The sequence below is a fragment of the Varanus komodoensis genome, unplaced genomic scaffold (assembly GCF_004798865.1).
Source record: "Varanus komodoensis strain SLA01 unplaced genomic scaffold, ASM479886v1 scaffold32, whole genome shotgun sequence".
Classification (NCBI taxonomy): Eukaryota; Metazoa; Chordata; class Lepidosauria; order Squamata; family Varanidae; genus Varanus; species Varanus komodoensis.
Genome location: NW_025335798.1, coordinates 2,152,510 through 2,287,072, shown reverse-complemented (window position 1 = coordinate 2,287,072; position 134,563 = coordinate 2,152,510). Strand labels below are relative to the sequence as shown.

The window sequence follows — 134,563 nt, the reverse complement described above, 5'->3', positions numbered from 1 at the left end:
GCGGGAAGGAGCATCCTCAGCTGTTTCAACTACGTTATCTCCTAAATTCCCATCCTCCATATCTTCACCTGGTGCAATTGTTTCCTCATCAACCACCAAATTGGTCTCTGTATGCTCTACTGTGTTGGCATCTCCCTGAATTTCCTTATCTCCTGTGCTTTCATTCCCATCGTCTGTGCGGCTGGGGAGTAAAGCTTGTTCTGCTGGCACCAGAAACCCTCTGGTTCCCATGGAATGTTTTCTCCTCTTGTGTGCGCGCCAAGGACTCTTCTGAGGCCACGCGCACGACAGTCTGTTAACCACCCCAACCAGCCACCCTTTCCAGGTGCCACAGCAGCCATGCCCAGCAAGAAAAATTGAGCAATTTTTGGCTTGCTAACTACCCTGTTATGAAGCAAACCAGGAACACAGCAAACCAGAAATAGGAAAAACAAGCCATGGTTTGTTTGCTCAAGGCTGTTCACATGTCACAGCATATTATAGGGATGTATGCTGCACGTGAACCAGTTTCTGTTGTTAATGTGACATACAAACTATGGAACAACTGTTAGGAATAATTAGTTCCTAGTTGCTGTGAGCTGTCCGGAGACTCAGAATGATTAAACGGCCTAGAAATATCCCAAATAAATATAAATAAATAAACCCTTCAGTTCAGGTTTACACACCATGTTGCAAACTCTATTGTGCTGCTTTGAGGGTTACAGAAATGAAGTGGTTCACAGGTGGTGTAAATCTCCAAGAATCTTGGGTTAATTAGCTATATTAGCTATATCATATGCCAACTAGGTCCTTGTCTGCAAGGCAATTTCATTGCTAAAGCAACAAACCATAGTAACTAAAACCATGGCTTAGTGTTATGTACAAATGTATCCACTATATGGTTTTGCAATTTGGATATGCTGTTTTACGTTTTTATACATTCATCAGTCAGTCAAATTTATTGCTTATAATCATAGGTTAGTACCATTTTACAAGAACCACAAAAAGGCAACAGAAAAAAAAGGTTGAATAAGCTCCTCATCATGTGCACAGTCTATAGCAACAGATTTTAGAACCTTTGTGCCAAACTTTTTAGAAGCCAAGCTTCTGTGTCTAGAAGTGGAATGCTCAGCTGAAGTTCTATCAGACGTTTCCCTGAGCAAAGGGGCAACAAATGCAGCGCTCTCTCTCTCTCCCTCTCTCTCTCTCTCTCTCTCTCTCTCTCTGTCACACGCACACACACACAGAACATCCTCTATTTGTAGGGAGTGACATTTGGGAGCATTTCTACACCTCTAATTCGTTCCATACTTCAGAGCAAACCAAGTGCTACATAGTCCTTAGAATGCCATATCTACAGCAGTGATTAGATCTGGAATGTAGTCTCTTGTTGTCACACTCTGACATCTATTTGCCCTCCCTCAGTTAGTGGTTCTTTCCTGTTACTATCCACCTTGGTCATCATGACCAGGAGCTTTCAGCCTCACACCCCTGACATCACAATCTGCACAAACATGTCATTGTCTGCATCACTTGTTCATCAGAAGAGGTCAGATGTAAAAGGATGATGGAGAGCTCTTTCCATCCTTTCTAATAGCCAAGGCAGCCAGAGACAGAAACTGAGGCTTTCGCAGGTATGAAGAGTCATTGTTAGTGAACCCGTGATGCAGACAGCCCACTCTTGGTCTCCTTCTCCTGGAAAAATAAGGTGAAGGTTGAACACGGCAAGTGGGTCAAGTGTTAGGGTAGAACAAGCCACAGTCTGAGTCTCCAAGAATGCCAGTGGAGAAAAGAAAGGTACAGAGAACCTGGAACGTGGAGATCAGAATCAGGAGGGTGTTGACCCTTTTAACTTTTGATTACTGTAGCCCTGAACCAGAAGTCAAAATGTGATGGACAGAAATGTGATGGATGGAAATGTGATGGATTCCTCCAAACACTTCCAAAGTAATTGCACAAACTCACAACTCATGTCCTGACCATCCATCCACTCATGCGGAAGGAAGCTTCGTTGGTTTCAAGAGACTTACTTTAAAATAAGTTCATTTACAATCAGTGTGTTGGTTTCATTCCTGTCGTTCCATCATGCTGGGTATCAGTGCCACCCCCAGGCTTCTGAGGGTTCTTGGATGACAAATCCGCAGTGGGCTCCTTCCTTTAGTGAGCCTGTCTTCTCACCACCACTGTCACCTGCTGTTCTTGCTCCTCCGCTTCCTTCTCATCACTGCTTCCTTTTGCTTGCTTGACAGGCAGAGAGCTGGTGAGTAAGTAGGCAGTAAGAGCATCTTCTGCTCTTCCTTCTTCCCACCACAGTGGTCTGGCCAGAGAGAGATGCAGGTGGTCAAGCAGGTTGCAGTGGTGAAGAGAAAGCACAAATCCAGGCCTGCATCATTAGCACCCTCCTGCTGGGATGTGGGTCATGGCAGGGGCCCAACCCTGCCTACCCTTGCCACCAGCCCTGATGAGAAACGCAGTGAGGAAGAAGCGCACACAGATGTCCCACCAGGTTTCAGTTAGCGGTGGCAATGAGGAATTCCCCAGCAAGGTTTGAAAGTCTAATTTTGGATATACTGATGACATAGAAAAAGCACTATATAGTAAAAGCATTTGTTATCATTCCCTTTTAAATAATTCTGTTAACACAGGCCAGACAATCGCTCCTCTGTAAAGGGGGTTGTGCCTGCGCCATGTTTACCCAATGCCTATTGCAATCACGTGTCTGGATGTAGAAACAGAAAGAGCTACCTGGCTAGCAAAGCAGCTAGCCCTGAGGAGGAAGCACGTGTGACCTGCAATACAGGAGGGGAGGACTGCACCCCCTAGCAGACTCACAGCAGAGCTAGCTGAGATTGATTTGTGTGTTAGACACCGCCATGGGAAGTATTCCGTCGCTGGAACAGCCCTGCTGTCCCATGGCCTTGAGAAGGGGAATGGGTGGGTGTGGGAGGCGGTGTCTTGTGGATGATCGCTGTTATGCTGCATTCTCTCTGATTTCCAGCTGACCTCTGCACGGCATGAACAGCACCATGGTTGATTACTACCAAGCACTGGATGTCGCACAGACTGCCTCCCCGGATGACATTAAAAAAGCGTAAGTCACGCACCCGGTGTGACTATATTGCACCAGGAGCAAGAAAGCGGAGCCTGCTCTCACCGCCCTTGATATCTTAGACTGCACCTGCCAGCATCCCCAGGCAGCCAGGCTGGGGCAGCCAAGCTAAGCATTCCTTGCAGTTCCCTTCCACCCTGTGGGTAGAGGAAGAGATCCAAAGGTTCATCTTGTCTCCCTTTGGTAGTTATGGGGACCGTGGCTTGGAAGGTGTAAGATTCATTGGATCTCTCTCTCTCTCTCTCTCTCTCTCTCTCTCTCTCTCTCTCTCTCTCTCTCTCTCGTGTGTGTGTGTGTGTGTGTGAGAAATTATTTATTTGTTATATTTGTTAAGAAGGGACACCTTCTTCCCTATGTGCTGGCTCACCCCTTGAGATCAGAGGAAGAGACCCTTCTCCGAGAACCCTCTGTGAAGGAGATCAGGAGGGCAGTTACTCAGAGAGGGGCCTTTTCAGTGGTGGCACCCCAACTGTGGAATTTGCTCCCCTGGGAGGTTCGCCTGGCACCATCACTCTATTCCTTTCGGCACCAGGCAAAGACCTTTTTATTTTCCCAGTATTTTAATAATTAATCTGGTTTTATTCTTGTTTTTATTCCTATTTTAGATGCAATGTACTTTTTTATCATTGTTATGCATGCTGGGTTTTTTGGTTTGCTCTCTGTAAGCCGCCCAGAGACTTGTTTACTAATTGGGGCAGCATACAAAAACCTTAAATAAATAAATATTTATAATCCTGCCTTTTTTCCTTTGAAGACAAAAGAGAGCTGGTACAGATGCTAGAATAGTGGTTTCCCTTTAAGCTCCATCCTAGCATAGTGCTGCTTTCCTGGGCTGCTTACCAGCTGAGGCCTCCAGATAGTCACTGAGGGCAGCCAAGCACAGAGTGCGTTACAGCAGCCCACCCTTGGGACGATGAAGACAGCACTGCTGTGAGTTCATTACTGCTGCTACTAGTGTCAGCACTGTACTTCCAGAAACAACTAACTGTGAGGTTTGGATGCGCACTGCAATAAATCCAGTGTGCTTTTGGAGCTGTCCTCGGAAAGTAAATCTTGGCCTCAGGCCGAGGCTTCCCCTGAGGTGTCCAGTGATTTCTAGTGGAAGACAGGACTAGAAGTCTCCCTCCTACTCAGATTAGTTTGGTGGATGAACAGTGAATATCTAAGAGCAGGGATATCACTGTTGACACTGGGCGTGAAAGTCCAAGTCCCCTGTTAATTAGCACAATGACTGAGATTAAGGTGGTCTATCTTTTTGGTAAGCCTACAGTCAGGTCTGTCTCCCTGGAACGTTACAGGTACAGGAAGCATGCACTGAAGTGGCACCCAGATAAAAACCCAGGCAACAAGGAATATGCTGAGAAGAAATTCAAGGAGATAGCAGAAGCCTATGAAGTGCTCTCAGACAGTAAGATATAAGACCCTTCCCTCCATTCTTCATCTGCCGCTGTGTGCTGAGGTTGTCCATCTCTGAACTCCTCCTGTATGCTTCTCTACGGCCTGCACCTTGGCTTTTCTTAGAAAGTTTCCTTGCAGCATGCGCACATCTCCTGAGCTCCAGCTGGCCCCCAGTTCTTCCTGTGGGCCACAGAAGCAACCGCTCGGCCTGTTGACAGACCACCCGCTCTGAGTGGCTGCACCACCCACTCCCCACTCATCCCATCTCCCCTGAGTCTACTCTTAATTTGGCTTGCACTTCATAAAGAGGCACCAGATAAACTAGCCCAGAGACACCGTCACAAGTTCCATACGTTGTTGCTGGCGATGGCCATGGTGCCTTATTGTTGGAGCAAGGGAACCAGGCCCTCTGTGGCACAGTGGAATTCATGCAGCAGAGGGAAGAACCTCTGGCCTGCAGGACTTAGACTTATCCGGCCTGCCAATGTTTCAAATCCAGCCCTATGTGCAGGTTTCTTGCAAAAGCAGAATACACTTCTGCTTTTCTTCTGCTACACTTCTGAATGGTGTCATCTTCCTCTTTTTCTCTTCCAGGTTATAAGCGTGACCTTTATGACCTCTATGGGCTGGAAGGGCTTATGGGCCTAAGCACAGGTAAGTGACCTACTTAATTGATGCAACAGCATATTCTTCATATATGCCTGGGAAGTATTCCATGCCTCAGTTCTCCTGATTAGAAGACTATTATACTCCCTCCCTCCTACCCCCTATTATACTTGTGACAAAATTCAGGATCTAGTAGCCTATCTTGTATATGCCCTCCTATCTAAAAGTTTCTTTGCAGCCGGAGGTAGACATTTTACTGCATAAAAATCCCCCCCGAGGAAGAATGAGGTGTTTGGGTTGGTTTCACGATGGATCAGTTATTCCCTGTGTTCCTTTTCTGGATGCTTTTTCTTACACTCTTGAGAGATTCCTTTGTCTTGCCCGGTCAGTGTTTGCCAGATATACATGCCTGGTGAGACTGTCCTTTTATCAAGGAGAACCAAGACTCTTGTGGCACTTTAAAGACCAACAAACTTATTCTGGCATAAGCTTTTGTGAGCACCACCTACTTCTTCAGTCTACAAGAATAAGTCTGTTACTCAGAATAAATTTGTTTGTCTTGAAGGTGCCACACATCTCTCTCCTGGTTTGCTGCAAGGGACTAACACAGCTACTCTTCTGAAAACTTTAATCAAGAGAAGATTATGTATTCTAGGAATAATGGGTTTCTTGCAGTGCTCTGCCCTTGTGTGGCCAGGGCACTTCCTCTTTCTACCTTCCTGCTTTGCATTTGGCAGAGACACCTGCTCCTTCTGGCTCTGCAACCTACACTGGAGAAAGGGAAACTTCTAGCCTCTGTTGTCCTCCACAAGCCATCCTCATCCCCTTTTCCCTTCCCTCCTTGGAAACAGAAAGGATGACAAATGATGACTTATTTCTTTTCTGCAAGGAACGGGGCTTTATCAGAGCTCAACTGGGACTCCTGACTTCATGTTCACTTTTCGGGATGCAGATGAGGTCTTCAGAGAATTTTTTGAAGGACAAGATCCCTTCACTGAAATTTATGGTACGTGCATCACCTAGTACAAGGGCAGCAAGATACAGAATCAAAAGAAAGTGACATGTCACTGCCTTATAATGCAGAGTGTCTAGGTCAGTGCTGTCTTGTCAGATTGGCAGCAGCTTATCAAAGCTTCACACAGAGTGCCTCTTCACCAACACTGCTGCCTGACAGCTAAATTACACATTATATTAAATATATAATATGCAGCCAATGCTCACCTTTTAAACCCTGAAGTAAGCATGCAGGGCTGCATTATGGATCAGGAGCATGGCATGCTTGCAGGGGAGGTTTAAGGCTTTGCATGCATCTACTTTCATTTTCTAAACTCCTGTCCGCCTGCAAGGGCTAAAAATGGCAATACCATTCCAGTGGGGACTTTAATGAATGTTGCCAATAAGGCTTGGCCTCATTTTTATTTGTTAAAAAGTTATACTCTACTTTTCTACCAAAAGAAGGAATGAAGGAAGGAGAATTCAAAGCAGTTGGCACCTATCCCTCATCATCCAGTATTTTACCAGAGAAGAAATAGCTAAATTCTGCAAGAATAACATGCAGAATAAATCTAGGAGGCATTTTTGTTAATCCAGAGGCTCGTTATTTGTTGGCCATTTAGCTCACTGTGTGATTTTGGGCCAGTAACTCACTCTCAGTCCAACGTACCTCACAGGGTTGTTGCTATGAGGATAAAATGAAGCTTTACAAGCTCTTTTGGCTCACAAGAGGAAGAAAGGCAGGATATAAATGCAATCATCATCATCTAACCTTTTCTTCCTCCTCTCCATTTATCCTAACAACCACCCTAATTGGCCTCAAGTCACCCAGGGAACTTCATGGCCAAACCCACAAAAACAACAAGGAGCCTTGTGGCAACTGAAAGACTAATCCCCGTGTTTGTCCTGACGTGTGCTTTCATAGCAATTGTCCACTTTATCCGATGCACAGACCAGCATGGCCGCCCCTCTGGAAATCATGCTCCCTCTCGTGAGGTTTCAGGCAAAAATGTAGAAATAATAACAACTAGCAGGCAAGTTTGAATGTCAGGGTATTGATTTATTGGATAGCAGACTATCTCCCAGCTGTATATCTCCCAGCACAAAGATCTTTGGACAGTGCCCAGGCTCTCCAAGTACTTGCAGAAGCCTGGTTGAACTGCACAGGGACTTTTAGAGAAGCCAATTCAGCAGCAGGGGAAGAAGAACCACTTCTGTTCTTCTCCTGTCTATCTATAAGTCCCTCAAAGGCTGTCACAAAGAAGAAGGTCAAGATCAGTCCTTGCTGATACCAGAGTGCAGGACAGGGAATAAGCAATTCAAGTTGCAACATCCCAGATTCAGGAAAAGCTTCCTCACGGTCAGAGCAATAAGGCAGTAGAACCAGCTGCCTAGAGAGGTGGAGGGCTCTCCCATACTAGAGACATGCAAAAAGACACCAGACAGCCATCTGAGCAGGATGGCGTAACTTGGTGTCCTGCAACAGCAGGGGGTTGGACCCGATGGCCTTCATGGCCCCTTCCAACTCTAGTACTGTACTGTACCGTACCCCATCCCATCCCATCCCAACCCATCTCTTCTTTCTGCAGAAGAAAAACAGCAGGCCTCTGCCTCGACTTTTTCTGCAGCAGGTAGAGGAAAGTGGAGAAATGAGAGTTGGGCAGGATGTGTGTGCAGTCCTGGTTACCTTGCCATAGATGGAGGGGCTGCAGCTTTCCCACACAGATGTGCCCAAAGCTCATAAAACAAGAAAAGGAATGCACAGTGATACAACAAACAGTCTAGGGCCAACTCACTTCAGAAGAGAATATAGCTATCATTTCAATTATACCAATATTGTCATGTTAATTGCAAAATCAAGAGTATCAGCTGATACTCAGCTAAACACAGCTGATATTATTTACCAATGGTTAAAATACACAAGCTAGAGTGAGATATGATCAACATTTCCCATACAGGTGAGAAATAATATCAGCAGTAAATTTTTTAACATTATGGCATGCAGCAAGCCAGCTTGCTTGCAATCAGCTGTATAAAAAGTGCAGACTTATCAGAACAATCTAACATAAATATAACAGAGCGGGCACCAACACGCATCCAGAAAATTACAAAAAAAATCCAAAAACTAAAGCCCACGTGATTAGGGCCTTTTAAGCAATCCCATGACCCACACCCAGCAAACTCTTTCCAGGTCTCTCCAATTAACCAAATGGACTCTCCCCACCAGGAGAGTTGCTGGTACCTGCTGCGCCTCTCCTTGCTTCAAATGACATACTTGTCTTCTGTGTTGCAGTCTGGCAATGCTGCTCATGATTATACTGGATCAGAATGCGTGTAAAGGGCTTTGTACTCAGTGATCTCATTCATTCTTGCATAGCAGAACTATGCTCATGTCTGAGCCCACAGCTCTGAGCTCAGGACTGGAGATCAAAGGTTCTCTCAGGAGAGAGCTCTTCCCATGTAGATCTGTTGGTCACAGGACTCCAGGCTCCATTCTCAGTCCTGTTTTCAGTAGACTCTAAATCTGTGCCGGCTCCATAGAAGCTCGACATGCTTTGATAGGACCATTCTGCACAACTGAGAATGTGTCCTACTACTACTACTACTACATTTTTAATACTGCCCATAGCTAAAGCTCTCTGGGCAGTTTACAATAATGATCATAGAATCATCCCCTCCAGTCGCTCATCCCTATTCTGACCAGGCCTGAGCTGCTTAGCTTCCAAGAACACATGCAGCACTCTTCTGAGACTGTATGTTGCAGGGAAGATCATAATGGTAGTCCATTTTTTTAACCATTTGCCATTACCAATCTGCTTGTGGAATATTTATTTAAAACAAACAAACATTTTTTACAGCACCTTTACAAGCAGAGCCCTTTTAAGGTATTGCAAAGATAAAAACCATACAAAGAGAATACAATAAACCAAATCAATCAACAAATAGATATCCAGTAAATTGTTCCATAAATACAAAGTTTACCAATGCAAACACCTTTTGCAAGTTTTAGTCAAACCAGAGGATTCCATGAAAAATAAATTAACCCATGCTAGATATGTACTGCCAGACCTGCTAAATCTCTGCTATGTTCCTTCCTCCAAATACAGTGGTACCTTGGCTCATGAACTTAATCCATTCCACGACTCTGGTTGTGACCCAGATTGGTTGTGACCCAAGTCAAATTTCCCCATATGATCCAATGTAAATAAGGTTAAGCCATTCTGGCCCCTCTGAGTGTGGTTGTGAGCCAAGTCAAATTTCTCCATAAGGTTCAATGTAAATAAGGTTAATCCATTCTGTAACTATTTTTTTTAATCAGAAAAATTTGAAGCAAAGTGATGAACAACAAAGTAACAAAGTACTGTACAGTACAGTGGGGAACACTAACCTAGGTGGTGGGGGGGAGGTTATTGTTTTGAGGGAGAGTCCCCCTCCATAAGGACATTGGGGAGATCTCTTTCAGGGGTTCCCTCTCTTCTTTGTCTCTTAGTTTCAGGGTCAGTTTTGGTGAAAAATCTGTCTATAGTCACTTGTTTTTTCCTGCACTGCATAACACTCTGGAAATGAGAAACCATGTTATCATTCTTCAGATTCAACACTGTGTTCATTACCGTTATGTTGGGGTGGCACTTCACAAAGAAATCCTGGCACGGGCACACTCCTGCAGGAAAGACGGGCGCAATCTCGGCCATCTCCCTTCCCCCCAACCAGCACGATCATGGCCATCGCCCCCCTCCCTGCAACCAGCACAATTGTGGCCATATTTCCCCCCCCCCCCTGCAGTGGGGAGATGGCCACGATCGCAGTTGCGTTCATGCAGGGAAGACGTGCGTGATCACGGGCGTGCTCCTGCAGGAAAGACCGGCATAGCACAGCACAGTCGCGATCATGCATGTCTTCCCTGCACAAACGTGACTGCGATCGTGGCCATCTCCCCACTTGGTGGGGGGGAGATGGCCTCAGTCGTGCTGGTTGCGGGGGTGAGATGGCCAAGATTGTGCCCGTCTTTCCTGCAGGAGCGCACCCATGATCACGCACGTCTTCCCTGCATGAACGCAACTGCGATTGTGGCCATCTCCCCACTTGGTGGGGTGGGGAGATGGCTGAGATCTTGGTCGCCACCCAATGCGGAGTTTGCGACCCAAGTCAAAATTTTCATGAAATTCTTGTTCGCGAACCCATTTGGTTATGAACCAAGGTGTTCGTGAGCCGAGGTACCACTGTATTATGGCTCACTGGTGGGGCTGCAGAAAGTGCCTGGCCATCCAAAGAATGCCGGCTAATCGAGAGCCTTGAAGGAAGGCCATGCTTGTGGGGTCCAGCTGTTCAGATTAAATTGCGTGTGCATATTTAGCTTCAAGCATGATGGAGCTTGAAAGCACTTACATGTTTACAAGAGAGCCCTATATTTGTACTATTTGGGTGCAACCATATGCATGTTTAGACAGAAAAGGTTGTACAACTCGCAACATTCTCCAGACTCCATAAGAGTTGAATATTGGGTGTTGCAGGACTTTCCCCTCTCTAAACACACATTGGACTGTGCCATTAGAGATTGCACAGACCTGCAGGAAACCATTGGGACTGGCTTAGGATCTGGCTGTTCCTTTCATTGCCGTCCAGGTATACGACGAGCTATTTGCTTTCATGTCCTATCCAAGCACAAAGAGTATTGCAGTCTATAATGTGATGCTATGTATGAACGCTTTTAGTATTGGAGTGCTGATTATGATTATAGTATTACTATGATTATAGTATTACTGAGCTGATGATGGTTTCTGTTTCTTTTAATGTTCTATTGATCATTCTTGCATTTGTGTGTGCATATGTGAGTTGCTTCAAGAATACTTTTTGTGATGGAAAACCATGCAAAAATCTGAAGAATACTAGTAACAATCGTATAATGTTACTTGCTAATAGTTCAATTTATGAATTTGCTGCTTACTTCACAGATGAATTATCTCCATTTACAGACCTACAAGGAGGAACGTCTCAGTGGGTCATGCCAGGGAGTGGCACCTATTCCTATTGCTCCTATAGCTCTCCCGGCCAGACGGGTCAGTGTTTGCATTCCACGTTGCCCAATGCCTTGAAAAGCCCTAAGGGATCAGTGGGCAATCCATCTCCCCAGTGCTGTAAATAGTCTTCGCAGGCACTGGTAGAACCCTCCAATCCTTGGTGCTTCTCCAAGTTCTGTCTGCCTTCGGTTTCTGCTTTCTGAGCTCATTCTGGCTCTTTCGAATCAGAGATGCTCTTGGTCCCCGTGTTTCAAATGCCTGTGAAGCCTTCTCTCATGCAAAATGTACACCCCACCTATCGTGCCCCTCAGTTAGCAAACAGAATTTCATGGCCTCTGGCATTAAGGATGGCATAACTGGGGCCTGCACTAGCGGGCTGCCCTCCCTCCTCCTCTCCCATCAGTAGTGATGTTGTCATCTTCCTTCCTAGACTTCTTCACTACTTTTGGTCCTGGTGCTGAACTGGGAATAGGCTTCCATTCCATCTCCACATCTACAAAGTTTGTCAACGGCAAGCGCATAACCACCAAGAGGTGAGGTGACAAACCAGTGTCCCTGGGGCTATTGTATCCCATAATCACCTGTTAAGAGCAAAAATATTATAAATTCAGCCAAAGCAGAAGTAATTTATTAAAGATGGTAGTGTAAACTGGGGCTGTGCAACCTGTTTTAGCCCCCAGCTAAAAATTTCAGACAAGCTCTTGGGAGCCACATTCCAGCAGGGAGCATGACAAAAGGGGTGGGCTGATAGCCCCACATATTTTAGCTTATAGCTCTTACTGCCAGTAACTAAGACTTCCTGCCCCCGGACAAAGGAAGGGGCAGAAGGATATGAGCGCAGTCCTCATTTGTGCATTGTCAAACCACAGGTTGGAATTACCTTTGACCCTGGATTGTATGCTCACATCCCATTCTGCATTCCATCCCTCATTAACCACATTCACAAGCAGTCCAAATAATGCTGTGAAGAGAGACTCAAAGGCACTTTTCAGGGCATCTGTGTTGAACTACTCCTACAAAGAGTAAATTCTTCTGTTTCACCTAAACCTACTATCCAGCAATTCAAGTTCAGTATTTTTGTCCTGCCCCCTCCTTTGGAGATGACTTTAACATTTAAGAGCCATCAGCACATCTTCTACCTGGGAATCTTCTTTTGTGCAGACTGAATATATTCAGACCCTTTAACCTTTATCTTCTTCTGGCTTATTTATGAATCATTATGGTGGGTATTTTTAAACCTGCAATGTCCAGAACTGAACACAATACTGCAATGAGAGCTTATCAATGCTGTGCAGCGTGCCATGTTTCACATTTGTCCTTACTGAATTTTGTGCTGCTCTTCTTGTGCAGCTCTCCCTTTTCTTGGGAGAAAGCTCTCCCTTTAACATCTTGTAAACACTTCCCCATTTTGTCTCATCTGCAAATCTCATAATTGCTCTTCTCCCTCCTACGTTCATATTACTGATGATGACATTAAACAATATAAATAACCAACTCCAACCTTAGCAGAGTACAACTTGATAGTTCTTTTGTATTTACTTCAAATGTTAATAAGATCATCTGTTGTGTAGTTAGATTTACAACCTACCCTCCATGGGGATGTGTTGTTAATAGGAAGGCTGGCCTGTTTGAACACAACAAACTCCCTGCCCACTTCCAGTTTGCTCACTGGAAGCAGGCCAAGTCAGTCCTCCTCAGAGAGCATGATGATAATGAGGGCTTTCAATAAATCTAATAAAAAATAATAAATTGCAAAAAGTCATGCAAATGGTGAAAACTCTGCAAACTGCAGCCCATCTTAGAGACAAGGGTCCATAAGCCCGCTAAACTTCAATCACAAAGAACCTGAGCCAGCACAGGGCTGGCAAACTGGAATCAAGGGAGCCAAAATGCGAAGAGCTGTTGAATTTTCACCCCGTATTGGATTCTTCACACATGCTGAATTCTTCATTCTGTGGCTTGTGGGTTATAAAAATTGTAAGGCATGAAATTTGTATTTAATTAATTGGATAAATACTACATTGAAAACATCCGCTCTGTATGAGCTTAATCTAATCCTTAGAGGCAAATCCAGATTGTTAAATCTTCCAGCAGTTTAGAACATTCTCTTGTTTGATTATGGTGAATTTCCACCAGGAAGGAGCTGGGGAAGAGGTCACCAAGAATGCCTTTCTGTTGTGAATACATGGGAGTGATGCCCACCTCCTTGGCTGACCAGAAGCGAGTGCTTCAGCTCCTCCCCTACAGCTGGAGAAACTGTCTGCCCTCTTTTGCAGGATTCTTGAGCATGGGCAGGAGAGGATAGAGATTGATGAGGACGGGGAGCTCAAAGTGGCAGAAGTGCATGGTAAGAAATCAATGTGTGGGGATTCGGGAAGGGTGTGTGCATACGAGGGAAGAAGCCCAGTTCAGAAAAGGACTATGCATTAGCCGGGGCTTGGAACAGCTAAAGAACAGCTCTAGAGCTTACTCTAGATTGGAGGGACTCTCGAAATGGGAGTGCGTGCCACCTCGCTAAGCTCTGATAGCTGGGCAGGATTTAGACCAGACGTGAGCAACTTTTTGTGCACTAGGTTGCCTCCGAGGTAGTCTCTTTGTGGCCACATACTGGCACTGAGCAGAGGGAATGGGAAGGACAGTTTCTCTTTGCTGTTTCCCCTCCTTTGCTTGTCTCCTCCAGACCTCGCCAACAACCTGAAGGCTCGGGTGGAACACATCCAGCAAGAACAACCAGACGTGCTGAGTTCTGCAGCCGACATCCGGCTTCCACCCCGACCACAGAGTGCTGGCTCCTCTTTTGCCTACCCCGAGAACGAAGACAAGGAACTGCATCGGGCTATGGCCTACAGCCTGTCTGAGATGGAGAATGTGGGGCAGCACCTGGCTGTCTCCAAGAAGAGACGGGGAAGCGCTCGGAGGATACGCAGAAAAGCATCAGGACATAGTGAGGAAATGGCCACTACTCCCTTGCCTATCAGAGCCAAGAGCCCAGGCGCAGGAGACAACACAAAGAAGGAGAAGGGAAGCAAGCCCATGGAAGAGCCCAAGGCTGAAGGAAGCACAGTGGTGCCAAAGGGTCGGCTTGCGCCTGGCCCCGACGACAATGACTCCGCCCTTAGTGACATGCGGTATGTGTTTCCGGATGTTGCTCCTTCTCGCCGAGAGAGGGAATCTCTTACGTGCACCCTTCTCTAAGCCCCAAGTTACAAGAGGAGAGCAAACACCCTGTGTCCAATAAAGGTCACCATCTGGCTCTTGGTCTGCACAGTCACATTCTTCTTTGGGAAGCAGCCTGTCTCACTGTGCCACTGGGCACTGTACAGACTGGCCAAGCTTAGCTGCGCATCTGCTGGATTTATTCAGATGCCAGAGTTTGGCATTTTTGGGCACAGGCCCTGGGAGGCCTTCTCAAAATGCCCACAGCAGGGAATCATCTGTGGGAAGAGCAAGGGGCTTGACCCCACAGGGGCTCCTTCCATTCACTGAAGAACCAGTCTGTGGCTCTTCTGCATTCCCATTCCAGTTCACCCTGATCCAAGTACTTAAATAAAAAAAACAAGGTGTCTGTATGAGTGGAAAGAGTTTTCAGTGTATGAGAAAACTGTTGCCCAGACTGATGCCCCCCAGATGCTTTGGACTTCCACTCCCATCAGCCCTATCCATTCAGCATGGCCAATGGACAAGAAGGTTCAGCATTGTAGTCCAAAATATTTGGAAGATACCAGGTTGTGTAAGGCTGGTGGGTGAGATTCATAAAAGCCAGGTTCAGACTGTAAAGGAGCTTAGTGAAGTATCTGCATGGTTTGAAAAGAAGGAAATATCCATGAGGTATAATTTATCTCCTGCAGAACTTTAGTGAAGAATTTCTGCCTGTAAAAACACAGAATATTTCCTGGTTGATTTGGCTACTTGAGGCAATGCGGGTGAGATGATAGCAGGAAGTCGTCCCTTGTACGTATCTTGAACACAGTGAGATCAGGTGCTCTATGATTGCTTCAGGAGATTATTCCAAAGGGCGCTGGGAGGAGAGAGAGGTGCAGGAGAGGCAAAAGCCACATGCTCTGACCCAGATGCATGGAAGCAAGTTGCAACGGTTCAATGCTTTGCACATTCAGAATGGCAGTCATCTTTCCCACCAACTTGCAGACTCAGAGAATTGAGTCCTGGCTGTAGTGTGAGGTAGATGACAAAGCACATTAGCAGAGGACCAACTTGTTGAACAAGTTGATAGTTAATCTCTGTTCTTTACCATACTTTGGAAGAAAGTAATTGGAAAAGTGCAAAGTAGCAGGGCTAGGAAACTGTTCTACTTTATTTTGCAAGTGGATGCGCACACAGATTAAAATCTAACTGCACATATTCTTTGTGTGAGACCTGCCCTAGTGAATATACTTTGGAACTGAGCAGGGTGAATTCATCCTGGGCTAAGAAAGGCTCTTCCAAAGCACTTCAGGAATGATTACTTTGTTTAATAGTAATGAATAATAAGCAAGTTTTAGCTTGTATAAAACATATGCATATTTACCAGGCCATAACATGGGCAGTGTCTAATCTGGCGCAGGCCCTATTCCTGAGGCAATATTTGCATATTTAAATGTATGTAACACAGAGAGCATGAATCTAAGCTGCAAAAAAAGTCACAGGTTAAGTTGTTTTAGATCATAGTGATATGATGCACAGCCTGGCCCCATTTTTCTGGTCTATTGCCAGAACTGACATTCCTCACTCATATATCTGGAGGCTCCTTGTGGGGTTGGATGTTCATGAGCAGAACTCCACTGCCTTGTTCATGAGCAATGAGCAACAGCCCTTGGGGACACAACACACGTTTTCCAACAGGATAAGCAAGCTCCCCAGTGGTTTGTTTTGGTAGATCTCAGGCTCTGGGTTTCATTCTCAGGGAAGCAAACTAAATCTCAAGAGTCATCAACTTGCCTGGCCCCTTGGATGCTTGGTGCTTCTAGCTATGCTAAGCTGAGACATGTCTGCCTGTAGCAACTATTGCACATATCAAGTTTATATCTGGCATCACCAGTTCTATAAAAATATAATGTATGTATTTATTTCAGTTTTATACTGTCCAATAGCCAAGGCTCTCTGGGTGGTTAACAAAAGTTAAAAACCAACAAACAAAAACAAATATCATAAGACAATAAAGCCACAGCGATTGCAACAGAATCAGCAAAGAGGTATAGCAGTGGTACAGGGTAAAATGCAATATTAAAACTAAAGTTAACTGTTAAAATACTGGAGAAAGGTTTTCACCTAGCACTGAAAAGAATACAGAATAGGCACCGGGTGCACTCTTTGGGGAGCTTATTCCATAGCTGGGTGCCACAACCAAAAAGGCCCTTCTCCTGGTAGCTACCTGCCTCACTTCCTTTGGAGGGGCTCTTAGAGAGGGACTCCCAAAGATACCTCAGGATCCAGGTAGGTACTTATGAGATTAGGTGCTCCTTCAGATAACCTGGCTCCAAGCCATTTAGGGCTTTGAATTTTAATACTTCAACTGGCAGCCAGTGCAGCTGGAAGAGGACTGGTATGTTCTTGTAAGCCAGTCTCCATTAACAATCTTGTTCCTCTGTTTTGGACTCACTTGAGTCTTTGGACCATTTACAAAAGCAGCCTCATGTGCATCACAGTGCAGTAATCCAAATGAGGGGTTATCAGAGCATGGATAACTGTAGCTAGGCTTTCTCTGTCCAGGTAGGGTCATAGTTGGTATATCAACCTAAACTGATAAAAGGTGCTTTGTGCCACCAAGTCCATTTGTGCCTTAAATGACAGCTCTGGATCCAGGGGCATCCCCAAACTATGGATCTTGTTCTTTAGGGGGACTGAAACTCCATCCAGAACAAGTTGGATATCACCCAGTTGGAGTGATGTACAAGAGTGGTTAATTGCTCTGGCCATATTGTGGCTAACTTGTTGGACAGAGAGAAACATGTAGAAAAGGGAAAGTGCTTTAAAGAGTAGCTGATTCATTCATACTTGTTCTTGATTTCCTTCATATGCATACAGTATTTTGCTGTTTGTATCCATTTTTCTGGGCATTTAGTGTGCCACCCATTTACTACTGAGACATATTCCCATGCTGGGACATATTCCCATATTCCCAGGGTTTGTTCTGTTTTCATGTTTCAAAAGTTGGCAATGCTGTGACACCACCCATCTAGTATCTGAACCCTGCAAATGTGTTATCAGCAGCAATATCCGAAATGCTGAGTCATTGCAGCTGACCTGCCATCCATCTTGCTTGCTCTGTTGGTGCATCATGCCTTAGCGGTGTTACTGCTCCTCTCTCTTTGCATAGCCCGCAGTCTTTCTTCACTCACTTTCACACAACAGCACTTGCTAAAATAAGTGTATGCTCTCAGGTGACTACCCCACACACTGAAGATGACTGCCCCACACACAAACACACACTTTGAGCTGGACAATTAGATTTGTCCAGGCTGTTTGAAATTTCCTGATGATGAGGGACAAGGGCGCTGCACAAACTCAAAACAAGTTCTAGATAATTTCTTCACATTTCAGGGCAAAATCTACTGAAAACTAGAGCTGGGGCTCGGCCTTGGAGAGCTCAAATCCTGACATGTGCTTCTACACACCAAATTGCAAGGAGTTTTGTTCTTAAAGATTTATAATGTGCAAACATTCTGCCGAGTTCTGTGAATTTCTTCAGCATTCCAGTCCCCAATACTGTCAAGGGAATGTACCTACATTTACTCTATTTAAAAGATCCGGAGGAGGGTTATCTAATTCATTCATGATTGGCCAAACGAGCCAGTGCAAACGTCAGACGTGCACATATGCATCCTAAACGGTGGTTTCCTACCCCTCTCAGTACAGGGGTTTACGTGTAGCAGCAAGACCCACTGTTTAACATAGAAAACATGAGCGGAGGCCAGACAGACGTAACGCTGCGCAGCAGGTTCTGAAAGAGAAGAGGCAGCAATAACCCGAGAAGGTGGAGTGCCGCGTGGGCGGCTGCGTGCGTGCCCTAGCAGAACGGGATGCCTGAGTGTACCCCTCCAAGGCTGCGCGTGAGATCCGGGGAGGCTCCGCTGCGCTCCTCAGCACAAACAGCCCAATCGAGAGAATTCCTCCGGCGTCTCTACAGCTGCTCTCTGCGGTTGGGCTGCCTTACCTCATCAGTTCAAAGTGCATCGTTTGACGTCACAATGGAGCGGCGCGTTCCATTGGCCCTTGGCACTGCCAATCCTCAGGGTGCTCTGGATTTGCTGGCTAGGAGCCGGCCTTCTTTTCCCTTGACAGCTGCGGCCGAGGATTAGAGCAGTAGGCGCAGATTTGTGTCCGTCGTCTGGGCGAGGTGGGTGTTGCGGTGGCCATGGTGCGATCCGGACAGAGCCTCCTCAAGTGGTGAGGTAGGTGGCTTTGGTGGGTCCTATACGATGGGTGGGAGCATGCTGCGGAGCGTGCTTGCTTTTTGTTTTTGTCTAGGGCATCAGACGTCTTTGCAAAAAACAAAAGGGAAGAGTTTGGCCTTACAGTAGTGTAAGGCGTGTATGGGGGAGCGCAGATCGAATATTGCGTGCCAGTGCATTGGAGGCAGTGTCTCGAAGTTGCTTGATCGGTAATAATTCCCTTCAACCGACTTGGTGCCTTCTCAAACCTCGCCCTATGGTACCCACATTCAGGCTGAATAAAGCGTAGTAAAATCACGGTGACGCCCACTCCTCTCTTCCCCGCTTCAAAGCATGTTTGTGTCTCCAGTGGGGAATTCTGATCCTTGTTAGTAATTGTGGGCACGGAGCCAGCACGTGGTTTCTATTCTGGATTAATTAACGGGGGATAGGAAGTGTTCTTCAGTGAGTGTATAGGGTTAAAAATGGAGGAATGGGAAGCCCAACAGAGGCATTGTCTCGTGTTAGGAATGCCTGTGTCTTCTCCGCCCAGAATTGCAAAAAAAGCGCTTTCAACCTAAAGGTGTTGCAGCTGGTGTTGTTTATCGCGAATGCGTATTATGGATGGTGTTCCTCGCCGGCAGGAAAATGGGCTGCCCGCGACTGACTAGGTGGCGCAGGAAAAGGCGCTGTTGGAACACTCGAGAAGCTGAAACGCGATCGGCCCCGGGGGCCGGATCTGTGGTGCTTTGGTCCGACGGGACAACGCAAAACAAAGGGAGAAGCGCAGGCCTGGAGCCACCAAGTCCAGCCGCTTAGGCAAAATGCGCCTTTTCATTAGGAGCCATACTGTGTAGAAGAGAGGGTGGGAGACTCCGGCGGCGCTCGCCCGAACGCAGCAGGTTGCTTGCTGTAGATTAAGGATTTTGCCGGTAAAATGGGGCGTGGAACAGGTTTTGTGTTTTAGCCGAATTCCCTTGAACTGAATAAGAGCTAAGTTGCTAGATCAGCCTTGAGTGGCAGAGAAAATTACGGATCTAGTTCGCTTTAAACACCAATAATATGAGTTGGGAGGGGCGGGGAGAAGAATTAGGGTGCAGTCCGACGCACATTTCAATAGAAAATTCCTGCAACCCGCAGCATTGTCCAGCTAGCCATGTTGTGAACTGTAGATACTTTTGTGTCTAAACATGCATAAAATCGGGCCTTTAATTTGTGAAACGTTTGGAGTAATCTGGGATGACGGTATCTGCACACATACAGTACAACATGGGATAACGTGAAAGCGTTAAGGAAGTGTTATTTTCTTTGTTTCTGGATTGAAAATGTGCAGTGTTGGGGTGGGTAGATTGCTCAATGCAAGCTGGGCTCCCAGTTTTTGTCCTGGAAACCCATCTTTCTTTGCTCCCAGGGCACCCACTGTTGGGGGGTACTCTGCCAATTTACTGTTGTTTTGCATATTCCAGGTTACTGGGAATCAGTGCTTGATCAGAGCCTCAGCGCAAGGTGGAGTGACCCTGGGGATCTTTGTTTTAAAGGGATACTGGGATTAAGGACTGGCACCTGAGTGTTAAGGGGAAGGGGATCTTTCTGCTTCTTTCCTAGAGGAGGCAAAACCCCTCCTTGCTGTAGAAGCCGTCTCTGCTTCAGCACTCCACCAAGCAGCGAATAGAAGGTAAGGAAGTGGTCCAGAGCTCTGAGAAAGAGAACATGGGCAGTTGTCTTATCAAAGTCAGACCTTTGGTCCAGCTAGCCTAGTATTGTTTTCACCAGTTTGATTTGCATGATCACAGTGACTTGTTTAAGCCATTGCACATGCCAGTCACTATTTATTTGCCTACTTACCTGCCAAGGTACAGCTTAGGCTGTGTTCTGGACTCAAATATATTCCCTCAGACAAACCATACTGCCCAGGTTCAGAGTTGCTTAAGCTATGCACTGGGCCACTGACTGGCAGCACTTCTCCAAGGTTTCTGACAGGAATTTTTCCAGAACCTGAAACTTTCTCCCTGCAAAGCTCTACCACTGAACAATGGCTTCTGATTTTCCTGGAAATCCAGCAGAGGGGGAAAGAAAGGACAGCCTGAAATTTGAAATGAGGTTTGGTTTGGTTTATTTTATTTTTGGTAGTGGGATATTTCTCATTCTCTCTTCTCCATCACCATTTTAAATCTATACTTTAAGAAAAACACGCTTTGCTATTATTTATTCTAACATTTATATTCTGCCTGTTTTCCTATTACAAAGAATCTAGGTTGGTTTACATGCTCCTCCTTTCTGTTATCTTCTCAAGAACGCTGTGAGGTTGGTTAAGCTGAAAATCAATGACTGGCCCAAAGTTAGTTGAAGAGCTTCATTTGCTGAATAGGGACTTGAACCCGGGTTTTCACACCACACTTATTCTCCCATTGATGGAAAGATGCATAAATATCAAGGGGATAAAGGGAAGCTGCACTTCTTGAATCAGAGATACCAGTAAATGAGACTGAGGGGCTCAAAAGAGGTTAGTTCTGATGAGTATCAGGAGAAGATAGAAAAGGCAAGATGAGTTTGGTAGTTGACAGGCCATCCCTGCCAGTAAACAAGTGGAGTGTGTGTGTGCTGTGGGGTCAGGGACCAGTGTCATCTCCTGACCTCACCCAACTGTTCACCTCTTGGAGGACCGAGCTGTGTATACTACATGGCTCTGCCTTGCACCCTTTAATCTAGCATGCTGTCCAGTCACGAGTGAAGTAAGCTTCCTCTGGCATTTAGCTATATGGAGTTGTAGTGAGGGTGGCCTCTCCTGAATTCTTTGTTTTAGGCAGCAAAGTGTGCTGAGGTGGCCCTGGTGCAGGCAAGCTTGTAAGGAACATGCTATTGTACATCACCTGGATTCAAGGGGCTGTGTGTCCGCTTGATGTGCTTCAGCATGGCATACAACTAGCCCGTTAGCTTCTGGTTGTGAGTCAAATGTCAAGACTGAACTGGCAAGCACGGACTTGCAAGTCAGCAGGCAAGCTGAGCTTTAGAATCAGGCTATGGCCTTCTTAGATCGATAACCCTTCTTGTGGTGTTCCCTTCCTGCAGCAATTCTTGCTCCTCCTCTAGCCTCCTGATCTCTTAAAAACTTAATGGCTGTTAAACCGCTTAATGCTGGAAGATACTTAAAGAGCAAGGCCTGGGCCAGTAGCATCCTTTTCGGTGCAGTGGAGCTGGGTCAGCTCAGGTGCTTGCTTGTCCGGCCTCTGAGTAAAAATGCTTCCCAGTGGGACCTCCATTTTTTTACTCTGAGGCCCAGCCCACTGCGTGCACAGTGATGTTGCAGGGCTGTAACAAAAGGCATACATGTAGATGAATCTCCACATTGCAAGCAACTGTTATAAAGCCACTTCCTGTTTAGCTGAGGCAGTTTTGGCTAGAATAAGTATTAGGTGGTTTTGACTGAAAAAACGCAAGCTTCAAGCGACTGTGGCTTTTCAGACCTGGGTACCAAATGTGGCCCTTCAATGTTCTGCACATGGTCATACCTTTCCTTTTCCACAATGATTCTTGGCTTTTATGGTAGGGTTTTGTTTTGGGTTTTTTCTTTTATGTAGTTTTCCCCCTCCATTTAAAAAATTGACGTTTCTTCTGAGACTCATTTATTGGTAGTAAGAGATTTAAGCTAAAGTGTGTTGGGGTTGTGTTGTTGTTGTATTTTTGGCCCCACCTCTTTTGGCTTTGGCCCTTCCCCTTTGCCTTCAGTCCCACCCCTCTTTGGAGTATGGTCCCCAAGAAATTGAATTTGGCCCTCAGGATGAAAGGGGTTCTCTAGCCTTGGCTTAAGGCAGTTAACAAAAAGATGTTGTGCTGTTGTGGCTTGAACCAGAAATCCTGTTTAGGCTTCAGGAGGCATCTGCCAGGTTGTATCTGCTATGTACTTGTAGATGTATAGGAGTTATTCAGAACTGAAATTTTATCTATGGGTTTCAAGGCAAGCAAGCTGGAGCTATTCAGAGTTGTTTACTAGATGCAAATTTTGAGAGTGTATATTTAGGTAATTTTATTTTTATGTTCACTTCTCAAAGAAACTGTAGCAAATTCCTTCTCCTATGAAAACCCAATACTGCTGGGCTTTTTTGCTTTGCACTACAAAGTTTTTGGATGCCAGATTCAAAAATGCACATGCTGGCTTTCTGGGGGTGGTCTTCACAATCTAGAGTGCAAGGAGTTGTCCAGGGTGGAATGGATCTTGCTTAAAGCACAATACAGTGGTACCTTAGCTCATGAACTTAATCCGTTCCAGGACTGGTCGTGACTCAAATTGGTCGTGAGCCAAATTAAATTTCCCCATAAGGTTCAATATAAATAAGGTTAATCCATTCTGTAACTATTTTTTAATCAGAAAAATGTAAAGCAAAGTGACAAAGAACAAAAAAGATCATGGCCATCTCCCCACCCCCTGCACCCTGAGCATGAGCATGGCCATCTCCCCACCCCCCCAGCACGACCGCAATCACACCTCTCATCGCTGCATGAGCCCGTCATCCCGCCGCGCTGGGGGGGGGGGAGCAATGGGCAAGAGCATGGGCACGCTGGGGGGTGGGAGACAGGCGCGAACGCAGGTGCACTGGGTGGGAGAGACAGGCACGATCATGCTGGGGGCAGGAGATGCCCGAGATCACCGTTGCGCTCCTGCAGGAAAGACGGGCCAATCTCAGCCATCTCCCCCACCACCACCCCCAGCACGATCATGACCATCTCCCCACTTAGGAGAGTGGGGAGATGGCCGTGATCGGGGTCGCCACCCACTGCGGAGTTCACGACCTGAGTCAAAAATTTTATGAAATTTTTGTTCGCAACCTGATTTGGTCGTGAACCAAGGCGTTCGTGAGCCGAGGTACCACTGTGATATTAAATTCTTCTCTTAAAATAAATAACTTCATACTTGGCCAGAAACATTAGATTTAGTGGGTTGATGCATTTGCGTATTAGACAGTTGTCTAATTTAGCTTTATTTCTGATTAGAGTTACTTCCCTTTTTAACTAACTGGTACCTTAATTGTCTGCAAAGGAACAAATTTGATAGAGGAAGGAAGGAATGAAGTATATTCTGTCCTAATGGGGAACGGTTGAGAACTATAGAGAAATAGGGAGCTGCTGTCATAGTCCTGTTATTACAGTACTTTAAATCCCACTCTGCTGCCCTCAGTTTTCTAAGCCTTCATTGACCTTTATGTATTTTGTGTGCCTGCAGGAAGACTTCAGAGTGTTAAATTTAGAAAAATGGCATGTGAGGGGAGATGTGATCAAGGTGTACAAAATTATGCGTGGTGTGGAGAAATACTAGAACATGGGATCAGCCCAGGCGGTTGAATGGGTGAGAAATTCAGGGCAGATAAAAGGAAACATTTCATAAGGCTCATAATTTAATCATGGAACTTGCTATTGCAGAATGTGGTGATGGCCACGAGCATGGGGTGTAAGACTGTGGTTGCCTGCTGTGATGGCTGCATGGAAGCAGCATGTGTCTGCGCATCAAGTGGTACAGGATGCTGTTGCCCACATGACTGCTGGTGTGTTTCCTGTAGGTAGTTGGTTGGCTACTGTATGAACAGAATGCTGATTAGATAGACTTTTGGGCTAGTTCAGCATGGCCTTTCTTATGTTCTTAATCTTACTCCTTTGAAAACAGAAAAAGAAAAGCGGAAAGTCTCATTAAAAAAAGGAAAGAAACATAAGATTTCATTGCGTAACAGTCTGGATCTGTGCCTGGAGCAATTGCAACGGTGTGCTTTTTAGAATTCTTTTTTCCTTGTGCCCTTCCAATTTATGGTGACCTTATAAATGACCTGTCCTTTATAGCTCAGCTCTTGTAAACACAAGACTGTGACTTCCTTGATGGAATCAATTCATCCAATTTGGAACCAGCTATTTTCTATACATTCCAAAGTAGCTCTGAAGTAAATGATTGGAGAGGAGAAATTCAGTGTAGAAATGTTTCCAGTTCCTTATATTGAGTTCAGGTCATTCCTAGCATTTCCCTTTCATGGGCAATTTCACAGAATTCTCTTCCCAATCTTCTACCAAGTGGTCTGACCTTGCAATGAGGCTTGGGGTGGACTGTTGGCTGCTTTGGCAATTTCTCTTTTGCTGACCTGGATTGTACAGTTTTCCCTACTGCAGTAGCATCAGTAGTTCCAAAGAGCCCAGGAACTGAGAGCTCTTGGTCTGGGTGTATCAGTGAGTCCCCTTGGCATGTGCCTAGAAGACTCAGATTGGTATGATAAGTCATTTGGGTTGCTTCTCAGCAGTGAAGTAGAGTATATGGGAAAACTACCCCTGAGTCCCTGTGTGGTATAGTGGTCAGAGTGTTGGCCTGGGACTCAGGAGATCCAGGTCCTTGTCCCCAGTCATCCATGAAGCTCACTGTGTGCCTTTTGGCCTAGGCGCTGGCTCTGAGCCTAACCTACTCACAGGCTTGTCGTGAGGATAAAATAGAAAGGAGGACCACCTAAGTTGCCTTGGGTTCCTTGTTTGAAGGGAAAAATGGATAACAGGAAGAGGAGGACGTGGTTTGTGAGGTGCTGCAAGAGGTGTCTTACATACTAACTGCTTCCTCCCACTTCAGTCTCCCAGTGGAACACAAGTGGACACCATGGTGGATTACTATGAAGCACTGGGGGTGCCCCACAATGCCTCACCAGATGACATCAAAAAGGCGTAAGTTGCATTTTTTATCTTTCTGCATGAGGCCACCCGTTCAGCTTGTCAGGAGATATTTCTTTTACCTTGTGCCTGCTGTGGCTGTTGAGCTGGTGCCCGTGTGGCTTGGATGCTCTGTGAGAGTGTTGGCACAGTGTGCCTGGCTGTAGTAAGCAAGGAAGGGAATTTGGATTGAGTCAGTGACAAGAATGAAAGCATCCTGAGGTGTGCAATGTTTCCTGCCAGATGGGGAACAACAAGGATGTACAGGAGGTCAATTTTATTGCCACTTTTGCCTTTGACGCTAACAAGTCATTGTGTGTTCCACCTTTCCTGCATTTTTGCCTTGGATTCTTTCCCTTTTTGCTTGGTGCATTTGGGTTCTCAGTTTTCCTGTGGAGAATCTAGTAGTTCTTAGATAAAGGCCTAGAACAGGTGATTTGAGCTGCATTGCTGGCTCCTTGGGCTTTTGCAGAACAAGTAACCAGGTGCCATGCATCCATCAGCATTAATTAATTACTTTATTATTTATTTATTTAAGACATTTTTATGCCGCTCCCATCGCAATAAAGCCTCGGGGCAGCTCACAACAAGAACAAAATATACAAATATAACAAATTATACAATAAAAATAGTAAAACCCGGTGCATCTTGGCTTAAGAGATTTAAAATCCTATAAATAACCAATAAATTAACAATTAAAATAAGTTTTAAATTAAAAGGTCTTAGCCTGGCACTGAAAAACAAATAACGACGGCGCCAGGCAGACTTCTATGGGGAGCGCATTCCATAGATGGGGTGCCACCGCAGAGAAATTACGGTAGCTTCCCTGTACACTCTGTACTGTACACTCTGCTTCCTTGGGAATCCTCAATTGAAGGGTGACTTAAATTCCACTTGTCTGATTTTGTTTACTTCAATGTTCAGAATTTCTCAGAGGAGCATTACTATAAAAAATGAGGATGGTCAAAATGACAAGCAAAAAATAACATAGTGTATTTTTTAATTGCCAAGGGAAAAAATAACTTATTGCACTGGCTTTCTAAAGTTTGCTTCATGTATTTCCCAAGCTAGAATACATACTGGTTGGTTGAGATTGCAATTAAAGTATGTAACAAGAGAAACTTACTGGAAGTAACACTTGGGGTTGTGGGAAAGAAAACGAGCTCGATCTTTTAGACAGACTGGTTTTCTCCATCTCAGAGCAAGGTAATCGTATGTTAGAGGGACAACCTTTGTTGTAGAGCTACTTTTGTCCTCAAAAAGTGCTCTTGTGGGGAAATCAGCACTCCTGGACTGAACAGCCTTGAAGTGTAAGACCAGGAAGGGCAGTGCATAACTGTAGGGTTGGGCAGAAAATCGTTCTCCCGGTGTTTTGAATGTCAGTCACAGAAATCCCTGCCAGCATGTCCAGGAATGCTGGGAGTGGAAGTCCAAAGAGTCTCCTTTCTGCCCACTTCTGCTCTGGAGCACAAGAATGACAGTAAACAAAGGGACTGCCTCATATGCTCAGCCTGGAGTTCTTTGCGGTATTACAGCGTCATGAAAGTATAGATGCAAATGCTCTTTAGCACCAAATTCCTCATGAGAGGAACTTGCCCACCTGTTCTTTGTGCCAGTGCAGGTTGGATGTGTCCTAAGTCTTCAGGACACATGTAAGAAGGTAAAAAGTATCCTAGGAACTCTTGAAGCAAGTTACCAAAGAGCCAAACAGCCAGGCTCATTGCTTGCTTGCTTCTGCTGTGAGAAACCTTGGTGGCCATAAGGCAGGAGTGGAAATTTGAGGTCCCCTAAGGTTGCTAGACTACAGTTCCCATCATCTTCAAACACTTGCTGTGCTAGTTGGGGCTGATGGGAAATGTAGCCCTCCAGCAGCTAGAGCCATAGCTTTCCAACTCCTGCCATAGGAAACCTTCTGTGAGTCCACATATTTTAGTAATTCTAAAGCGATGGCACATTTAAAAACACAGCTTACAGCATATTCTCATGTTTTACTTGCAAGTAAGGCTGCAGCCCCCCTTCCCAAAAACTTGTTTTCCTAAACTGTTGTGCCCTGCCCCGTATAGGGGCTAACAGAACAGGGGAAAGTTTGATTGGCTTTCTTTCTGTGGTCATCAAAGAGAGATTAGCAAAAGAAGCATTTGGTAGGAGAAGGTTTAAACTTCTCTCACACAGTGAACCCAAGAAAAATTAAAATGGTAAGCTGCATGCTACATATGTAAATGTCCCTTAGAATATAAAGCAAAACCTTTGGCTGTTTGTTTGTGCTCTGATGGGAGTGACATGCTGGAGAACCAATGATTGTGTGATTGTGTAATGATTGTTCACTGCTTTCAGTTGAGCTGGGGATCTTCTCTTGTTGGTCTCACAACCTGCTGCTGTGCATTATGCAGAAGTTCATGGGAATAATTTCATTTCACATAATGTTGAGGGTCTCGCCTTTCTTATAGGAGCAGAACATGGAATGGCTGCTAAAGAAAGTCCAGATAGAGAGGGATGTGGTGGAGCAATGGTATCTCTGTGGTACGGAATCTTAAAGAAACACACACCAACTGTGTTGTTTGTTGTTGTGTCTTTGGGGATTAAAACAGGTACAGGAAGAAAGCCCTGCAGTGGCACCCGGATAAAAACCCAGATAACAAGGAATATGCTGAGCAGAAATTCAAGGAGATAGCGGAGGCCTATGAGGTGCTCTCAGACAGTAAGCAAGTGACCTTTTTATTCTCCTCCCTCAGCCTTTCTGACTGTCCTGCCCATGTACTGGGGGGCATTTCTTACCCTGAGATCTCTCCTTTCACAAAGGGGGTAACATCTATTCACAGCTTTGGCCTGGAGTGGGGAGAAGGGCGTGTCTAGATAAGATATGCAGGAGGGGTCCTTTGCTTGTAATTAAAACCCTGAGATTCCCCCTAGTCTTTAAAGATGTTGCCTTAAAGAATTATGAGTGCAGGTTTGTTCTGATTACTAGAACTCTATGGTGCTTATGCTTCCCACACAGGAAACCCACCTTTGGTTATCCTGAACTTTCTTCATTTCAGCAATTAACTTAGGATAGGAGTTACTTTATAATTGATGTTGTTAAACAGGTGGGTGTCAGAAGCCATCACTCACTGGCACAGCATCTCTTTGGTGTGCAGAAGGTCCCAGGTTCAGTCCTTGGCATCTCCAGGTAGGACTAGGAGGGAATCCTGCCTGAAACCTTGGAAAGCTGCTGCCAGTCAGTGTTGACAGTACTAGGCTATATGGACCAAGGGTCTGAATCCATCTAAGGCAGCTTCTGAAGTTTAAGCATTTGAAAGCTTACTGCAGAGATCTATCTTCTGCCTACTCCTGATATAGGAAATAGCTGGTAGGTAAAGCTGAGAACACCCAATTAAGCCTTGAAAGGATTGGAGCACCAGGACAGGCTCCCTGGGACAAACTAGACATCCATGGACATGAGATGCCTTAAAGCTTAGACTTGTGATGTGCTGGACTGCAGTGCCCGACAATCTGCAGTCAGGGTGGCCACTGGCTGTCTGGACTAACCATTGACTCTGTTGGACTGACTACCCTCTCACAGTCTTAGAATTCTTCTTTGAAATATGGGCCTGACTATACTGGCTTCCTTGTGTGGGTTGCTGCAAGCATTACAGAGATAATGTGAGTTCTCTGAGCATCCTGTATAAGTACCGCTACATCCTAATACAAATCAGAGCTGGTTAGAGAAGATCAGGGGTTAGACTCGTTGATATCAGTAGCATTCTCTGGATGAGGATGTGTGTCACCATTCAAGGCCAGAGAGATTTGCCCCAGTCACCCTCTTCTCTGAGGACAACTGTCTAACCTGGATGCTTCCTGATTTCAGAGAGCAAGCGTGAGGTCTATGACCGATATGGCAAAGAAGGGCTCATGGGTGCAGGTAAGCTGCTTGGTCGGGATTCAACTTAGCTTGGGGAGAGGCAAATGCCATCTGGTGCTTCAAAACCATGGCTCAAGTTAGAAACAGCAATCCAGATTGCCCTGGGGGTGGTAAAAAGGAAGGAGGTAACAACGATCAGGTTCCTTGCAGCTCAGAATTGCATGCTTTGCTCATTAGCACCTTCCACCTTGGCATCACTGTGTGATGGATGTCTTTGACAAAGTTGTTCTTGGGAGGATGTGGCACAATTGAGTACCTGCTTTGAGAACAGAATGTGGCTCCTACTTTGCACAAAACTAAAGCAGCTTGTATTGAGGCCAGGCCTGTATGGCCCAGAGAAAGGATGCATCCCCGTTGAGATGGTTGGAATCTCATTGCTTTCAAGAGCATGCCTGGTTTTTGCAGTTCTTGTTGGCTTTTTGTTCAACATAATTTTCCATGTGTTGCTCCTGGCTCATCATCTGTGAAGCTACCTGCAGAGGTCCTGCAGAAACAGCAGGGTACAGTGCACTGCTGGCAAGCTGTGGATTTGATAGGTCTGGATGGAAAACACCTGAATTAGTTCATTCCCCAAAGCCTCAGGCCTCGTAAACCAAGAGCCTGGGAGCTGGTGTGCTGGACTGAGATGCAAGAGATCCAGGTTCTAGTCACAAAGCTCCCTGGATGAAGCTGCTCACTTTCAGCCTATTGTGAGGATAACATGGAGAGGAGCAGGAGGGTGTTGTCAGCTGCCTTGGGTTCCTTGCAGGGAAAAGATGGATATAAATAAGTGTTGAGGCTGCATCTTAATCCTTTTGCAAGGAACAAAAAACAATGTGTTAACATCTGTTGCCATTTTTCTTTCCACAGGTGGGCCCAGTGGGTCCAGGGCTCATCCAGGGCCGGAATACACCTTCACTTTCCGCAGCGCCCATGATGTCTTCCGGGAGTTCTTTGGTGGGCGAGATCCTTTTGCTGACTTCTTTGGTACGTGTTCTACTTCTTAAGTTGGTATCCCTTCTGTACCATAGTGGGGTGGTCGGTGGAGGGACAGAAGGCCCTTTTCATGAGAATGTTGAGAAGAACTGTGCTGGATCAGTCCAAAGACTTGTCTGGTCAAGCATTTTGTTGTATTCCTGCTTGTATTCCCCAGTAACTGGTGTGCATTTATGGCCAGGAATTCCTAAAAGTATTAATGAAATTCCAGTTAATGACATTCTGGAGCAGCTGAAGCTCAGTGGCAGTGGTCCTGTTTTGTATTCAGGAGGTCTCAGGGTCAGATCCTGACATCTCCATGTTCAGGGAACATGAAAGGAATCCTGCCGAAAGCCCCAGCTCGCCCTTGGACTAAATTCGTCTGACTCTAAGGGACTCTTGTGTCCCTCTGTCACCTCCTGACCCTAAGGGTTTTTTTAAACAAACTTTTAAGGTATTGACAAATAATGAAACATTTCTTCATGGCATGATTGTTGCTGCTTGAGTAATACATGCCATGTTTTGGAAATCTTACCAAAACTCAAGTACTAGAGAGTGATACATTAAATTATGGGAAATTGCATTTCTGATTACATGAACTTGGATTATTAGTGATAGTCAAGGAGAGTGTTTGTTCCAAGTTTAAGCAATAGTGGAAGGGGTTGAAATTATTTTGAACAGTTCGCAAATGCTAATGATTGGAAACCCATTTTTACTATAAGGAAGAAGAAAAGTGGGTATAATATGTATAATTTGGTTGCTGTCCTTTTATCTTCTGAAAAAAACCGTAAGGCAGCCAGGTCACCCTGTGAATCCCTGCAAATCCTGGGGAAGCTGGTGACCCTGTGTTAGTGGGGCTCCTTATCCAGTGCAGTTTTGATTCCAAGCTTCATAGGAACCATCCATGGTACTGAACTCCACCTCTGAAAGAGGTTCACCACCATGGATGGCTCCTGTAAGGCTCAGAACAAAAGCTGCAATTGATAACAAGCTCCACTGACACAGAAATCACCAGCATCCCTGGCGAAATTCCTTCCAAGAAGCAAGTTAATTGTGGGCAAAAGGTTGGCCTTGGGCTTGGTTTAGACAAGTTGCAAAAGTTGTATGTTGGGCAAGGGGAAAAGCTTCCCCCTGCAAGATGGTGTTGGGAGTGCTTGGCGGCTCACCAGGCCTTCTGCTGCTAGCTGGTGGTTCTGTTGGGTCAGAGAATGGAGGCTTGGGCAGGGCAGGGCAGGGCCAGCCCCCGGGAGCATCCATAGCCCCTGCATCCACGAGCAGCACGCAGTGGGCAAGGTCTCATTCTGCCAGGAATTCCGCAGAGCTCGGGGCAGACGGGGGGAACCAGCAGGCGGTTCGCACGCCTTGAGGAGGCATCTCTCGCCGGGAGCTTTTCAGTAATAGTGGGCGATCTTTTCTTTCGATCTGTTTCTAGATGATCCGTTTTCAGATCTGCGTGGACCTGGACCCCGGCATCCTGCGGCGGGGACATTCTTCTCTCCCTTCCCAGCATCACAGGGTAAGGAAGAGACACCTGGAAGGACGCCCTGCTTGCCTCCTGGCCTCTGGCTATTTAATCTTGCTGTGTTTTGCACCACATAACTTGGTGGCTCATATATTGTCCTCTTTGTTCACCCTTGGAAGTTCAGAAGAAAGGCTTTGCTTGTCCAGCATCTTCTTTCACTTGCTGGGTCTCAGTATTTGCTTTTCCTGGTGCCCAAGCTGGCTGAACCCTCCCTGGCAAGTTATTACGGTGTTCTCTGTTGCAGAGTTCTTCACCTCTACACTTGGTCCTGGCATCAATGCCGGAATGGGCTTCCGCTCCGTCTCCACCTCCACAAGGTTTGTCAATGGCAAGCGCATCACTACCAAAAGGTAAGCCTAGCACAGCCTTTTCAGCTGCTTCCCTCTTTCTTTACCCTTTCTGCTGCCATCTCCTGGCCCTGGAGGACAGTTAAAGCCTTCTTGGAGCCAATCCATGCTGCTCCCTCCCTGAAGCCCAGCCTTCCCTTCTTGTTCATCTCTGCTTCCTTGAATTGGCACAAGGGATGCTGTGTGTAGAATCCTATGCTATGCAGCACACCCCTTCCGCACCTGGTACTCAAAGTGTTTTAACTAGAGGTGCCAGAAACTGAACCTGGGAATTCACACTGGCAGACTTGGTTGGATGCTGCCCTTCCACAGATATAGTGAGTACCACTTGCCATTGGTCAAGGGCTGAACTCTCAGCTGCTCCTTGACAGGTCACGTGGCTTGTGTGTTCAGATGCTTGAATATTTCAGGAGCCAGAGCCATAGCACTGGGCAAGTGGGGTGAAGGGAGGAGAGGAGCAAAGCCATTTGTCTCAGATCGTGGATGACTTCTTTCTTCTATCCACGTGTGATCATGCTACCTGTCATCTCAGAATTGGAAGTACAGGGTTAGGGTAGCACTCACTTTGATGAATCAGATTTGCAGTTTGGGAGCACTCAGGCAGCTGCTTTGGCCAGCGGTGCTTTTTACTAGTCCAGTTTCACTGCTCCCTGCAGAAGGTCAAAATGGTACTTGCCTTGGTCACTGCCCCACCCCCAGTTGGATTACTGCACTGTACTCTACTTGGGGCTGCCCTTGAGGAGTGTTTGATAATTTTGCCTTCTGCAAAATGCAGTGGCAGTGGGTTTAATGGGTAGAATTTGGTTGCTGTGGTATATGGAAGTGGTGCTAGTCAGTTACACTAGCTTCTGGTGTTCTTTTGGACCCAGTTAAAAGTGCTGGTTCTCACTGTATAAAGCCAGAATCTGAATGATGCTTTCTCTCAAATGAGCCTTCCTGTAGACTGTTGTCATCTTCTAAGGGCCATTAGTATGTCTCACCACACAGTGTGGCTTTGAGACAAAGCCTTTTCTGTGACAGCATTCTATTTATGGAATTCCCTCCCACGAGGTTAACCTTGTGACTTTTACAGGCAGTCAGTTAATGCTTCTGTTCTGCCTGATTTTAATTAGAGAGTTGAGATTGTTTAAACTCAGCATTATTTTAGTATGCAGCTTTAGTTCTGTTCTTACTTGAATTTGTAGGCTTTTTTGTAAAATGTAACTGTCCAGAGGGTCTGAGGAGTCAAAAGGTGGTATATTAATGTATGCACAAATAAAAAAAAATACCCTGTAGAAAATGAGAGGACTCTCTTGGCTGCCATTTGAGTTTCCCTAGCTATTAGTTGGGTATATTTGTACATGAGCACCACAGGCTTGCTTGCCTCCTTAGCTGAACCACAGACCCTGTTATGATGATCTGCTTGAAGAAATCCACCCAGTCACATGAGATTGGTCTAGAAGGAGTGAAAGACATTTCTTTGTTGTGCCATGTCTTGAAGTCCTGCTTAAAAAGTGAGCATGTGGGAAGGAGAGTTTTTAACTAATGACTCTTTCATTGGATCAGTAAAATTTTTATTATTATTATCCCAATTCTAGAGGAAAGGTGTTGCCTTGACATAGCATCGTGGTGGTATGGATTGGTTTGCAGGCCAGGCATAGTTTGTCTTTGCCCTGGCAGGTTGGGTGTGGATTGATTGTTTTTTCTCTCCATTCTCTCATGTTCACCAGGATTGTCGAAAACGGGCAGGAGAGGGTGGAAGTGGAAGAAAATGGGGAGCTGAAATCCATCCAGATTAATGGTGAGCAGCTACCAAGAGGGCTGGTCCTGAATCCCAGAACTTGATCTTCTGCTGTTATGAGAGGGTTGTTTTCTCCAGTGCAACACCAGAAATTTGAACTTTGGATACCTTCTCCGTTGATCTTAATCTCTGTCCTCAGAGACAGAGTAAAAGACCTCATCCCCTTCATGTTGTTCTCAAAGTGACATTTAATGTAATCAGGTGTGAGATGAATTTGTAAGAGATTTGCCCTCTCCAAAAAGCATTAAGTTGGTGGGGTGTCCACAGAATGGCTCCCACAATATTTAGGGCTTGGAAGGTATCTTCTTCAGCATTCTTCAGAACAGTGGCTGGAGGGAAGGGAGAGAGTTCAGGCAATGGTGGAACAACCTATTGCCTTACAAATCTTTTGCACTACTGCTCCTATAAACTCTTGCCAGTGTGGCCAATGCTCAGAGATTATAGGGGCTGCAGTCCAAAAATTTGGAGAGCACCAGGTTGCACATCCCTTGACTTGGATGCAGAAAAGACAGGAAGCAGGGGTAGGATGCAAGGCTGAGGACTGCGGGCAGGCAGAGGGAGCTGAGGGAGAAATGGGGGGAAGGCACTGGAAGGTTTTCAGACGGGCTTTTGCCTGTGGCTGTGTTCAAGATGCTGTTGCTCATGTACAGTGCAGGGTTTCAGTGGCAGCTGTCGTCTTCAGCTTTTCCATCATGGGCCCCACCCCGGCTCCCCCATTACCCTCCCCTCATCTAGGGTGTTTGGCCTGTCTGGGTGGAGCTGTGGCAGTTGCTGAGTTGGCCTGGAGGGCATTTCCAATGGTTGGCTGCATTCCTTTCCTCATAGGTGTTCCAGATGACTTGGCACTTGGCTTGGAGCTAAGCCGGCGGGAGCAGCAGGCCCTGCAGAACCGTAAGCCGCCATCTTCTCCCGTGGCGACGCCACCTCAGCGCCCGCCTCCCAAGCGTCCATCTCCCAGCTCTTCTCCTGTGATCTTGTACACGGACAGTGAGGAGGAAGACGAGGACCTGCAGCTGGCTATGGCCTACAGCCTGTCCGAAATGGATGCCAAGAGCCAGCAGCACAGAGCAGGTGCGAGAAGCCCCGCGAAAAAGCCGCTCTCCCCCGGAAAAACACAGTTGCCACAGGGGAGTCCTGCCACGGACGGCCAGGCGGGCGGGCCATCTAAGAACCCCTCGGGGGTTGTGGGAGGGGGCGAGCGGGGAAAGGGCAAAACCCGAGACTCTTCCCCCAAGAAGAAGAAGGACACGCACTGCCGCCTCCTGTGAGCAAGCCTGAGAGGGGTCTTCATTGGCCGGTGCGTTCGGGACCCTGGCCAATGAAGGAGCAGAGTTGTTCCTGGAGGACCGCTGGGATGTGTCATGCGCGGGATTGCCGAAAGGCCCAGCCAGTCGCAGCGGTGGCACTGCTGAGTAAAGGGCAAAAGCAGATTCTGTCATGGCTTACGTGTAATATGGCATGGAGAGGCGTGCAGCTCCTTCGCTTGGAAACCCTGGTGCCTTGCACAAGTTCAGACGGCATTGCCTGCCTTGCTGCCGTTTTATTGCATGGCTTGGCTGCATGGCCCTATCATTCCTCTGTATTATATGGATTTACCATGTGGTGGGAAGGGTTGTTATTGGCTGCCACTGCTTGCCCACTTCCCTGGCTCGAGCCCTGGGTGTGATGGGGGAAAAAACCTTGCTCCCGCACCCTGCTTTTGCACCAGCTTAGCCTCTTGGCCGAGTTGGCTCTCTCGGGTTCTGTTCAAAGTGTGCTGGCTTAAATGGGGTTGGCGTCACCCTGGAGCCTGGTCTCCAGATTTGCCCTGGAGCAGACAGGGAGATGGGGACCTCCTCTGCATTAACATGCTCTCTTGCCTGCTAATCCCAGGATTGTGCCTTTCTGCTTTCACAAACACTACAGTGGATGTTCCTGGTGGGGGCAGTGGAGAGGGGCAGCATGAACAGAACCTTCTTGCGTCAAGGCATTAGCAAGTGCATGCAATTGGGCCGAAGGTGGTGTCCATGGAAGGTACAACATAGTGAGTCAGAGCAGATTCCAGGAGGGCAAAGTGTCAAAGAGGGTACAGCCTGAGAGTAATACTGGCAGGCAGCCCATCCTGCTCGTACTCCTCCCACTCCCCCCGCAACTCAGACTGCTGGTGCCCCAATGTAACTGGAAAGGCATGCCCTCTCTCCAAGTGAATGCTGGATTAGAGCAACTTTCTCTACCTGCCGTGGCAACGGGCCGTGGAGCACCTACACCTTTGTCTCTGTGATTTACCAAGCGCATGACTTCCCCCGCTTGCAGACCCAGCTCAGCCATTGCCTGCCCTGATCCCTGCTTCTTGGTATCTTGCAGCAATCACATACTTGTGCTGTAGTCTCAGCCCCTGCACCTGTTTGCCTGAGAGGGTCTGGAAGGTTGGCTGGGCCTCTATCACCCTGTGTCGCCCCCCCCCCCCCCCCGTGGCAAGCCCTGGATAAGGCTTCGGTGGATGCTTGACGTAGGAATGTAACTTGTTGGTGCCCTCTTTTTCTTTCTCTGCTGCCGCTGCTGCTTGTCTGCTCACCTGCCCATCCCTCCCTTCTGTGCTACCCATGCCACAGACCCTGATGGACAGGCATATTCTGTCTGATGCCCCTCCATGCTGCCTCCCTGCAGGTAACCCTCAAAACATTCATTTTACCTCATCAGTTGAAAAGGGCAGAACTCTTCAGGAATGTTTAATAGCAGGGCTGTGTATATTGCTTGCATCCCTGGCATTTGCCATACAAGAGAACCTGTACGTTGCCCCCACCCCGGGCCTTCTTTAAAGGGAGGTTTTGGCTGCCAGGATGCATTGATTACCTGTGTGTACTCCCCTTCATTCTCTTCTGTCACATCCATTGAAAACTGCCTTGTAGATTCAAGAAGAAAACTACCCCATGGAACAAATACTATGAGCTTAATTGCATTCTTGTGGCTGCAGATCTTAGGTTGTTTGGTTGCAGTATGTTAATCTGGGTTGTGGGCATCTATGAATATACACAGCCCTGATGATTTTGCTTTGTGGAAAACAACCTGTCCCTTACTCTACGCATGTGCTGCCCTGCAGACCGAGTTCCCGGTCCCTGCCCCTTTCTCAAGGAAACGCCCACACCGCTTACCCTGTGTGGGGAGAGATCTAATCCAGAGGGTGAGGAAGTGGCTGCACCCTGTGATGGTAGCCTAGGAACTGGTTCATTATGAACTTGAGTTGTTGCAATGTCTCTGATTCAGGGGTGGGTGCTGAATATAGGTAGGGGAAATACTGGTTGCTCCCCAGGTGAGCTGCAAGGATTTCTCACTGGCAGTTGCTTAAGAACAGCAACAACACAATGGACCCCTCCTAAATTATGCTGCTAATAGAAGGAGCAGTGGTTGCATTTTTGCATGGAGGAGGGCTACTCCAGTTCTGATTCTTGGCATAAATCCCTGGGTTCAGAGTCACCCAATTCTAAGTGAGGCTCCTCTTGAGGTTCTAGGAAAAGAAACCAGAGTGGATCCTGTGTGCCTGGATGGTGTCCACTCTTGCTGAATTCCTAATAACTTCCACAGATGCGCTTCATGTGGAACTGAGCAAAGGCTGAAGGGTTGTGGTGTGTTTCCACGGGTGAAAAGGAGGGATCAGGCTGCCTAGGCGGGAGAATGCCTTGAAAAGCCTTTAGGCTACTACTTGGAGGGAGAACCGGCTATAGGTAACAACCATCAAATGTGGGTCGGTGGGTTGAGTCGGCCTTGTCCCTGCACACACCGCAGGGCCCACCCTCTCTATCAGCACAGCTCCCGCCCATGTTCGCTCACCGTGCCTGAGGTTCGGTGGGTAAGTGGACTTCGTCCATTGGAGGACAGCATCCCAGGGCGGCCAAAGGCCCTGTGCCCATGTCCCTCCTCAGGGCAGTTTGCCGCAGAGCCCTTGCGCAGTGTCAGTCCTGTAGCTGGGAAGGCTGCTGCGCATCGGAGCCACGGGCTGTTCTTGTGTGTGCATTCCTTACACTTTGCATGCTCTGGAGCACCTCTTCTTTCCCACAGTGCAGAACAGTGCCTCTTGCATGGGTATGTGGCAGCCATGCCTTGATGCTCAACCCACCAACTCCCCCTTTCCAGTTCGACACCTAGAATAAGCTGTAGGAGGGAGGCCCGTGCTCGGCGGAGCTGTCCTTGCGGGCAGCAGGGGAATGTGCGAAGGCCAGCCACTGCTTGCTGTCACCTGCTTCTCACTGCTGTCTGATTCACTTGGATGTCTGTGTTTTCTCCACTCCCCTCCCTCCTGTCCTGTCTCCTTGCTTGTTTCCCCAGGTGTGTTCTGAGTCTGGAAGAGCCATGGGGATTGCCTCTCTAGCATTCGTGCCCACAGAAGGCTACTCAAGCCTGGACTTCGCTTTCTCTTCCCTTCTCAAGCCCTGCCTGGGGGGGACTGGCAGGGGCCGAGTGTGCACCTTCCTCCCCATTAGCTCTCTCTGCTGCATCTCATGTGGCACTTGCTAGCTCACGAAGGCCGGGTTGGGCTCAGCCTGCCTGCTGTCCGAGCAGCCCTGCTGCATCTCCTGAGTAGCACCAGGGAGGAGTGCATCTGGTGTGTAGTTCCCCGTCCCCAGTGCCCGCCCTCCCTCCATGTAAGAGGCGATCCTGGCCGAGGAGTGAAACGGACTTTGCTGTGAGGGTGCTCGATGGCCACCTGTGCGGTGGGGGTCCCATAGGGCCTGTGATGGGTGTGGAGGGCAAGATGCACCTCTTGAGCATGGCTGCACTGTGCGTGTTGATGGTGTTACATGGGCATGAGGTGGGTGTTGGAGGGCGGCAGCAAGGGCGAGCGGCTTTTCGTCCCATGCCAGGGCATTCCCTTTCTGTGCGCTGGCATCCCGATGCTCCAGAGAACCAAGGGCTATAAACCAAATTCCCCCTGTGAGCAGCAGGGACTCTTCCAGACCGGGCCTTGCAGTGTGAGGGTGAGCACGTGGCAATCTGCCTCTTCTGCCAGCAAAGAGAGGGCTGTGGCTCTCTCCCCTCCCCCCCCCCGCCCCCTTCCTGTGGCAGGAAAATCCAGGGCTGCAGTAAACATGTCTGTTACTTAGAAGAGTGAAAGTGGTCTCTTTTCTAACTCAAAGTGATTGCCCAGTATAGAATGGAAGACATTTATCAATAAACCTCTTTGCAATTAATAGTGTGTCAGGAAAATCTCTGAGAAGGGCCTGGGAGGAACTGCATGAGCCTTTGTCATGGGATGTGTTTTTAATAAAGTTGAAGTACATGAAACACCTAAGCAGGGAAACCAGTATCCCCGTCCCGAGAACATGTTGTCTTGCTCAAGGGTGGCTGCAATGTATTAAATCCAAGTATAGTGTAGAAGCTGTTTTCTTGCCCTCCCCTCATCCATGATCCCTCTTGTGGGAATTAATGAGGATTATTTTGCAAGGTATTCTTTTCATGTAGTTTAAAACTGTAACCTTAGAGTAAGCCTCACGCAGGGGGACTTAACTACAGCAAAAGCACAGCTCCATGAGCAGAGAATACAAGTATTTCTAACTTAGGCTGGTGGGCCCTTTCTGTGTGCTTTGAAATACAGTGTGGAACAACCAAAGGGTGTACTTAAGATGCAAGAGCTCAGCTTGGGGAACATCTTGTAAACTTCCTTCTGCTCTTTGCTTCAGCAAATCCTAAGGCAACTCAGAAGCTGTTTATCCTTGTGTGTGTGTTGGATTCTTCATCCCTCCAGCAGGCATGGCTGTTCCATAGCTCTTGGAATTATTGACACACAGAGGGGAAGAGGCTTTGAAAGAGGTTCATGCATGGACTAGTCTACCTGCTTTCCCTAACCCGACTCCTTCCAGATATTTGGAGAAGAGTAATTGCCATCTTTCCATAGCTGGCACTGTCATTGGCTGTGCTTGCTGGGATTCTAACACATCTGGAGAGTCTCTGGTTGGGGAAAGCTGAGCTACATCGTTACCCCTCTTAAGGGGCTCCTTGCAAAATGTGGGAAGGATTCCCAATTGGAGACATCACCTGGACCCTCCCCCCCCCCCCCGGTAAAATCCTGAGAGTGAAGGAGGGAAATAGCATAAAAAGCACCTCATTTGGAAGCACCCCTTGTGAAATGGTATCCCTACCCTTCAAGGGAGGGCTTTAGAGTGAGCAGAGGGCTGCATGTCTCCAACATTACCTAACAGGATCTGGACGCTGGTTCATCGTTTGCAGACACCTCAGCTGGAGTCGGTAAGAACTTTCCCCTCCTCCTTGGTTATACATAACATGGTTAGGCCGGGCTGCAGCTGCACAAATGCGACACAGAAACTTTATTCACATCAAATACAAAATTAGATTCTCTAGAAATGTCTCTTGGTGTAAGTAACAGGGAGACAACACAGTGGGGAGCAGCTATAGGGCCATCTCCCCCATGGATCACCCTTCCTGCCCCCCACAAGCTTTGCACGAGGGACAGCACTGCTGAAGCTGGGCTGGGTCCAGGGCTGCAGGTTTGCAGGGGCAGCAAGTAGGGGAGAAACAATATCCCTTTCCCTGAAGTGGCCTGGTGGGCAGCCCAAAAAGTAATTACAGGGGGTGGCATTGGTCTTGCAGCTTGTGACTGACCACTTCCCTGGGGCCAAGCAGCTTTCTGTACTGGTGGAAAGAACATGAGCTATCCAAAGTCCACACCATCCACCTTTGTAGAAGGAGACCAATCTACACTGGCTGTAAACACAAGGCTGGTAATCCTAAGCCTATGGATTTTCCCATGAGTCTAAAAAGGCACATCTTCTCTACCTTGAATTGAAGTCCCTGGATTGCTGTGTATGTTCAGTACACCAGGAATGGACAGAAAGTTCTCCAGCTCTTTTGGAGGTGTGTGGGAGAGAGCGATCCTGTAGCACCTAGACATTGTCGCAGGAGCACAGGACCCTTCAGATTCCTGTATCCAGGGTCAGCTCTCCAGCCTTGGAGTGGGAAAATTAGGATTAATTCTTCCTCTCCTCCCCACCTGCATAGAAAGAAGCCCATCAACTACCACTGCAAGATCAAACTATGACCTTGATAGGCCTTGTACCCTTAGACTCCCAGCATTCCTGGTTATTGACAATGATGGGGCTTCTGGGAATTGAATTCCCAAACATCTGGAGATCTAATTCCTGTCGGCCCCTGTACTAAAAAGCTTACTTGCTTCTGGGAGTGAAAAGTAGAAAAGGAGCCACTTCACATCAACCAAGAGTTAATTCCAGAGGAACCTGGTTAGGGTAGGACCCACCGCCATGAGGAGAATTTGATGAGCAATGAAAGAGACCCAGTTGGGCAGAAGGGTGAGGGGTAGTGTCTCCACAGGTAGCGTAAATGCAGCCATGGCCAGTAACATGGAATTGGGACTCGATGAAGGGAGGACGCCCCGAGGCAAGGACACAGCGCAGCAGAGGCAAAGGTCACGCTGGGGAGTCACCAAGCTGGGTATGCTGTGTGCGGTATCACTGTGGCAGCGCCTTCAGGATGGCGTTCACCTCCTCCGCCACAGCTGTCAGCGCAAACTCAAACTGGTCCTGGGGGACACAAAAGCAGGTTCTCAAAATGGCACAGGCACACGCAAAATTAACGTGAGTCTCGGCATCCCCCTCCTTCACATTCCCAGCCTGCCTTCCTCTTCCGCAGCCAGAAGATCTCCAGCTGTGTTAGACTTCAGCTTCCAGCATTCCTAGCCTTTGGCCATGCTGGCAAGGACTTCTGGAAGGCGACGTTCCAAGCATCCAGAGGTCTACCCTCCCCATTAGCTATGCTGTCTGGGGCTGATAGTCAGGGTTGGGATGAGCCCTAGTGGAATCCTTTCCTCTAGCGTTTGCAGACTTCTTGTGCTCGGCTCAAGACGCAAGCTGAGCCAACAGGAAGTCCACGAACACTTGCAGGATGAAGGTTGTGCAAGTGGCAATTTCCTCCTGTGTTGGGTGCAGCAGCACAAAAGGTGCTGCAGGTGGCACAGAAAAGATGCTGCTTGTGCAGGGATCATGTGCAGCTCCATTCCGGGGCGAGTCCTGTGCAACCAACCTCCTCCTGCATCAGGTGCAGCCACCTGGACAGCTGCTGCGGGAGGCAAAGAAGAGACGCTGGATTCTTAGCAAGCACCCTGTGTGAACACCGGCATGCTCGCCAGGAATGTGGACTCGTGGCTGTTGCAAAGAGGACTGGAGCCCTGGGAGCTGAGTTCAGGGAGTCCAGCCCATTCCCATTCACAGATCACTAATGGCAGGTGCAGTTCAACACCATCTAGAGGGCCACACATTCCGCACCCTTCCCTTGCAGCAATGTGGCTGAAGGTATTTGAGTTCTTTTGACTTGAGTCCCCACCCAGTAAATCATGAAGACCAAGGCCAGGCGACTCTCTTGGCCGAAATATGCTCCCACCCACTACTATGCTCTCATGCACAATATCTGCTTCTTGAGATAGTTTTATCTTGGCCTGCACCTCTCTGCCTGCCAGTCCTCCCCACGGTGTATTCTTCTCCCATGCTTAAAGCTGCCTGCATGTAGTTTGGTTCTCGCACCAGTGCCAACCCGCAGCGGACGCCTCCAAAGACCCGCATGGCAGTCTCCATCTGAGAAAAGGGGAGTATCGGAAAGTACCTTAGTCTGCACCATGCCGGGTCGTTGATCCCGCACATGCTCCAGGGTGGCTGCAATATCAATCTCCTTCACACCTAGGAAAAGTACAGGCAGAATGTGGTGAAGGGCAAAAAGCAGTGGAGATGGTGGAATGTGGAAACAGATCAGGGTAGATGCAGAGGAGGCAGAAAACCACTAAAACAGTGGCAGGCAGGCAGGCTGGAGGCTCTTGAGAATTATTTTGGTGACATCGGTGTGTGTATCTGTGGACTTGGCCCTCCTGAAGTGGGCAGACTGCATGCAGGGGTGGCCCTGTAGATTCCGCTTTCATCCCCTCACCTTTGGCCATCCGGTTCAGAACCATGTCGATAAGGATGTATGTGCCGGTCCTTCCTGCACCATCACTGCAAAAGATAAGGAGATCGTTATCCTGGAGCAAGCAGGGGCCCTCCCAACCCTGCAAGGATCTGCTGCTCTTCTCAGGGGCTCTGTTAACACCCTTTAGCTCCATTAGCAGGGATGACTGAGGATGCTTCAGTTGTGTAAGCCCTCCGTGGCCCCTCAGCAGAAGACATGCCCTTCCGCCTGCCTTACCTCCGCAGGCTGGGGCTCCCACAGCCTCACCACGACCCCTCTGCTAACAGGTTAATCCCCCACCCGTCCCCATGCCCCGGGGCTTTACCTGCAGTGTACGACGACTGGGCATGAACGGCCCCGATAGCACTTGTTCACCTTCCTGCCAGGACAAGGAAAGGTTGGGATCAGAGCGCAGCCACATTTGGGGTTCCCAGGGAGGAGGCCCTGGCGGGTCATGCTGGTTAAGCACCCTGCCCCTCCCAGCTCAACAACGGAAGAATTTGAAAAGGGGGAGTGAGGGGGCCCTCGGTGAACCAAAATGGTTCCTCTCCTGCAAGCAGCAGCACAGAGGAGTGTGATAAAGTCTAGAAACGGGTGCTACAGGAGCTGCATTAAGTGTGTGTGCGTGCGGGGGGGGGGAGCTATGTCTTCTTTTCAGTTACCCTGCACCAGATCAGAAGACCTGCACCTACTCTAGAGTAATAATGAGATGGCATAGCTGCTAGCCATACATTTGATGCAAAGTCTGCGCTGGTCTTCACACACCAAAACAGATCCAAAAGAGACACAAACTCTCCAAGAGGCTGTGGAGCCTAGAATGCTTTCCACAAGAGAAAATGCCCCCCTTTTCCCTCTCCCCAGCTGGCTTCCCAAAACCCCAAATATGGCAATTTTCACATTCACTTTAACACATAGGAGCCTTGGGCCCCGTGGATATTCTCAGTCCCCTGTCTTAAAACATGGAACCCCCACCCACAACTGCTGTGCAGAGAACCCTGTTCCCCCGAAGGACTCTGGGCCAGAGATAGCAGCTGGTTGCAGGGGGAGTCTCTCTCTGGCCCCGGTGGACAAGGGCGATCGGAGGTGGAATGAAGAAGGTGGGGCACGAGAGCAGCCGGGGCCCTGTCCTGTTCCATGCAGCCGGCACAGCGGCCAATGATCACTTTTGTGACTATGCAACTGGGCCAGGATTACTAGCTGCAAATCACAAAAATGACACTGGCGGCTATGAGAGAGAGAGAGAGAGAGAGAGAGAGAGAAGGGAGGAGGAGGAAGAGGAGAAGTGGTGGTGGTGAAGGAAAGAGAGCATGGCATAATGCAGGCAAAGAGGGAAAACCTGGCAGCACTCCACAGGGTGCTCCCCACAAACAGCTTTACAGAGGAAGCAGCCCCAAAGGGCAGCAGTGGGGAGGAAGGGGGAGTGCAAGCTCAGATCCTCTTGGATTTCAGCTTGCTGGGTGCCCATGCGCGCTGGGGTCCCAAATGCCACGGACCCCACATGGTGCGGGAAGCTTAGAAGGCAGAAGAAATCCTTACACCCTGGGCCATCAGGGTCCTCTCTGCACCCTACCATTTTCGAAGGACGAAGCCACAAACAGTGGTTTTTTTTCTAACAGTCCCCGAAACGCACCGTGGTGAGGTCACAAGCTAGAAATGCCTCTCGTAGCAGCTGCCTGGTAAGATAAAAACAGCCCCACATCCGCACCCAACACCAGCCTCCTCCACCACAGATGCCAAGTCAACAGGAGTCCCCTAGCAGGGGAGGATGGGTGGATGCAAAAAGAGACAATGTTTATCGAAGGGGCACATGGGAGGGACAAGACATGGGGATAAAACAGGTTAGAATAATTATGAAAGCAGGCACTCCACAACTGAGCTCTAGATAAGGAAAGGCGCCCACTGTTCTTCTGAAATTTCTTCACTTCTTTTGCCCCATCAGTGTGTTTAGTCACTGGGCCTCATGAGACTGCATGGTGGGGGGAGGAAGGCAAGACACCAAGCACAGCTGAAATCGAGCCCTTCCCAATTGTTGATCCTCAGGCACCAGGAAACATGCAAAGTAATGGCATATTTGCACCAATGATTTGTTTACATAAGGCATCCAATTTCGGCATTCCCCAGTCTGATGCCCTCCAACTGTGTTGGGGCACAGCTCTCAACACAGAGCCACAGCCAGCATGGAGAAGGGTGTCCCCCTAAGTTTTGCCAGGCTTTTGGGGCTGGGCTGCCATTTCATGCTTAAGTTGAGGTGGGTGCAAGGTTCAAAGCATGGCTCAGAAGTCCCACTAACTTGCTTTTACTGCATGGATTAAGAGCTTTTGTCACATTCAAGCATGTTTACCTCCTAATCAAATGCAACTGGTCTTAAAGAGGGAAGCTGACCCTCTGCCACTCTCCCTAAATGGCTTCCCTTTTGAAATGGGCCAGATTCAGAAGGATTTCTCTCATGCACCTCCTCCAACTATTATTCAAGTGTCCCTGAAATCATTAAACACTTTCCTTGGCTTTGGGGTGTTTATCCAGACTCTCCTCAAGTATGCCTCTTCTGAAGCCTACATTTCCCCCAAACCATTGCACAAATATGGGATGCCCACGCTAGTGGAGACTGCAGAAACAGCGACTCTCCTGTGAGTCAATAATAATGCATTTGAGGTGCAGAAGCACAGGCCAGAGAGCTCTGAAATTTGCTAGAAAAGTCTAATCCCCTTTACACCAGTCACAAGTTATTTGGTGTTTTCCCAGCTTTTGTGATTTTTCCTCATTCTAAAAGGTTGAGACAACCTCCTCAGTCTTAGTTATTGGTAATAAGAACCTTGAGCTAAAATATCCAGTTATTTTGGGCCTTTGGACTCTGTCCATCACTGGAATGTGGACCCCAAGAGCTTCTCTGAGATAGAGTTTGGCCTTTGGACAGAAAGTGGTTCAGCCAGAGCTGAATTATCCATACAGCAGGGATGGGGAATGTGTGGCCCACCAGGTGATGCTGGACTGCAGCTCTTACCATCCCTCACTATTGGCTATACTGGCTAGGAGTGGTGGGCATAGAGGGCCACACATTTCCCAGCTGTGCCACAGAGCAAATTCCAGGGTGTGCTGTATTTTCCAGTTGCTACAAGGATTTCCAACAGGACTGGACATGCCTTAAAAAGGCAATATTCCAGCGATGCTCAAAAGAAAACCATTGCATATGGCACCAGTACAATGTGCTTTTGAACGGGACCTTGTAAGAACTGTGTGATGTTGTTCTTGGCTCCGCAAAAAGACCTTGGTGGTTGCCTGATGGCCTTGGAGCAGCAGAGAAAAGAGAGTGCTTGAAGCTAAATAAGCACTCTCCATATTGTCAGGCTGGCAGTGGGGAAAAAAGGAGTGGATGAGAGTTATGAGCCACTATGTGGGATCCCAAATTATGACCCATGATCTCTGTTGAATTTAGTTGGTCCTTAAGAGAACAACAGGTAAATTAAAAAGGACGCTGCATCACTCGCTGGGTGCCTCCTGCTTCAAATTCATTCATGCATATATTTTGTACCGCAAGGGGACACTTTATGCATCCGACAAAATGGGCTACAGTGCACCAAAGCTTATACCATAATAAGTGTTAAGGTTCTAGATGTCACGAACCCCTCGGTTGTTTTTGCAGCTTCAAATGTCTCCCTGGCACGGTGGTATCTTGTTCCCCCTGTTCCCAAGAGTCACAAAACAGACTTACTTGTCATTTTCTTTCCGGGTTGCTGCTCCTTTCCCCAGAAGGCCTCCTATCACTGGCCTGGGAAATCTTTCACCAGCCATGCTTTATCATACCAGAAAAGGTTTTTACAGGTGGGCATTACCCATTTTCTGGAATTCAGCCAAAGATTGCGTTCGTTCCCCGACCCTTACACCAGGGATTGTGTGCCACAGGCCACCCTGACATCTCATCCTGTTACTGGGGACAGAGCAAGGGTGGAGGGAGAATCCCACACCTGCGGAAGTCGAGAAGAGGCCGTGCGGTGGTGGGGATGCCCTCTGCTGGCCAGCTCAGGAAGTGGAACTGTGTCAAGGTCCGTGTCTCCTGGGACTGCACATTCTTCAGGTAGAAGCTGCGCACCAGGAAATCCTCACACCAGATGTGTTCTGAGACCAGGTTCACCTGGATGAAGATGGCAGGGAGGCAGGGAGGGTGGGTGCAAGAGGAGAAAGAACAATGGGACACTGCCAGCTTCTACTCTTCTGTTAAGAAAGTACCGGCCATCTAAGCCAAACACACCCCATTGCCAGCTTACTTTCCAGTTTCTCTCTACTTTTACTCTTCTTCAGTTAGCTACAGCTCCTCCCCTGCTGTTCTGCAAGTTGCTAGAAATGGACAGTGCATGCGGGAAAAGAGGAAGACCAGCCTGACATGGAAAGCATAGTTGCAAGGTTGACCAGAGTGGCCACAGTCAGATCCTATAGAGCTTATCAACATCACAGGTTGGCAGCAGGTAGATTGGGATCTACTAATGGGTCTTTGGATGACCTGCTGTAGATCAGCAAGAGTGTCTGATCCCAGCAAGCTGAAAAGCAGCAGCGACATTGCTTTCTCCAGCGAAATTAGGCTGCTGAATGGAGGAAGCTTGGGGTAAGCAGGAGGAGATTTTTGTGTGAAAGGATCATGAACTCAAATCGTTTATGGTTCTAAAAAACCAAGTCATAGGCTCAGGGTATCCTGTTCTTTACTCATTATATCTTTTGCACCTGGCTCTGATTGGTGGATCTCAGGGATCAGGTAAAAACAAAGCAGAACCCAAACACCAGAGATCTAGCCTCCTGTGATCTACTCCACCAGGATTCACAGTTTGTGTCGCTCTCATTGGGCTGCTAACCTGGAGTTTTCCCAGGTACACACGGCCCTTGCAGAACTACTTTTGGTCAATCACATCACTTTCTCCTCAACTGAACAGAATTACAAATCATGTAGAATGGTTAAGGCATTCGTTCTGGGAGGACCAGTGCCTTAATCCTGCAGGCGGTGGCATAATTTCACACACAGCTGCTCTCAAGCATGAGTTTTCTCATGCTGTTTGCACATGAAGGACTGTTACATTGCTTTAGGGCTTGGGTGGGTGATGCCACTGGAGAAGGGGGCTAGCTATCCAGGCTCCGCAAAGGGATGGCTGCTACAGAAGGAGGAGGCTGAAAAGAAGGAAGGAAGGAAGGAAGGAAGGAAGGAAGGAAGGAAGGAAGGAAGGAAGGAAGGAAGGAAGGAAGGAAGGGAAAGGCTCCATATGAGAAGCTTTTCTGTGCAATACTCCCTCTCAGCCGGGAGGCAGTGTAGGGCTGGTGGCTATAGCTCAGCAGCAAAGCAACTGCTTTGCATACAATTCCCAGCATTTCCATGGAGGGCTAGGAAGAAATCCTGCCTGAAACTTAGCAGGCTGCATCTGGCCACTCTGAGGGCCAAATATGGCCCATGGATAGCTAGCTGCTCATATTCATCTTTAGGTAAAAAGGGAAGCCAGTCCGGATTCCCTGAGCTCGGAGGGGCCATGTAAATAGGAGACTGAACCAAGTTCAGGGACATTGTTATCATCAGTCAGGGACACAGAATGTTAGTCCCAGGGCCCCAAAATGGCTGGCCTGAAGTCCACTCCAGCCGACCTGGGATTCCCCAGAAAGCCATTCTTCCTTTCTCCAACTGCTGATTTTTTGGGGTAGTTTCCCAACTGTAGCATGGCTTCTCTCACATTCTACAAGTTGGAAATGCCTTTCCTAAGTCTTAGTTGCTAGCAGTAAGAGCTTTAATCTCAGGTATGCGGCAGTTTGAGTGTTGTTGATACTGTGGCCCCTCCCCTTTATCCTATAGCCCCACCCACCCAGGCGCGTGGCCCTCATTTCCTTCTCGGAAACTGGATTTGGCCCTGTGGCTGAAAGAGGCCTGGTCGTCCTGCCCTGAGACAACTATGGCAGCCAAGCAGGCCGTTGGGGTACCTGATGATCTGGCTCACCTCGTAAATGTGGTAAAGCGAGGAGCCCTCGTCAGGCCAGTAGCGGTCACACTGCTTGACCCCGTCTTCCACCAGCGGGCTCAGCATCACGATGACTGTGCAGCCGTTCTCCCATACCATCTGAGGCACAAGCAACAGGCCTTAGCACAGCTCGGCCCCTCAAAGAAGACCCCCTCCCCAGACCGAAAGAGGGCAAAATCAACATCGGAGAGGAAGGGTGGGTGGCAGCCGTGCCCAGGTGGACACCAGGCATGGCTGAGGTCAGATGCTTTTGCCACGCCAGAAGCAAAAAGCAGAGGCCCGCTTCAGCTTCAGTCACGCTCCAGGCCGAATGTGGATGAGCCCAGCCTGAAGCCTACCTCAGGGCTGTGTGTGTGCCATACAACCATAGCTACAGCTGATGTGGGCACAGGATTTAGCATACTGGAAATCTTTGCTTCCATTTAAAACAATGTGGAAAGCTAGAATTTCCATCCCTTGTGGTTGCAGAGGGCAGCTTATGGGCCTGGTCTAGTCAAATGTGGGATTTGAAGAGAGAGGCACAGCAGGACATTCAGTAACTGGGCTTCAGTCTCTGTGTTGCTCCTTCTGCCACCCCCCGCCCACTCTGCATCACCATCACATGCCACTTTCCCATGCTAAATTTTTTGCTCAAAGCAGGCAGCATCAGAAAAGTGCACACAGTACACTCCCATTCCTAGCAGAAATAAAATAAAATTATACAAAGCATACTGAGGAGCTTTGCCAATATGGATCACTATTTGCCATTTCTCGGTGTGGACCATACGTCACGCCGCCCTTAGCCTCCAACAGCTTTCCTACCTTGTGGCTCTCCAGATCTTTAGGAATGCAACTCCCAGGATTCCTGATCATTGGCCATGCTGGCTGGAGTTCATGGGAGTTGAAGTCTGCAGCATTTGGAGGGCACCAGGCTAGAAAATGCTGGTGTTCTCTTAGGCAGCGCTGGAATAGGTTCCCACATGCCAAAGTGCAGGGAACAGAAGGTAGCTCTCCAGGTGCTTTGGACTTCAACCCAGCAACTGCTGCCAACATGACCAATGATCAGGGGTGTTAGGAGCCAAAGTCCAAACCATCTGGAGGTCTACTTTCTGTCCACCCATTGGTACAGGCCTCTCTGCATGCCAACCCTCAGGAAAGCTTGTCTTCAGTCAGTTGGGGCTCACCTGCCAGAAGTCAGCGATGGTGTGGGAAAGCGGCCCCTGTGTGGCAATGTATGCCGGCATCCGTGGATCATGGTCAATCTGCAATGGAAAGAGTGTGCATGGAAGGCTTCCTGAACAGAGTGGGTAAAGCAGAGCTAGGGACAAGAGAGCAGCCTCAAGAGGCCAGGAGGCGGCGTCTTGCTGGGGACCTGCTACTAGCTTTCCTTAACCTGTAACCTTCTGGTGCTGGACTATGACTCCCACCATCCACTCACAGCATGTCTCTTGGCCACACCTCCTGGGAGTGATGGGGTGTGTAGTCCAGCATCTGAAGGCACCCAGTTAGGAGATGCTGTTCAGCACTGGTCATTCTTGCAGGAGTTCTTGTGGCAGTGCAACCACCAGCCTTGGAGGTGCCCCCAAATTGTGAGCAATAGAAACTGTTCCTGTGACATCTTACTGCCTGCCCCCCCCCCCATCCACAAACAGGGAGGCAGACAATCAGCCCACTTTCCAAATATATTAAATTGGAGGTGGAATAAAGAGAGCAATGAGAAGGAAGAAATCAAAGGCAGCGAGCCCCAAATCTGTAGTGATCCAGTGTACATGTTTTTCAAACTCTGTCGGTAAAGAACAACCATGGGTTGTTTCTTCACTCCCCAGCAAGTCACAATTCCAGATTGGGACATCAGCATCAACAACCTGGGTATGGCGATCCCTGCTGGTTTTTTTCAGTTCAGTGGGAGCAGGTTGCCTGCTGGTTCATGATGCTTTTTTAAACCACCCACTGGTTTAAACCGCTGTGATACACAAACTTGCCCACTACTGGTTGCACAATGCTATTCTAGGCGCACTTTTAAAATATCCTTATTGAAGGTTGAAAGAAATGTAAAACTTCTGCCCAGGAAGAAAGATCACAGTTTGAAGAGCAGTTGGGTTTTGCGAGTGGAACAGATGGTGTCCAACTGGGACGTGCCAGACTTCGCACCAAGAAGCGAGGAAATGCACCTGATTCTGGAAGGCAGGTGAGAGACAGTGGCTGGAGGGCTCTGACTCTTTCCCCACCTTGGCAGCACTGGAAGGTCATGTCCAGTAAAACAAGATGGTTGAACTCAGCTGAAGAGCTGCTGGCCGGGGAATGGGGAGGGGGCTCTTCTTCTATTTCTGGAGAGCTGTGGGGGGGAGTCATGGGGGATGCCACTTACAAGAGAGCAGCAGGTGTTGCTGGGGCTGAGAAAGCAACTGCAAGAGGCGCTCTCTTAGGGGGCAGCCAGGCAGCTCTCAGTGGGCTCAAGAGAGCAGTGGGATTTCAAGGGTGCAGATCTGAGCACCTGCCACTCACAATCGGGCTGGCATTGATGAAGTCGCTCCGGGATGGGTTGCTCTCTGCCTTCAGCTTGATGCGCGCATGGTCATCTGGGAACAGCAGAAAGAGACGTGAGCCCCAAGGAAGCACCCCCCCCCCCACTGGTGCAGAGAATCCCAGGGGCTATTCTGCACCTCAGCACTGTGGATGCAGCACTTCTCAGGGAGCAGGAGCCTTTGCCCACCAAGAGCTGCAAGTTTTCCACCACACAATCAGGTGTTAGGCCAGGCTGGGGAACATGTAGTCTTCCGGATGTTGTTGGCCTGCAAACCCCATCAGCCCCGGCCAGCATAGCCGATGCCCAGGAATAACAGAACTTGTAAACCAACAGCAAGTGAAGGGCTCCATGTTTCCTGTCCCTGTTTTAGGCAATAAGCCTTCGCCTTCTTTCCAAGGTCCTGCCTCCTGGGAGCCTTGCCAGCAGGAGTGCTGGGAAGAAACCCACCCTAAGCAGCCCGGGGCAGTGGCTTCCAGGCACTCACAGGGCACGTAATCCGGGCTCCGAGTCTTTTTGATGTTGGCTTCGTGCTGGGCAGCATCGCAGGTATTGGGCTCAGCCTGGTAAGCGCACAGAGCTTGCCACTCCTTGGCTAACCTGTCACGATTGCGCAGATGGTCCTCCATGTAGGCCTGCAGGGAGCAAAGGTGCAGTGAGCCCTAAAGGCATCCACTTGCAAGAAAGAGATTGTGTGTGATGTAAGGGGGCTGCTGACATCTATTGGTCTACATCATCGTCATCGTCGTCGTCATCATCATCATCATCTCTGCTTCCCATGGGAAACCCAGAAGCAGAACACGTGTGCTACTGCAGCCCCCGACAAATGGCATTCACCTCTGATCAGGATGAATAGCCACTAATTAATAGCCACTAATAAGTTTGTCCAATCCCCTTTAAAACCCATCCAAATTGGTGGCTATAACTATATCCTATGGAATCACATTCCATAGTTGAACTATGTGTGGTGTGAAGAAGCGTTTCTTTTCATCAGTCCTGCATTGTTCACCAATCTGTTGTTGTGGCTGACCCGGGCTTCTTGTATGATGAAAGGGAGAGAAAAAGGTCTCCTGATCCACTTTATCGGTATCTCTTTCTTGTCTTCCGTTACTCACTTTTGCCTCCATGGAAAGCCAAGGTAGGAAGGGCACTGCTGCACCTGGCAATTAGCAAAGTTGGAGGAGACAAGAGGCCCACCAGGAGTGCTGCCACCACATCACCTACCAGGTTGTCATTTTACTATACAGGTGTGTAGATATGGCATCTCTTGCTATTGGAAAGCTGTCTCTGAAAAGCTGACACATGCCTGTCTCTCTGCACATAAGGTGCAGCCACCAGCTGGTGGAGAAACAAGACCCAGGTGGCTGGGCCTTGGGGGCTGTTCCCAGGGCTCTGGAAGGGAGCTTGGGCTGGCGTCCCCTTTATTGTCCTTCTACCAACAAAGATGTCCTATTCAGGCAGGCCCCTGTTTGGGACGTAAGCTGATGAGTCACTCAGAGGCTGCCATTCCCTTGTTATCAGAGTGCAGTGACTTGCTTTGATGTTCTGTTTCAATCGAGATTCTGTTTTCGGTCTCCTTAATTGCTGTGAGGCACCTACTCTGCCAGTCTGGGTGGCACGGCAGGAGATCAGCTAAGCAGAAAAACTGCTATGCCTCACCAGAATCATGTGCCCAGTGGAGATGTCCATGTTGGATTGCACGGGCTCCTCGCACCAGGACGGCGTGCTGCTGTGGGAGCTGGGGCTGGCCTGGGGCGCATCGCTGAACTGTGAGGAGACGCTGCTGACACGGGAGTTCTCTGCCGGGGCGGGGGGCGGGGGCGCCTCTGCCCGGCCGAAGAGCGACTTGGCGGCCATGTGCTGCCGGCAGAGCTCCTGTGGGAAAGACGCAGCTGCAATGTGGTTGTCGGCCAGGTGCTATCTTTAGCTTATTGATTCATGACCTTTCTATTCCGACTTTCCTCTCAGGAGGCCAGAGAGGAGCGGGTGGCTCTCCCCCGCTTTCACCCTCACAGCTATCCTGTGAGATGGGTTAGCCTGAGAGCGGGCGGCTGGCCTAAGAGCCTCCCGTGAGCTTTGTGGCCGAGGGAGGGCTTGAACTCAGGTCTCCCTGGCCCTGGCCCAGCTCTTTAGCCATGATGCCACACTGGAGCTAAAAATCACTGGTGGGAGGGGGCAGGCTGCACCAGGCGAGCCCCATGACCGAGACCCTTCCTGCCTGCACTCAGAGATATTGCTAACATAAATACAAGCAGGAGGGAAAGCCGTGCGATGGGTCCGCTCTGGCCAGCTTAGATGGGCAGCCTGCAATGTGGGACCAGGAGCCAGGACTCCGGCAGGACTCCGTGGTGAAAGGCTGACTCGCCACCCACCCCTCTCCTCCCCTCCCCTCCCCTCCCAGCCAGTACCTGGTACTCAAAGGTGCTGTCTGCAGCCCCTTCAGGCCCCAGCCCAGCCAGCCGCTCCTTCTCGCGTTGCCTCGCATGCTGGCGCAGGCAGAAGACCACAGCGGCAGTGATGACGATGCCGGCCACGCAGGCCAGTAAGACGAAGGTGAGCAGCACGGAGCGGAAGGTGTCCCCAAAGTGTGTGGGGTGCGGGTATGTTGCAGCCTCGTTGCGCTGTGGGGTCAGAACAGTGGAGTTCCCAGGCAGGAAAGAGAGGGCCACTCAAATAGGCAAGGAGGCACAGTGGCCAGCAATCTCCAGACCACCCTCCCTTCCCAGATGTTCTAGACTCCCCCTCCCATCAGCCCCAAGACATGTGGCTGATCACTAGGAAAGCTGGGAGGTGTGGTCCAAACCTTCTGAAGGGCACGAGGAGGAGAATGCTGCCTGCTGCACTGAGTATCCTCGCTCATTGCCCTTGTGGCAAGACGCCAGACAAGTGGCTTCTCCTCTCTGTGGAGAAAGGGCCACTTCCCCTTGCCCTGCTAGAACCCAGCAGTCCCTGAGAGTGCCCACTGCGCTCACACTTCTTGCTGTAGGCACCCTGCAGCCAGCACACTTTCCGGGCATTGCATGCGGGCAGCAAAACATATCGCCCTCTGCTCTCTCTTGGGATCTCCAGGTGCCCATCGGAGCACACCCACTCCAAATACTGTGGACTTTCAAAATGATCTGGTTAATGCCCCAGTGCTTGGATAACGCCTGGATAATGATCTGGAATGCTCCAACCTGTCCCCGTACCTGACCGTCAAGGCTCAGCAGAGGCCAATCACCACACGCCTTACCTGTCCAACACCCATCTGAAGGATCTTCACTCCCACCTCAGTCTCCAGCTGCGGTTTCACCTGTGCTAGATGGGAAAGTGGGGAGGGTAGAAGAAAGGAATCCACATGGGAGGGCTACCCTTCAGGTTGGGAGACATGCAGGTCAGCCATTGTTGAAAGGCGGGTAGTTGCCAGGGGAAGGAGAGCTTTTGGCTGGCTTGGCAAAAAGGGCGCCCGTCTGCCAGTGCGACATCACACGGGAGGCTGCCTTGATCGGGGTGCAGAACGCCTTTCAGCCAATTCAGTTCCACAGAAGCTCTCGGTGGCTCCAACCCAGCAGTAGAAGAGATGAAGGCAAAAAAGGCCACTCTAAAATATATTTCCAAAGCCTGCCGCATTGCTGTTTAAGGTCCTTACTGCCTTAGTAAAGTAAACCTTAGGAGAGACATTTTGACCTTAAAGCTGGGAAACCACCCAATGAAGTCTGCTCATGCAGGAACTCTGGGTAGGCGAGCAGGAAATGGGCAGGCAGGCAGGCAGGCAGGAGAGCACACAGGTTTTGTCAATTAAGAATATATACCATGCTGAAGGGCATCCCACATGTATTCGTCCAGAATTACCAGCTCCTTCCTGGATCCAGGATGGGGAAAGGGGTCTGAAAACCAGGTGGCTCCTCAGCCATGGTGACCACCAATCCGCAGTTAACTTACCAGCCCTGTTGGCTACATCGCCCAGTGTCAGGTTTTGGTGGTTTTGACGGACACGGAACGTGAGCGCTGGGCCCACAATGCTGCAGGGGAAAGGATTCACAGGTTACAAGGTTCCTGCTTCTAGCCACTGGTGCTGTTTGGCCAACAGGCATGCCTTTCTCTGCCCTTTCCTGCAGGTTGCCTCTCTTGCTACTGTCTTCATGCCCACATAGATGTCCCTGTCATGAACTCCTCAAACAAAGCCCTCCTGTGCTTTGCCTCAGGGTGAGAAACAACACGATAATCATGATCTGGGAGACCTCCAGGAGTCTGGCCAAAAGCCAATTTGCCGCCAGCACCCAGTCACTTGAGGAAGGGCAGCCAGGGGGTTGTGGCCAGGATGCGTTCCAGTTCTCTGCTCATAGATTCGGGTGGCTCATTCTGGCTAGCAGAGCAGACTCAAGATCCAGTGGCAGCGAGCCTGCCGACATAAGCAGACTAGCGCCTTGCAACCATCACCCCTCAGGGGAAAGCGCCAGGACAGGAGATGCAGCTCAGGGGATTTGCATGCGGAAGGTCTTGGGTTCAACCCCCAGCATCTCCAGGGAGGGCTGGGAAAATTCCCACCTGAAACACTGCAGACTAGGCTAGATGGTCCATTTCAGCAACCCAAAAGGCACGGGAGAGACCACTAAGAGCATCTCCTTGGGAAATGCAGCTTCTTCTGGGTAAGCCACCAGCACTGCCCTCCCTCCTGCCTCCCCAAGCTCCTCCCTGTTCCGTGGGAACAAAAAGAACAGCACACTGCAGGTCCTGATGGATCCCCCACCTCTCAGCTAAGCTCTGGCACTCACCTGATGTTGATGAAGCTGGCAGTGGACAAGTGCATGTACTCAGCCAGGATTTCCAGGAGCCGGATGCCAGCAGCAAGGCCCAATGTCCTGCAGGTGGCAGAGATGGAGCAGGTCAAGAGCTGATGGAGGAGGAGGTCTGGGTGGCCAAGACCTTTCCCCATATTTGATAGACAATACCTGGAACCTCCCTTCCCTCCTGCCAGAAAACAGGGCAGCAATCTGGCAAAGAGCTGCTCTTCTGGTCACAAGCATCCCAGCCATGATTTTCAACAGCCCAGGCAAGGTGGCAATCAGGTCGGGGTTCAGCCCACATAATGCAGGGTTTGTAGAATGAGGTCCTCCTTCCCCACCCAGCATCTTCCAGATATGTTGGGCTACAACTCCCACAATCCCCTTGGCCACTGGCCAAGCTGGCTGATGGAAATTAGAGTCCCAAGACATCTGGATAGTCATCAGCGCCTTGCATCAGAGAACACACCTGCCCACCTGGTGCCATCCTTGCCCACATTTCCACGGCCGCAACCCCCAACCAGCACCCCCCTCCCTCACTTCTGGTCAGTGACAATGTAGCCGTATTCCTCCGCAGTCAGTGCCGTCTCTGGCCGCTCCGCCTCCTTGCCAGTTCCTCCTGGGGCGGTGTAGCTCTTCTTCACCATCACCTGCCCCGGGGGCCTGGCCGCATCCCCCTCAGCAGGGTGCAGAGGCTGGGGCTGCTGTGGGGAGGCCGTTGTCAGCACTGCCGTGGCCTTGGGGGGGCCCAGCGTCTCCCCCTCAGCCTGTATCTGCCCCTCTGTGGGAGCCGTGCTGGCATCGCTCTCCTGGGAGGGCGGAGGCTCCGGCTCGTCCCCATGCTGCATTTCAGCTTCTGTGGCCTGCGGAGGAAGAGACAAACCGCTCAGCACACCCAGGGTAGCAGAACTCAGCCGTTCCAGCCCACTGTCAGGAACTCCCCCAGCCCTCTTGCTCAACCAGCCTTGCTAATCGCAAACCCATCCGTCTCTTAGCAGCCTAAGGCTGGCCAGGTCCAAGTCTTGATCTGAGGATGCCGACAGGCCCTCTCCCATCCGCTGCCACAAGCTCTCCTCCACCTTTTGGCTATGGGGTGTGGTACGGTGGCACAGCATGGCCAAATCAGAGGAAGATGACAATTATTGCCTACCACTACTTCTCCACTGGAATTTATTTCCACCCGCAGAAGCTTTTGGGAAAGGGCACCTCAACATTCTTCAGAGGGCTTTAGGATTCTGGCCCAGTGACTGCACTTTGCATCTAGAACATGGGGACACATGTGGTCCCCCAAAGCCTTTGTGGTGGCCACCTAAGATGCCAAAGAACTAAAGCTGTAGAAGAAGCTGCACTTACCCGCTTAGAGTCCAGAGTGTCTGGTCCAAAGCCACCACCTGGAGAATTAGAAAAGGGGAATGTGTAATTTTTAAGGTGAGGGATCTTTAACCCTAAGCCTGTCTGGCAGTCAAACCTGTCCCCAGGATGAGTGGGCAAGGAGGCAAGAAAGGGCTTGTTCTGCACTGGCATCAAACCTCTTCAACAGGTTGCCATGGAGGGACCCATCTCGGCAAACTTCTAGGAAGCTTCTGAACCTTTGTTTTTTTCCTTTGGTCTTCCCCTGATTATGTGTTTTCGGACTCTTTTGTGTAGAATTAGTCAGAATTATGTTTTAGATTTTAGTACTACCTAGGCTAGATGCTTTAATGTTAAGCACTGTTAATGTCATCAGTTTTTGCCACCTTTGTCACCGTATCTGTTTTTACTGAATGAGACCTTACAGGGTACACTGCCTTGGGAGTCCTCTTGTCCTGAAAGGCAGCTTAGAAATTTTTCTAAGAAAAAATAAAAAAAAAATACCATGTTCACTTGGACTCTGGAGGAGACGGATCATGTCCTCTGGTCTAATCCCATAGCTGGCAAGCACTGCTGTGAGTCTTTGTACAGCTCTGTCTGCAGGACAAAAGATGAAGCTGCCACCCACATGTCCTGACAGCTCTCAGGGCTTCCAGGTGGAGATCATAAGCAACAAGTTACTTGTGGGACCCCCATGAAGACACATGCAAGAATGCTCTCACCTGGCTCAGCCAAGTGTGCCCAGGACTTCCTTCCATCTTCGGAGCTTTCACCGTAGTCTTGAAGGGGACTGTCTGTCTTGGAATTTTGCTTGTTCAGAACCCGAGCTTTGGATTTACCTGCCTCCTCTTGAGTCAAGTAAAGTGCGCCAAGGTCTTGGAAAAGTTGGCCTCCATCTGCTCCCTGCTGCCCCCTATAGGACGGGGCTGTGCTGGCACCGAACAGGGTCTTGGAAGCAGCTGCTCTGTCCAGGAGAATGGGAGGCTCTGGGTTGCTGTGATCCTGGAAGGGGACATCTGAGTAGGAGAACTGAAACAGAAGTCCAGAAAAGGCAAGATAGGATCCGAGGGAACTACCTTATGCCAGTGGTCTGGTCCAGTACTGTTGACACAGCCCAGCTGTGGCTCTCCTGGGTTTCAGGCAGGAAGCTTTTCCAGCCCTACCTGGAAATGCAGGAGATCACCTTATGCATGTCAAGCAGGTGTTCCGACACTGAGCCACGGCCTTCCTCTCTAATAGCCCAGGACAGAGAGGTAACAGGGCAACATGCACATGCATAAAAATTGTATTTCAAAGGAGTATAAAGCTTGAAACATGCGTGTTAAAGTGCAACCTTTAAGTTAATCTGCCAAGATATTGAACCAAAAACGAATTGCTATTAGTGTTACTGTTATTGCAGCTTTTATCACGTTTTATTTGCAGGAGGAGCCATAGCTCTGTGGCAGAGCCATCCTTGCATGCAAACGCTTCCAGGATCTTTACCTGGCACTTCTGTTACAAAGAAGGCTCACAAACAGCAGCAGGAGGAATTGGGCTGGATTGACCCAACAACAGACTGAGCTGGTATAACAGAACTTCATATGTCCTGTCGGACATGGCCTTATATTTTGAAAGGTGCTATTTTGAAATAAGAGAACAGAAAGACTACAGAAGATATGCAGACTTGGATGGAGGTGGGGACCCTGTGGTCCTTCTAGATGCTGTTGGGACTCCCACTCCCATCAGGCCCAGCCAGCATAGCCGGTGGTTGGGGACAGAGGGAACCACTAAGGTCACCCAGCCCCATTTTAAATTCAGACATTCTGCAGAAACCGCCACGTGTTGGCTGGGGCTGCCCCTCAAGGCCCTCTGTATGCAGCCATAGCAAAGACACACCTGATGATGAGGGTGAGAGGACAGGAAGGCATCCTTGTAGCCCAGCTCAGGCTGAGAGGGCAGCAGGAGTTCCAGGTACCGCTGCAGCAGGGCTGGTGGGAGGGCAGGCTGGCGGGCTGCCTGGAGGAAGGCCGGCTCAGCGGGCAAAGCGGATCTTCTCGGAGCCTGGTGGATTGGTGGCAACCTGCAAAGAGAACAGAGCAGGATACTTGCTATTCCTATGCTCCTTGACTGCAAGAAGCCGTATTTTGCAGTGCTGCAAGAGGCATGTTCTACATGGTGGAATATCTTCACAGCCAGCAGCTCTGAATGCCAGACTGGGAAGCCCAGATTCAAATCCCCACTCAGCCTGAAAGCTCTTCAAAGGACTTTGGGTCAGTCACTGACTCAGCATAACCAACCTCACAGGGTTGTTGCTAGAATAAATGGAAAGGGGGAAAGCCATGTAAGCTGCCTGGGACGAGCAAGATATAAATATAAAATATTAGGTAAATCAACTAAACTCATTTCCCCCAGACTTCTGCCCACAGCTCACAGTTGGGGCAAAATGATGCATTATTTTTGCTGCATAGTCCTGGCCTTCAACACATGTTGGTTGATTTTTAAACTATTGTTTAAAAAAGCATGTCTCCTTCAATCCAGATTGGGATCCTGGTGTATGTGGGAATCCTCTGCCCCTGCCCCCAGTTCCTATTGCAGTTCTGATCTAGAGCAGGAGCCCCACATCTGCAATGTGCTTTGCCAAAAAAGGGGGGAAATCAATTTAAATGAATGGGTCCTTGTCTTTGTTAATCGCAGGCATTGGTCCTCTTGATCGGTGTTCTTGCTTCTGGGTCCATTGCTTGCAAAGCCTGGAAAACCCATCATGAGAGCCTTCCATCATACAGCAGGCTGCCTCTGGTTATTTTAAAGTCCTGCCATGTTCTCAGCGTCACCCTACACCTTGGCTCTCAAAATTCCAATAGTACATAAGTTTACTCAGAAGTCAGTGTGGATAAACATGGTGCTTACCTGAGAGGGGCATGGACTAGAGAAGATTCTCTGAATTGTGTTCATGTGTCCCTTCTTTAAAACTCCCATTTTAAAAGACAGATGCCAGCTAGAAGAGTAGAGCCTCTGTTTACTCTCCAGTAGGTATGCCCCAGGAAGCAAGGGGTTATGTCTGCTTTCTTATGTCTTATGTCTGCTTTCTCCTTTGCCTCAAGATGGCAAAGGAGTCTGTTTACTGTCCAGTAGGTGTCCTAAAAATTGGTTACAGATATTGGCTGAGAGCTAACAGCAGCTCCTCCATGAAAGTTGATCTCAGCCAGGCAGTTCATCCTACCTTTCCTCGGCCACAGACCCCCATGGAGCAGGGAGGTGAAGCCTAGGGATGCGCTCCATCTCCTGGGAGATCACGTATTGCGTTACGTCATCCTGCCATGATAGACCTGGCATGAAGACAGAGGGCTAAAATCAGAGCAACAACCACAAAAGCCAAGCATGGAATCCCACTTTGAGTGGATGGATAACCATCAATCTTTCAGAAGAAGCCTGAATTCTGCAAAATGACCACTCCTACCACTGACACAAAACCGTTAAGTAAAGGACCCTCTCAGGACATAACATACAGGCAGGGATGGCTTCTCATTCATTAGAGATTTTATTTTGAGGGTTATAAGAGCTATCCATGGTACTTAACTCCATCCCCAAGATAGGTTCACCATCATGGGGTGTTGTGGCTTACTCCTATCAAGATCAAAATAAAAGCTGCAATAGGTAAGGAGTCCCACTGAGATAGGCGTCACCAGCCTCCCCGAAATATAGGGGCAGCAAAACACAGGGGCAGTCTGAACATTTCAGAGATCATGTGCCCTGGGCAGCATGCATCTGTTACCAAAGAAAGGGGACTCAAACCATGTTGCCGGGAATACAAGAAAAATCTTGTATTAATCCCCTGCTCCTGTTTTGTGCAGAGTTGGCCCGTTTCCCTCATCCTGCACTCATTCCTCCCTCTTCCATGGATAAACACTCACCTTGCGCCATAAGGTGCCGGAGAACATCCTGCAGACGCTGCAGCACAGGTGCTGTGACCTGGAAGTAGGGTCGGTCCCGCAGTGAACTTTGTTGGCACTGACCAAACAAGCCATCTGCAAGTACAACATGGCCACAGAATGGGCTGCCACGCCATGCTGGGCAGCAGGGGTGAAGAGAGGGGGGAGGAGGAGAAAGGGCACTGATGCCCTGCTAAGCCAGCGGGCCAATGGCGAGCAGGCTGGTGCACAGGCATTTGCAAGGTATTTTGGCAGAAGGTGGACCAGCAGTGCAGAACCTCAGGCCCAGGGGCCACGTTTAGCCTGCCTGGGACCCCAGGCTGCCTCCCCAGAGTTTCGCCTATGACCGCACCCCCTTCCCTGGATCCACACTGCTTCCCTAACCACAGATCATTTGGTGGCTCTCCAGCTTTTGCACAGGTTTTTCTCCCACTGTAAAAGTGCCTCTCCTGAAGCTTAGTTACCAACAGCAAAAGCTTTCACTTGAATTGCCTGGTGTTGTTCCGGTATTTTGGCTTGCCCCGTTTGCCTTAGATCTGCCCACCATTGAAATGTGGCCCCCAAAATGTCTCTGGAATGGAATTTGGCCACTGGGCAGAAAGAACTTCAACGTGGCTGCACTAAGGGCATGTTTTGAACAAACTGTACGCATGCCTGCCTTAACTAAGCTGGGTGTGTAAGAAGGGCTACAATCCTATGCACACACATTGGACTAGGAGCATGCCCCATTAAACTCAGTGGGACATACTTCTGAGAATGCATGCACAGGATTGCACTGTGTGACAGGGAAAGCAACCTTATTTCATTTTGGAGGGGGAAGCAAGAAGCCACTCTTTCCCCTTGCTCCACCTACATGTCCAAACCGGAACAACATGACTACTTTGCTGTAATTAAGGTTGATTTCACTCAAGGACATATGCCAGCTTGGAAAGTGACAGATCCTAGCAGCACTCTGCAGCAGGTGTGAGCATATGGCAGATTTGCAGTACTCAACCTGAGAATCCAGAAATCCACCAATTGAGCTAAGTGCAAAATAGTGGCTCAGGCTGGCTCACACATGCAAGGAACTGAGGCGCAGCATCCCTCTGGAGTGTTGGCACAGTACTGAAACCAAACTCAAACGTCCTTCCATGCAAAATCCACTCTTGGTTTCCTCCAAGCATTCTTTTCCAGCAATGTAATTTAGTGGTGGCAGGCAGAAAACTTCGTAGTTGTGCCTGTGGGCATACATTTGTGAGTCAGAATATGTTTGTTTGTTTGTTTGTATGCTCATCCATTGAAGAGCACTGAGAGGTCTAACAGGAGATTCCAATCTACCTTCTGCCCACGCTTTTCTATAGACTTCCAAACTGGAACCTGCTCCACAACTCACCAACCCTGGAACTACACCAGTGGGGATGCCAGCTCACATCACTGCCCAGAAACAGACAGGAGGTGCTTTTGTTTCCCATGATTGTAAGCATTCCACTATCCATCCTCCAGCTAAGCCCAGCTCAGTTACCTTGCACGCAGACTTCCTTTTGGGAGCAGAGTCTCCTGTCAAACAGGCAGCCTGGGGGAGCGGGGAGAGAGAGACAGAGAGAGAGAGAGAGAAAATGTCATATTTTTCCAGACAGATGGATAGTTAATTCATAGAAGTGATGATCCAGGATGACTGCTATTCTTTCTGCAGTGACTGAAATCCCACTTGGTATTGAGATAATGCTTTAAGCAGTGATGGTCTTGGAATACATATTGTACTTAGAATGCAGGATGTGTCCTGCAGATGATACCCATTTCTTTGTGCTGTGGGATGACCTTATCTACAGGCTTACTGGACTTGAATGTCCAAGGCCTTTATCAAATAGCAGTGCATGACTCAAAGTTCGCCCAACTTTCATACTAAACTGTTTCTAAGAAACTCACCAAATGGCAGCCAAGTTATTACTGCAAGATACCTTATCTGCAGTGATAATCATTCAGACACAAGAGTGAAAATCACACCAGCTCCAGCAACTACAAAATAGCCAATCCATCAAGGCAGTGAATTTTGCAGAAATTCTGCAATATTTCACAGTTCACAGTAAGTAAGCAGAAGAAATGGACCATCATCTTCAATCAACTGGAAAGCAGAGTAGACGCCAAGTATTTCTACTGTGGTTAGAAATGGCATTGTCTAATGGATTAATGTAAAGGGTGAGTGTTTCATAAAACCTTTGATATGCATTTTGCCTGCTTGCAGCATTGCAAGTGTCCCTCATTAACTCATCTTAATTAAGCTACTGAAACAAAATGAGGGGAAAAGAATTTATGCTCTAACTAGATGCACATAACATAAATATACAAAGCAACTGAGCGCTATTGTGATCCATTGGTTAAGAATGTGGACTGGGAGGGAGGCAATCTGGGTTCTAGTCCCCATTCAGTCATGGAGTTCCTGGGTGACCTTGGGTCAGTCACAGACTCAGGGTCAATCTATCTCATGGTGTTGTTGTTGTGAGGATAAGATTGAGAAGACGAGGAGGAGGAGAATTCTGTAAGCTACTCTGAGTTCTGTGTAAGAAAGAAGGCAGGATATAAATAAATAAATAAATAGCTTTACAATGAGCAAGACATTTTCTTTTTATAAAAGAAAAAAAAATCAGCTGCCCAGAAAGTCCAGATGACCAGCAATTGGCCTAGAATTTATACAGAAAGTCTTATCTGTTACGAAAAGCAAAACAAAACAAAAAGCCTGCATTGTAAAGAAGAGAATGGCCACAGGGAAGAGGTAATTGAGCCAAAACAGTGAAAAATGGGACATTCCCAGGTCCTGATAGAGATTTATGGATTTTTGAAAAAAGAAGAATCTGGCACCCCATCCATCAGTAGCCTTTAATGAGACTCTGAAGTTTAAAGACGGAATAACTTGGAGGTACAAACTGAAGTAGCATTTTAAAAATAAGACGGCTGGAGAACAGGCATAAACTTTATTTCATCAGCCATACTTTACCAAATCTATTAACCTAGGATACAAAAACATTCATAAATTAGCTTTAGCAAACCAGTTTAAAAGAAATAGTCTGATCAGACACAGCACACTTTTGAGTGGGGCTTTTGAGTGGGGCTTGAGAGATAACATTCTCTTGACTGTTGCTTAGGACCCTATCACATCCATGACTTATAGATCTTAAGGTTGTTTTCATGAATTTCCTCACATTCCCCTTTCATTGCACCATTTCAACTGGAGAGACTAAAGCCAGGGTAGGCACTCTTTTGGGTTAGTAACCATATTTGGAAATGTGAAAACCCGTACTTGGCACAACCATAAAATGGCTGCCATAGCCAGGACTAACACAAAGGAAAATTCACCTGCCCAGAGGCATTCATGGGAAATTAAGATAGCAGCAGCTGAGCTCCCAGTCACTTTGAAGCAATCCCAGTTGCCAGTAAGAAAATGTTTTAAATCAAAACTAGGAGGAATTGGTATCTGAGGGCAGACTGTCTGCAGGCCCCACTTGGCCTGTCCTCAGGCTACATTCTTTCCACAACAATTAACAGTTAAAATATCATTTAAATAAAAAGGTCTTGGTCTGGTGTCGAAAAACAAATAATGACTGCACCAGGCAGACCTCTCTGGGGAGCGCATTCCATAGGTGGGGCGCCACCGCAGAGAAAGCACTCCTCTGGGTACTCACCCTCCTAATATCCTTCATGGAGGGTTCCCAGAGAAGGGCCTCTGCCATCGATCTCAAGGGGCAGGAGGGCATATATGGACGCAAGTGCTCCTTTAGATAACCCAGAGCACATCCTGGCTTCCTCTGCAGGGGAGAACAGGTCTCTACCCATCTCCATGTGACATCCCCTCACATACCTGTATGTCGCTAACATATCCCCTCTGAGTCTCCTCTTCTCCAAGCTGAAGAGACCCAGTTCTCTCAGTCTCGCCTCATACCCCATCCCCTGCAAACCGGCCACCATCCTTGTGGCCCTACGCTGCACTGACTCTAACCTGGCTATATCCTTTCTGTAATGAGGGGCCCAAAACTGAACACAATACTCCAGTTGCGGGCGCACCAGAGTCGTGTAGAGTGGTAGTAATACCTCTCTTGATCTAGAAGCCACACTTCTGGCTATGCAACCAGAGGAGAAGCAGGAGATGGGAAATGTTCTTTCCATGAACTTGTTTAACTTCAAGCAATCAAGCCCAATTTGAGGCCATTTTCCTCTCCCTAAAAACCCTTTATTCTCCATCCCATGTTCGAAAAAGCCTGGCTATTTATATAGGGGTTGAGGGGAGAGGCTAGAGAGAGAAGGAGGATATTTGCAAAATTTTCCTATGAACTTTCCTTAGTTAACTTATTTTAATTTCCATTGACTTGCTTGGATCCCGAGTACAGAGTTCAGTACTTGACAGGCTGTCTTTCAGCTTGGCATGCTGGCTTCCCAACTCACAGCATCAGGATTCAAGATGGATTGACACTAGAAAACTTCTTAGGCCAGCAGGATCTCCATCAGAAGTTCAAATGTTGGGAGAGAAATCAGCCTCTCTGCCTGACATTTTAATAGGAGCTCTGACTCTGCTGATACTCCAGGCCAGTCAGCAGACCTCCATCACAACCACTGGTTCCTCCAAGTAGCATCAGAAAGCACCAGCTATTTTTGGACCATAATCTATCTGCAGGATTTGCCCCAAAGCATTTAGCAAGAACACTGAGTTTTTGTCAGGCTGTTTGAAGTTCCTGACAAAGAAAATATTTCAGTGAAATCACTTACATCTGAAAGCAGACTATGCTGAGGAGTGGACAAATAGGAAAAGCAACCTAAATTGTAAAGGTCTTGCCAAGGTGAGTGAGTAGCACAGGAACTGTCCACAATTTCTCCCACTGAAGCAGCAAGCATAGCAAATGCACTTTAATTGTCGACCTCTGGTCCTTAACAATTCAGGCCAGCAGAAGAGGGCTTGATCACCTATAAATCCACAGTTCACCTTTCTAATAGCTTTTGAAAAGTGTGTGATAAGTTACTGCTTTGCTATAACCAGCACTACCTATTTGCAAGCTGGGTGCTTAAATCTTCAAAACTGCAGATTTCCTTTACAGATACCAGCACCTTTTAAAGCACAGGAAGGGGATTTTGAATATTAATTAGGACAGAAAAGCTTGGAATAAGTGATGGTGCTGGTTCATCTAGATCTGCTTTTCCAAATAGGGCATCCCTCAGGCATTTTGGACTTCAACTCCATTCAGCCCCTGCATGGCAGTGCTCAAGAATGCCCGGAGTTGCAGTCCAAAACATGCACCTGGGGAAGGCAGGTATACGTTAGTTCATGCAGGGTAAAAAGAGATGAATGGGACACAAGACAAGCTTGAGAGGTCAGATTAGAACAAGGAAGATCCAGGTTCAAGTCTTTACTTAATCATGAGGCTCATAGGGTAACATGGGGCCAGTTTCCATCTCTCAACCAAATGTTCCCTTTAAGGTTGTTGTCAGGATTGGTAAAGGGAGAACAGTCCATACAGCATTCTCAACTCCTTGGGGGAAAAGCTGGGTATAAATCTGGTGTGTTGAACCCTTTTGGCCTAAGGGTCCAATTCCACTCTGGAGAAGCTCTTGGAGGCCACTTTCCAGTGGTGAGTGGTAATGAAGGCAAAAGCTGCAGAGTAAAATATAGCACATTTTAGCTTAAAGCTCTTAGTGCTAGTTTAACAAAAAGCCAGAAATACCTTAAGAGAGGCATTTAAATCTTCGGAATGGGGAAAATGGCATAAATGCTGGGAAACTGAATGATAGTCGGTCGGGGAAAGGAGACTGTTGTGGTGGCACTTCTGTTTGTGCTGTGTGAGTCTGTAAGCAAGATTGATTGATTTCTTTATGTGGGTGGGCAAATAGTAGATCTCCAGAGCTTTAGACTACAACTCCCAACATTCCTGACCACTGATCATTCTGGCAAAGGCTTCTGGAGTCCAAAATATCTGGATATCTACTGTCTGGCCAGCTGTACTGGATGCCATCTGTCTTCATTGCCAGCCAGCATGACCAACAGTCAGGAAGGATGGACATTGTAGTCCAAAATACATGTAAGGCAACAGATTGAGAAAGGCTATGATTTCCATAGTTTCCACCTATGGTTTGCTTCCACTGACATTTCCAAAGTGATGAAAGAAGGGAGGAATAATTTGCTTGGAACTTCATATCAAGCGTACTGGAACAGAGATTGTAGCTACTGCCTGTTTGGTGCATACCGATAACTGAAAGCTAAATACATATTCTAACCACATGTTATGTAGAGGAGGCCTTCTAACTTTCTGATAACACAAACAAGGCTGCTGTCAGGCCTGGCAAGGCCAGGCCTCTTCAGAACTGCTGAGACTTCACTTTTCTACAAGAAGTTGGAAGCAGAATGAAAACTGGAAGGTAATTCCACATGATGCTACTTTCTCCACTGAAATCTGGGGATGTTCTGCCTCCCCAGGCATAATGACTAACAAGTTAGTCCTGTTCAGAAGTTCTGCCTCTTCCTGAAACTGCCTCTTATTGGAGAACTTTCCCCACCTTTTCTTGTCAAGCAGCTAATTAAGTGCTTCCACTTCACTTGCTGCAGAAATCCTGACTTGCCTTTTATCAGTTTCTTTGCCCACAGACGGAGATTTAATTTCTAGTTTCCTGTTTACAGTCAGAACAGTAGCCTATTAATTAAGTGATTTTTAGGATTGCACTGTAAAAATGCCCTGACAGAAAAAAGCGGGGCGGGAGAAATGGCTCTGGCTGCGATCAGGAAACCAGCAATCTGAAGCCCCACCTACCCTATCGCAGGAAACAGGAAATGACCAATTAAAAGCAATTCAGGAATGCCATAGCAACTGTCATTGAGACTGAACAAGATGTAGCTAATTAGCTTTTTAAGTGCAGGGATAGGCTGGTCCTTTTTAATACAAAACAAATTGTCACAGATGAGATCTGCAGAGACAGAAGTTCAGAAACAACGAGCTGCCATGGAAGGTGATGTCACCTGGATTCTCTTTAAACACGGAGCTAATGAAGGATGTTAATTTGGGACCCCGCCGCTGTTGTACCGCGAAAGCCCGACAAGCTGTCTGCGGGGAGCTCGCCGTGGTGCTGAAACGACGGGGCTGAGCGAAGACGCCCCGAAGCAGGCTGGGCGGAAACTCGCTGTTCCTAAAAACGGGGAAACATTTCTGCATGGCTGCAGCTGCACAACAGCTGGAAAAGCTGGAGCAAAACCCACTTCCCAGCTGGGCCGTGTTACTGATCTTGACAAAAGATGAACGTGTTAGTCGTGTGATATATACAAAGTGAAGCACCTCTGAAAGCACGGTTTCTCTCAAAAAGCTCTATTTTGGGAGAAAGCGCTGTCCAGAGTTGCAAAACCGTTGTCCTGGGGAAGGAGAAACCATGTTTTTGCGGAGTGAGTGCAAAACTAGCGCTAAAGAAGTGTTGTAGTTTCTGTTGTTGTGCCACTTTTTTGGCAAATTTGAGTTTCCACCTTTTTCTCTGCTCCCTCTCTCACCCCTACCCAATGTTGGCACAGTTTTCTAACTTCTACAATGTGAATAGCAACCAACGGATAGAAGGAAACAAGACAGATCCCTAAGGGTTGATTGATATTTATGGAACAAGCGCCTGCCATTGCATGCAGTCACCTTCCAGCAAATGCCATAAACCAAGAAGGAGATGCCTGCATTGCTAAAGATACAAGTGACACACAGCAGGTATGCGCCACAGACATTGGATCATGTACTTACCACTTATATATCCCATGGCAAATATAAGCAGTAGACATCTCTGGTGCATGAAATGTGAATTTGTCCTTAAAGCAACCTTCCCAAACCCAGTGCCCTCCAGATCAGCCTCAGGCAACATGGCTGGGGTCAGTAATCCCAGGAGTTGTCATCCAAAATGTCTGGAGGGCACCAGGTTGTGGGCAAGCCTGCCTTAGGGCCTGCCAGGGGCAGTCCTGCCTCAGCAAGAAGGGTGGAAGAGACTGCTCCATGGTGCAGCTCACCCACCCGTTATGGATCCCAGTGCTACTGTATAAACCAGTAAGCCCAACTAGAAAGCCTAATTCTCCACCCATGTAGGGTAGGCTTTCTGTTGGCAACTTTCTAAGGATGATCCCTCACATACTTTTATTTAAGGTATTTCTATCCTGCCTCTCTGAATGAAAAGGACAAGGTCTTTTCACCCATGGCACCAAAACACTGAAACACTCTTCCCTGGAAAGGTTGCTTGCCTTCCTTACCTGCAGGGCCCTTTGAAGAATTCCTTATTTTGAGGAAATAAGGTTCCAAAGTTTTCATAAATGTTTTGTGTTTGTCGATATATTTTGAAGATTTTAATCTTTCTCTGTAAATGGCTTACAAATACATTTACATATAGTAAGCAGTACACAAATGTGCATTATTACGAGGACTTTATTATATCAGAACACATAAATGTGTCTGTCTTTATTTCAGCATGGATTGTTACTGCTCATGTTTTCATTCCTGTTTTTGTATTTCAGATGGTGCTGCTGTTTTACAGTTAGGGTTTTATTGTTTTATGTACATATACAGTGCAAGTATGTATTTTATGTACTTTGTATTGTGTATTGTATTGTGCCTTTGTGCAGTACCTTACAATAACCTAGGTATTGTGGATTTTGTAAGTGTTGTTAGATAGGCAAAATTTTAAAAACCATGTTTAGAAAGCTATACATAAAATCACAAGGTAACTAACATGTTTATAATTCAAAATATTCAGTAAAAGCCAACTCAAATGTAATATTCAAAATTATGAGTCATTAATAAAAGTCAAGTCAGTCAAACAAAAGATGCTTCTGAGAGATGAGGGTGCTCTTTCAAAAGTAGCTTTTGCCCATTATTATCACATTAATATTAAATTTCTAAACTGCCCAATAACTGAAGCTTTCTGGGCAGTTTGCAACACTGCCAGCAAGAAGGGTGATGAATGAATGCCCCTGGGCTGGCATGCATGCATATCGAAGGAGCCAGGCTGAATCATGCCATGTTAATCTTGTTAAAAAAAGCAGGAAGAGTTCTTCTGTCAGCAACTTGTTCCTAGTAATTCAAGCACTCTAAACAGGACTGCTAAAACTTGTAGATCCACCCTATGCATAGATAATTCATCCAGAATTTTTCCTCTGGAACCAATGGGTAGAAGTTGTAGGGAAGGCAATTTTGGCTGAACATTAGGGGACCTGTCCTGCTGGTGAACACTGTTCAGCGTTGGAGCACACAGTCTTGGGATGGTGGAGCAGGGCTTCTTTGCTGAAGATACTCAGGCAGAAGTTGGAGAGCAGTTAGGAATGCTTTATTTGTGGGATTCCTGTGCTGAATGGGGGGGGGGGGGGGGGGGGGAGTGGTTTAGTTGACCACCAACCTCCTTCCCAGTTCTAACTGAAGTTATGTTCAGGGCTTGAATTGGCTATGCAGACAGATTTGCTTCCTGCCTGAGAATTGTAGCACCCCAGCCCAAAACATTGAAGAGGGACGGAAATATGTGGCATAGGTGCATATCAGTAGCTATGCTCCAGTCTTCAATAGATGCACATGTGCAAACCAAGCCAGGAGAAGTTCTTCCTTTGGTTCTTAAGTGACACACTGAACCACAACCAAATGGCTGGTCCTAGGGAGAGTCCTAAAGCCATGTTGCCATTTTGAAAAGTCTCTGCCTGTTTCAGGTACCTCCTATGCACACACAGTCAGCAAGAGGATGCAGAGCAGGATCTTGAAGAACAACAAAAGGTACAGGAACATTCCCAAAGGCTTCCCTAACCCACTCTGTCTGTTGTTGATGAAACATCATTCCATGGAGTCATCACCTGAAAGACTTTATCTGAACTGAGCTTGGCTCATGCCTCTGCTGTTAAAGCAGCCCAGCATGCAGGGAGGTTAAAGTGGCTGCCTAAGCGGAACAGAGGCAAATAAAGGCAATCCCCATCCCTACCCATATTTTTAACACAGTGGACACTGCACTATGTTCCTTAGCATTTGCTCCAACAGTGGTAAATACGTTTTGCATAAATAGTGCAACAGCACCCCTTAATACATGGAGAGTACTCTAGTGTAGATCCCTTGCAGATCAATCAAAGTTATTTTTGGGAAGCCATCTGTTCACCTGGCATGATAACTTGCTACATGTTTCCTAGTTTAAAAACAAATCAGATGTGGGGTTGGCCATTATTCAATTGTTCTTCCCTCTTCCAATGTGATTATCTTTGTATTTGTCTTTCTTTAATATGACTGTGAACTTAATATGACAGTTAACAAATCTGGCAGTTTATTTAATCTATTTAAGATATTTGTATGCCATCCTTAGCGAAAGCCTCAGTTGTGGTTTCTTCCCATTTCTCACTTTCCCAGTCTTACATTCAGTTCATCCTGAACTTTGGGAATTTTCCCAACCTTTTCTTCAGTTTATTACAAACATGGAGAATTTTTTAGAAACGTCCCCAATAGCTTCTTCACAGTTGTGTGCACATTTCTCCTAATATGTGCATTTACCTACATAACCATAGCTAATATACATGTTTTTGCAAGAGATCGTCCTGTTATAATGCATTTTGATATTCTTTTCTGCAATATACATATTTCTGTACAGAGCTTTTAATTGGAGAATGCCACTACAAAATTTGGTGAAGGGCTATTGACTTTTGGTTGTATATGAGTTTGAAAGTTTGACATTAGGGAACCAAATAGCAGTCTCTCTCTCCCACCCCCATCCACCCCCTGCTTACAAGGAGAAGAACCCGGCAGGACAACATGAGGCTGGTTGGGAATGCACCATTTTTTAGAGTGCTCAGAAGATGCACGATCACCTTCTTTATTTAATACACCCACTCCTCAGGTGAATACTGACAACCAACTTGTCACAGGTTTACCTATTTATTAAACATGTGCTAAAGTCCAGTGCTATGGATAACCATGGCTGGCTTTATTGTATGCTGCCATTGTTCTTGCTCTGTCATAGATAATAAGTTTTTCTGATGCAATAGAGCAGTGGTTTTCAACCTTTCCACAGCTGGGGACCAGTGAAAACAGGAAAACCACCTTGGGGACCACCAAGGCAGAAACAAAAAGCACCATACACATAATGCACTATTCTGTGTATTAGTTTCCAGGCACAATACCAAAAGGGGAAGGGGAAGAGAATTCTCCCAAACCAAGCAACAAAATAAGCCAACAAAAGAACAAAATAGCAAAATTGGCGCAGCATGGCTCTCAACCAGCTCCCACTGGACTGGCTCTCCCCTCCCTGGCCCTCCCAGCGAAACTGGTGCATCCCCTGCTAACAAGATACCAACCAAGGAAGAGGAGGTGGAGCACAGCTAGTCCCTGCGCCAGTCTGTGTGCAAGTCCACCCCCGCCCCCCGACTGGCAAGAAATCTCCCATGGACCAGGGCCGGTCTGCGGACCCATGGCTGAAAAGCATTGCTTATAGAGCAGACCTGCCCCTTCATGTATTGATGCAGGCATAGGGAACCTCCAGACTGTGGGGATTGCCCACCCCATTGTCTTTCCAGCTTCTTCCTCCCAGGCAGGAAAAACCCTTATCTCAGATAAAGTGCAAATTAGAGAGAAGGCCAGTTCCCCTGGGCACTGAAGGGTCTCCTTTTCTCCGCACTCAGCCAGGGGGAAGCTCTTCTCTCCAACCATCTGCTGGTTGGAGGAGAGAGGTTCCCCCGGCTGGAGGGAGGGGCAGGATCCTGAGGAGCTCTTTCACTGCAGCCTGCTTACCCCTGAGAAGATGTACGGTCATGGGCAGCCACATGGATGCTTGGTATTTGGGGCGGTATTTGAAAGTGCTGCTAAGTGATTGAGTCCTGCTTACTTCTGAGTAAGGACTGAGCTTTAGCCTTGCCCAATATGCCTTCAGCCACACTGCCTTGATGGGATGAAGCCTCTGACATTTCCCAGACTGGAATTTGGCCTTTGGAGCGAAAAGGCCTCACCCTTCTGTCAAGTTTTTCCACTACTTCCTGGCCTTCGTTTAGGTTTTACCAAAATCTTAAAAGTTTATTCATACTGTTTCTTTTCAAACAAATCAATAAAACATTTCTCCATCTCTTTAGCAGTGTTTTTCTCAGTGCTTTTTTTGTAAAAAAAAAAAAAAAAAAAGGTGCCGGAACTGGCCGAAGGTAGTAAGCACACACACCAATCCCAAGCCAAGCAGCTCCCAAGGAGCAGCTATCAGATAGCAGATCGCAGACACAATAGCAGCCTGCAGGCACTATGTTAATGATGTTTGTTGCTGATCTGCTATGCAGTTCAAAATCACTTCATAAAATCCATTTAAAAAAAGGTGCCTAAATGCCGTTCCGGTGCGTTCTATGACAAAAAAAAAGCTCTGGTTATTCTTAAGAAACCTTTTGCACTTAGCTAGCATTACTTTTAAGACACACATTTTTAAAGCAATATTTGTTATTTTAGATTATTCATACACATTTGGAAATGACGTTTAAGTGCAATTTCTCCTATTATGAGTATCAAGTTAATGCAAAATACGGCTGGTGTTCTCTTTTGCGTTCTTAATATGACCAAATATTGAAAAAGCAATGCTGTCGCTATGCTCAGAAGCATGTGGAAGCTTCACAGTCCCAATGAAAAGACATAAATAATGTTCAGTTTATATCTTGATTTCAAGATCAGCCAGATATATACATACTGGCTGGGTTCAGACAACATGACAAGCCATGCTGGGTTCTTCTACCATTGTTGGTCTGTCCTGTTGTCCAAACACAGTCATGGTATTTCACCAAGGTAATTCTGGTCTACGGAAACCACAACAAGAAACAATGGTTTGTTCTATGGTTTCTCCATCCTCCCATGACTTGTGTTGTCTGAACTCAGAATTGTGTTTTCCACAGTTCTGATGTGCAATTGCCTCAGAGTCCCTGGGAAGAGCAGCAACGGCAGGTGCGGCTCCAGACTCTACGTGCCAACCAGGGCCAACCAAGAAGAGGCAGACAACGCAGGCAAGAAGCAATGTGGCTTGAAATTGAAATTCAAGGCACAGTGGTTGATGGGGCATGTTCCAACAGCAGGAGGACTGAGTGGGGAGGATGGAAACCACAATAACACAGAAACAACTTGTGCGTCTGTCAGGTAGGTCATGGTCAAAAGCTGCAGTAACTATGCAGGGTTGCTTGACATAGTGTGTGCACTACGGACGAGCAGAGGCGGACTGCACCCACTCAGTCCACCTCTCACCATATGGATCCAAAGTTCAGGCACGTGACCATGGCTTCTTGCCAAGTGAAAGTGCCTTAAACGCAGCACAACTTCAGAGAGTATTTTTACAAAGTACCTCATACTAACATTGAATGCAGCAGGAACAGAGCACCAAACTTCAGAATATTGGAAGAGAAAGCAGAGCAGGCAAAACCAAACTTCAAGCCATAAGACCCTATAGCCCTCTACACAATACCTTACCCTACACCATTTTGTCTGGCATGCATTACTAATACTATTGTCATTCATCTCTAACTGATGGCAACCCTAGGAATGAAAGCCCTTCAAAATGTCCCATCCGTGACAGCCCTGCTTGGCTCTTGTAAACTAGAGGCAGTGGCTGCCTTTATGGACTCTCCCTGTGTCATATTTGGTTGTCTCCTTTCTTGTTTTCTCCAGTGAGTCTTACCTTTTCATAATGGGCCTTAAGTATTAAGGCTTACAATATGACCAAGCAAGTTGCCTAATTGACCAAAGCCCTCCATAGTCAGAATATGTGGCAGAAAAATAATGGAGGGTTATCTGCAGATAGTTTTACCCTTGCATAGCATTTCCCTCCTGGGTTCACATGACATAACAAGCCACAATGTGAGCCTGCCATGACTTGCTTATTCAAAATTGCAGCTGGCACATACCATAACCCATAAATAATCCATGGTGGGCTGTGGTGATATTCAAACCCAGTCAATTTCTGAACCTAATGTTATCTTAACTTCCCCAAATTGGTACTTTCCAAATGTTTTGAACTACAAGTCCCATCAGCATAGTCAGTGCTCAAGGATGATCTGGGCAGTCATGCAAAACATCTAAAAAGCACCAGGCTGGAAAAGGCTGAGCTAACCTATGCAGAGCATTAAAAGCAAAGGGCCTCTGAAAATGACAGGCAATGTGAATATGCTTTATTTAGTTACTTCTACATACTTCTACAATTTTCTGCTACCAAGAGATAATTGGAGTGGCTATGAATCATACAGAGAAATATCTGGAATTGTGACAGACAGGTTGACATTCCAGATGCTCCAACATATCAGAGCAACACTAGGCTAATGCTGTGGAATGGAAAGACATCTCAAGAGTCTTCTAATTGATTGGGCCCAGGGATATTATACTCCAGACCTGGCAAATGCTGGGTGCAGAACTAAGGGTACTCATGACTCCTCGATGGAATCATAGCCTGTTGCAGCAGATGGGTTTGAAGTCCACAGGGAGAAACAGCCCCATATGCGGATAGGGTTTTCACCCTTATTAATTTATTACACCACGGAAATATAGAACAAAGCAGACTAGATTAGCCACATCCACAGACACATCCACTGAATATCGCAGTTGCCCATTTGGTGAGTCAGAACAGGCCAGTGCACCCTCTCCTTGCACTGCTACTGCTGACGATTTTTGTCGGCATGAGTCAGAGGTCTCTGGGGTGGCGGGGCGGCGGGGGGGGGGGGGATTCTGCAGGCAAGCATAGCAGAGGTGGCTCTGCCAGCACACGTGTTCAAGGTAAATTCAAGCCACAGATTCAGCTGATTCTTAAGCAGGCACCTTCCAAACCAGGACTACTTCAGGAGATGACCACCTCTGCTCTTTCAAGCAAAAATCTCCACAGATGCTTGTTGGAGAGTTGCTCCCATTTCTACAGTTGAGAGACAGAATCATGGAAGAATCCCTTTGTGTGAGCACCTCACAAAGCATGGGGGGGAGAGAACACACACTGGTGGACTGGACAGTGCCCCTCATTCAGAAGAGAAGACCCCCCCCCCCACATTGGTATGGTAAGATGAGAAAGACTGTACTCCCTTGCATGTCCTTTCCTCTTCATTTATTTCATTTTTATACCGCCCAATAGCCAAGGCTCTCTGGACAGTTAATAAAAGTTAAAACATGCAACAGGAAAGAGGGGGAAAAGTAACACCAGACAATAAAACCACAGCAATTGCAACCGAATCAGCACAGAGGTATAGCAGTAGTACAGGATAAAACTTGAGACTACCTTCTCCTGGTAGCCACCCCCTTACTTCCTTTGGAGTTGTTTCCTGAAGGACCCCAGAAGATGGCCTTTGGGTCTGGCTAGGTGCGTGTAGGATGAAGTGTTCCTTCAAATAACCTGGACCCAAGAGATCCTTTCCAATTTGTCCCTGTTTATGTCTGACTGGAGGCTGCACTGTCCCCACTCAGCTACCAGGGCAAAGAGACAACGGTGGCTTCCCAAGCCAACGACAGGTTTCACAAGCCAAGTTCCACATGTTTCAGCATTATGCCTTTCACTTGCTTGAGCTACATCCTACTTTTTGCTGGCCTTAGCAGTGCAGTCAAGCTACACCCAGAATCCTAAGTGCCTAGACAGGGCCTGCATAAAACCCAAGCAAGTGGGGTGGTTGAAGGAGAGAATATGGACTTTTGCTACCCTAAAGCCGAGAACCATGCTCAACTCTCCCATCAAGCAGGACTTTGCCTTTTGGATCTCAGGAACAACTGGGCTGAGACGGGAGAAGAGAAGCGCATTTTTAGCAAACGGTTCCTTGATACCTGGAACCATTTGATAATCTTTCAAAATTAGCACTTTGGTTTAAATTTGGCCAGCTGGATCAACCACTTGCCCCATGCTATTTTTGCAAGCAGGACATGGGCTAGTATAGAGGTGGGGAACTTATGCCCCCTGATGTTGATGGACTGTTCACTCCTAGACTCCCTAACCGTTGGCCATGGTTACTCAGGCTAATGAAAATGAAGTCCAACATCAAACGGGGGGGGGGGGGCACCTTCCCCCCCCCTGGGCTAGCAGCTTCAGAAGAAAAGCCACTGTAAGAATTAGATAGGGTGGGGGAGATGAAAAGAAAATGCAACGTAACCCTTTTCAAGTATCTAGAAGGCAAGCCTAAAGCTGCCATTTCCCCATCTGGGGCAGAGGGGGTGAGGGAATTCCCTTCATTCTGCCTAGTCCAGTAAGCAGGATCCTTTGATAGCCTGCCTGATCGCTCTCCTGGAATTCTGGGATCCACTTGTGCAGGTAAAAATTCTGGAAATGGCTTCAGAAAGGAAGCTCAATCTGGGGGAGTCAGACGCAAAAGTTAAAGTGAGCTCAGCCTTCCGCAGACAGTTTGGAGCCATCAAAGTCACAAACCAAAATATTTATATGCTGCAAGGTTTCAAGGCTCCCGAAGCCATGAACTGCTACCTTATTTGAGCACTGTGGACTCTGCCTGTGAGAGCTTAAAGTGAGGTCAGCAAAGGGCATACAGAAGACTTTCTGGTATAGACACCAAATTCCTTTCCCAAAATCACAAGCCCTGAACAAATCGAAGCACTTTAATTAAAAAATAAGTCTTTTTTTTTGCTAGATGCATATTACATCAGCAAGACCAAGACAACACAGTGCAGAGCACAGCACCTAAGAACCTGCCCTAAAATTGGTTATATACCAAACCCACCAATGTATAGGCAACATGTATGCTCCACTTGCAGCTATAGCAGGAATATGTTCCAACAAACCTTAGATGCTATATTAAGAGTGTGCTCTCGCTCTCTCTCTCTCTCTCTCTCTCTCTCTCTCTCTCTCGCATACATGCACACCCCAATGTTAATATCACTGCAGCTGATGCACATTGCTAACAGGATTTGGCTTCTAGTCAAAATGTGGTTGGCTGTGAGAAACTCAGCATTTACAAATGTTTGATCAAGCTGCAAATGCTTCCCTTGGGCCCCAACAACAGCTAAACAGCACTTGGTGTTCCTTTCCTAGTAGGTTATCAAGAGAGGGAAAGCAACACCCCCAGCTTGGGATTGTTAAGGGAGCAGAAAGGGCTTTTTATAACACAAATGAAAGAGGATCTACTGTGTCTTCTCATTCTGAAGAGGGCAAATTCTGGTTGCTATGATTCACCATATGAATATCACAGGATATAATCAGGGTAGAGGGCGCATAACCAAATCACCAAGAGATAAGCTTTTAAAGATAGTTTTGCAAAGATAATTATATCTTGTTCATTTTAACCACTTCCCCTCCCTTTGATTATGGATCAATGTGTTATCAAATAGGTCTCTGTCTTACTCTGTTTAAGACAGGGTGAGTTGTAGAATAAAAGATTCTGAGTCAAATCGCTCTGGAGAGTCAATATCCAATCAGTCTAGGGTTGTTTGCTGGATGATTCCAAAGTGTAGCCTTTGTAAGAGGCTGTAACTCAGAGGCAGGAAACTTTTCTTGGTCTGGAGGCCAAATAGCACTCCTCCAACCAATGCCGTAGGCTGGACGGTGTCAAGGGGCCCTGCCTATGCAGAGCTCCATGCCTCTCTCTGTCCAGCAGAAGGCCCTTCTGCTCTTTGCTCAATTGAAGGGCCACAGCTGGCACATTAAAATGTGGTTGCTCCAAATGCTGGCTGGGTCAACCACCACCTTTACATGTTGCTCTCCAGCCCAATTCTACTAGCATGCAAATGAAAGGCACTTGAAGGAGCTGTTCTTCCTACCACCAGCCAGGCCAGGAACCTCCCTGGGGTGGTGAGCAGCATGCAAAAGATGGCTTGGCCAGAGCTTGGAGAAGCCGCTCCGCTCCACCAAGCACTGGCCAAGCTGGGTGACTCCTTTGCATGTTGTCCTGCGTAGAGCTCTGTGCCTCTCTGCACAAATGAGCCAGTTATCAGGGATGATGTCAGGGGAGATGGACAGGGCCAGAGGAAGTTCCTCCATGGGCTGGATTTGATCCATGGGTAGGAGGTTCCCTATGGCTGCTGTAAATGGCCTTTGAGGAGAAGAGAGAAGCTTGTAGTTATCCAAATAACCAAAATTCTAAATACCTCCAGTTCATTACCGCACTGTTTCCCAATTAGGATTGCAGAATGCTTACTCTACCTTGGATAGCACTGCCTCAAACTTTACTAAATCCACCATCACTGAATTGAGTTTGTGCCGGATGTTATCGGTTCACTGAATTAATAAAGACTGCCATCTATGAGTTGTCTGTATTGTCCTTAAAAATGGTGCAGAGAATCTTTACCTCTCCCTCCCTCCCGCGAGATTTCTAATCAGATGCAGAAGTGGGGTAAGTCTCCATATTCATTAGCAGTGCACCACAGATGACTGACCAAGTAATCACACAGACATAACTGAATCTGAAGCATTTAAAATAACTTCCTCTACGTGGGCTGCAGCTTGCCTGGGTTATTTTTTCCCTCAATAAATACATATCTAGAACAGCAGTGGGCCACTTGTGGACCTCCAGAAGTTTTGGTTTACAGCTCCAATGATCACTCACCTTCAGCTATGCTAGTGAGGGCTGTTGAGAATTGTAGGCCAAAATATAAGGAAGGCCATGAGTTGCCCACCTCTGACCTAGACTGTATCAGTGAACCACAGGAAGAAAACGTATTTGAGTCACAGCTGCTGCTGTAAGAACAGAAAAAGAGAGGAGGCTTCTGCATGAAAGAGGGTAAAATAAGATTCAAAAAAGCAGGAAATGCTCCATCCACCTTAATTCATGAGGAGACAACATAATTTTTTTCAACAGGGAGGAAAGATTCAGACCTACCATGCCCCTTCTAATCTGTTAGAGCATGCCAGCATTCCTCGAACCGGTGCCTTACACATGGGTTGGTCTACAACTACATCCCCAAGTAGCTAGTTGTACTGGCTAGGGGATGATGGGAGTTATAGTCTAGCACAACTGGAAGGTCAATATACTTGTCAGAAGTTCTTTGACCCATTGAGCCCAGCCATCTCCCTCCAATTCCAGGAGGAATATGGAATGTGATTTCTGTTGAACAGAAAGTAGCAAGATCAATATTTCTGGCTTGAAACCTTCTATATACTAACCAGGCAGCAATGTCAAAGGATATGACAAATATACCTCCTGACTCTGATTTCTGGTCTAATTCAGGTTCAATCTAGTTGTGCCTTAGGTTGCTTTACTGACAGTTTACCAAAGATCTAAGCCTGGAGGAACAGCTCCAGAAAGAAAGCTCATGTCAGCTTTGAATTACAAAAAACAGCAAAGCATCCACTTCAGCCTCTCACCTGGGCAGACCTGTGCTTTGAACTCTGGGTTCATGGAAAAGGAGTAACCAAATTAGGCTCACACCGTCCCACAAGACACATGCAATATTTTCCTTGGTTCTTTTATATTTTCGATACACAGTCTGGTTTCCCTGTTTTCTGTACACCAGTCAGGACTAAAACCTTCATAGTCCCGCAAGCCTCTGATCATACATTAAAGGCTTAATACCCAAAAAATGTGCTACATGTAGCAATCACTTGGTGGTGGAAAGGATTGCCGTTGCATTTCAACATTACCCACTCCACAGTCCCTAATTCCACATCTCCAGTACCTAAAATGCTAGGAAGGAAGAACTCCAAGTACAATCATTCTAGGTCAAAATGCAATAAAAGGGAGCAACTGAGCATGGCTTCCCTCTTTGAGCATGGAATGTACAACTTAGCCACTCCAGAACTGACAAACAAAATCCTTAGTTTCAGGATGACCCTAAAAAGATGAGAATCTTGATTAATGAGGACTCTGAAAAGAATTTTCCTTAGGCGTGAACATCCAATACAGCCTTCCCCAACCTGGTGCCCTCCAGATGACCATGGCAGTCCAACACACCTGGAGGGTACCACATTGGGAAAGGCTGACCTTAAAGAGCCACAAAACACTCATGCACGTTAATTACATGTGTGAATAGTGGTTTTTGAGCAGCATCTCATGCATCCAACTTCTTTGGTCAATCACACACATATACGGATTTGCACAAATTTCAGAGCTGCCAGGCAAAAGGGGACACTGGGCCATTGCACCAGTTTCTGCTGCAACCTCATAAAAGTGACCCACGAATCCATTTTGTGAAAAGGGAACCACCACAGAAGCAGCAAAATCAAGAGACAGCCACGCTTCCTCAGCACTTTTACAGATACACAGATGGAGACTGGGTGGGGATGGGGATGGGGATGGAAACTCTGCTAATTCCTAGAAGGAACAGAGATCCCTCTCAGCATCCCAGCTCCCTCAACGGTCCTAGGCTGTACGGCTGATGTTTGCAACAGGCAGCTGGGTCGGACTGGAGAAAAGGAGGGGGATGAAGAGAAAGGCCCTGCGAAAATGACGTCAGTGCCTGAATTGAGGAGGAAAACACGGGCGGGGGGAAGAGGATCTGCTCCTGAACTGAATTGCGAGGAAGGGGGTGGGGGAGACACGGAGCTAGCCAAGCCTGACGACGCTGTGACGCGCATACGACAGGCTGACACGCAAAATGGTGACAACATCACTTTGGCGGGGGCTGAGTCCGCACTAGGAAAAAGGGGAGGGGACTCATCCCAAGAGAGAAATGGGGAAGAAATGCATATACAGCAATACGAGGAGGAGGAGGAGGAGGAGGAGGAGGAGGAGGAGGAGGAAAGGGAGGAACCAGCCCCACCACCCGGGATCCCCTCGTTCAGAGAAAAATATACAATCATTCTGGAGTCTTCAGGGGCATAATGAGCTGGCAAAGGGGACTGGGAAGTGCGGTAGGCAGCGTGGGGCTCAGCCCATTGTGGTAGCAGTGGGGGAAGGAGAAATTATGCTTGATGTTTTCAAGGGAACTGATGAAGGACCTTCTAAGGGTCTGAAAAACGGGGGAGCCCCGCTTGCCACCGCCTCGATGAAGCAGCCTGCAAGAAGGATAACGCTGGAAGCGGTCCCTCCCCCTTTTCGCCACCCTTCCTCCTCCCTCCCGCGAATCCCCACCATATTTAGGACTCCATGCCAATCCCCATCCGCGCGCTAAAAGAGAGCCTTTCCCGATGCCCAAGAAGGTATACCTTTACTTTGCAAAGGGAATGGGAGGGAAGCCAAGGGCCATGGGAGGTGCAGCGCGTGCGGGCGGAGAAGCAACATCCTGCCATATGGAAGCGAAGGAGAGATCCCCGGTCTCTGCCAGAGGGGAGGGATGGAGGAAGAAAGAAAGCGGGGCTGCTGGCAGGGCAATCGCACCGCTGTCTCGTGGCCCCCTGAACACGCCACCCACTCCAGCTTCTTCGAGTACCCCAAGCCAGGTCTTTCCCTTCCAGCATCCAAGGTCCTACTCCCATTAGCAGCCTCGTTCCTGCCCGCTTCCCTCCCTACGCGCATCTTCATCCCCAGCTCTCACCGTGTAGCACTGGCAGCCGGCGATCCCCGGTAGCAGCCCCGGCCCCCAAGAACGGCAGCAGCAAGAGGAAACAGCCAAGCGCCCGGAGCAGCCTCCGCCACCGCCCCATACCGGCTGGTGCCCCAGCTCACAGCCCGGGCAGCCGCCGCCGCCGCCGCCGCCGCCTCCACGGCTGCACCATCCCTAGGCTAGCAGATCAGCGCCCCCTCCAGACCAGCACTGGCACTCGCGCCCCCACCCCACAAACGAACCAATCTCAATAAACATGCAAAACACCCTCCCGGCCCGCCTGGGCCGATCTGTCCTATCACCACGCAGAGAAAGGACACGCCTCCGCCCGAAAAGCCAACCAAACCCGCCCATAGCCACACCCTTCTTCAAAAGTTACGCCCCCAACATGACACGGCAGGACCCACCCCCTCGCACCTCACATTCTGTCAACCGCATTCCCAATTCCATGTCATGCCTCTTTCTCCTCCCACCATTTGCACGATCACAATGGTAAGCTGGCAGGCACACACCTTTTGCCGCTGCTTTTTAGACTCACACCAGTCGTTTAACATAAAGAAGCTGTTGATCACATCTGTGTCCTGGGCTTTGGCCACTGTCCACAGAAACCTCCAGCATGACCTTCCCAACCCCAAACCAGCCCATCTTAAATCCACAGCCCTCTCGATGCTGAGACCTCAAAGTCAACTGCCATCTGCCTTTTATGCCCCTTCCTTTATTTGCTTTGTAGCACAGTGAGGAAGGTTAAAACACGGGGTTTTAACACAGAGAATTGGGGTTCATGGGAGAGTCCTTGCAGGACTGCTTGTCTTAACTTGGTGCCCTCCAGGCATGTTGGGACTACACTTCCAGCATCCACAGTGATGCAGGGAGTTGTAGCCCCGGCACTTCCGGATGCCATCAGGTTGAGAAATGCTACCTTAAATCCAAAACTCAAAGGACCTGTTTTAGGGACACACCCCACTACACTGTATTCTCTCATCCTTCATTCACCTACCTGCCATTTCCAAGAAAGCTTGCTAAATAGCCTGGTTCCTATTAGTGTGCTTTAACACCATTCCTCACAGGGCAGCACTCACTGACACTGGCACCTCCGATTTTTCTTGGAAACACGTTATTGTTTGCCACCCCCATTTTCATTTGCAAACAAACCACTATTATTGCGAAGCAGAAATACTGTTTTACAATACACTCAAGATGATGCCCATACACCTAGTCACCCCCTGGCTTCTAGTCAACTGTGCAGTGTCAAGCAATTTTTGCTCAGACGATTGATAGCTGATCAAACTAATTAACAGCTTTCAGTTTAAAGTCCCATAGAAGTTGGTGGGTCTCATTTCATAGCCAGCTTCCTCAACACAGCCTGCCATGTTTTGAATGTTAAGGCTTTACATAATGGCCACACCGTGAAGTGCTGCGGGAAATGAGCAAGGCAATTTCTGTCCAAATAATTACATTGCAGCATGTTCGCTCATGTGGCTCAATTATCCCACATTGCTCCCCTTTACCTTATTAGTTTTAGTAACACCATGAAGAAGGCTCAGTGCACGCTCCAAAAGGGCTATATGCTTGGCAGAGAAACAGTCCAAGTGTCAACCCAGTCTTTAGCATTAATGTTCGGTTTCAAATGCTACTTCTGCTTTTCATTACTATGTAGGGCATGCTAAATGATGGACTTCCAAACATTCCCCATCCGTGTCCTAAATCCAAGGACACAGTCCTTGATTCTACACGTAACCACTGTTAGGATCTTGCATGAATTTGCCTGTTTTTTTAGCAGCTCTCTTGGCCATTCTCCACAACAATGATTTTTGTAAGTTTAGTAACTGAGGAGCTGCTGTGAAGAAGAGGTACAATTAACATCAGTTGGTGTTTTACCCTTCTATATGATGCAGGAGTAAAGTTATTTCTATTTCACTCTTTGCAATGATGCTTACCTTTATAAAGAACTAGCACACTTCTCACAGTTAAAACAAACCTCTTTTCTTAGCTGGAGTAGAACAAAAAGGGGAACACTGAACAAGACGTTCTTTTTGGTTTCCTTCCAGCTTGACTTTAGTTGGAAGAACAAGAACTCTTAATCAGTTTCACCACTCGGTGGAGTACAGAAAGGAAAGGTCGTTTCCTGATGCTTGTTCAGTTTCGAAAAAATAGAAATGTAAGGAGGAAGCCAGGTGTACAATTAAAAAGGAAGGCAAAGATCTGATGCAGCCAGTGTTTAAATTCACTCAGAAAGTGAGACAATGTTTGGTTAAAACAGCACAGCAGAGTCAGCCTATGCTCGTACAAGGGCTCCAGTTGATGGCAAAGAATGGACAGGTGGGTATTCTGCCCCTGCCCCAGTAACCAGTTGTAGGGCTCAGCACAGAGAGGGGCAATTTGTGGCCCTCCAGATGTTTTGTCCTACAGCTCCAATCAGTCCTTGCTTGCATAGCCAATGTTAAGGGATGATGGGAGTTGTAAGCCAAAACATCTGTGTGCCTGACATGAGTGGTACTACAGCCATTCTGTGATCTTGTTCAGTTCCAACAGAACAGGCTTAGTTGTAGATGTTAAATAAATCATGTATAAAATTAAAGAAGGAGCTTGCCAATAAGACGGGGTGCACATGCTTTACTTAAAGCATATGTGTATTTTATCTTTGGACCAGAATCTATATTTTCAGTCAGTGGCTGAGACGAGAACCACTGCTTTCTTGGACAAGCAGCTTATTGGAATCAAAACAGGCACTGGGGGTGTGGGGAAGACATCTTGCTACTATCATGAATGTGGGAAGAAATGGTGCTGAAGGCGCACAAGCAGAAACTTGCTCTTTGTGAAGTAATCTTGCATACGTGCTCCTTGTATGCTGTTTGGACAGCAACGTCACGTGCTGACATTTTGAGTGAATGACTTCACACAGGGTAGCAGCTAATTCAGAGCCCAACTCAGAGTGTGAAAAAAAAAAGGTGTAGGAGTGGGATCAGAAATTCAGGTATGCATCATTTGGCATTTACCAACATGGAAGCATCATCTACAATTTCAGGGACCTTGTTAAAGAGACTGGTGCTCTCCAGAAACATTACAACAGCAATTCTATCATTCCCAGCCTGCAGGGAATGGCAAGCCACACAGTCCAACACACTACCTTGGCTGAGAGTGATGGAAGTCACGGTCCGAGGAGGGCTTTTGGAGGGCATGAGGCTGGGGAAGGCTGCATTAATGTGATTGTGGGTCCCCCTTTAAGCTTCACTATCTTGATCTGAGTTTCTGTACATGGCAAATGTACAAGAACGAGCTATTCAATGGTACTGGCTCAGAATCCCTGCAATATGCAGGCCCACTGCATCCGGCTGGAGCACCGCTGGAAACAAAACAGTCTGCAAAACAGTCAAGAAGCAGTCAGTCAGCAGCTCTTGTACAACACAGCGGTCACTAGGGTATGTGTGAATATTTTAATTGTTATCCAGCCTAACGAAGGTGATGGGGAGTCGGGGAGAGACGCCTCTTCCTGCATTTGAGGTGCTTGTCAGTTGCTCATCAGTTCCTGATCCAGCATGGGAAACCACTCAAAGAAGCCCTAAGAAGGAGAAAAGGGAGAACTCGGGGTCAGAGGGGATAGTGAAAATTGCCCTCAGGGGGGGAAACAGGGCAGCTGTCAATGCACAGAGATATGATGGCGTCACCATGGCAGCTAGAGAATCGTGAGGCACAATGTTGCCATAGAAACCAATCATTGACTCAAGGCCACCATCGTTGCCATGGTAACATACAGACAAGATTACAAGGGAGAGATGGAGAGTGGGCGGCAGCAGGGCCTAACCTCAGCCCAGAGGACCAGTGGAATTGTGCCCTGAATACGCACGAAACTGCTGCTCCCGCCTGCCGAGCTGCTCTCCCACGTCGGATCGCTACCAGGCTGAACTTTCCCACAAGACTCATCCCTTTACACACACTGGTGACCCCGAGCCCTTCCTTCCATAGCACAGCTCTATGGACAGAGAGCTTGTCTGCAATGAGGATCTGCCCCACATGTCGAACGCTCTCTTTGGGGAGAGGCCGCCGCTTCACGGCAGCGCACCAGCCCTGCATGTGGAGGGTCCCAGGGTGGATCTGCAGCCGCTCCAGGCAGAGCTAGGAAGGAATCCTGCCTGAAATGCTGGACTGGTACTGGGCTGGATGGACTAAGGGTCTGACTCAGTCCCCGGCAGAGTCTTAATCCAGCCACTCAGAGGATGCTTGTGAGCAGAAAATGGAAGTGAGGGTAGCTCTGTGGCAGAAAGGGAGGATATAAATGCAGCACAAAATAAAAAATACATGCAAATATTGTCCCCCCACCTAAGTGAGATCACCTCATGCCCTGGGCAGGACCACTAGTGCTGCCACCCACCTTCAAAAGAGTGATGGACTGAAGGACCCCCGAGGTGCAGCACATCTCCCGGATGGAGTGCATGGCCAGCTGCGGGCAGCCCATATCCAGGACACGCATGCCAAGGCGGGAGGCCAGGATGGGCCCAATGGTTGTGCCACAGGGAGAGTCGTTCCGAACCATGAACTCCTGCAATCGACATGCGGGAAAGGGGGATCAAGAGCCGGCTGGCATTTGCACGATCTGGAGAAAACTACAACACTGGAGGTCTTTGGAAATAAGAGACTAAACGCTGGAAAAGGCAATGTCCCATCAGTGCACAAACCCGCCTTCAAAGTGCAAACAAATGCCTTAGGAGGCAGGTTTTGAGAACCATGCTTACTTGCAGGGGGACACCCACACGACTGCCAATCTCACGGATCAGTGCCTCAGTGACAGCCGTAGAAGCATACCGCTGGTTGCTGTTCACTTTGATTGTAGGCCCCTGTGCAGGAGAAACAGAAGAAGAGCCCCAGGGGAGAGACAGAGGAAGAACGTCAGGGGATTTGGACCATCCATCACCAAAAGCAGGCTCTGCTCTCGACAGCCCAAACCACACCTGAGCAAGAATGCATGAGGGCCAAAAGAAAGCTACTGGAAGACAGACACGAGCCTTGCAACAATGGACGATGCTGCTGTTATGTGCCATCAAGTCACTCCTAATTTATGCCAACCATATGAATGAAGGCCTTCCAAAAAGTCTATCCATAACAGCCCTGTTTCAGCTGTGCTCAATTTAAGACTGTGGCTCCCTTTATGAAGTCAACCCATCTCAGATTTGGTCTTCCTTTTTTTCTGCCTTCAACTTTCCCTAGCATGCCTGTCCTCTCCAATCAACCCTAGCCCTGGACATCTGTACCACCCACGGAAGAGCTGCGTGATCCCATGGCAGATCACGGTGGGGCCAGAACTCTGCCTTCCGGTGGCTTTCTTCTGGCTGCTGACATTTGTCCCTCCGTTTTGGCTCAGGGACCACTTCAGGACTGGACCAATGCCTGCTGCCTCATCTCCCAAATAAATTCAAACACAATTCAGTGGCACAGAATATCCAAATACTGCACAATCTATGGAAGGGACAGATCTATTTTCTTTAATGGGTCCAAGGACAATTAAGCGTACACTCATGTGCACTTTCGTCCAGTTCTTTTCTGCTGCTTCCCCACCCTGTGATTAAACAGGATCATTCTTCCTGTTCAAGCTCAAAAGGAAGCAACCTACTGTTAACAAGAAATGAAATTATTACCTTTGGCATACTTCTCCAGATCTAGGCCACTGGAGCAAAAGCAAAGCCTTCAGAAATGTTTCTTGAACAATGTTCTCTCACAAATCTGTGTTGCATGGGATGGATGCCATGAGACCTCCCTTCTCCTGAATCTACTCAAATCCACTGTACCTAACTGGTAACGCACACTTGGTTCTAAAATGAAACAGAGGCTAGCCAGGACTGGGGTTATAAGTCCTGTAGTTTAGGGTGTTGTCTGAACACACCACGGCTTATTTGGGATGGTTGATAAGCCCAGCTACAGTACTTGTGGTAGGGTTTATAGGTCACTCTGGGCTTCAAGTGTCATCAGAACCTGGACAACACTGTAAGCCCAGAGATGGCCAGAACCCCGACAGCGCCACTGCCCGACAGAGCAGAGCAGAGCAGAGCAGCACCTGGCTCTGGGCACGCGCTCCTGACGGCTGGCCGGAAGCACCTGAGCTGCACAGGGTGAGCCATGCCTTGACTGGCCTCCTCTAGAAGAGGCTGAGTGGAATGCAGCTTGGCTGCCCATCCAGTGCAGCTGGCAGGATGGGCAACAGAGCAGTCGCCTCCCTGCCTGATGTTTTGGGCTGGCAGCCCCAGTGGGTAAGAGGTGCCTGCTGCCACGGCCACCCCTTTCAGCTGGGCACAGTGGCAGGCAGGGGACATTTCCTCAACCTACTTGTGAGGAGGCTGAAGCAATGGCCAGTCCCCCGCCCTGTCCTCACCAGTGCCACTGGCAAGAAGGCTCCGGGATGGGGGAGCCTTGCTGCTCCTGTGGGTCCCTCAAGTTATCTGTGGAAGGACCAAGGAGGCTGGAGGACCCTCTGCTGGGTGCATCAGGGTAAGGCGGCTTACAAGCCACACCGCGTGGCTTTCTGCACAGTGTGCCTTACGGCGCCATGCAAGGAGTCCCAGTGCAATAACCTTCATTTCAAGAGTGGGTTCTGCACCTGCCGGCCTCGACCCTTGCTTGCCAGGCCCCTCGGCATCCCGCCCGCCGAGAGCTGACTCCGTTTTCAGAGAGCCACAGTGGCCATGCGCCCCCCATCACCTACCTTGTGGAACTCTGGGCGGTGGTTTTTATCATGCTTGTCCCTGCAAAAAGGAGCAGCCAGTGAGACCCGCAAAGAACACCCAGCCTCCACCCTGTGTGAAAACATGCATCCGTATTGCATGGGTGGGACCAGAAAATGGACGTAAAAAGGGGGAAAGGGGGAGTCATTTCAGGGCATGGGAGAGATCTCAGTCAGAGGCAGCTCTGAGGGTGGCGGAACGGCACTTTTGAGGCGCCCGTGAGGGTGGCTGCGCGCACATGTAGGCACAGACCTCCTTCCACAGAGTGGCGGGGCTGTGTGCGGGGGATGGGGAGCAGCTCAGCGACGAGAGGTGAGCTTTATTAGTGCTGCCCCCCAGTGAGGGCGATGAGGACGACTGGACTGCCTCAGCACCGATGGCAGGCCTGAGGGCACACAGTGCATGCGGGATGTGGGCGATGTGTCGCCTCCCTGCAGGCAGAAGAGCACCTCTGCTTGCCGGCCACCACCATACGCCATCCTCAAAATGCCAAACTGTTCTCTGCAGCCATGAGGCGGCTTGGGAAGAGGGGCGGTTTGCCACCAAGGGCCGGAAAAAGCTACCACCTCATCCGAACATTTATTTGGTCCCAGAAACTCCACTCCCCTGCCTTGAAGAGTCGTCTACTTGTTGCTCTATAATCTTGGGGACGGGATGGAGGCAGGACCGACTCAGCCAGGTGATTTGTAATTTGCAGGCCAGCTGGCCCGAAAGAGCACCTGGGCTTTTCAGGTCCGAGAAATGGTGAAGCTGGGTCAGACAGCTGCCAGCCGAGTCCTACAGTTTTATTATTCCATCAGAAATATTTATCTGTGAGGTTGTAATCAATGTTCATCCAACTTAAGTCACACTCGTTTCAATGGATTGGTTCTGGGTAGGATTAAGACTGAGCACAGCGTACTAAGTTTATACAGCCACGAGGCCTAGAATTTCTTGCGTTTTACAGAAAGGCAACGTTCAAGCATATGCAGTATGTATATGCAACACTGCCCAGTGTTTAATGACAAAAAATACTGGGCCCTGGTGCATTTCTTCATGCTGGGTGCGAGAGACTCACGAGTAGTTGGGGTGCACCGCATGGGCCATGTCCATGCTGATCATGCAGGACTTTGGTACCGCTTCCTCAAATGCTGTCAGGTTTTGGGGCGAAGACGAGATGCGCCGAAGGATCAGCTCTGTCAGGAGGGATGCAGCCCCTTGTGCACTTTCTGACCCAACCTGCCGGGAAGGGGCAAGGCAGTCAGGAAGCCATCTAAGCCTTTTCCATCAGAACAGAATTCCATTTCTCCATTCTGCACTGAAGTAAGGACCTGCTGGATCCTTCTGCCTGGCCCCATGCTGTTCTTATTCCGAAAATCATTTTTTCAGCCTCTGTTAAACCAGCCTTCTCCAAGCTGCTTCCCTCCTGGTGAATCAGGCTGCAACTCCCAGAAACCTCCAGATAGCAAGTGTCCTGAGATTTTTAATATAATAGGACGGCATATAAAAGCTTTTAATAAATAAAAACAAATAAAGTGTTGTAGCCAATATAAGGGGAGGCATCAGGTTGGGAAAGGTTGCATCACATTATCAAGTTTAACCACTTTCTAAATAGTTATGTGTATTCTCCCAATTCCAGTGGGGCAGTAATTAATTTGGAAGCTCAGGCACAGTCTTGATGGCAGTGCTTCCAAGAACAGTCCAAAATTGCAGGGAGCTGGTTGGCCAGTGTCAACAAACCAGTTCTAGGAGCTTTTCATTTGCTATGCATGTCTTTTGATAAGCTAAGGGGTTTTAACTACCCGTTCAAAATCAAGCCACTCACTAAACAACAGATACATTGTTTGTTGGGAAAATGTGTCCCTCTACACCCCCCCCCCCACCAGCTACCTTGTGAATTGCAGCTAACTTCAAAAGGAACAAAAGGGGAAGGTGAGGAGGCAGGTGACATTAGTATCCCTGCTACTGAAAAAGTCTTGGCAGGGCGACTTTGCAAGTCCTGGCTGCACTACACCACTGCCCAGGTCAGAACAGGATGGTGTCCCTCCAGATGCGACTGTGAAAGGAGCTTGCCATCTAGGAACACTTCACACTGACCTCTTCGTTGTCATAAAGTGCAATCAGTCGTACATTTGGCTCCTGGGCCAGTGCACCAGGCTTTTCCGTAGATTCAATCAGAGCCTGAAGAGACAGACAAGGATCAGCTGACCAGATCAGTACATTTTCTTCTGGAATGCAAGTTGGGTTTCTCAGAACACAGGCAGATGACAACCAGATTCGTCAAGAATTCTTCCTTGCTGCCCAAGCCGTTCTCTCACAGCACACATGTTGGCTCTGGAACAGGTTGCTGCCTCCCAGAGAAGCAGTCCTGTTGCAAGACTGCTCAGGAAAAGTGGCGGAGTGGCAAGTGGGGCCGTCTATTTCAGGGGCCTCGGCGCACTTGGAACAGTTACTGCTGCGCAAGCACCCTGAAAAGGGCTGAGCCAGCTCCCCGAGAGCAGGAAGAAAGGGAGGCAGCCAGCAGCCAGGCTCCACTGCCGAAGAGAACAGCAAAGAGGGAATGGCAAGCATCTCTCCCCATGGTCTGGGATGATCTTCACTCTCAAGCAGGGAAGCTGCTTACATCCCCAAACTAGCATCCCTGCCAGGATACCTACCTAGGAAAACGTATTGGCCCCCAGGAATTTCCTGCCAGTTCTCCTGAGCCTCTCATAGCTGAGTAACAAGAATGGCTTTTCTGAAAGTAGGTTTTCAGCTGCTCTCCTTTTTCATCCCAAGAACTAAATTCTGTTTTGGATAAACTCTCAGGGGACACAGGCCAGCGGCATGGGGGTGGGAGGCAAAAGAGGCCGGGCCACGATGCTAGCCTCTCTCTCACTGCCACAGTAACCAAGCCTTGGGAGAGGCACTTCAGCCTTTTTAAAAGGGGGAGGGGGGGACACACACACAAAAGCAAGTGAACCACAGAATGATTGGCCTGGGGGAGAGGAGTGTGGCCGCCTGGGAGGTCCCGCCTGGGATCCCAAGAGAGCCGGCTCTGGCCCCATGCCTGAAGTTCTGCATGCCTTGTGTTGGGGACACCAAAAGGACAGATAACAGGTAGCCAGAGAAAACTGAGAATATTTATTTTATTTTTCGGGCCAGGTCGACTCATATTATATTGTTTTATACTGAACTTATTTATTTATTATTGTGAGCCGCCCCGAGGCTTCGGCGAATGGGGCGGCATAGAAGCCTTTTAAATAAATAAATAATAATGCAGCACTGTGCATTACTGCAACCTAATGCAACCATGTGAAACCACTGCAGTGGTGGTAAAAGCTGCCCAGGTCAATATCCACTTCCTGACAGGACTTTAAACAGCTTCAAGGCCTGTCGTTTGCCACACCGGATTGCTTCACATGCAACACCAAATCCGACTTTGGTGTCATTTAAACAAGCACTGAACTTGCATGTACTTCCTCTCCTTCCCACCCCTGCTCCCCCGACAAAGCATTTTGACCAGCCGACTTCCACCTCCACACAAAACACAGTTTGCCATTTCATTCAAACTGCCAAAACTGTGATTTGTACAAGCAATTTCTGGTTTGTACAGTATTTCTCTCCTTGCGCCCTTTCAAAGTCTTGGGAGCCTATGGTTCTGTATATACCCATTCTTGCTAGTATAAGGGATAGTTTCAGCTTGTAAAACTAATCACCCCAACTTTTGTGGCTGAAACCGATGTCTTCATTGCTTCGCAAAATGGCAGACGATGAAGCAGCTTCGAAGTAATTATGAGAGAGGACTGCTGTTTTGGGGGAGAAAGCTTGTCGTAACACTCAGGGAAGCAGAAGGGGGCAAAGAAACACAATTGCACTGTAGCCTCCCACCAGCCGCCCCAAACGCACCTGCAGGGCACAAAAGCAGCTGTGGAGGTTGTCCAGGCGAGGGGAGAATATAAATTCATTGAAGGCGCCACCTAGTGCCTAGAAGAAGAACCACAGGGAGGGAGAAAATAACATAGGTTCACTCTGGTCTTTACCAATCTCTTCCCAATGTCTATCTGTTCAGCTGTCCCTCACGCCCTCATAGTGTGGCTGCAGGTTTCCAGACAGGCTGGAAGATTATAACAAGGTTTATCTCCAAGGAGCAGAAGAGGTAGCTGGAATAAGCATCTCTCTCTCTCTCTCTCTCTCTCTTAGGATCTCATTTATATATTTATTAAAAGCACTTCTATACTGCCTTGCAGCCAAAGATGACCAAGGTTAAGTTGTACAGAACAAGGAAATGATTTCATCTGCAACCCAGCCCAGCCCAAAAATAAGCCCTGGAGGCCACCGTTTTCTGCCCAAATTGAAGCAAAACTGGGTCACTTACCGGAGGCTGCGTATCCACCAGACACAGCTCCATTTCTACCACCTGCTCAGGTTTCACCTCCAGCTGGGAGCAGATAAGGGACACCAGGACTGGAGAGTGGCGATTCTGCTAGGAATGACATTGTCAGATGTGAACAGGCCAAAGACATGGTGTGCCCTGGAAAAATGCAGACTCTCCCTCATAACTTAGAACAAAGTGGGTGCTTGCAACCCTCCAGATATTTTGGCCTACAACTCCCATCATCCCTCATCATTAACTATTCTGGCTAGGGCTCATGGGAGTTCTAGGCCAAAAGAGTCATCCAGCTACGTCTCTGCATCTTCATTTCCACCCTCCCTCTCCATTTTCCAATTTACCTGAAAAGACGAGGCACAGGCACTGTCAGTCATGGAAACTTCCTTCTCCAGTGCCTCCTGGGCTTCTGAGGCCAGAATTGGGACCCTGCGAAAAGCAGGCAGGTTGGGTTTTGAGCAGGCCACTTACGTGTTGCACTCACCTCAAAGTAAAGAGATGGAGGAGGAGATGTATAGGAAATCCCTGCCCCTGTGCAGTTTGGGAAGCCCATCGCAGTCTTCTTCAGCTGGGTACTTCCCAGATGTGAGGGACTATAATTCCCCCCACCCCCACCCCTCCAGCGTAGTTCTTCTTATATCATTGCAAGGCAAATTTATTAGGCTCTATTAGATAAAAGTCATTGTATAATGCTTAATTTTAAGCCAGGTATATTCTCAATTGATTTCCTTGTTGCTATGTCTCATGAAGTAACCTTCAACTTATAGTGACCCTATAAATGAGAGCCCTCCAAATTGTCTCTTCTTGTAGAATCCCTGTGCAGCCACTGTAAATTCAAGGCGGCGGCTTCTTTTATGAGACTGATCTACCTGGCATTTGGTCTTCCTCTTCTTCTGCCTTTGACTTTCCCTAAAACTTGGAAATCAGTACTAGAGAACTTTTGACCTTAATTTTATTTTGTCAGTCCAGAAGCATCGGTCATGTTCTTTTATCTAGATTTAATTTGCTTGTTTTTACTTCTGTAATATGTGGGGCATTTTCTTTTTGTTATATTGTAATAGCCCAGGGTTAGAAGCAATAAAACTGAACTGAGAACTTTTATATTGTATTATCATGCTCTGAATTGCTCCCTGGGGTAGATTCCCGCAATGGAAGGCAAGTAGGCAGACCAGCAATGGTTAATCGAAAGCACTGCCCAGGGCCAGCCAGGAGAGCTGGGCTGGCACCGGAGCCTTCCAAAGAGGGCAAAGCAGATGCAGACAGGTTACACTCTCACAGGTGGTGCTCGGTGTTTGGCCCAAAGCTTTCATTGATATTGCGCTGGAGGTGAATGGCCAGGTGTGGGATGCGGAGAATGGGGCGCTCCACCCTCATCAGCTGCTGCTCCAGCCGTCCTGTGGCCAAGTCCTGGAATCAGAAATGCAAGAGCTGTTAGAGCAGTCAGTGGAAGCTCTTTCATTGGAAGTCATATTCATCTGTGGCCAAGGTCTGTATGAATGGAGGTGGGTGGAAAAGATAACATAGCTGAAAAGGTCAGGCGAACAATTCAGCAGAAGTGGCTGTCAAAGAAAAAGCCCTTCTGAGGACCAGAACAGACAGATCTCCCACCTTTAAAGCAACCCAAGGGAGGGGAGTTCTGGTTTTGTTGGGCACGGTAGTGGTACTAGTGAACCAGGGCTGGGGAGGAAAGAGGCTGATGTTAACTCCCTGCCACCCAGTTTCTCCAGTATTAACCCTGCTGAGATTGGATGAAAGAGTTTAATAATCTCTTCCTCTAATACCTTGGATCAAAATGAGAGCATTCCCTGCACCACTCATATTCTATTCTTTTCTTATAAGTCAGAAGATTTGATCCAGATTTTGTATATTGCACACACATTTCCCAAACTTGAGTGTCTCTTTTCAGAGATGATTTTTTTAAAAATCAGTGAATGCTATGGTCACATCAACTTAAGAACCAGCAGGCTGCTGGACTGGGGACCCAGGAGATCCAGATTCAACTCCCTACTTGGCCATGAAGGTTACTGGGTGACTTTGGGCCAGCCACTCAGTCTCAGTACAAGCTACCTCACAGGGTTGCTGTTGTGAAGATAAAATGGGGTGCAAGAGGCCTGCGTAAGCTGCCTTGGGTTCCTCACAAGAGGAACAAAGGGGGTACTCTAAATGCAATATAGTAATAACTCACAAACTTTCATTCTTTGCAAAAGGATTGTCACTTTAGTGTGTTTCAGCAAACATTAATATGGGCATTAGGTCTCATGGTTGCTGTCCAATTCAACAGATCCATCAGGTGATGCAGACAATGCCCAAAAAATCTTATGCCAGAATAAAAGGGTTGATATTTATGATTCCACAAAACTATTTGTTGCTTTTTCAAAGCCTCTGAGTGAGTCATGCTTTGTACAGATACCCACAATTCTATGTCCTATGGGCGCCTGAACATCAGATGCTTTGATTTATCATATTTTGGCAGAAACTCTCAATATATTTTCAAGATTTATTGGAACAAGAGGATCAGGATTTTTAAAAACAAACAAAAGCTGAACTTGAAGGAAGTCTGTCCTAGCTACTGAAGCTTGCATCTCTTCTCAGAAACAAGCTGTGTGTAATAAACTCCTGCTAGCTACAAGCAATTTCTGTTTGCCTGCAAGTGCTGACGCACGAGATTTCATAATTAGCTGTAATGACTTTGTAAGCAGAAACAGGTAAAATTAACCTGTCTGTTACTCCCCTATCTTCTCTCTCCCCTTCCACATAAGAGGAATAACACAATTTGTCTAGGACATCACCAAACTAGGCTTACAGGCCAGAGAGTACCCAGTTAATCCCCGGGGTGCATTTAGTTTGGCTATGTTGAACTACATGGTTTTAAACCGCAGCAAGGAAAGCTCTTCCTCTTGTGAAGTATAACCTTCATCCAGCAACTGCACAGGTCCCAAGTTCAAAATCTGAGCGGTAAAAGCTGTAATGTAGCACTGACACCGGGAGAGTTTTCCAAAGCAGAATGAGCAATCTGCTCACCCTGAGGTGAGGGGGACCAAGTCCTGGGACTTGAAGTAGAAGGGTCAGCTTAGGAGGAAAAAACAAATCTGAAGAAAACAAACACAATCTCTTAGCTGTGGCTGGGATAAGATGGAAAGCAGCCACTCCCTGTTCTATTGCAATGAAAGTGACCCAAGACTGAGTGCACAGAGCGGTCAGTCAGGTGTGATATGAGAGTCCGCCCCTTTTGGGAAGCAGAAGTCCTGAATCTCGAGTGATAAGAACAGAAACAAAACTTAACCTTAGCCTAAATAAAACTTTCCCAGTTCGGTACCTTCCAACTGTGCTGAACTACAGCCATTGTCCCCACATTAGCACAGTCATTAGTTGGGAACAGCTGGCCTAAATCAACAATGTTTTATACCAGGGGTGAAAAGAAGTGGATCTCCAGATGTTTTGAATGTCAACTCCCAAAAGGCCCTGCCAGCATAAGCCAATGGTACAAAATAACTTGTGGTCTACCTTTTGCACACCCATTTTATAAAAATACTCATCATTACAAGATACATTTGTGTGTTGTCTTGCAATGGTAAGTGATCTTATAAAATACACACCCTTCTCAATCCTTAATTTTTACCCATAGGACACCTTGGGCATGTGCAAGATTCCTTTGGTGGTGTGTTCTGCTTTCAGTAAATTTAGATGTATTTTGCACTCACAGCAGCTTTGCAAAAAAGTCCACAAAAAGTTGCTAATCCACCTACAGGAATGTGGAATTTATTTTTAGAACATACATTTTTAAAAACTAACAAGCATTCACAATCATAAGTTCAAATCAAAGGAAAGCAAACAATCTGAACTACAGGTTATTTATAAAGGGAAAACACAAAGAGAGAAATTTCTCTGGATTTGATTCCTATCTTGATATAACTTCAGAATAGCAATCAAGATAAAATAAAGGAAAAAAAATATTTCAGGAAGTTACGCCCACACTTCTAGTTTGGTCTCATCTTTACATATTCTAAAGTGGCCAGCAAACATGGCACCAGAAGTAATTTTCACTGCTCAATGAAAGAACATTAGAAGACCTCTAAGAGTATTTCTTAGTAAAGAGTAATCATCAAATGCTGCCCATCTTTCCTCCCCATCTCCACCATGAGTTACTCAGATCACCAAGCTGCATTTAAGATCCTAAAGGGAATTCAGCAAACCCAACAGGGTGATCCCCTGCCTGTTTACACAGATGTAAGTTGCACTTTGTTCAATAGGGTTTTCTCTGTGCAGCTGAAGCATTGTAGAAAATAACTAAATTCAAAGGTCCTGGATTCAGAAGAACTGTCATTTCTCAGTCGCTCAGTTTATGCTCTACTTGAACAGTATTTAAAAGTTTGGGGTTTGCATCATGGACATTTAAGGGCCAAAACACTCCACTACACATCAAACTAGACTCCAATAGCTACTCAAATGTAGCTAGGCAACCAGGTCCTCAGAGCGCACTTCTGTTTACTGGAGCCGAAAGCACTGATCGGGTAATTCATTAGACAGCAGATTTAATAGCGCTGATGTTTAATAACGTTTTTATGGACTCTGTCCCCTGTGAAGCATATTCACTATCAGCACCACTGTTATAGCTCTCTCAATCAAAATATAGCATGTAGCATGATTGCTTCATAGAAGAAAAACTTCATTTCAATAAATAGTTTTAGAATGTATCTATTCACGTTAGAATTCAACTGACAGCTTCAGAAACAAGACGGTCAACTCACATTTTCAGTTTGACAGTATACATAGCAACACATGCACAAAACAGATGGAAACAGCTTGGCAAGGAGTTATGCAAAATCTGTTCCCACACTGTCCCAGGAGAGCCTGAGACTGAAGCTACTTCCTATACTTGTCCCAAGGCGACAAGTGGTGGAGAGGGAAGAGCTGCTGAATCACCTTTTCCCAGGTGACCCCAGTGCTCTTACGTCACTGGGGTAGCCCTGAAAGATGCCACATGCTAGCCCAGGAGTGGACAACTTGTAATCCTCCAGAGGCTTTGGCCAACAATTCCCATCACCCCCTACCCTCTTCTAAACCAGCTAGGGTTCAGAACCGCACGCTGCTCATTTCTGGTGTGAGTGGCTCCCACACTGCTCAGGCAGCATACCAATGGGACATACACTGGATGTAGGATGAGATGAGTCTTCAGTCTTCTTCACCTGTACAAGTTCAAGAATCACACAGGCCCACAGACCAGGACTTCAGGCAGGACTGACCTTGATAATGACTCTTCCAGCAACAGAGAGGTCACGGTCAAACCAGGTGTTCCAGATGCCACCCCCATAGGTCTCCACAGCCACCTGGACTGAGCCCTCCTGGACACGCTTAGAGCAGCGCTTCACCTAGGTGACACAAAAGCACACTCATCCAGCATCGCCACACACAGATAGCTTCACAATCTAAGGAAAGTGTGAAGAAAAGCAACAGCAAGAAGTGCTCTATAGCCACAGAGAGGAAGATGGCCTTGGATTTGTGTGTAGTGTGTACACACTACAACTACATACCTACACACTGGGTTATTCACCTAGGCTGTTTTGCTTTTCCTGCGTCTTTGTTCCCATGAATCAGTTGTACTTACTGGGGAGGATCCAGCACCGGCATTCCACCAGGGCTGATGACAGAGTGCTAAGCAAACACCAAACTTGGTGAAAGACCTCCTTCCTCCTCCACCACCCTCCTTTTCTATGCTGCATAGCCACTACCTCCTCCCTCCCACTCAGTGCCTTGCTCAGACTGGTCTTTCCTCAGAGGGAAGCATTTGACGAGAGGTAGCTTTAGAGGCCACCTGTGCTTTGGCCGTGCAGGCAGTCTCCAAGGCCGCCTTCCTCAGAATGCTCGCAGGAGTGTCAGGAAGGGCAGTGCTTTGCTGTGAGTGAGGCACCAACTTTTCACAGCACCTGCTTTACGCCTTACTCTTTCTGTTGCACTAGCACTTGTTTCCGGTAGTGCAACATGATTAGCACTAGTAAATGCCAGCACTGGATACTACCCATTCACCTCCTATCTTTAAAAAAAGCCAATAAATATAACTGGTGTTTCTTTGTTTTCAGAGAGTGAGTGAAGGAGATCTGAAAAAAACGGATGCTGTCACTGCTCCAGCAGGAGCCCTCATAACCATTGCCAGAGGAGGGAGACGCAAACCCACTGTAGTCTTGCACAGGCAGGGAAAGCAACTGAAAGCATATTGGGACTATATAGCCATGTTCATGGGAAGTCCATGCAGTTGGGGAGAGGGAAGCAGAAAGGAAATGCAGCCAAGAGCACAAAGGAACACACTAGGTAGTACTAAACAAGAATGGGGTAACTGCTTACCCGCAGACAGGGACTGTCCGTGTGGGCTCCAATCACACTAAAGCCATTGCCTGGCTGGAACTGGGCCCCCACAGCAAAGGCAACCAAAGTGGTGTAGTTTCTGGTCACAAAATACTAGTGTGGAAAGAGCAGAGAAGGAAGGGTGTCATGTTTTGCCCATTTGCTCAAGTGCCATGTCTGGCAAGGGGCTCCACTCATCACCCTCCACTCCCATCAGAACGGCAGATGAGTTATACAGAGGAGAAGAGCGCCCATAATGGTGTTCCAGGCCCTTTCCTCACCTTCCGGTCAGGCTGAATATCCCAGTGTTCTGTTTCCTTCAGCTCCTGGAAGCCAGCCTGAAGCAGGCGGCTCCGACACTCAGCCACCACTATGGGAGGGAAGAATGCAGGCAGTCGTGAAAGGGTCATGGATGCCTGCCGCTGAGACAACATAAACTGCAGGGAACACAAAAGGCTCCAAAGAACCATCTAGGTGCCCGGTGTAGGAGGTATGGCACTCCCAGTATAAGCTCCTGTTTTACACACAGGTGCTGTGGGTGGGTAGGTCCTGGAAAATCAGGGAAAATCAGGACAACACAGGACCACTTGTACTCACCTGGTTATCAGCATTCTTGGACTGACTGATGTGTCCCAGCATATCATCACCATCCCGTCTTGGTTATCCAAGGACAGGGGTGAGGAACTGCTTTGAGTCGAGGGCCAAATCCAATTTCAAAGAAGCTCCCAGGGACTGCATTCCAGCAAGGGAAAGGGCAAAGGGACCAGCACCAAAAATACCAGCAAAACGCTCTTACTGTTGGTAACTAAGCCTCAGGAATGAGATCTCCACCTTTTAGAATGGGAAGAAAATACACAAAAGATGGGAAATCTCCCCGTGATCAGCAGTCAGGGGAAAAGAGCTATGACTATCTAGGCTGGACCGGAGCCCCATGTAGGCCAGATCTGTTTTTCAGGCCTGAGATTCAACACCCCTGCTTTAAGACTAGCATCAAGCACAAACTCAGGCCCAAGACCACTGTCGCCCAACTTCTGCAAAGAGGCCATTCTTGCTGCCAGACGGGCCCAGGCATAGTTAAGATTATCTGCTGCCTCTGCAGTTGGTACATTGAGGCTTTGACAACTCATTTCTGCTCACAGTACTTTGAGTCCAATGTCCAGGCAAACACTGGTCAAATAAGATTAAGGAAAGTAAGGCAACCCCTTGATGGAGGGAGAGGCCAGACAAACAAAGGAGTTACACAGATAACCCCCTCAACAAATACACACAAAATACAACCTCTAACTTAAGATTCCTAAAGTTATTAAAGTGCTCATTCAAGCATTTCCCTTTGACCCAAAGCTCTTCCTCTAGAATTTTCCCCTGTGAGATCTCAGTGCCCTAATACAAGATTAAGTGTGAAAAGTTACCCAAAAAAAGGCATGTTTTCTAACTCACTGATCACCTAACACAACAACCTAGTTTACCATCAAATCTCTTAAGTTTAAACAAACCCTGGATAGCTGTGAATGAGCAGGAGTGAGTGAGTTGGCTCCTGAATGCCAAGCTGCTCCTGCTGAGAAAAACAACCCAGGGATGCTCTGTGTGATGTTTGAACCTGGCACGGTTGGTTGCTGGTGGAGGAACAACCCAGACTCGTAACCCAACAATAAACCATGGGCTGTTGTGCCATAAAACAGGGTTACTATCCTGTCAATAAGGGTAAGCATTTGGTGCAAAGGAGACTGTAATCTACACACAAAATGCTTATTTCATATTTATCTTGCTTTGGCCAATAGGAGCAACTGTGTTTTTTCCCCAAGGTCTGCTTCTCTTGTGACAGGACAAAAATGCAAAGTTAAGTAAATAAAAACACAAGAGCACAAGAATCAGCAACACTTAAACACAGAAAGGAAATTACACTTCTAGAGAGTAAAACAAAATGCATATAGGTTGATACAGCAGTGTCTCCCTATGTCTCTGAGATCTCTAGGAACAAAAGGGGAGGAAAAACAGTCATGAAAGAGAATCAGCAAGAGATGGGATTTTGGTCAGGTGGCTGAGAAAACTTAGTGTTACCAGAACGTGTCATCATGAGAAGAGTCTGTCAAATGCTACTGTCGAATGAAGGCAAACATTTATTGAGGGTGGAGGCAAAGGTACAAGGAGAAGAGGACAGATAAGCCACCCTCTCCTTTTAAGTCTAGTAAAAATTGCACTAATGAGCACCCTAAATCAGGGAAAACTTCTTTGAGCCTCCATGAGGGTAACTAAGCTGAAATCAAGGATCCAGATAGTACATTATGTTCACATTGTCTTGCAGATAAGGGAAAAAAAGGTCTGCAGAAAACTATGAAAGCTCAGGAAGCTGGGAGTAGAAAAGCGGGGAAGAGGAGGAACCCTAAAGTCTTTCAGTACTGATCAGTTCAACAAAAGGCCAGTTAGCATAATTACCTATTCTGTTACTGAAGTGAGGAATTGACATGTTAAAAGCTGATACATTTCAGCAGCAAAATGAGACAACTGTGGGCAAAAGACAGATGATTTGGGAAGAATAGTGTCTGGATCAGCAGGAATAAATAAAGTGAACAGTAGTGTCAATGCTGGTGAAAAAGTCAAACATGGAAGTACCTTTAGCTGCACTTATTTCCAAGCAAACATATGGTCAAACTGTAAAAAACACCATTCATTTTTTCTTGCACTATCGTATATGCATGTGTGAGGACTGACAATGCAGGATAAGTAAAAAAGAGCAGTTTTAAAAAATGAAGTGTATAATGCAACCAATACAGAGTTTAGATTTTAATTAAAGTGTGTGTAGGAGGAAAGGGTATAAAGAGTTCCAAGATACGATCTGAAGCAGGGTGGAGTGATTTAAATTTAGTAATCAAAGCAATTTAAAGCACCAATTTAAATAAATTAGCAAGAAAAACGTGATTTTAAACTAAGTTTCCCACTGAAATCTTTTGATATATTTTCTGAACCAATAAACCAAATTGGACCAATAAACAGATTAATTTACAATTAAATACAGTATTATTTTAACTGTTTCTTCTAAGCTGGGCTTACATGTCTTTTCATCAGGTGAAAGGCCCATGTTTGAATTGAGTGCAAATATTCTCATTTAATAAATGTTCAGTTTGTTTAAATAAGAAATTTAAGTTACTATTTTTTGCCATTCAAAATAACCTGATGCAACCTTTTGATTAAAAAAACCTTTTTATTCTTATTGTTTTAAAACAACCTATTTTTATTCACTTTGAATTGAAATGTTCCTAGAGGGAAATTTTGAAAGAGCCCCAGTATATATGCATTGTGTGAAGCCACAGCACTCTACATCCTTGCTTAAAGGATCAGCTCCGGCCACTGTTGGATAGGAGGCATGCGTGCCATCTTCAATCCCATAAGAGATAAATGCAAAGAAGGACAAAAGGTTGCAGAATACAAAAATGTACTTTGAGTGCCACGTGTGGCAAAGCCACGGTTCAGTGCACAGGAGTGCCCATGCCCAGCGCAGCTTCAGGGAGGCCTGCCCTCCGTAGTGCTGTGACAGGAGCAGAACTACGTTCCGGGGACGAAAGCCCCAGAATCCCGACCGTCTCCTCCGCCTTACCATGAAAAGGGGAGGGGCTCCGCGTCACAAACTTCAGCAGCTCCTGCGCCGCCGCCTGCACCGCCTGCTTGGAGCTCGCCTGGGAAGGGAAGAGAACCGAGTCACGCTGGGAAGCTTCCGCCCCACCGAAGGCTCAGCTGGCTAGGAGGGGCGCGCAAGCCAAAGCTCCCCAGCCGAGGACGCGGCCCCTTCCCAAGAGGTCCTCCGCCTTCCTGCCATTTGCCCCATCGGATGATGCTCAATCGCGCGGAGACCGCGATCGCGGCGCAGCTTTCGCGTACCTGCATGGTTCACCGGCTCGGCGCCGCTTCCCGCACCGCGCTGCCTGCTTCCTGGCTTGCCTTCCTTGCCACGCTCGGAGCCGGCTCCACCCCGCACCGCTCGGCCTGCTGGGGACTCGAGCGGGAAGCGTTGACCCAGAGCCCCCTGCGGGCGACCCTGGGTACGACGGAGGAGGCGAGCGGAGCGCCAGGGCCGGCAAGCCTCCACGCGCCTGAGAAGCGGCGTGTAGTAAGTTCGCTCGGGTCCTTCCACCCAGGCACAGATCTGTCCCAGGCTTGCTTGACTTCAGTCCCATTTCAGACCGTTCTAGGAGACCGCCTTGCAGAGCCATGTTTCTTGCTTGCTGCCCTGCACTGGCATCTTTCATGTATTCTCAACAAATGACTTTTAGGGATTCCTTTGCATGCATGTCCTACGTGCACTGCTTTGCTAAATGAGCAATTTAGTATTTTTAATATATCAGATACATTTTTAAAAAATTTGGTGGGATGTACGTATGTGTGTGTAATCAATTCTTATCCACCCAGATTTATTTATACCTAAATAAAATGTTTGTAGGGAAACAGTGTTTTGTACACAGTTTTGCATGGAAAAAAACCATACATCTGAATTACAGACACAAATGTGAAACTTGACACAAACAGCTATCCACTCTTCTAGTGAGGGCAGCCCTTGAAAAAAATCATGCATTTCACACACTGTGACTTTGGTCACAGCAGGTTTTCTCATTTGCCCTCTTCCTCCTCACTTCCAACCTCCTCTTTGTAATAGGAAGAGATCAGACAGACTCTAAATCTTGTGCCTTTTTGTGCTATTTTGGTTGGCATAATAAGGATATTGTTATATTAATATGGATTTTTTCTTTTTTTTATGATACCATTACTTTTGTGTTACAAATGTACATTCCCTTTAGCAATAGTCAGATGTTCAGCTAAATAGGAAAGAGAGGCTCAAAGACAATGTAGGATTATTTTTTTAATCCATGTGTTTGAGTTACAGGGTTAAAATACCTTCCCTTGGGGAGGTAGGGTTAGGTTAGCTTGAAATTGTTAAAGTGGTAAAGAAGATGATTTTTCCAGACAGTGTAGGTCTAACATTCAAATTGCTGGCAATGTCCACAAACAATACCTGAATGGATTTTGACATTTCCTGCATCTGAAATGCAGGTACAATACCTATATTAGCTAGCATGAGTCCATTTGTGTGTAGAGTTAGATGCTAGTGATCACTGTGACACTGGCGTACAAACTCTCTGGATGAGGCCGATTCATGGGGTGGCATGCATTTATAAGTGAGGGGGAGCCCATGAAACTGTTGTGTGGTCGAACACTTCCCCTGCGATTGCTGCCTCCTTGGTTTCAGAGTATTCTACAGCTACATCGGCCAAAACAGGAGAGGAAATTTTCCCAGTGCAGAGATGATTAACAGCAGGTCACCAGCCCCCTTCACAATCAGATTCAGAGCACATATCTGAATTCAAATCAGTTTAGGGTGCAGTCCAATGCATGCTAAGACATTTTTAAAAGTTTCACAACTCATGCCCCAGCTTCCCAATCCTGGCTGAAGCAAGTGGGTGCTGCATGACTTCTTTTCTGCCTAAGCTTGCATAAGATTGCACCCTTAATCATGCAGTCAACAAAATGCAAGTGTGGACTAAGTACACACTAGCACAGATCTCCCCAGACTGTCACCCTTAAGATGTGTCAGACTAAAACTCTCTTCATTTTCTGCCAGCAGACTCAGGCATGATTGCTGAGAGTTATGGGAAATGTAGTTCAACCCATCTGGAGGATACCATACTGGGGAAGACCTAAACTAGCCCTTCAAGTTCAAAGGGAAGGGAACAGGGTAGGCTCTGTGGAATGGGATGAGGTGAAGGGTCACATATATGAAGGTTTGGCAGTGAAAATGATGTAACTCACCTGTTACAGTATCTGTATGTACATGTATATATAATTTTTAATCACCAATGCCCCATTACTTTATGAAAAGTAAAGAAGGGTTTCTTGCAAGCTGAACAAATTTCAGGGAAGTGGGAGATGATCCAAGCTTCCCCTCTTTCTCTCATCCTCATAGGCTGGAGTAAATTCAGATTCTCAAGATCTTCTGTTCACCTTCAAAGTTCTTGAGAAGACAACTTTGCAACCACTACCATTTTTGTCACATTTGTTTATTCACAAACAGACAGAGGAAAGAAAATGAAATAGGATGAAAAACAACTGAGCAATTCTGTGCATAAAGCATATTGGAGGTCAATATAGCACCACTGTGCTGGCACAACTGTTACTCTTAACACTTCTGTCTCTGATAGGCAGTTATCTGCCCAAGGAATTACCCCACATGACAGATCTCCTCTCAGGATGAAAGACAGGAATGCACCTAATGACTCAATGGAGCATAAATTCAACTTGCAGTTCCAAAACTATGAAGCCACACAACCAAACTACACTGCTCACAATAGTAAATATTTTTGAACCTATCCGTTAGACGTAACAAAGAAACAGAAGTTACCCACAGTTGTAGTACGGCTTGAAAGAGGAATCAAGTTTAGCAATTTTGATGTTCAGTTAGACCAAGTTCCCAGCTATCCTCATGTAGAAGCCTCCAGAAGTTCTGGCTATCGACCAACAATGGGAATACTTGCATCTTGCCATGGACATGCCATGGGCATGCCTGACCAGGTTTCTCTTGGCTAACTCAAGTTTTTGGCACCGTGAGATGTAGTTTCAGGTGGTAGATAACCAAAAGACAGTTCCCATGATCCTTCAGCATTTCTTCCTCACCAAGGAAGGGTCAGTCTCTGTTTATACTGTATCTGTTTCAAGAAGAAGGGTTGCTTCAAATTACCTGATGCAATTGCTATCCTAATGGAACCTTGGCCTGTATGTCTCTAAAACACTGGGAGTTATGGAAGTCTACTCTGCAAAAGAAAGCAGTCATTATTATAAATTGGCACATCTGAGAAAAATGATCAGCATTCCCCTTTTTTCTCATTGTCAATTAAGCATGATGCATCAAGCCATGTTTAAGTGAGCATGACGTGCACAGCGAAGCAAGCCTAGTAAGACCTCACTCTTCCAAACAAGCAATGGACAGAGCAGGAGGCCATTTCAGAAGATACTTGTAAACACTGTACAACCACCACCAACTCTTCTATCCAAGAAGAGGTGGGGATGGAACATGGAGTGAAAAGGACAGCTGCACCTTCAGCATCCATGACAACACTGCTGGCGCTCATCAATCACCAGTCAGAAAGGGAAGGGGCAGCAACCGTGACTGAGGAGTCACTCAGTTGACGCAATCAGTGTTGAAGCAACCTGGATGTCTTGCTGTGACTGACTCCCTGTTACACTGAACTGAGAACTCATCAGCTTGATGCTCCAATATATCAGGGAGCTGCCCAGAACAACCAAGGAATAACTAATGGCTGGGTTCATGCAACAGATTAGCCCTCTGGGGAATTTTAACCATGCATCGTGGTTGAATTTCCTCCATGACTGACAGATGATCAGGCACAGCAGGGGTTCTGGGCCTCATCCTTCCTACTCTCCCCCCACAGTCTGCCTTCAGGATCCCAGGGTCACTGCAGGCGTGCTAAGGTGTCCCCTGAGTTGCAGTAAGCCATGTGGCACTGGTCACACCCTGCCATTTAAAGAAAGCGTGTCTGTGCTATCCACACTTGGGATAGACCCACAAGAACACCCCACAAAACCCCCTGAGGATTCTATGGGAAATGGTGCTTTCCATACACCCCACTTTATATATATATTTAAATAGCAGTAGGCTACAAAGTTATAGTTTGGCATGGGCATTTGTCCTCAAAGTGAGGGGAAAATACTCTTGACCATAAGAAAGGCAACAAGAAATGCAAGCCACACACCAATTCTGGTAGCTCAGCAATCTGGGCACAGTGCTGGGAAGTGGAAGCATCACCCCCTGTGGGGGAATGGGAGAAAATGGGCTCACTCCCATTTTGTATGCTGAGCCAGCAACATTCACATCAGAGGCAAAGGAGGAGGAGAGCCCAGGATTCAAACTTACAGTGTAAGGCTAGCAGTGCAGGGAAGCTCCTACCCATTCAGTACCAGGAAAGAGAATCCTCATGAGGCATTTGCCTTCCCCAAAACCACCAGCCTTGAGACCCAGCCCCATATGCCTTGGTCCAGGATCTTCCATGAATGGTCTTCCCAGTCTTTCCCTCCCCACCATGGCTGTTGCTCGGAGAACGTGAGACATTTTATTTATTTTTCGATTTATATCCTGCCTTTTTCCTACAAAGGGCTCAAGGCAGGTTACATCATTCTCCTCCTCCATCTTATCCCCACAACAACAATCCTGTGAGGTAGAACAGGAGGGAGGGTGCTTTCCAGTGGGGTCAAATGAACAGCAAGGCCAGAGAAACACAGAGCTCTTGAAGCAAGAAGCCTCTGGTGGTTTCTGTTTCTACTTCCCTCCCCTCCTGGGTCTGGTTCTATTCCCACATGGGGGAGCTGCTGCTGCAATAATAGCCTCTCCTGCTAATAAAATTCAACAAACTTTTCCTCATCTCTGGCTCTGTAAATCAACCAGATTTTTATTTCCAATATTTTAGTGGCATAATGCACACATTTTGACAGAGTCATTGATCATGCAGAGCAGAGCGTGGTGTCCCAGAGGAGATCAATCACTGGGACCAGTGTTTCAGAGACTGCACTGTTTTCCTCTCATCTTCTCCTTGTCCCTAATCAAAATACAGAATTAGAATTGTGCAAGCCTTTAATATCATGGGTACATCCAACTTGAGAGACTGTGTCTTAGTTAGCCCATCTTCATAGCAAATTTTTTAAAACCAACCCACTTTCTCAAGCAGTGGGCAATTCAGGGTGGCCTTTTGCACAGAGTTTCTTTTGGAGACAGTTCTGGAGTATATAATGCTCCAGAATAAATAAAACTGTTTATAAGAAACAGTTTATTAACATATGGGACAGGCTGAACTTACATTACAGGGGTAGGATGGGAGAGTGCAGAAGCATGCTGATAGGACATGCATGCTAGTCATGAGCAGACTGATCTTATTCAAAAATGGCTTCTACACACACACACACACACACACACACAAAGTCAGGCATATGAGAGAACTACACAGAAGGCTAAGACAACTAACCAGTGTCCTAAGATAATAACTGGCTATATGTTGGGCTATGGAGATAATGTTTGTGTGAGTAACAAAAATATTTTATCCATCTCAAATAACAATGAGTACATCTGTAAGAGCTGAACAAGTCTTTGCTTTGTACCCCAAGACACCAAAATGAATACACATAAGAGAAGGAACATAAAGAAAATTGGTGCACACTTTCCATTTTTAATTGAAAGTCTTTACTGAAAGATTGAGTAAAAATGATCTCTCTAGCCCGTGGGACATGCAGCCAGTCCCAATGTATTTTGTTCATATATGAATAAAAACGTATGGATGAAGATTGAGACTTTAGTGAGGAATTGATATAAAGGAGACAAGGATGCAACCTCACCACTCTTCTACACTATACACTTGATGCCTACCAGGTAATTCATAGTACAATGATAAAAAGACTAAGTATATGTGACTCTTGTGGAATTTTCAAAGCAACAAGAATTTCTAAAACTGGAATCTTTTAGGAGGCACAATGCAAGATTTTGACCAAAAAAGCAATCTCACTTATAAAATAAATACATGAGCCAGGTTAATAATTCTACACAAAATAGGAGAGTTCATTTCCCAGACCATCATTTGAGAAGGGCCTCCTTGGATCAGGTTCCTTCTGCTTCAGAAAGAGGAGAATAGGTTCAGTCCTGTGCTCACATTCCTAACTTCCTCTTCCAAATCCATCACCAGGGTATTCAGGGATTATGAATTTTCCTTCCAGGAAAATTCTGCTTTATCCCCTCATCACTACCCCATTGTCCCCACCTGTCACTTTTCTCTAAATAAAGGCTTGCAAGCTACTTATTATGCCTCTGAGACTGCAAGATCCATGACAGGAAACATTGTCCAGAAATCCTGTAGCAATTTCACTGGGTCTTTGTCCTCTTCCACTTTTCTAGGCTATCTAACTCTCCTGCCAGTCCTGTCACTGCAGGTGCCTTTCCAAAACCATGTCTGAGGCAGTTTGAGAGACCTTCAGTCGAAGAATTGACTGCTTCCTTCAAATCAGAGCATGAAACTCAGCTCCAGAACCATTGCTTTTTCAGCACTTGCTGCCCGCTTGGAGTGGCCATTCACAACATTGCAGGGACAACCTGGGGCCCTCCAGATGTGTTGGGCCACAATTCCCATCACTCACATGCACCAGCTATGCTGGTTGAGGATTATGGGAGTTGAATTCCAACACACCGGGGGTTTGGAAAAGGTTTGGATAGTTGGATGTGTACAACTGCCTTCACCCAAACTGGTGCCCTCCAGATGAGCCTGACTGCAATTCCTATAAACTCTGAACATTGGCCATGCTGGCTGGGGACTGATGGGATTTATAATCCACTGCATCTGGAGGGTGCCAGAGAGTGAGTAAAATCCCCTGCCATCCTTTCCACAGGTTCTGGGTTCATGGCTTACTATTAAGCCAAGAACCCTTACTATTGTTATGGTTCCTAGCTCTTCTCTCTTCCTCTCTGACCTTCAATATAGGGCCCCTCCTGAAGGTTTCTTCAGGCCTGCTCTTGCTGACAGTCACTAAGCCTTATCAGAGGCACTTAAGTTCTCTCTCTCTCTCTCTCTCTCTCTCTCTCTCTCTCTCTCTCTCTCTGTGCATGTGTGTCTTTAAAGGACCCTTTCTCCTAGGAACACTCCCTATTTATAAAAAAGGGATGTATGGTCAGTTTAGAAGGGCTTTTGATTTAAAAAAAAACTTCAGGCAGAAAATTCAAAGGAAGTGAAGCACATGGGGACAGAAAATCAGCTAATTCAGGGGAATCTGATGCAAGAGAGATCATCAGTGCCTTTCTGTTTAAGCAAATGCCCATGGATAGCAGGATGAAACTGGAGCTTCAGATGAAACATTTGGGGCCCCAGATGTAGTGGGCTGCCCCCTAACACCACCTCTAACTCCTGTCCTCTAGCTGTGTCCTCCACATGCCAAACAATGGCTAGTACTGCCTGGGAGAGGTTGACAGGAAACCAGCGGTGAATTTATGGACATGAAGGCTGACCAAGGCTGACCAAACCAGCATGCATATCCCAAAGACAATGGGAAAGGAAAGAGCTCCACCATGTGGTATTCTTCAAAGGCTCAAAATCTTGTTTTGCTCCCAGAACTCCACTTCCTTGGCTAGGCTGAAAAAGGCAGGCCTCAGCAGAAAAGGGCCAGCAGGACCAAGCCCTGAAGAAGAAGATATTTAGGCTCCATGTGGAACATCGACTACCACTTAATTTTCTGTCACCTGCCTATGTTACAAAGGGTGCCTGTCTCATCTGCCCCTCCATCAGCCAGTGACTGGAGTGGCTGGTTGTGCGTTGCCAAAAAAGAGGGCAAAATTAGCATAATATTTGAATATGAACATTTACGTGTAAAGGTGCAAATAAAAATGACAAGGTGATCTGTGTATCTGCTGAGTCCACTGCCCAGGTGCTCACTGTTTGATGGACAACTGAAAGACCCCCTGTGCTGCCTTCTTACGATTCTTTGAGTTTAAGCAGGACTTGGCCTATACACTTCTTTCAGAAGACACCTTCCAACAGTGGACTATTCTGCATAAAGTAGGACAGCTGGCCATGCTATGGCTGGGACATATTGTGCGCAAGAGGTGTGCAGTGCTGAAAATGCTGTAGCACCCCCTGAAGAATGCAGGCCCACCCTGAAATCCAAGCCATTTCAAGCTGAGAACTGTGGATTCTCACATCAAACGCTGGAGACAGCATCACCCCCCCCCCCCCCCCCCCCCCCCCCCCCCCCCCCCCGCAGGCCCGCCACCGCTCCCTCCCTGGGACATCCCCTGCTGCCACTCAAGACATCAGTTCAGCTGCCAGATCTCCATGACGACAGCAGGCAGCCAGGGCAAACATCAAACAGACAGGAATAGGCCAAATTGCTGTCATTGCCCAAGCAACAGCCTGCAGCTTTCCTCTCCTTCCGAAGAAGAGGGAGGCATGCAAAATTGGACCATGGAGCCAAACTGAAGCTGCTGATGGCAATAAGCCCAGCACTAAATTATAGGGGCAAAGGCCTTGCGCATGTCCTTTGTCCCAGAAGTATAGACTTCTCTTTGAATGTTTTCACATGTGATGCTAAAAACAGGGAGTCTTGTATCATTTGTATACAGGATTATACATAGCATGTCATATTGTTGTATCCTCTCTCTTGCGCTCTCTCTCTCGCTCGTGAGAGAGACAGAAGATACCTGTCTATTACATAGTGCATCATGCACTAGGGGCTTATTTCAAATCTGAGCAGTCAGCTGGATGGTGAATACATTCACCTTAACCCATGTTTACATCTGAATGCCATGTGGACAAACAAGTGTTATGATGAACTGGAAATGGGTGAAACCTTGAAAAGATGGTTTTTTATAGCTTCATTACCAGAAATGATGCACCTGGACTTCTCTCTTGATGACACCACCTTTCTCAGGGTATTAAAAGATGGGAAGGGTGGGATAAAATGGAAGAGGGAAAACGATTGCTTTATAATGAGGACCAGGCAACAGAATCATGCATATTTCTCCAATTCCAACTCTCAGCAGGGTAGTTAAACCCAAGTGATCCATATTAGAGCTAGTGCATACTGATAAAGAAGCTTGTTATCTATTCTACAATGTCCTTGAAACCCAGGGCTTTGCAGTGGGGAGGGGAAAGGGACCCTGTTCATTCTCAAGAGGCCATTTCTAGAGGAAAGGGTTCGATTGTATTTCTGAATGACGATTTAATGAATAGATGGACTCACTGATATCTCCAGGATAACAATCCTTGCGGGGAATTCTATTTCCGGGACTCACTCCCACTATTCTACGGTGATTGGCAGTAGCGGCTGCAGCCCCTCCCTACACGCCCACACAAAAAAGGCCAGGGTGGTCACACAAGCAGCTATTCTGGGAGCAGGCAAAGTCAGAGGAGTTGCCAAAAACAGACCTTCCTCCATTATCCACGGCTGCCTCCCATCTGTCACTAGTCAACAGCCCCACTGTGACTGTCTGGAGAAACTATCAGAAATAAGGGTATGAAACCTTTTGACACACAATGCAGGGCCCCAATTCTTTTCTGTAGAAGTGGTTAAATAAGATCCATCCTTTCTGTTCAGTGCAAAGGAGATGTTCTGAAAGGAGGAGTCCCCCCGCCCCCACTGGAACGATATCTGACAACCTCAGTTCCTACAGTTTAATAACATAACCATAGCATCATCTAGCAACCCACTGCCCTGCGTCTTTGACTTGCAATTGCCAGAGGTTTCCTCCATAGGTAGTTTAAATATCTGGACTTCCTTGAATTTTCTCCCTGTCCCATGAACACTTCCCTGCCCTCTGGCTAAAGCTGCTTTAACATCCCTACCTTCATACTCCTGAAATGTTTTGGGCACTTCCCAGTCCATTGATTGAGCTGGCTAGGGCTGATAGGAGCTGCAGTCTCATCCCCAGACCTAATGTGGAAGGGGAGACATGTATGGACTCTGTATAATTCCTCCCTCCTGCCACCTCTTTGCTTCCTTGCTCACACCTTCCTCATGTGCTGCCTGAAAACATTCCACTCATTTGCCTCTTTCCTCCCTTGCAAGTCCAGCCTGTGACGGTTTGCTGCCAGAGATAAAGGACAAGATGGCAGCCTCTCTCCTTCCAAAAGCGAACTGGCACGGCAATTCAATTGCTTTTCGACATTGGCAATGGGACAGGCTCCTCCAGCACACCTTAGGACAGCAGGCGAGCTGAGGGAGCTCACAGCAGACCACAAGGCCCCTGCTCTCCTGTCCAGCACCTCACTGCCACCCAGCATCTGCCACTTGAAGCAACTGCTCGTGGAGTCCAATGGTAGGACAGGCCCTGGTCTCAGGCATCTTTGAGCATCTGAGGATTCCTTTCCTTCTCTTCCCATCTCAGATAAAATGGGTGAACCCCACATAGGCATGACCTTCAGGCAAACCTTTGGAAATAATAAATGGCTTCTTTCTTGTTACTCCTAGACCAAATCAGTCCGGGTTTCCCTGGTAGCAATGAGCACATTGCTGGGATCTGTCAGAAATGTTTAGGGTTTATTGATATCATGCTCTCAGAGTAATCAGATTAAGTGTGTTAACTGTGACTGAAAGCACAGAGCACGTGGAGTTCAATAAATAATGAAAAAGCAAGTAATGAAATTACCATACTGAACAAATACAAGCTATAGACTGCCCCAGAGTAGATGAGAGAATCAAATCCAAGTAGAGTTTAGAGAGGTATATAACACATTCTTCTATTTTATTTTGTCAAAAACTTCATGATGTAAGAAAGGTTGTGAAGTAGGGATTTGCCTGAAGTCAGCTGGTAAGCATGAACACAGATCAAATTCTAAGACCCGGTGGGTCCTTGAAATCAAAGTTTCAACCTGCCATAATCTGCTGGTTCTTGCTAAGAAAGCGTAGCAGACAGAATTTTATCTACCCCAGTCCAGGATACACATTTTTTTCTCTCCCCACCCCCTTGCATGCACACACATGCATCTGGTAATATCTGGTACAGGCCTTACACTTAACCTCTTTAACATCTTAGAACACTTACTTTCTTTGAAATCCTTTAAGAAGGGTATCAGCAAACAGGAAAGTGCTCAGATGGTGACACAGATGGCAAGCAACTTGGAGGTCGGTCCTCTGAGGAAAGGTTGAAGGAGTTTGGTCTGCTTAGTCTGAACAACACATGATTAAGGGAACAGTGCTATGCATGTTTAGACAGAAAAAAATGTCCTACAGCTCCCAGCATCCCTCCAGCTAGTCATGCTAGCTAAGGCAGGCTGGGAACTGTAGGGCTTTTTTCTGACTCAACATAAAAAAGATAGTTCCCTTGGAGTTCTCACATAGATGAAGCAGCGAATTTGCATTTTGTCAGTCTGGAGGTAGGACTTGAACCAGTGGTTTCACACATTACAAAAATGAGACATGAGGAGGAACTTCCTAATGGTGCTGTGTGTTTGCCAGTGAACCAGATGCCTCCCTCTTTGTCAGATTTGCATAGAGCATATGAATGGCCATCTATCAGGGATGCTAAAACAGCAGATTTCCTGTATTGGCGGGGAACTGGACTGGATGGCCTTTGAGGTCCCTTCCAATTCTATCATTCCAGTTTCTTATTCCCTAAGGTGATTCTAACACTTTTCAAGTTCCCCTTTGAAACTTACTGTCTCATTCTGTGATTCCTTGAGGTTTGCAGGGAAAGCTAATAGCATCTGATGACAGGTTGCTCAAAGCAGATAAAGTGTCATCCCATCAGGTTAAAATAGACAGGTCAAGGCACAGAATGCAATGTCAAGACTAAAGAAAACAGAAGTTTGGATAGCTCCAAATAGGGCCTCCTGGCTGGAACTCTGCTACTAAGACAATAGGAGGATGTTTTCTCAGTAGGGAGCAGAAAGTAGCTGAAGCCTTATGCAGGCTGACAAGTTGCACAGCATGGTCAGTTTTACTCCTCCTAGTGAAGCTGACTGGACTATTACATATTACATGACCCTTGCCTGATTTTGCTTCTGCAATTCTGGAAAGATGGAGATTCTGTCAGGGGTTCAGATGATGGAAGCAAGCTTGTGCCCTCTGCCAGGAAGGGGCCTGATTATCTTGTCCTCAGCGGCATCTTCTGTTGCATACTGGAAGGTCCAAGAGATGGTGTCATGAAACTTTATCTACTGAGCTCACTGATCAATCAACAACCATTATAAAATCTTTACATACCTGTGTGCATTGCAGCTCACAGAGGCAAGTATAAGAATCTGTGCATTTATTTATTTATTTATTTATTTATTTAAATACCACTCATTAGCCAAAAGGCTCTTTTTTGGTATGTACAAAATGGATTTGCACACAGGACCATTATCCCATTGCTGGCATTAGGTAAGGACTAGAACAAGAGGGCTTTCTGACACTCCTTCCTAAAACTAGCCCAAGAAAGGCTGGAGCTACCTTGTGTGCCTTCCCTTTGTAGCTTCCGTGGTTAATATTGCAGTTTTTGTGACCGCAGTCCTAAACTTCTGCTGACCCTTAAAGGAATGTTTCCCTGGAACTCCCCTCCCACTTAAAAACACTGTGCTCTTCCTCCAAATATTTCAGATACTCCCAGGGATCCAACAACACAGTTTGAGAAGCATTGCTCTATTGCTTTGTTCTCATTAGCATAAAAAGGCACACCTGTCTTTGGGCCTTCTTCCTTGATGGAGGCTCCTGCTGGCAAGCTGGTCACCTCTGCAGAGAACCTCTATGTTCTCTATGGATGAGGTTCAGCTCTGAGTACTGTACTTCAAAATACTCCTCATACCCTTCTTTGTCCTTTAAAAAAGTGCTAAGCAATGAAATAAAAGACGCCAGTGAACATTAAAACCAATCTCCTTGTCAATGGATTCAAAAGCAGCCAATAAGACATTAAATGCATCCCTGAGGGAAATCCAGAAAATTACATGATCTGTCAGCTTCGTTTCTTTTCCAGATAAATTTGCAGAAAGCATTAGTAAGGCAAAAACTGACAAAAGACACACCTTGCCAAGAAAATAATCAGCAGGTCTTCTGAAAAAAGAAATCTTGCCTCACTCAGCTTGGACTGTCAAGAGTTTTCACATAATGGGCTGCTGGTGTGGCAGGCATCATACTTGGATTTTTAATGCCTTTAGCAAAATCCCTCATAGAAACACTTCTAGGGAATCCTTGTGCAAGAGGATATTTGGATTGTTAACTGGTGAGTGCCCAGTTTGAGCATGTATATATTCAAATTTGTGCTGCACGTTAGGTGGACAAAGGTCTATATGATAAGGCATTTGTATGACTGCCTTACCAAATACTTTAGACAGATTTTAACAGAACCAGCATAGCCCTGCTTGCTGATAAACAACTTAATAAGGTTAAAATCTGCTAATTCATGCAAATAGCTCACTGTATGGAGTTCCATCTACTCAGTTGCACTGAAAACCTACCAGGAAGGACAGAGCTGACCAAACTATAGTTCCTGCCATTCTACACAAGGCTCTCTGCAGAGACAACATCCTCTTATTGTCTCCCTATGGGATAATTCCAGCCAGCAGGATCCACTTGCGAGTACCATTGGACCTATATGTCAGGAAGAAGCAGAGAGCCAAAATAAATTAACTATTTCTACCATGGAGTTGATGGGCAGAGGCTTCTTTCAAGGATCTTTTTTGTTACTGGTGCTGTTTAGTTTGTTCATAAATGATCTGGAGGTAGAAATGGATCGCGAGGTAGCCCAGAGCCTGAAGAAGAGAAGATTAAGGAGTGACATGATCATGTGTGTTCCAAATATCTGAAAGAATGCCATGAAGAAGATGCTGCTGGTTTATTTTATGTTGCTCCTGAAGGCAGGACTAAAACCCAAGGGTGTCACTTACAGGGTAGCAGATTTCTGCTAAATATTAGGGAAAACTTCCTACTGGTGAGAACTAAACACAAGTACAACAGATTTCCTAGCAAGGTGGTGGGTTCTCTTTCACTGAAGGAGAGGCTGGATAGCCATCTGAGAGAGATCATTGCTGGATCTTGCATTGCAGAGCCTGCATGAAGCTGTGGATGGGACTAGATGATCTCCAAAGCCCCTTCCATCTCCCTGAATCTGATAACTATCACCATGATGAAGCTGCAAGGAGAACTGAAGTGCTCCTTTTGAGATTAGGTGATAGGATCACAAAATGGGATTTGGTGTAAGAACAAAGTGTGACTCTCAAGTTAGGCAGCTCCTCCATAGCTTCTTCTGACCATTCTGTTCCTTGGGGAAGAGGCAGCTACTGTTACCTAAGCACCTAGGCATTGGTTTAAAAGAGTCAGAGTCTGAATTCCCTTGGCACCATCCCTTGTCACGTTGCCTGATGAAGATGTTGCATCTTCTGCCACATTCATGCTGCATGTGCAAGATCACAGGGTTGGACGAGCTGTCTGCTGCCTTCATACTGAACTCCTTTTCAGCCACTGCCTCCCACTCCTTTTACAGACATGAAACCACAAAGAAAATTTTCCTAAGTTGGAAGTGTCTCTGCTGCCCTGTTCCCTCTTACAGTCATTGTTTAAATATGAAATCAGTTTTGTCTAGACAAGGCCCATGGAGCAGGGACTGTAGAACAGGGGTAGGCAAAAGGTAGATTGGAATAGATTTTTAGGTGGCTTGCAGCAGATCCCCAAAGATTTCTGACTCCCAAATGTTTAATGTTAGCAACAACAAATCCGCCCTCCCCCCCTTCACACACACACACACACACACACACACATGCACGCACACATCATGCTGCTAAAATGAAGACATATTGAAGTAATTAGAAGTGGAGATCTGTGTGAGAGGACCATGAACTCCATTCAGTTCCTAAAATCCATTCCTGGGCTCCAAATTATTTAATTCTAGGTGGGTGCCTTTTCCACCAGGCTGGTTGACCGGTCTTGCGGTCCCAGTTACAATCATAAACAAAGCAGATCCTGCAAGCCCGTGAGCCTGCCAGCCCACCCATGCTGTCGAACAGGTCCCGGCCCCAGCCATTCTTCTCTGCTGAGAGTGGAGTTCTCCGTTTCCAGGGCCCTTGGGCAACACTCCTTCGGTGGGCCTTCTCCTGCAGTGAGGCTTCCTCCTCTCCATCATGGCCATCATCATGGTCTGCTATTGAGTCTCGCCCTGTTTCTCATCATTGCTACCTCTTGCTTTCTTGGCAGGCAGAGAGCCATTGAACAAGTAGGCTGTGGCATCTACTGGTCTTGCTTCTCACAACCACTGTGGTCTGGACCAGAGCCCAGAGAAGCAGGTGGAGAAGCAGGTTGCAATGGTGAAAAGGCGGGGCACCTCCAAGAGCACCTGTCTGGATGGGGGTCTTGAGTGTGGGTTTTGCCCAAACACATTTACCCTTGACACTGGTCTGATGATTCAGATACCAATAAGCACAGTGCATTTTATCCCATGACTGTCTCAGAAAAAGTCAGCTCACAAAAAACAAGCCTTCCTCTCCTCTCCTCTCCTCTCCTCTCCTCTCCTCTCCTCCCCTCTGTACCCATGAAAAACCTCTCCAGAGGTCAAGAGACCTTCCAAACAATAGGGACCATGTTATATGAGCTGCAGTGTGAAGGGGTATTCTGCTGGGAGTCAAATTTCATTTCCTACTATTTTTCAAATGATTAATTAAAGTGTAGCATGAGAGCCAGTCTGGCATAGTTGGATTAGGATTTGAGAGACCCATGTTTTAGCCCGCTTAAGCGATGAGGTTCATGGCTGGACCTGTCACCCACCTCAGCCCAACCTACCCCTGGGGATGCTGTTGTGCAGATAAAATGGAAAGGAGGAGGAAGATTATATAAGCTGCCTTGGGTTCTTGAAAGAAAAAAGAAGAAGGGATATAAATACAATAAAAGAGTAAATAGAAACATGTAGATAGGTTGTCAGGACATGATAAATAATACATTTTTTCCTTGCTGAAAATGTTCTGGAGTGGCCTTAGAACTGGAGACATCTTTTATTTGGCTGATATATGATTTACCTAGCTAGGAAGAAGCATGTAAAACTAAAACAAACATAGGGTCTGCAGACAAGAAAAGCAGCCTAACAACAAATTCAGATAAAACAATTGAAAGGATTGGCCTTTATAAAACAAAGTTAATGAATATTGTATTTGAACAAATAGAAGATGACCGAGAACAGTTTTGAGACAATAAACATGGAGAATCTAATGGACAAGGGAGATCCCAGATTAATACTTTAAGAATTGTTTCTAATGCAACACATCTGTTTTATGTTACACAGGTATAAAACAAAAGTAAGCAAAAAGAACTTTTAAGAAAAACATCTAGTGAGATGGCACAGTTTTAGCAACAAGATGCTGTATCTTTGGTGCATGAAACAGATTATAGGGTATTTTCCCACTAAAAATAGGAAAACCTGCATGTACGAAATTGAAATTGTTCATGATGTGTGGGTTTGCACGACATGGACAATCCACACCATGGCACAAGCCGCACCTTGTGGGTTGTCTGCTTGAGGGCCATGAAGTGCCTGGCAGATGACTGACACATCATGGGTCCTTGCCCTCCTCCTTTCCCTTAGTCTTCCTTCAGGTATCTCAGGGAGCACTGAGGTTTCCACCTGTTCCCTCCCACCATGGAGAGTGGGTGGAGAGGGAGCAGGCATCACTCCAGCTATCTGTCAACCTGCCTGGAATAATGCCCATTCTGTGCCACCTGTGTACGGCCTTTTGGCTTGCACCTGCGGCACAAGGTAATGGAGCCAGGACTGTGTTGGCCAATTTGCCAGTGAACTGACCCAGCCTCTGCCATGCACTACTAATGTGAGCCTTTTGATAGCACGATGGTAGCACAGGTTGGCAGGGCCAGGATTGCTGCGCTGGGCTTGCAAGTCTTCAGCAGCAATTGCCACCACAGTGAATAAACTTCTGACAGTCACTACTAAGTGCCACTTAGGCAATTTGGGTGCCGCTGTCAGCTCCGACTCCTGCTGGCAGTAGGAGCTCTTCTCCACGGTTGCTGCCAGCCTGAATGGCTGGTGGGGATCCGAAGAGACCAAGAATTCCTCTGTCCTGCCACTGCTGGCCCAAAAGGGGTAGCAGCAGGGAGCAGCAAAAGCCTCTGGCAGCCATCCCTAAGTGCCGCTTGGGCACCTTGGGGTAATTGTCAGCTGTACTTCCTGGTTAGCCACTTGGCAAGAGAATTTTGCCACTTTTGCCAAGTGTCTTGCTTGTTGTTGGGCTTGACTCATGACGGGGTCTGTCATCCAGGTTTGCCAGTGACTGGCTTGTGCTAAGCTATGGTTGGTTGTTAGTGTGGGTGGTTGCAAGGCGGCCTAGTTTGGCATCCACATTCAGAGCAGTTTTCCCATTGTAGGCAGTTTTGCACAAGCAAGCCACCTTACAAACCCAAAGTTTGTAATAGGATTTTTTACACTGTCTTGTTTGCAGTGTGAGACAACCAAATCTGGCATAGCAATTTTTGTGGATTTTTAGGAATGGCTACTCTGACTTTGTTGATATTGTTGCCATTCTTCCTTCTCAGCCTCAGGATAGTTTTGTAATTTTGATGTAATAGTATAGATCACATAGAAAGACACCAGAAAGTGTCCCAAATGCATTCCCAAGTGTGCATTAAAATGTTTGTTATTTTCACATCTGTGCAAGAACACAGGAAGAAATGACCACTGCTAGACATTTTGTGTACATTTATTTTCCAATTTACTGCTCTGTCTTTCAATTTCTACCTGTTTTACTTCCTTGCCATACAATTTTCACAATTCATTCTACTATTCTACCATGAATTTTGCATTATTTTCACAATACCACTGACTGCACTGTAAGCTGAGAGTTAAGCAATGGAGCTAGCAGCTTCTGAAAAGAAGTTAGAACTACAGTGGAAACTATAGAGAGCCAGTGTGGTGTAGTGGTTAAGAGCACAAGACTGGCACTTTGGAAATCTGGGTTCTCATCCCTGCTTGGCTAACAGGGTTACTTAGGGCCAATCACAGATTCTCAGTCCAACCTACCTCACAAGGCTTGTTGTTGTCAGGATAAGATTGAGAGCAGAGGAGAATTATTTAAGCCACTTTGAGTTTGTTGTAAGAAAAAAGCAGGATATAAATCTAATAAATAAACACACTGTGTGTGTGTGTGTGTGTGTGTGTGTGTGTGTTTTCTTGCATGCAGATCACAAAAATACATTATAGCACAAATGATCCTCCTGGAACATCTCTCCATGTATGTGCCTGTTTTTAAATTTGTTTTTATTCTGTTGTAATCCATTTTAGGATTTGTTTCAAATCAGAAGCAATTTTCTGCTTAAGAAAAGGTGGCAATGCTTTGCTGTGTATCAGTTATAAAAGGTGATGCACACTTTTCCCATCTTTAGTATTTTAGCTTTTTATGTTGCACATTGCTTTGAACAGTTTGGAAAATATAAACATCCCACACAGATTAAACTACATACTATATTTGGTTCCCTGTCAATACACATTTAACAATTCCTGCAAATGGTTTAACCCATGGAAGAAAAGCAGTGTGGGTTACTGCAGCAACACAGAGCATTGGCTGCTCCTTGAGACTGCAGTATGACACTCAATTTCCATTGCTCATGTAAATAGCTACAAGTCTGAACAGCTGAAGACTCTATCCTATGTAAGTTTAAACAGAAAAAAGCCCTACCACTCATGCTGGTTGGGGCATGCTGGGAGTTGTAGGCCTTCTTTCTATCTAAAAACTCATAGGATTGTTCCTTTAAAATGTGCCTTTTTTTAAAAAAAAGCAGCCCAATGCACCATACTTACTCTCTACCATGCACAAATGAAATAACAGTTTAAATACTGCCAGGGAAGCTTCTCTTCCTTTTGCATGAGTATTATTAAGAGCTGCCATGGAACAATTCAGCAGTGAGAAAGGCATTTATTTCACACATTTGTATCTTCTAGGGAGCTAAAGGTAGCATCCATGGGATAATCCCATTTGAAGCATAGGAATAATATTACTGTTGCTGAGAAGTGTTTATTTTATACACACAAAGAAAGAAAATGGTTTCAGATGTCTTAAAACTTAACTTCCTGTGACATTTATAGGCATGATGCAGCCATGAATCTACATATGAGACAAATAAGAAGCTGGGAGTAGACTGCCGTGAAAACTACGTGGGGTCTTAAAGATGATCGGTGCCCCACACCCAGTCAGTGTCTACCACCTGTCGTTCCCCCACCCCGGCATCTGACTACTCCCAAGACGAACACATTTAGTTCGGCTCTTCAGCACAGACCAGCCCCAAGCCAGTCCCAGCCAAAAGCAGCCAGTCTGCTCTGCATCTCCCTGATGCTATGCTGCCTAGATAGGGAGTGGCTGCCCGGAGCTCTCATTACCAGCCCTCTTTCCTTTCTTATCACTGCCTCTCCCCTACATCTTGATGTCTCAGGTTTCCAAATCCCAGGAGGTGGAGGAGTGAAGATGGAAGTAACAATCCCTGTAGTCATGCTACTTGCGCCGCCATCTGTGCCTGCCCGTACCTTTTCCACCTTCTTAGGGCCCTGAGACCTGTGGTGAGCTTTTCTTAACTGGGCAGCACCAAGATGGACACATTTAGTTTGGTTCAGCTCATAAATCAGCTCCCATCTCTGCACACCTTCCTCCCTGCCTGTGAAGTCCCTCATGTCATTTTGGAAGGATCGTAGGGAGATGGTAAAAAAGGTGGACTTGTGCGGTTACCCGGTAGCCTGTTGTGCAGGGATTGTGTTTCCTCTTATTTTATTTATTTATTTATTTATTTATTTATTTATTTATTTAAAACATTTCTATGCTGCCCCCATCGCAACAAAGCCTCGGGGCAGCTCACAACAAAAACAAAAACAAAATCATATAAAAATTTATGCACTAAAAATATTAAAACCCAGTGCATCTCAGCTTAATTTTTTTTTAAAATCCTCCATAATAAATTAACACTTAAAATAAGTTTTAAATAAAAAGGTCTTAGCCTGGCGCCGAAAAACAAATAACTTATGTCAGAGCCAGTCTCTAGGATCAATTGACAGAGGGTGCAGAACCTCAGAACTGGGGTGAATGGCAAATCCAGTAGTTTGGGGAGTGTTGAGCCAGAAAGACTGACCTCCTTCTCAGGATCAATCTTCTTTTCCCCAAACACTGATCACTGAAGAGGTTGAAATGCCTCTTCTGAGGTTTAGTTGCGGGTAATTAGAGCTTTCAGATAAAATGGGCTGTTTTTTTCAACCCTGCCTTTTTTAACTTTGGCCCTGCCTACCACTGGGACACAGTCTCCAAAATGGTATTTAGCCCATGGCACAAAAGAGGTTCGGCACCTCTGTCTGCAGGAGTAATCAGCTGCCATGAGAAATAAGGCCAGGCAAGAAAATTAGGATGCCCATCCCTGCCCCCTGTAAATACCATCCTTGGCTAAATCCCACCAGCTTACAAAGTGACAGTTTAGGAGGGCAATAATGTAAACGTAAACCAAAGAAAATGTAGAATGAGAGTTTTTTCAGCTACAAAAAATCTGAATTAGAAAAAAAAAAAGTTAACAAGGAAAGACTGCTACAGATCCAAATAGGCAACTTAATTAATTCCAAGAAACCATGCCAGATTCTTCTTTCATGTTCTCAGTAATTGCAAGTCCCTTTTTTTCCTTTGGTCTCCAGGTTAGGCTGGCTTTCCTTTCCTGCACATTTACAGAGGTTCTCAAACACTTAAACGTATCCAGAGCTTCTTGTCCAGAAACTTAGCTAGGCAGAATGGCTTTCAGCCACCTCACTGAAAGTTATGATTCTGCCATTCAATCAGGAACCCATCCAACCATCCATAAATTATAGTGAAAGCTGAAATGCACACCAATTATCACACATCAATAATATCTCCTTGCTTAGTTGTATATCTTCGCTTCGGCTGAACTGAGTTATGAAAAACACAGAGCTTCATAGCTTGTTGTAACTATATAAGGCTATATTTTTTATTACAAAGCAAACAGTAAAACTTCCATCACTTACTAAGTTCTAACATATTTAACTCATCTAACTGGTAGTTCTTCTGAAGCGTTTCTGTAGTTCTTACAGCTGCATTAAAAACGAGGCCAGTGTTCTGCCTGGCCTTCCATCATATAATTTCATATTGGGGGGCTTTGGGTTGGGGAGACTTAGGTGCAGAGGGGGAGATAGAAAGGGTTAGTGAGGGAGTATACAAACCTCAAGTGTGGTAAGGGGCTGAGGAGAAGACAGGCAGGCAGGCATCATGGTTGGATGGGAAGGGTGCTGGTAAGGGGGGCGACTTTCCACTGAGTGCTTTTTTTCTTTCATCCTCATCAATTCCACCTCCTGCACAATGTCAGGATGAGACAATCCCCATCTGGAAATACCTTCCCTTTTACAGTCAGGGAAGAAGGCGCAAGCTGAAGCAGTGGGATGAGCCCAACCTTGCCCTCTCCTTGGAGGCGCTCCAAGCTGAGGGAGGAAAGGAAGGGAGCTCCAGGATGCAGGGCAGCAATTAACAGAGGGTCAGTGCTGCCTGGGTCAGAACTGCAGGCTTGGCCGAGAATGTTAACAGGACCGGGGCAGAGGCTGGGCTGATGCACAAATGCTTGACTCAGGCTCCCAGGCCTTCCCCAACCTGGTGCCTTCCAGAAGTGTTGGACTACAGCTCCCCATCATCCCCAGCTCTCAGATGTCTAAAACATCTGAGCAGCACCAGACTGGGGAAGACTGCTCTCATCTCCATGAAAACGGCAACTTACAAGGCAAACCTAGAGGCTGCTTTGGCACATCACAGAAAAGCTTTTGTTGATGCCATCCACATCTTTCTGTTCCCATCACATCTGCTTCTTGGTTTCATCAGGCAGGGCAGTGTGAATGCCTTCAGAGCAAGCACCTCCAAGGGCTTTTGGGATGTGTTCAGTTCCAAGTACCACCTAGAATAGCTAATTTTCTGAGAAAAGTGCATGTGGGGCATTATCACAAACACATAGGGGTGTTGTTGCTATGTGCCGCCATCTCCTTCCTATAGTGACCCCGTGAATGAAAGTCCTCCAGAATGTTCTGCCTTCAACAGCCCCACTCAGCTCTCCCAAGTTCAAGGCTGTGGCTTCCTTTATAGATTCAATCCATGTTTGGTCTTCCTTTTCTTCTTCTTCCTTCAACCTCCCCAGCATAATGGCCTTCTCCTGTGAGTCTTGCCTTCTCATGATATATCTGAAATATGACAGCCTCAGTTGTGTCATTTTTGCTTCTAGGGAAAGCTCTGGCTTGATTGGAGCCATGACCCGCTTGTTTGTCTTTCTGTGATCCAGGGTATTTGTGAAGCTCAGGTAAGTGGGAAAATATCCAAAACAAAGTAAATATATTTCCTTCTTTGAGGGAGATTTTGCATTAGCTTAACAATTCCACTTTGGTCCATCTTTCTTCTTGTCACTCATATTTCATGTTTTCCAAACAGCTTCTCTAAATTCTCCCTGCATTTGCCACTGAATACAGCACAATCCTTCTTTGCAACCTTCACTGGGTTTTCAAAGTATATTTTGGAGTTCCTCAGAGAGATGAAAAGTAATGGAAGATAATGTTCCTTGAAACACGGCGTAAGTTCCACTGGGAATCTTACTCTGCAATGCTCAGTTACAAAGAAGGATATGGTACAAGGACTGTGGTCCAGACTTCTCATTTTGTAAGATTGTATTTATTTATGATGACTCAATAGATTTATATATCACTGAACATATTTAAAATAACTCTAAGTGGTTGACAGAATGCATTAAATACAATTAAAATACATAAACATCACTATAATGTTTCTATGAAACACTGATAAAAGAATTAAAGAAACTGAAAACCATAGTTGCTCATGGTTAATAATCAGTATGAGAGTGATGCTTAGTTAACATGCCCCACTATAGTTCGTGGACACCCTCGCAGTATCTCCCAACCTATTACCTGCCCTAGGAGTGGGTTCCTGTCTGTTGTGCATGACCCCCTCCCCCCGATCCTCTTCTGATCTCCCAGTGCGTCTCACATTTACAAACATAAGACAAGCCATGTTGTCTCAGCCCAAGGTTCCATCTAGTCTAGTCTGTTCATACAGTGGCCAATTGTGCTCATGTCTTCCATATGGGGAAGCTGCGAAGAGGACATAGGCACAATTAAACACTGACTTGCCAGAAGTTCCCCAGCAACTGGCACTGAGAGACATACCGGCTGGGTTCATTCAACATGCCAACTCCCTTGGGAATTCTAACCATGCACTATAGTTAAATTTCCTCTGTGCTTGACAGACGATCAGGATCAGCAGGGGTTCTGCGCCTCCTCCTCCTTCCGCTTTCCCACTCCTCCTGCCTCCATCCTCCTCCCTCCACACCAGGAATATCCTCCCTGGCAAGCCATTTTGCCCTGGCTGCATCCTGACATTTTTTAAAAAGTGCCTCTGCATTACCTGCTATTGGGAAAAGGAGGGCAGCCCAGGGCCACATGGCCAATTTCCCAAAGCCAAGGATTTTGCTGCAAAGGGTGTTTTCCTTGCATCCCACCTTTTTAACCCCCTCTTAAAAACCAGCAAGTCCCTGTAAAAAGATTGGTTTTGGGGACACCCGCTCAATTCTTCTTCAGGATACCCAGATTGGCATATAAAACACCCTATGGGGAGACTGTAGGGATCAGAAAACGCAGTGCTTATAAACCAGCATGGCTTATAAACTATCATGGCTTAAAGTGTCATGTGAACCTACCCACTACCTCTGATGCTGGAGGTTTTATATAGCCATGATAACCAGTAGCCATTGATAGCCTTGCCCTGCATATGATTGTCTAACCAACTTTTAAGGCTGTCTAAGCTGGTAGCCATTACTACATCTGGTGCTTTACAAAACTGCACATTTAGGATTTCCCAAGTTTATGTCAAGTGATCTTGAGGATGCACTCTTTTTAAAAGTGATTTATTGGATCTGACCAGGAGAACCCATCCAACTTCCTTTGCAAGAGTCCCAACAACCAGCAGGCCCTTGGTGGTCCACCAGAAATTGGCAAGTGGACCACAATCTGCCTCGTGCCTACTTTGGAGCTCCTACAGAGTAATGCAAGAATTGTGGCTGGTCTTTGTAACCTTGTTTTATGGTTCCTGCTCCCCATATGCCATTTCTTTATTCTAAGCACTTCCTCTCAATACGCATGTTTTTTGGTTTTCAAAAGACGTTCTTCACTGTGCCAGATAATGGGATGTGCTGTGATGTTACTGCAGGATGGAGTGTGGGTTTCAGAGGGAATTTAGTTTTGGAATTTGGGAAGAAAATAAAAGGGTATGATATTCCTTAGGTGAAGCAGGGCCATTGCCAGAAAGGAAGCAAGAGCCACTGCTGTCCCAGAGGTGGGGATTCGGAATGCTGGAGCAGTACCGTTACACAGTGAGGGTCTGTAAAATGAACTCTGAATGGCACAGCTAGATCCTACATGCAACATTAATACACTTGTTTGTTTGTTTGTTTGTTTGTTTGGGATATTTCTAACCCATCCAATCACTATGCATCTCTGGACAGTTTACAAACAAGATTAAATAAATACAACAATATGCCAGAGATTTTGTATAGATTAAACACGTGCATATGAACAACCGTGTTCTTCATTTGCCACATGTGTGTATGAAAGACTTTTTTATTTTAGTTCTATTCTGATGCTTTGAATCTTTCTTTCACATTAACTTGTTTCTGCTGTTTACTATGATCTGCTTCATGTCTTCTTCCTTGTTGAAATGAAGTGAAGTCAGTCACCTTCTGTGCACTGGCTCCATGGAGCAAACTAAGTTCCAACACTTGAGGGGTATCTGACTATTTAGGAGTCAGGGACTTGCCAGCACCACATGGAAGCCCAGGGCAGAGCAGCTGATAGTTCAATGCCTGCTTCCTCAACTGGAGATCACATTTTTTGGATGGCCATCAAATGGGACTGGCACATGCCCTGGGGTTCCAAACTGGCCACAAAAGTCTCTGCCCAAGGCACAAGTTACACTGCTTCCAAAATTACCCATTTGTCCTTTGTTGGCCATTTTACAAGTGAGCTTCTCAAAATACAGGCTGTAATCCAACCACTTTATTGAGTCATTAATTTTAGTGGAAAAGTGATACATTTGGAGCTTTGCAATATGAGGTTGTTAGTCTGCTGTTTCTCATTTCAGGTTCATTGCAGAATTGAGATTCGAGCACTACATACAGAACATATCCTTTCCTGCTTTTTTGCTACATAACCTCTAGGTGGCACTATGATGTAAGAGTACAGCACAAATATACCAGTGAGAAATACATGTTCTATCACTTTTAATTAAATGCCGCATTTCCCCTCCTCTACAAAAACATGCCTAAAGCACTCTTTAGAAACAGGAATGAAACTGGAGGGTCACAGTATCATCTGTAAAACCCATAAACAACCATGAGTAAGGAATGACGAGTGCACCATAAATGCCTCATGTAGAAAAGCCCTTACAAGGGAATGCAGCAGAGTGGGTGATACATAGGCTGGAATCCAGCCTAAAGAAGAATCCTGGACAGTCTTACACAAAACTTACTTCAAAAACTTTCAGTAAAGGAGGCAAATAAAGGACTTTGGCACTGTCTTGTATTTTGTCTTGTAAGACCAATGCTTCCCCACACCTTATGCACAATGTTACAGTTCTATAGAATACAATGGAGGTGCCTTATTTCGGGTATCATGGCTTTGGAAGTCTTCTCAGTCTGCAATGGGCTGTGCAGAAAATGCTGACAGTATCGCCATCAGTGCAAGGCGTTATCATCACACACACAGTGTTGCTCAGGACGCTGCAGCGTGCCACTGGCAGCCACTTCATGCTACAGATTGTTTCAAAGCTGCCAATATTATGGCGCAGCTCCGTGGTGCGACGACCCTTGGAGCGCTCTACAGTTCTGCTCACCCGCATCTCAGAAAGGTGCAGGAATGATTAAGGGGCTGCAGTAACGCTCCTCTGATGGAGGAAAGGTCACAACATTTGGGGTCTTCTCATTTTAAGTGCAAGGCAAATAAGAGGGGGACTCTCTTTGGTTAGAGGTTTTATGCAAAGCCTGAATGACCACCCACCAGGGTTGCTGTAGACGGGCATTCCCTGCATAGATGCATTAGATGACCTTTAAGGTCTTTTCCAGACCTAGGATTCTCTGACATGTGCATGTTCATGGTGCAAGGTGTAAAGCAAGGATCGGGCGCCTTTGGATTGCAGGCTGGAATGGCACACAGAGGGTCTCTATCCTTCCTTTCCTCTCTACCACAAGCAAGAGAAATCTGCTGTCTTTGCTGTTATCTCTGATGCCCCTCACTGCCACTGCTGCTGTTGCCACCATCAGCCTCTGTTTAGGGTTTTCATACAGTCGCCACCCATGCAAGATGTGGAAAGTATCTGGGGGACCCCCATCCCTCCACAATGCTCCAATCCTTCCTCAAACAAGTGTCCCCCAACACGGCAGTGGCTTTTTAAAAGCCTCTTTTGAAGCCTTTACGCTGGTGCAGAATGGGGGGAAGGGTTGCGGTCCTTGATGTGCCTGTCTTTGAGCTGAAAAAGTTTCCCTTGCCCCCAGGTAGAGGAAAGGGATAGAGAAAACTTTCATCTGAATGGTGGGAAATTCAGGATGGGAGACAGCATGTACTTCTTCACACAGCACACAGTTCTACTGTTGAGGTTGCTTTTACAAGATGGAGTGATGGCCACCACTGTAGATGGCTTTAAAAGGGAATCCAAAGAGTTAGTGGAGGATGAGGCTATTAATGCCTGCTACTCATAATGCGTATGTGGCCTCCAAGATGAGAGACAGACTGTCTTTCAGAACGAGGAGGGGCTGGGTGCTATTGCCCTCGTGCCTGGTTTGTGGGCATCCTTGGGGCATCTGGTTTGCCAGCCCAGGGACAAAGTGCTGGGCTGGGCAGGCCTTTGGTCTTCTCCGGCATGGGCCTCCTAATGTCCCCAGGGACAGAAAGAGCTTCTGTCGCTTTTAGCACCCCTCCTCCCCAAGGCTCCGAATAGCACTCTTGACAGGCGGCATAGCAGCAGAGCTATTTAGGTTTAGTGGCTGCCACCTGGGGAATGCACCAAGGAGGAGTACAGCCTCTGACATCACTGGCTGGCTCCATTCTGGGCACATGGATAAACAGGGTGACTCACTGCAAACTGAGATTATCTCCCAGGGAAATGGACAATGACTCAGCCCCACACTGGGAGAAGGCATAGTATCCAGTAGGGTACCCCATTCTAATCTCCCCCATTTCCCAAGGAAATGGGGCTTGCTCTTGGTTCCTGCATCCAGGCAGGAGAACTGAAGTGTCCTTTGGATTCTGTGTGAACAGAATTCATTTAGGATGGCTTTGCAATGTGTTGGTGAGGGGCGTAGAAAACACCTCCTCTTGCTCCCTAGAAATAGCTCTTTCAGCCAAAAAGGAAGAGCATGGAAGCCCTCTTGGCATTGCTAGCACCTGCCACCAGCAAATATGCTTACTGATTCTCTTCACTTCACCTCCACCCACCCCCTCCAGTGATCCTGCCTTTGGGAATGCATGTGGACTAGCTCCCTGGATGGCCACTGGCTGCCCTATACTCTGTAAGCTAGAAATCATTGTCTTCAGAACCCATCTTACCCATTCCCTAGTACTTCAATTACATATAGGGTTAAATATGCTTCTATTATACTGGGATACATTTATTTAGCCACCTTAATCAATGCTGCAAGTGATTTGGCTTCATTCCTCTCCACAGAACCTGCATCCCTGCCCAAACCTTTAGGGTACTTGTGTGTGCATGCATGTGTGTGTGCGTACAACTACTGACTTGTTTCTTTTCTTGTTTTTCTTTTTGTTGCAGTGGAATTCATATATCCTAATATATCCTTGGCTTCTTTTTCTCTGTTCCTTGTGTAGCTGTTTACCCTTCAGAAAGAATTTTCCTTCACTGCAACTCTCCTGCTCCTTCAATGATCTCTCTTCACCCCTCACGCTTTCCAAACCTGGCATTTTTCATAAACCTGACTCCCTCTGCCATCCTGTTTCTTGCCATCACCTTCTAGGCCCAGGGCCACATGCTAAGGTCTTCCTTGGGTAGGCCTTGCTGTTGCCAAGCAAAACGGAACTACTGCATCCCATAACTCGCTCGCTGCCACAATCTATCTCCCTGTCCCAGCCTTGGAGAGCTTTCTCCCTCCCTGACAGAGGAATCCACAGCTGTTCCAAACTGGGAGCTGAAGTGCTGGGGGAAATTGGGAGGGGCCAGCTGGGTGACGTCAAGGGTTGTGAGATACAAATAGCCACAGCTCCAGTCCTCCTCCCGACTCTGACTTGCTCACCCAGAGCAGCTGTGACCTTCCTGCCTCTGTCTTACCCAGCCGCCACCATGAGCCAGTCCTACTCCTCCAGCCAGCGGCTCTCTTCATACCGCCGTACCTTTGGTGGGGCTGGGTCGGCTCCGCCTTCCTTCCCGCGCGCCTCCTTTGGCAGCAAGGGCTCTTCTGCCAGCACCATCTCCTCTCGTGTCTACCAAGTGTCCCGAGGTGCTGCTCCACCCAGCCTCTCCAGCTTCCGAACCAGCTATGCGGCCCCGCTGCGCTCAGTCTATCAAGGTGCTGGCGAGGTCCTTGACTTCTCCCTGGCCGATGCCATGAACCAGGAGTTCCTGCAGACACGCACCAATGAGAAGGTGGAGCTGCAGGAGCTCAATGACCGCTTTGCCAACTACATTGAGAAAGTCCGGTTCCTGGAGCAGCAGAATGCCCTCATGGTGGCTGAAGTCAACCGGCTCAAGGGCAAGGAGCCCACACGGGTGGCTGAGATCTATGAAGAGGAGCTGAGGGAGCTGCGGCGTCAGGTGGAGATGCTGACCAGCCAGCGAGCACGGGTCGATGTGGAGAGGGACAACCTGCTCGATGACCTCCAGAAGCTGAAGCAGAGGTGAGCCTGGAAATGCCAGGTCCTTGTGGCCACTCGCTTTGCCTAAGTTTCTCCCTCCCTAACTATGAATATTTATGTGATTACTTGTTAGTTCAATTTATATACTGCTACATTAACCGGCATTTGGGCTCTCTGAGCGGCTGCCCGGGGTTCTTTCCTAGATCTGAACAGGTATTCATCTCTGAGGTGACTAAGGCAGAGATGCACAAGATACAGCTGTGTGTGTGGTTCAACATAGCCATCTCACAGCCCTGGCCTTCCAAAAGGCAATGCAAACACACTCATCTATCTTATGCCCCCCTTTATCAGGATCTTAAAGGACATGCTTTACTTTTGCATGTGGTGTCTTTCACTCTGATGTTGCTCTTCTGCCCAAGCTGCCTATCCTCTGCCCTAATGCTACCATCACATCCCCACACCCCTGTCAGTACTTGCTCAAAGCTCTAGCCACCTTTTTGGAAGGTATTCCTCCCTTGAAGAAGCTCCTCACCTTTGCAAAGTTGATCTGGGGGGCTTAATGGGGCACAGAGGTTTCAAAAACGCTTGATGCACTATGTCCAAAACTGGTGGGTAACTGACCTTCTTCTCCGGAGTCCCATCAGATGATATCCTCCACATTCTGGTTCAGGAACTCATAACAAGCCACTTATTCTTAGAACATAGTTTCAGGACATGTTCCATGATGGTACTGCCTTCCATGCCATACCAACCTCTCAGCACAGAGCCTCTTCTCTGTCTGCATAAACCTAAGAAAATCTAGACATTGGCCTTAACATACTCCAGCCTTTCCCAACTTGCATACTTTCAGATGTGTTGGATTGCAACTAACACGATTCACAGTCGGCATGGACATTGGCCAGAAACATTCACTTTAAGGAAGTATATGGATGTTCAAATGGTCTCGTGTAATGATTTCAGTTTGCAATCTAAGAAAAAATAGTCTTTGCATCAGGTTTAGAATGATCTTCACAGATTTTAGGCCGGTTGAGAATCATACACTTGAAGGAGACAGTATACTAATGAGGCATCCTCAGCATCCTCCTCCATGCCCAAGGAATCCCCTCCCACTTTTATTGGATTAAACGAGCAAATTATGTTTGGTAAACACCCTGATTGGATCTGGAAGTGATGCAAATCAGTACACCAGTGTGCACACACATGCAGAGAATGGTTAATGATGCTGCATCTGCTGTGAGGCTTTTATCAGATGACCTCTTGATCTTTGCTTTGATAAGCTGAACCAAGGGAGCTCCTTGCTCCCAAGCTTGTCTCTTATTATTGGGGTTATCCTTAGGACTTTCTTCTGCCTGTTTGTATCTGTAAAGTGGTGTAGGAACAAGCTGGGATAAAAAACATCATTTCTCTTACCCTGAATCTTAGTGATAAGGAGACAGATAATTATTTAAAAAATCACAATAGTCAGCACCGAGCTTGATGCCACAAACATGCACACAAGCAGGAGGTATTTGTGGGATAGTAACAGGATTCCACTTCCAAGCTGTGCTTCCAGCCTTTACAAGTTACACCAAAGAGCTGAAGCAGGTACAGTTGCAAGGATACTGACTTATCCACTACACCTTTAACTCATTCATTTCCTGGTGCCACAATCTCCTAGTTATTCAGCAGGAAAGGCTTACTGTTATTAGGAAAGGTGCTGCTCCCTGGAGTTCATCATATTCTGGCCTTATTCCCTAAGACATTACACCCTGCAAGGTTCCCGGCTATAAAGGGTTGTCCGTAGCCTCAGGTGGGATCACCACCCTTTCTCTCCCGAGAGAAGCTTTCTCTCTGCTTTCAGCAGCTGCATGGAACCCAGAAATTCGATGAACAGCTATTTTGACACAGTTGCTGGGAAAGCCACACCTGCCAAATGTCTCCCTGTCACAGAGCCTTCGGCCAGTTGCAGCCACTGAGAGTGATGGGAAGAAAAGGGGCAGCCCTAATGATTATTCCTACAGAATGAATTGAAGTATATTCTGAGAGCAAAACCGGAAGGTCTGTGATGCCTGCCACCCCCACCTAGTGAGCATGAGGCAAAATGGAGAGAATAAAGCCAACCACAGGCCTGTGAGCGCGTCACAAATTGCACCAAGCAGTGAAGTGAGGCATCTTTCCAGCTCTGGCACTCTTCTGGGTCACAATGGATTCTGGGTAATGCCATTATGACAGGGCAGGGGCAAGGAGGGTTACACAACTTATTAGAAAATAGGCTTTCAAGCAGGTGCAATCCTGGCACCCACCCTCAGGAACAGAGCCAAGGCCTAGGCCCTAATGCCATGGCCTTGCCCAGCTTGAGGCTAACTCATAGCCAGGGTGGTCTGGGGAGGTTT

General features: G+C 47.1%; 4 protein-coding genes and 1 pseudogene across 13 annotated transcripts in view; 3 read left to right on the top strand and 2 right to left on the bottom strand.

Moving 5' to 3' along the window:
- Positions 1 to 2,993: 2,993 nt before the first annotated feature.
- LOC123027425 lies at positions 2,994 to 14,298 on the top strand (annotated as a pseudogene).
- Positions 14,299 to 18,365: 4,067 nt separating this feature from the next.
- On the top strand, positions 18,366 to 38,805 carry LOC123027363 (dnaJ homolog subfamily B member 2-like). Of its 7 annotated transcripts, XM_044438150.1 has the most exons (12): positions 18,367 to 18,491; positions 20,076 to 20,145; positions 25,063 to 25,154; positions 27,728 to 27,837; positions 28,984 to 29,037; positions 29,887 to 30,003; positions 31,424 to 31,507; positions 31,758 to 31,863; positions 33,570 to 33,640; positions 34,466 to 34,711; positions 36,232 to 36,286; positions 37,943 to 38,805. In XM_044438150.1, exons 3-11 carry the CDS (start codon positions 25,090 to 25,092, stop codon positions 36,258 to 36,260), a joined length of 882 nt encoding a protein of 293 aa, XP_044294085.1. In that variant the 5' UTR covers positions 18,367 to 18,491; positions 20,076 to 20,145; positions 25,063 to 25,089; the 3' UTR covers positions 36,261 to 36,286; positions 37,943 to 38,805. The 7 variants fall into 7 exon arrangements, with proteins under 7 accessions (XP_044294080.1, XP_044294085.1, XP_044294086.1 ...); XM_044438145.1 differs by adding an exon at positions 19,937 to 19,976 and having other exon boundaries at positions 18,366 to 18,491; positions 34,466 to 38,805; XM_044438151.1 differs by lacking the exon at positions 36,232 to 36,286.
- A 1,105-nt stretch (positions 38,806 to 39,910) lies between these two features.
- On the bottom strand, positions 39,911 to 82,588 carry PTPRN (protein tyrosine phosphatase receptor type N). Of its 3 annotated transcripts, none has more exons than XM_044438358.1 (23): positions 82,412 to 82,588; positions 62,590 to 62,640; positions 61,071 to 61,184; positions 60,380 to 60,485; positions 59,056 to 59,239; positions 57,903 to 58,209; positions 57,685 to 57,777; positions 57,184 to 57,221; positions 56,371 to 56,693; positions 55,822 to 55,908; positions 54,989 to 55,068; positions 54,300 to 54,364; positions 53,476 to 53,688; positions 52,727 to 52,942; positions 51,555 to 51,702; positions 51,049 to 51,122; positions 49,728 to 49,805; positions 48,544 to 48,663; positions 46,543 to 46,709; positions 42,906 to 42,959; positions 42,563 to 42,627; positions 42,245 to 42,318; positions 39,911 to 41,169 (listed from the first exon to the last, which is right to left on the bottom strand). In XM_044438358.1, exons 1-23 carry the CDS (start codon positions 82,518 to 82,520, stop codon positions 41,098 to 41,100), a joined length of 2,838 nt encoding a protein of 945 aa, XP_044294293.1. In that variant the 5' UTR covers positions 82,521 to 82,588; the 3' UTR covers positions 39,911 to 41,097. The 3 variants fall into 3 exon arrangements, with proteins under 3 accessions (XP_044294293.1, XP_044294294.1, XP_044294295.1); XM_044438359.1 differs by having other exon boundaries at positions 57,903 to 58,182; XM_044438360.1 differs by lacking the exon at positions 82,412 to 82,588 and having other exon boundaries at positions 62,144 to 63,068.
- Positions 82,589 to 85,840: 3,252 nt separating this feature from the next.
- Positions 85,841 to 103,778, bottom strand: LOC123027484 (aspartyl aminopeptidase). 2 transcript variants are annotated; one of them, XM_044438409.1, is made up of 15 exons: positions 103,691 to 103,778; positions 103,410 to 103,488; positions 100,099 to 100,187; positions 99,818 to 99,931; positions 98,722 to 98,847; positions 94,755 to 94,885; positions 93,823 to 93,907; positions 93,467 to 93,574; positions 92,998 to 93,075; positions 91,207 to 91,290; positions 90,188 to 90,348; positions 89,112 to 89,151; positions 87,151 to 87,252; positions 86,790 to 86,957; positions 85,841 to 85,979 (listed from the first exon to the last, which is right to left on the bottom strand). In XM_044438409.1, exons 1-15 carry the CDS (start codon positions 103,694 to 103,696, stop codon positions 85,929 to 85,931), a joined length of 1,422 nt encoding a protein of 473 aa, XP_044294344.1. In that variant the 5' UTR covers positions 103,697 to 103,778; the 3' UTR covers positions 85,841 to 85,928. The 2 variants fall into 2 exon arrangements, with proteins under 2 accessions (XP_044294344.1, XP_044294345.1); XM_044438410.1 differs by having other exon boundaries at positions 93,467 to 93,571.
- Positions 103,779 to 131,599: 27,821 nt separating this feature from the next.
- DES (desmin) overlaps positions 131,600 to 134,563 on the top strand; it is a 12,230-nt gene continuing 9,266 nt past the window's right edge. The window contains exon 1 of the mRNA XM_044438287.1: positions 131,600 to 132,233. Within this exon, the coding sequence (XP_044294222.1) occupies positions 131,680 to 132,233 (554 nt within the window). The 5' untranslated portion in view covers positions 131,600 to 131,679. The remainder of the gene's footprint in view (positions 132,234 to 134,563) is intronic.

What these genes read in the sequence shown, in the direction of transcription:
- LOC123027363 (XM_044438145.1), top strand. Translation starts at nt 25,090, where the DNA reads ATGGTGGATTACTATGAAGCACTGGGGGTGCCCCACAATGCCTCACCA. An exon ending in CCAGATGACATCAAAAAGGC is followed by an intron (nt 25,155 to 27,727) that starts GTAAGTTGCATT and finishes GGATTAAAACAG; the next exon opens with GTACAGGAAGAAAGCCCTGC. An exon ending in CTATGAGGTGCTCTCAGACA is followed by an intron (nt 27,838 to 28,983) that starts GTAAGCAAGTGA and finishes TCCTGATTTCAG; the next exon opens with AGAGCAAGCGTGAGGTCTAT.
- PTPRN (XM_044438358.1), bottom strand. Translation starts at nt 82,520, where the DNA reads ATGGGGCGGTGGCGGAGGCTGCTCCGGGCGCTTGGCTGTTTCCTCTTG. An exon ending in CCTCTTCTCGACTTCCGCAG is followed by an intron (nt 42,960 to 46,542) that starts GTGTGGGATTCT and finishes TTGTCCTGGCAG; the next exon opens with GAAGGTGAACAAGTGCTATC. An exon ending in CCGGCATGGTGCAGACTAAG is followed by an intron (nt 41,170 to 42,244) that starts GTACTTTCCGAT and finishes TGTGTCCCCCAG; the next exon opens with GACCAGTTTGAGTTTGCGCT.
- LOC123027484 (XM_044438409.1), bottom strand. An exon ending in CGGACAGTCCCTGTCTGCGG is followed by an intron (nt 98,848 to 99,817) that starts GTAAGCAGTTAC and finishes TGTGTCACCTAG; the next exon opens with GTGAAGCGCTGCTCTAAGCG. An exon ending in TGGTGGATACGCAGCCTCCG is followed by an intron (nt 93,076 to 93,466) that starts GTAAGTGACCCA and finishes TTCTTCTTCTAG; the next exon opens with GCACTAGGTGGCGCCTTCAA.